The sequence below is a fragment of the Ziziphus jujuba genome, chromosome 10 (assembly GCF_031755915.1).
Source record: "Ziziphus jujuba cultivar Dongzao chromosome 10, ASM3175591v1".
Taxonomy (NCBI): Eukaryota; Viridiplantae; Streptophyta; class Magnoliopsida; order Rosales; family Rhamnaceae; genus Ziziphus; species Ziziphus jujuba.
The window spans coordinates 1,491,276-1,635,012 of NC_083388.1; the positions used below are offsets into that span (position 1 = coordinate 1,491,276).

Here is a 143,737-nt window from a genome sequence, read left to right on the forward strand (position 1 = left end):
TATATAGTATTAACAGTACAATTTGATATAATATATTCTAATCTAATACAGTACAATAAAACAATACAATCATACATATTAAAGGTGCCATAAATGATCTAAGTAAATAACATAATATTGAAGAAAAATGGAAAACACCAAAAAAAACAAAAAAAATTAAAAGAGCAACATAGCAGTCGAAAAGGAAAAGAAAAATGAACCAACACAAAGGAGATAAGACGACATGGCTTGGCAATCTTCAATTTCTCTAATCCCACCTCCCTCTACTCATTCTTGATAGAATCTTTTCCAACCATGCATGCCTCCTTGTGATCATAATGTTCCCAAGAACCACTTCAACAACTAGTCCACTCATAAAACCTGCCATTGAAAACTTCCAATCCAATATGAAAAGAAACTCGGAATCATCAACTTGTCCAGAAGTCGAAGTTGGCGTCGGCGAGAACTGTAAATCTCCACGTTTCCTCGACAATGGATTACCGCACAATCCTGGATTTCCCTCGAACGAACTATTGTCAAATGTATTAAATTGTTTCCCTTGCGGTATAGGCCCTGTCAGATTGTTGTGAGAGACGTTGAAGCGTGCGAGGAATCCAGGCTGCTTCAGTTGTTAAGGGATATTTCCAGAGAGGTTGTTTTGAGAGAGGTCAATGATTCAAGCATTGTTAAGTCTCCCAAAGATGATGGGATGTAACCTGAAAGCATGTTGTTGGAAAGGTTTAACGAGCGGAGGGCCTTTAGGTTCCCAAACAGTTCAGGAATCTTCCCTTCAAATCTGTTGCTTGACAAATCAACAAAAGCATAGATATCTTGGATGGGTCCATAGTATATCTCTACCCCTTTGGATGCTATTGTAATTTAATAGCGATGATGGAATGTGAACCCAAACTCCTCAAAAACAAGAAAGCTAAACTCCGCAATCATATATGTAAAATCACTGGATTTAATAACCTTCATGGAATTCCAAGTGAAGATGTATCGAGATGGCAATTCACCAGAGAAATTATTGTAAGACAAATCAATCATCTGCAGCTTAGGGAACTCGAAATCCTTTTCAGGATTCCCAATTTCACCATAGAACTCATTCTTACACACTGTAAGAAGTTTCAACTTCGGAAGGGACCCCAACCAAGTTGGAAAAACGTCATTCAATCGATTGTTGGAGACAAGAATACCTTCTAGCATCATACAGTTGGACAATGAGCGTGGTAGTTGACCCTGCAACTGATTATAACTAAGATCAATCAACATCAAATTGTTGCTTGCATTGCCCTCTACATATTTGAGGAATGACTCCATCAAAAGAGTTGTTTCTTAAATTCAACACAGACAAAGACCGCTCAAGTTTCTGAAACATTGTGGAATCATGCCGTCCATGTTGTTGTTGGACAAATCAAGGATGTAAAGAGAACTCATGTTGCAGAACACATGTGGAATCTTTCCAGTCATCATGTTTCCTGAGATGTTATAGTTCTTGATGGATGGTGGAGGAATTGGAAGTGGTCCTTGCAACATATTGAAGGAAAGTTGTAATACACCCAAGTTAACCCAGGGAAGAACTGCAGGCTATTGGTGAAAGCCTGTTAAGAAGTTGTCAGCAATGTCCAAAGCAACCAAAGTGTCTACACTTGTGTTCCACATCCACTTCGGTATTTGACAGTAGATTTTGTTTCCACTAAGTTCCAACCACTCCAACTCATTTTGATGCCTAAGGAAACCTGGGAATTCATATAAATTACATGAAGACAATGCGAGAAACTGGAATTTTGGACTTGTTTCATTTATGTTTATTTTTTCAAAGACCACCGAAAAATTGTTAGAACTAAGCTGGAGTTCAGTGAGATTTTTCATGTTAAAAAACATGTTGAATCTCACAATGCCACCCAAATTGTTATCAACTAAACTCAAACGTTCAAGATCGATGAGCCTAGATGATGATTCTGGAAATGGCCCACGCAATTGGTTATTTGAGAGTTCGAGTACTTTTAGTTTGGTGAGGTTGCCTAGTGAAGGTGGGATTGGACCACTTATTCGATTGAAAGAAACATATAATGCAGTAAGTTGGGCAAGATTACCGAGTGAAGATGGAATAATACTTGAAACATTGCATATCTCAACATTTAACTTCTCCAATGAGTCGAGCTTTTCAATTGAAAAAGGTATGCTTCCAGAAAATTGAGTATCTGCAAGTACCAATATTGTAAGAGGAGTTATTTCGTGGAACTCCGGCAAATAACCAGTAAGGTTCTTGTTTGATCCTACATTGAAAATTTGCAGGTTTGGAAGTTGAAAAATATTCAAAGGAAGCTCACCGTACAATTCACAATTTGCAAGATGCAAGGACCTCAAGGAAGAGAAGTTTGCAAGGAAATCGGGTATTGTGGATGATATATCCACGTAACTAAGACAAAGAATTTCTAAACTAGTTAAGTTTCTCACTAGGCTTTTTAGATCAGGATTTTTAAGATATAAAAGCTTTTCTCCAAAAGAATCTGAATTAAAAGACAGTTCAAGGGTGGACAACTTGGACAGATTTGAAATTTCAAATGGGACTTGGCCAGAAAACGTAGAATTAGAGAGGTTGAGGTAAGTTAGACCAGAAAGTTGCTTAACGGCAGAAGGAATATGAGAGTAATTGAAGTTATTATCAGCAAGGTTGAGTGTCTGAAGATGAATGAGGCTGAAAAGGGTGCTGTTGGAGTTGATAGAGCCACAGAGGAAACTACTGCTGAGGTCAAGACCAATCACATGACCCGTATCCTCGTCACACTGAATTCCATCCCATGAACAACAGCTGGTGTTTTCTCCTTCATATTTCCAAGATAAAACCTTGGGATAAGCTCGTTCGTAAACAGAAGCATGCTTGTCAATGACAAAGCTATTCTTGATCTTCATCAAGGCAGACCTCTCATCATCATGGCAAAATGGCTGCAGATTAGAAGCAGAAGAGTCAGCAACCACAATAATCTCAAACAAAAAAAAGTTTCAGAACTAAACACCACAACTGCAAAACAAAGCACAATATTGGTAACCCCATAATGCTTTTGTTTTTTTTTTTTTTTAATATAATTTTTTTCTTCCTCTTTTTCTTAGATGAGCATGGAACAGGAAATGCTTAGTGCGCTTCTTATATAGAAGCAAGAATGGGCCATAAAATTTGAACCTTTCCCGTATTTTGGCGTTGGGAATCATAGTTATAAGTCAAGTGGTCCCTGAAAAATTAGGAAGCTAGCTATATAAAATGACAATGCAGTTTATGATCACCACAAACTCAATTTTCGATTCATTTCTAATCTATCAATTCTAGAAGAAAGATTTGTCTACCAAAGACTTGGCCTTCCAACCATGTTTTAGTCTCCAAATTTGTATGTCAAGTGCTAATCAGAAACAGAATATTCTTATTTGGCCAATCATATTGTTCGTTTTTTAATTCTTTTTTATGATTCTACAAGATAATTATAGTTAGCACTTTATATCTAAACACTGCAATTTCCGTATAACAAGTTTCTTTTAAGAATTCATATTGCAAAACAAAGCTAAAAGTCTAACACACTCACACTTAAGGCAAACTTACATGACATACCCTCTTTACCGATAACTAGCAAATAAAACAGGATTAAAAGTAATGAAATATCTACTTAAAAGTATAATGTTGGGCTGGCAAAATATTCCTAGCAGTCCAATAAGCAAAATGATATCAAATTAGGTGGCAATGCATGCAAAACTATTATTTTAACATAACCAATCAAATCTAGACAATTTCATTTCACCCCCAAAAAAAAAAAAAAAAAAAAAATCTAGACAAGTTCATTATATTCTAAGAAATAGACCACAAAAGAAAAAAGAAAAAAGAAAAAAAAAAAAAAAACTAAATATCTAGAAAAGTTCAATCTATTCTAAGAAATAGACCACCCCTGCACCAGAAATGAGGCTTTCACAAACATGGAAGTACAAAATGCCTTGCTTAACAGGCAATTACACATGTAAGCATTTTTAGCTAATTAAATTACACATATCGAAAGGAGTAATTAAACTACGCTCTCTGCAACTTCGTTGAACATTGATGGCAGAATGCAAGGGGCAGCAAAACAAATCCCATCAACTCGATGTTCTCCAGTGGATACTTTCATCCTCCGAGTTATATTCTTCAATTCCAAATTTAAAATTACCAACACCTCTTAGCGTTAGTGGCACTTACAAATGAGTGGTAATATGAATAGGATATCAAATTTGGCCAGCGGCCAAATTAACATGTGTAGTAGAATTTTTCCATTAGTCAATGGCTTGATGCTTAATACCCTGTACAATAAAACAATTTACATTCCTTGATATAAAATATTTTTGACCAAACGACTGAAAAATAAAACAGACCATTGTAATGTCTGCTTCCGAGATGGAAAATGGAAGATTTAATATTCTGCCTATAATGCTTATATTATATAAAAAGATATCTCTTGATTTGTTTAATCCTGTTACCAAATTCATATAAAATATAGTCTGCTGCCTAATGACTATATTTTATCATTATCATTTGTAGTTTCCACAAGAAACCATTCAGAAGAACAAATGCACATTCGTTCATTTGGAATTTTCTTAACCTTGATACAATATTGATAGCCCATAATGTTCTTCTTTTCTTTTCTTTTCTTTTTTATTTTATTTTTTTCTTCCTCTTTTTCTTAGATGAGCTTGGAAGAAAAAATGTTAAGAGAGCTTCTTACAGAGAAGCAAGTATGGACCATAAAGTTTGAACCTTGCCCATATTTGGCGTTGGGAATCATAATTATAAGTCAAGTGGTCTCCATGAATTGGGAAGCTAGCTATAAAATGACAATACACAATTAGATATCTGATTACCAATTTATGATCACCCCAAACTCAATATTCTATTCATTTTACTATCTATCAATGCTAGACTGAGAAAGAATTATCTACCAAAGACTTGGCCTTCCAACCATGTTTTACGTCTCCTAATTTGTACGCCAAAACCTACTAGAAACAGAACATTCTTCGTTGGCCGGTCATATTTTTCATTTTTTAATTCTTTTTTTATGATTCTACAAGATAATTATAATTGATAGCTTTATATCTAGACATTTGAATTTCCATACAACAAAGTTTCTTATAAGAATTCATATTGCAAAAGAAAGCTGAAAGTCTAACAAGTCACACTCTAGACTAACTTACATGACATACCTTCTTTAGTGATAACTAGCAAATAAAACAGGGTCAATTGAAAAGTATTGAAACATCTACTTAAAAATATATAAGTTGGGCTGCCAAATATTTCCTAGTTGTCTAATAATCAAAATGTATCAAATTGATTGGCTAATGAATGCAAAACTATTACGCCAACATAGCACAATTTCATTTTAGCAGAAAAAAATAATAAAAATAACAAAAAAGAGGGGGGGAAAAAAACTCTAGACCATTCAGTCCTAAGAAAAGACCAACCCTGCACCAGAAATAAGGCTTTCACAAACAGTTTGGTACAAAATGACCCATGCTTAATAGGCAACTACACATTTAAGCATTTTTAGTTAATTAAACTATATATATAGATATCCCAACAGTTAATACTAATTATAATTATATTCCACTCTCTGCAACTTCGTTGAACATCGATGAAGGAATCCAAGAAGAAGGAAAACAAACCTCATCAAGTCATTCTCCCTGGACACTTTCAACCTCCAAGTTATACTCTTCAATTCCAAATTTAAAATTACTAACACCCCGTAGCATTATTGGCACCCCAAATGAATGGTAATATGGATAGTAGATCGAATTTGGCCAGGAGCCAAATTAACATGAGCGTGGAGTTTTTTCATCAGTTAATACCCTGTACAGTATAACAATTTTCATTCCTTGATATAAAATATTTTTGACCAAATGACTGAAATTGTAATGGATGCTTGTGAGATGGAAAATGGAAGATTTAATATTCTGCAAGTAATGCTTATATTATATCAACAAGACATCTCTTGATTTGCTAAACCCTGATAGAAAATTGAAATCTGTTTTATATAAAATACACTCTGCTGCCAAGATATTCCAGTCTTGTGTCAGCAATAGTAGCTAAATCATGCAAAAACTTTAGAGCCACGGAACATTATTTAAACTGGTTCCAACTAAATTAAACTTTAACATAGTATGCCAAATCTAGGCAATTTTTCAGTTCATTCTGAGATAACACAAACCCTTGGCCAGAAATTATGCTTTCACAAAGATTTCGTAGCATCAAAGTTCAAAAATAATGACACATGTTTAATAGATAGATAACACCTGTAACCGTTTTCTGTTGATCAAACATATAACCAAACAAATACTAATTAAACAAGCTACTTTTCTGCAACTTGGTTGAATTGTTGAACATCGCTGGCACAGTCCAGGGCGCCTGAAAAGATGTTTCGACACTTCTATCTTCCACTATATTTTGATCATCCAAGTTGTATTCTTCAATTCCAAATTTATGATTTTCAAGACCTTTAGTTCTTAGCATGCTTCTCCTTTCTGCTGAGTTTTCATATGAATAGTAAATCGAATTTGACCTGCAGTTCCTAGGATAATCTATTGCTGAAACCAGTACAGGATTGCAATTATCACTTCCCAAAAATAAAGGAAGACCCCCCAAGTCCACAACCGGAATACATTTAAATTCCCCATCCAACTCTTTGACTTTGAATATCATGTATCTCTTAGAAATTTTGTGTTCTAATCGAAGAACCAATAGAAGATCATCCATTGGTGGTTTCTTCCACAAGAAACCAATCAGAAGAACAAATGCATATCAATTAATGTTGAATTTTCTTAACCTTGCTATTTGGACACGATAGCTTAGAAGAAGAATTACCATCATCCTCATCGTCATCACCACCATTAGAAGATCACCATTGGTGGTTTCTTCCACAAGAAACCAATCAGAAGAACAAATGCACATCAATTCATGTAGAATTTTCTTAACCTAATACGGCTACACGATGGCTTAGAAGAAGAATTATTATCATCATCGTCACCACCACCGCTAGAAGATCACCATTGGTGGTTTCTTCCACAAGAAACCAATCAGAAGAACAAATTCTCATCAATTCATGTGGAATTTTCTTAACCTTGATACTATGACATGATAGCTTAGAAGAAGAAAGTAAATCTCGATCGGATTCTAAATAGGTCCTAAATTCATCACCATATTCTATATAGGCTATGGAGCTATTAATCCTATAAGAAGTTACAATAACCTTAAAAGATCCCAAAGAAGGGTCTCTTGACAATGTAATATTTGCAACCAAATCAAATCTATTACCATTGAATGGGGGAAGAAGAAAATTGGTGCCGGAAAGTGGGTTTGAAACCAGTAATGCGGATGATCCTTCCTTAGGAAACAATCAACCATAAGAAGATCCAATATAACAATTGTATTATTAAATGGTAAGATTAACTGGAAGCTGCATATATCAGCGGTACTGGTGAAATTGTATAAACTTGGCTTTTCCATGCCATCTTTGAGATTGATTACTAGTAGCCATAGAAGTTGATGGATGCTTAACCTGGTATGTTTTTCTTTGCGAATCAAAGTGATGGAATTCCATGATTTGCAAATAGCACCAAACCGAATCAAATCCGAAAGAGAGACTAATTTGTCTAGAATTGAATGTAAGAGATCTTCATGAAGACTTGCCAAGTTCGATGAGATATTTGTTGAGTTTGAATAGCATACCCTTTTTGCCATTATTGAAGAGCCGGGCCCTACTTGGGAGGAGTTTCAAAACTAGAAAATCAATATCCCTAGAAGTTTTAACCAAAAATATATATATATCCCAAAGTACTAAAGCAGGTGTATATATATATATATATTATATCCCTAGGAAGAGCTAACACTGGCCAAGAAATAGGATAAAAAACTCATTAATGGAATTGTGATTTAAAAAAAAAAAAAAAAAACTCATTAATTTATTTTTATTTAGGAAAATTACATGTGCAATTTTTTTATTTTTTATTTTTGCTGATTTATTAAAAAAATAATAATCCTCTTTAAATAGTTTTTATTACTTTTTATTTGAACAATTTTACAATTTGCACATTGTATTTTCGTTGTTAATTTAATATTTGACAGAAAAATCAATAGTAAATTTTTTTTGTAAGTTCGAGAATAAATTGTTAGAAAAATTCGTTATGATGCAAAATGCCTGCCCAAAAAGTTCAGGTGCAACTGTGTCAATATCTTTAAAATAATTATATAGCTTTTATCTGTACAAATTATTGTTGATGTATAAATATATCTTTTAAACTTCTTTTTTTTCAATTTTTTTTGGACCATTATATATTTTTTTAAACTTTAGTTCTTGAATAATGATTAGTACACTATTATTATTATTATTATTATATATAGACCCATCAAGGTTTGAACCTGTTTATGAAAAAACCAAAAAATAAAAAGGTTGGAACCCAAGACATGGGCCAAGCCTACAGATACAATAAGATCTTAAGATTTTGACTTTAAGATAGCCCAATTAGGTCTTGAGTTCAAAAACCTCTTTCTTTAATATAAAAATACATATCTGTGTATATATACATATTTTTTTAAATAAAATGATGCCAACATATTTAAGCCTAACAAAATGTCATACGATCCAATAACATGATATGAACCTATACGATAATTTGCTAATTTGGATTTATGATATTGGATTGGGTCCGTATTAGTGTCATCTAATAAAACTCATTAAGAAAATGAATGCTAACGGGTGGAACCTGTTAAACGCATTTATATAGGATATTTTTATAATTTTATTGTAATATAATATAATAATTTTACTTTAAACTAAGATAATCAAATGTTTATTGTCTCTTTAGCCTTTGCCTTAAATTGCAATGCTATTATTCTCTCATCTCTCAATTTCATAATTAAAGAATTTTTCATCTTTATTTTCTTTTTCTTAAAAAGAATTATTGAATTTGGAAAGCTATTTTAAACAGACAATGCATATTTCTTAGCTAGGATTAATATTTAGTATGGGTCTTATTTATAATATTCTTAACTGATAATTATTAATGCATGTAGAATTTTAGTATATGAATGCTTTTTTTTAATTTTCTTTAGTTTTTTTGGAGATGTTTAGTTTATCAACAAATATGTTCATTTGATCTTTTTTTTTTTCCCTTTAAAAAGAAAAAAAAGGGTTTATTGTATTATTTTGATACCTAATCCAAATTTGACATTTATGCTTAATAGGTTAACGGGTTAGATGATGGGTTAAATAAAAATTAAATGAATGGATTTGAGTCTATATATCTCAACACGAAAGTTTAACAGATTTTGTTCGGGTCAAAAAAATTTAACACAAACACGATACAATATGACACAAACACTGTTCAACACAACACGTTGCCAAGCCTAAACCCACTTAAATTACTCAATGAAATATGTGTGGGAATGGCTTGAATTTGAATTATTTCATGTTTAACTTTAAAAAAATGTCAAATATAATATGAATACAATTGATAGATGATAAATAATATTTTTCTATTGTTATGCACTCCTTTTGTTTTTATTTTTCACCTTTTTTGAACCATTATCTTTTGTTAAAATTAGAACTTGTGATATTAAAGCCTTTGGCATAGATTTCTAACTAAAAGAAAATAAAAATAAATAAATAATAAGTTTATAACTTGTGAATATTATAAAATATAAAATCTAACTTTAAAAAAATTTTCAATTGCCATTAATATACCCAGCTCATACAAAATTAAATTTTCTGTGCAAAATAACTAGGTCCCAAAATTTTGAATAGAAACTCAAATAAAAATAATCGATAACAATTAGGATCTGAAAATTGGTCCTAACCCAAGAAAAAATAAATAAATAAAATAATGAAGCTAAATGGAAATAACATTGGAGATAGAAATCTCAGTATGATCAACAACAATAATATCCTTAGATTCCAAAGCCATCTTCCCTAACATAATATGACTCTCAGTAGCCAAAATCCCTTTAGCATCGATATCATGCAAGGACCTTCCATACAAGCTCTTGCAAGCTCCCATGGCAGCTTCCACAAGTTCCTTCTCTTTTGCACCACAACCCGTCATGCAGTGTCCCAGTATTCTCATCACCGGCGGCAGCAACTCCCATGGCAGAGGAATCCTTCCCTCCTTCTTCTTCTTCTTGTCTGTTCCATCCTCGCCCTCCTCTTCTGAATATAATTGGTTATAAATTTCTAGTTAATTCACGATAGTTAGGACTTGGGCATTATACCCCAATCTTAATATATACAACTTGATTTACAGATATGGTTGTTATGAAATAAGTTTGATATTTCATATTCTGTGTCTTACTGCTTTTCTATCAATTTCAGGAAGCTTTAAATGGCTTAACATTAGAGAACCAGACATCTTGAATTGCTAAACCCCCATCTGACCTTATACACTCTTATCTTAATCTTCGTTTCTTTCAAACTCTGATATCAAATTGAAATCTGTTTTATAAACTATTCTGCTGAAAAAAATTCCAGAGTCTTGTTTTATAAGCAAAAATAGTACCAAATTAAGGCAAGCAAACATTTCAAAGAAATGGAACATAAATGTAAATTGGTCATTGCCACCAATACTTCAACACAAGCCTACCAAAAATCGAGGAAATTTCAGTTCATTCTGAGAAAAATACACTACCTCTGAACCAGAAACTAGTCGTTCACAAAGGTTACATAACATCGAAGTTCAAACTTTCAAAATGACTCATGTTTTATAGGTAACCACACCTGTAAGCAATTTTAATTTGCTAATTAATTAATCTAAATATATCTAAACAAATACTAAACTACACATTTTTGCAACTTCATGTGAATATTGGTGACATAATCCAAGGTGCAACGAAAGTTGTTGCAACATCGTGCTCCATCAAAACTGAAGTTAATTTTTATTTCAAATCCAACAAAAATTTGCATTGAACTGGGTACATATTTTTGGAGATTTTAGCACCATGCAAAATTTAAGCTGAACATATAACAACACTGGTGGTTGCAACACCATGGAACCAGAGTAGTCTAGTGGAGGAATTGGAGAAGTAGTTTAAAGCAATATGGAACACTTAAAGATTTCCAACCCCATAAATTGAGCACTAGTATGGTTGTATGGTAGATCTTTTAGAGAGGCCAGAATGGTTGGAGGAAGCAGAGAAACTGATGTGGCTAATGATATAAAAATTTGTATGCTAAATAAGAGAGTCAGAAAAACTGTCCTTGGTGAGAAATTTGCATGCTTCATAGACAAGGTGAAAATGATGCAGAGACATTATGCAAGTTGACAATATTCAAATGTAGCTCTTGAAAGCTTAAATATGTATACATGTTCTTGTGTTCCATAAAAAAATGGAAAATTTTAATTTCCTATTCCCAAGAAGATTTAAGCTTCAACATCAGACCCCTGCCTCTCAAGATCAAATGTATTAATTCAAATGCATAGATTCTAGCAAAAACCAAAAATGGATTCTGTATGACATTGATGATTTATGATGATGGACCTGGCCTCTATACTTGATAACTTTGGGGGTTTGAGAGTCTTTTTCAGTCAGCATAGTGGTATAATAGAAGCTATAGCTGTTTTTCTACCGTATTTACTCAATTTCTAAGCAACTTTTATTGCCACCTCAAGAGCTGCATAGTTAGTATTGAAACTTAAATAATTCAGTCCAAAATGAAGAAAAGCTGAAAAAGCCCCAGTGTACTTGATTGCTAATCCATCACTACGAAGCAAAGGAGACTGTACAACCAATCTATCAAACATTGTACATCCGCAAACATATATATATATATATATATATACATATGTATGTATATTATTTGTAACAGACTAACACAACCAACATAAGAATTCCTAGACAAGATTTTGAGGAGATGAATTAGGTGTGTGGCTTGTGGCCACTCCTGATTCTGGCCTGCTTGTTGTACTGTGCCCTCCTTTTTGGTTAATATAACTCTCCACTTTTTCTAGCAAAAAAAACACCACAACCAACATAAGAATTCAAGGGCATGTTTGGACCGGACGGCATTAAATTAGTGAGAGCTATGTCTGCGTGGAGCCCGATGTGGACTGCTTAGACGGCACGCTCACGAGGGAAACTGTTATGCTGGAAATGACGCACAAAAAGGTGATAGGGGGAGGGGTTGGTCACGGCTGTACAGTCGACTTTTTGTTCTTTTATTTATTTATTTATTTATTTTCAAAACTGCTTCTTTTATTATTATTATTATTTTGGAAATACTCATTAGTTTTCTTTCTTTTTTTTTTTTTTCCTTTATCTTTTGTTTAGCTATAATTATTTGACCTTGATACATATTTTTACATAAAAAAATCCACTCAAATAATATTAATTTCTATTTTTCATTCTTAATATTTTCTTGTAATATATTAAAAATAACTCAATATTCATTTAAGATATTAAAGATAACGTAATTATTTTAGAAAATTAGATTATAATATTAAAAATGATGACAAATTAATTTTTTATTAACTATAATATAAAATTGAATATTATTAACTCTTTTAAATTTTTAATTTTTTTAAATTCTTTTAATATTACATATCTTTAAATAATAAAAGTCAATTTTTTTTATAAAAATTTATAGTACGCCAAATAATATATAGTATTAACAGTAAAATTTAATATAATATATTCTAATCTAATACAGTACAATAAAACAATACAATCTTACATATTAAAGGTGCCACAAATGATCCAAGTAAATAACATAATATTGAAGAAAAATGGAAAACACCAAAAAAAATAAATAAAAAAATAAAAGAGCAACATAGCAGTCGAAAAGGAAAAGGGAAATGAACCAACACAAAAGAGATAAGAAGACACATAGCTTGGTAATCTTCAACTTCTCTAATCCCACCGCCCTCTACTAATTCTTGATAGCATCTTTTCCAACAATCCATGCCGCTTTGTGATCATAGCGTTCCCAAGAACCACTCCAACAACTAGTCCACTCATAAAACCTGCCACAGCAAACTTCCAATCCAATACGGAAAGAAACCCTGAATCATCAACTTGTCCAAAAGTTGAAGTTGGTGCTGGCGAGAACTGTAAATCTCCACATTTCCTCGACAATGGATCACCGCACAATCCTAGATTTCCCTCGAACGAACTATTGTCAAATGTATTAAATTGTTTCCCTTGCGGTATAGGCCCTGTCAGATTGTTGTGAGAGACATTGAAGCGTGCGAGGAATCCAAGCTGCTTCAATTGTTGAGGGATATTTCCAGAGAGGTTGTTTTGAGAGAGGTCCAATGATTCGAGCATTGTTAAGTCTCCCAAAGATGATGGGATGTGACCTGAAAGCATGTTGTTGGAAAGGTTTAACGAGCGGAGGGCCTTTAGGTTCCCAAACAGTTCAGGAATCTTCCCTTCAAATCTGTTGCTTGACAAATCAACAAAAGCATAGATATCTTGGATGGGTCCATAGTGTATCTCTACCCCTTTGGATGCTATTGTAATTGAATAGCGATGATTGGGTATCAACCAAAAATCCTTAGAAACAGGAATGCGAAACTCCGCAATCATATATGTAAAATCACTGGAGTTGATAACCTTCATAGAATTCCAACTGAAGATGTATTGAGATGGCAATTCACCTGAAAATTTATTGTAAGACAAATCAATCACCTGCAGATTGGAGAACTCCAAATCCTTTTCAGGTTTCCCAATTGCACCATAAAACTCATTCTTACGCAATGTAAGAAGTTTCAACTTCGGAAGGGACCCCAACCAAGAAGGAAAGACACCATTCAATCGATTGTTAGAGACAACAATACCTTCTAGCATCATACAGTTGGACAACGAGCGTGGTAGTTGACCATGCAACCGATTATAACTAAGATCAATCAACATCAAGTTGTTGCTTGCATTGCCACTACATGTTTGAGGAATGATTCCATGAAAAGAGTTGTTTCTTAAACATAACACAGACAAAGAACTGCTCAAGTTTCTAAAACATTGTGGAATCATGCCATCCATGTTGTTATTGGACAAATCAAGGATGTAAAGATAACTCATGTTGCAGAACACATGTGGAATCTTTCCAGTCATCATGTTTCCTGAGATGTTATATTCCTTGACGGATGGTGGAGGAATTGGAAGTGAACCTTGCAACATATTAGAGGAAAGTTCTAATATGCCCAAGTTAACCCAGGGAAGAACTGCAGGCTGTTCATAGTGGAAGCCTGTTAAGAAGTTGTTGGCAATTTTCAAAACTACCAAAGTGTCTACACTTGTGTTCCACATCCACTTTGGTATTTGACCATCAATTTTGTTTCCACTAAGTTGCAACCACTCCAACTCATTTTGATGCTTAAGGAAGTCTGGGAATTCATATAAATTGCATGAAGACAATCCTAGAAGCTTAAATTTTGGACTTGTTTCATTTATGTTTGTTTTTTGAAAGACCAATGAAAAGTTGTTAGAACCAAGTTGAAGTGAAGTGAGATTTTTCATGTTAAAAAACATGTTGAAACTCACAATGCCCCCCAAATTGTTAACGCCTAAATTGAAATATTTAATATTTATGAGCTTAGATAATGATTCTGGAAATGGCCCATGCAATTGGTTATGTGAAAGTTCTAGTACTGTTAGTTTGGTAAGGTTTCCTAGTGAAGGTGGGATTGGACCAGTTATTTGATTGAAACTAACATATAATACAGTAAGTTGGGTAAGATTGTGAAGAGAAGAAGGAATGTAACCGCTGAAGTTGTTCATTCCTAGGTTTAGAAAAGTAAGCTGGCTAAGTTTACCAAGTGAAGATGGAATAATACTTGAAAAATTGCATTCCTTGACATCGAACACCTCTAATAAGTCAAGCTTTTCAATTGAAAAAGGTAGGCTTCCAGAAAATCGAGTATCTGCCAGTATCAATCTTGTAAGAGAAGTTTTTTCGTGGAACTCAGGCAAATAACCAGTAAGGTTCTTGTTTGATCCCACATTAAGATTTTGCAGATTTGGAAGTTGAAAAATTTTTTTAGGAAACTCACCGTACAATTCACAATCTTCAAGAAGCAAGGACGTCAAAGAAGAGAAGTTTGCAAGGAAATCAGGTATTGTGGATGATATGTCCACGTAACTAAGATCAAGAATTTCTAAACTAGTTAAGTTTCTCATTAGGCTCTTTAGATCATGATTTTTAAGATATAAAAGCTTCTCTCCAAAAAAATCTGAATTAAAAGACAGGTCAAGGGTGAACAAATTGGGCAATTTTGAGATTTCATATGGGACTTGGCCAAAAAACGCAGAATTAGAGAGGTTGAGATAAGTTAGACCAGAAAGTTGTTTAATAGCAGGAGGAATTCGAGAGTAATTGAAGTGATTATCAGCAAGGTTGAGTGTTTGAAGATGAATGAGGCTGAAAAGGGTGCTGGTGGAGTTGATAGAGCCAGACAGAAAACTACTGCTGAGGTCAAGACCAATCACATGACCAGAATCCTCGTCACACTGGATTCCATCCCATAAGCAACAGCTGGTGTTTTCTCCTTCATATTTCCAAGATAAAATCTTGGCATAAGCCCCTTCATAAGAAGAAGCATGTTTGTCAATGACAAAGCTATTCTTGAACTTCATCAAGGCAGACCTCTCATCATCATGGCAAAATGGCTGCAGATTAAAAGCAGAAGAGTCAGCAACCACAACAATCTCAAACAAAAGAAGTTTCAGAAATAAACACCACGACAGCAAAACAAAGCACAATATTGATAACCCCATAATACTTCCGTTCCTTTTTTTTTTTTTTTTTTTTTTCTTTTTTTTTTTTCTCCCCTTAGATGAGCATGGAAGAGGAAATGTTTAGGGAACTTCTTATATGGAAGCAAGCATGGGTCATAAAGTACGAACCATTCCCACATTTTGGCCTTGGGAATCATAGTTATAAGTCAAGTCGTCTCTGAAAAATTAGTAAGCTAGCTATATAAAATGATAATGCAGTTTATAATCACCACAAACTCAATTTTCGATTCATTTGTTATCTATCAATTCTAGACTGACAAAGACTTGTCTACCAAAGACTTGGCCTTCCAACCATGTTTTAGTCTCCAAATTTGAATGTCAAGTGCTATCAACAAGCAGAATTTTCTTCTTTGGCCAGTCATATTTTTCATTTTTTAATTATTTTCTTTGGCCAGTCAAGTCGTCTCCGGGAATTGGGAAGCTAGCTATAAAATGAAAATACACAATTAGATATCTAATTACCAATTTATGATCACCACAAACTCAATTTTCGATTCATTTTACCATCTATAAATGCTAGACTGAGAAAGACTTATCTACCAAAGACTTGGCCTTCCAACCATGTTTTACATCTCCTAATTTGTACGCCAAAACCTACTAGAAACAGAATATTCTTCTTTGGCCAGTCATATTTTTCATTTTTTAATTCTTTTTTATCATTCTACAAGATAATTATAACTGGTAGCTATATACCTCGACATTTTAATTTCCAGATACCAAGTGGGAATCACTTGCAAGTTGTATGTATAATAATCCCGTAAGCCTTGCTAGATGTTCTTTTTCTTCTAACATATAAAATCTTTATATTTTCCTTTGCATAATTATGGTTGCATAATTATGGTTAACAAACATATACATTTTTGCGTAGGCGTATATATTTCGTATAGCTAAAAAGTCTCGCACTTTCTAAGACAAACTTACATGATATTAATAACCCACATAATGCATTGGTTTTTTCTTTTTCTTAGATGAGCATGGAAGTGGAAATGTTTAGAGAGCTTATTATAGAGAAGCAAGCGTGGAATCGTAATTATAAGTCAAGTCGTCTCTTGAAATTACCAAGCTAGCTATAAAATGATAATACAATTAGATGCATCATTACCCATTTATAATTCCCACAAACTCAATTTTCGATGCATTTATAATCTATCAATGCTAGACTGAGAAAGATTATCTACCAAAGACTTGGCCTTACAACCATATTTTGGTCTCCTAATTTGTATGTCAATGCCCATCAGAAACAGCATATTAATCTTCTTTGACCAATCATATTTTTCATTTTTAATTTTTTTTTTTTTATGTTTCTACAAGATAATTATACTTAGTAGCTTTACATCCAAAAATTGTAATTTCCATATAACGAGTTTCTTATAAGAATACATAATGCAAAAGAAAGCTAAAAGTTTATCACAGTCACACTCATGACAAACTTGGAAGATATACTTTCTTTACAAATAAAACAGGGTTAAATTAAAGTGCTGAAGTATCTACTTGAAAATATATATGTTGGGCTACCAAACAATTCCTACTTGTCCAATAAGCAAATGATATCAAATTGAGTGGCTAATGCATGCAAAACTATTACGCCAACATAGACAACCAAATAGACAAGTTCAGTCTATTCTAAGAAAAGACGACGTACAAAATGACCCATGCTTAATAGGCAATTATTCATGTAAGCATTCTTAGTTAATTAAGCTACATATATCCAAACAGTTAATAGTAATTAAACTACGGTCTCTGTAACTTCGTTGAAGATTGATGGCAGAGCCGAAAAGGGGCAGGAAAACAAATCTCATCAACTTCATAGTCTCCCTGGATAATTTCATCCTCCATGATATATTCTTCAATTCCAAATTTAAAATTACCAACATCTCTTAGCTTTAGCGGCACTACCAAATGAGTGGTAATATGAATTGTAGATCGAATTTGGCCTGTAGCCAAATTAAAATGTGTGGTGGAGTATTTTCATTAGTTAATAATACCATGCACAATATAAAAATTTTCATTCCTTGATAGAAAATATTTTTGACTAAACGACTGTAAAATAAAACAGGCTATTGTATTGTAAGCTTGTGAGATGGAAAATAGAAGATTTAAATATTCTGCTAATAATACTTATATTATATCAACAAGATATCTCTTGATTTGCTAAACCCTGATACAAAATTGAAATCTGTTTTATATAAAATACACTCTGCGTCCAAAATATTCCAATCCTATGTCAACAAGAGTTGCTAAAGCATGCAAAAACTTTAAAGCCATGGAACATAATTTAAACTGATTGCAACTAAATTAAACTCAAACATAGTTACCAAATCTACGCAATTTTTTAAGTTCATTCTGAGATAACACAAACTCTTCACCACAAATTATGCCTTCATAAAGATTTGGAACATCAAAGCTCAAAAATAATGACACATGTTTAAATGTAGATTACAACTGTGAGCATTTTGTGTTGATAAACACATATCCAAACAAATACTACTTAAACTACTCTTTGATCTGCAACTTGGTTGACCATCATCAGCACAATCCAGGGTGCTTGAAAAGACGTTTCAACACTTCGATCTTCCAGTATATTTTGATCATCCAAGTTGTATTCTTCAATTCCATATTTATAATTTACAAGACCTTTAGTTCGTAGCATACTTTCTTCTTTCTTCTGAGTTTTGATATGTATAGTAGATCGAAATTGGCCTGCAATACCTGGGATAAGTTCTTGCTGACCAATAAAGGATTGCAATTATGACTTCCCAAAAATGCATTTAATTTTAAGTCTATTGAGTCATTGACCTTGAATATCATATATCTCCTAGAAATTTTATGTTCTAATCTAAGAACCATTAGAAGATCATCATTTGTGGTTTCCATAAGAAACCAATTAGAAGAACGAATGCATATCAATTCATGCGGAATTTTCTTAACCTTGATACAATATTGGAAACCACATACTGCGTTGGTTTGTTTATTTTATTCTTCCTCCTTTTCTCAGATGAGCATGGAAGAGGAAATATTTAGAGAGCTTATATAAAAGCAAGCATGGACCATAAAGTTTGAAACTTGCTCATATTTTGGCTTTGGGATTCATAATTATAAGACAAGTCTTGTCTCGAAATAAAGAAGCTAGCTATAAAATGATAATACAATTAGATGTCTCATTACCGATTTATAATCACCACAAACTCAATTTTCGATTCATTTGTTATCTATCAATGCTAGACTGAGAAAGATTATCTACCAAAGGCTTGGCCTTCCAGCTATGTTTAGTCTCCTAATTTGTATGTCAATGCCTATCAGAAACAGAATATTCATCTTCTTTGGCCAATCATATTTTTCATTTTTTAATTCTTTTTTATGATTCTACAAGATTATTATACTTACTTAGTAGCTTCATTTCTAAACAGTAATTTCCATATAACAAGTTTCTCATAAGAATTCATACTGCAAAAGAAAGCTAAAAGTCTAACATGATCACACTCAACACAAACTTACAAGATATACCTTCTTTAACGATAACTAACAATACAAAACAGGTGAAATTAAAAGTATTGAAATATCTACTTTAAAATATATATGTTGGGCCACCAAAAAATTCCTACTTGTCCAACAAGCAAAGCTATATCAATTGAGTGGCTAATGCATGCAAAATTATTACTCCAGCATAGCCATCTAAATAGACAAGTTCAGTCTATTCTAAGAAAAGAAGACCCTTGCACCAGAAATTAGGCTTTCACAAACACGTAAGTACAAAATGAAGCTTGCTTAATGGGCAATTACACATGTAAGCATTTTTAGTTAATTAAACTACATATATACAATCATTTTTCATTTAGTATTTGATAGAAAAACCATGATACAAAGATTTTGTAAGTTTGGAATACAAATTGTCAGAAAAAAATTTTAGGATGCAAAATATCAACCTTAAAAAAGTTCATAATGCAACGGTATCAATTTTTCTAAATTAATTATACAGTATTTATTTGTACAAGTTATTGTTAATCTATAAAAGATAACTTTTAAACCTTTTTTTTTTGGATTTTTTTTTTTTTTTTACTTTAGGTCTTAATTAATGATTAGTACATTATTGTAAATATATATATATATATATATGTATATCAGTAAGAAAGTTTATCCATCAAGGTTTGAACCTGATTGTTAAGAAAACAAAAAAACAAAGTTCAAAGTCTAATAATAAAACCCCACTCTTTAATATGTCAAATATATATATATATATATCAAAACAAAATGATGCCAACTCACTTAAATTGCTAAATGAAATCTTGAAAATGATTGGAATTCCGAATCTTCCATCTTCAATTTAAAAAATACAATTATTAAATAAAACATGAATCGCATTACTATGTTTTTTTTTTTTTCCTTTTTTTTTTTTTTTGAACGATTATCTTATGTTAAAGTTATAATAACTTGCGATGTTAGAGCCTTTGGTTCCGGTTTCTTATTTTTTTTTTTTTTTAAAAAAAGAAAGGTTATAACTTGTGATAATATGATAAAATATAAAATTTAACTATAAAAAAAAATTTTCAATCCGCATTAATATCCCCAACTTACACAAAATTAAATGTTCTGCAAAATAACTAGATACCAAAATTTAGAAATGAAGTCAAATAAAAATAATGGATAACAATTAGGATCTGAAAATTGATCCTAACCCAAGAAAAAATAAATAAATAAATAAAATAATGACGCTAAATGGAAATGACATTGGAGATAGAAATCTCAGTATGATCAACGACAACAATATCCTTAGATTCCAAAGCCATCTTCCCTAACCTAATAAGACTCTCAGTTGCCAAAATCCCTTTAGCATTGATATCATGCAAAGACCTTCCATACAAGCTCTTACAAGCTCCCATGGCAGCTTCCAAAAGCTCCTTCTCTTTTACACCACAACCCATCATGCAGTGTCCCAGTATCCGCATCACCGGCTGCAGCAACTCCCATGGCAGAGGAATCCTTCCCTCCTTCTTCTTCATCGTCTTGTCTGTTTCGTCCTCGTCGTGGTCTTCTTTTCCGGCCCAAACCTTGCAAAACTCGCAGAATTCCATCTTGGAAGAAACAGGCATTTGGTGAATCTTGCTGTAATACAGCTCCAGCGCCACTCCCACGATCCTCGCCCTCCTCGTCGACCTCACCGTCCCGTGCGGCTCCAAGCTCGGAGATATCACCGCCAGATTCAGCGCCGTGGCGTTGTTTTTGTTCGGCGCCACGGACTCGTGGTACAGACTCGGGTGCGACAAATCCGGGACGTTGACCGTCACGGGTTGACCCGCACGTGAGGTGGTCTCGTGGGCGTAGAGTGCTAAGAGAACGGCTTCGAACCCGGCGAGGGGTTTGCGCAGAGGGATGCGGGAGAGGTAGAGACCGGCGATGGTTGGGATGAAGCGGAGGACGACGAGCTGGAGGGAAGGGTCGTTGGATTGGAAGGTGTCGTAGAGCCACCGGCAGAGGTTGTTGTCGCCGGCGCCGGAGTTGGGTTGGCGGAGGAGGGAGGATATTTCGGAGGATGTTTGTGGGTCGTGGAGGAGAGAAAGAGCTGGGTGGTGGTTGCTGTTCTTGTTTGTGGTGGTGAATGTGATTGAGGGAGGGATTGAAGGGATGATGGAGGAGAGAGATTGGATGGAAGATTGGAACTTGGAAAGGGATTCTTCAGAGATGCCGGTGGTTGTGGTGGTGGTTTCCGGTGGAGATGGTGGAGTTGTGGTTGGTTCAGCTGGTTCTGATATGGTCGTGGTGGTGGGTTGTGGTTCTGGTTCTGATATTGTGGTGGTGGTGTGTTCGACGACGTCGACGTTGGAGGTTTCTTCGTCGGACATTGGTCGCCGGAGATATATATATATATATATATATAGATATACATATATACAGAGACAGAGAGAGGAAAGGTGGAAATCAATGTTTGTGTATGTATATGGAAATATGGATTATATCAATGATGAATAACGTTTCAACGATAGAGAAATTAGAAGACAGAAAAATGTGGAGGAAGATTAGGATCTTAATTCTAGGATTTTTTTTATCTTTTTTTTTCCTTCTATAGATTTTATTTTGTTAATTGGCCAAATATGCATATTATAATTTTCAGGTCATTGAAGTAATCTAGGGGCTTAAAAGAACCACATGAATAAATAAAATTAATTTTAAGAAGATTCAAATATTTGAATTTCTTTTTTTTTTTTTTCCCAAATATGTAAAGTGATATGATCAAAAAGATTAGGTAAAGTTATAAAGAAATATTAATGGAATAAAGGAATACTAATGGTAGGGGTTCCGTTTATTTTTTCAAATTCTTTTTCATATATGATATTTATCTATTATTCTTTTCTTATTATTTTTATAAAACATGTATTTTACATTATATTATTATTGTATTGATGGCTTTTTGGATAGCATCTAAATATGCATAGGAAATACTATATTATAATTTGAACTCTTGACTACTATTACAAGGAACATATTGAAATTTGTATTAGTTGTTGAAACCTATATTGAATGGATTTTCCTGTTTTGGTTTATGATCTAATCACATGGAAGAAGTTTTTCTCCTGTATAAACCAAGCTTGTTTGGTCCCATGATTCTTAGAGAGTTTATATGTAGGGTGGTTGATGATCTTTACAATACATGTATATATATATATATATATATAGATATGTATATTTTCTTTCATATAGATCTGGGTATTATATATTTAGATTAAATACCTAAAAAGTTTAAAAGATATTTACTAAACGATGATGTATTACTATGATCTATTGTTATATTTGGTTATACTACTTCTATTCACTTGTGCTCTATTTGGATTACCTCTTCATTGAAGGTAAATTAACCCTTATCAAGGATTTACGCAAAAAATAAATAAAGAAATAAAGAAATAAAAAACCCATCAAGGCGATATATACATCACACTACTTATACCTGCCTTGACCAATTTGTCTTAAATAACTTGCCGGTGTCATGCTCATATATGAACAAAAGTTCCTAAGCCTAGATCATCAAGGACCAACGAACCCCATAAATCGAACACATCATATACCTCCTAACCAAATATAATTTATGTTCAATAAAAATCTCTAATTATAAATTTTTATAATAAAATTTAAGAAATTATTCAAAATATCCAAATTTTACCTAGTGACTACAAACCTATTTGATTTTTTTCCCTAAATAAAATGATCATATTCTTGCCATAATTAGATAGCAAAAAAAATATTAAACTATATGCTATGGTTTTTCTTTTTTCTCTCTTGATCAGGAAAACTATGTGCTATGATGGTAAGAGGTAAAGAATAAACTCCTTCTTGGGTTAAATCAAAAACAAAAAGAAGCTAAAAGAGCAATTAAAAATATATATATATATATATACACTGTAGACGGTGTATATAATTTTTTCATATCCATCTAATAAATTAATTTTCCAAAAAAAAAAATATCCATAAAAAATTCCAACAAGAAAAGATAAAATGGAGGAAAGAAAGAATATATAATCTACAATAAAAAAATTTTCCATTTATTTTATTTTTTAATTCTTATCTCCTTAATATAAATTAGCAATACTTTATAATTTTAATAAATAATATGAAATAGTAATTAGCAATAAAATAAAAACTTATTTTTCATTCCACATCAAAACCTTTCATTCTCCTTATGATAACAATATACACAGAAATGATTATTACTATAAAATATATATATATATATATATACATACACAGAAATAAAAATAATATTATGAATATTAAAAAAAAATGGCCGAAATTCTTGGGAATTTCTTACTACAGTAGAATTGCTGAATTACCCTCCACAAAGGACTTTCCATTTGGAATCCTACAGCCTGTTCCATTCTACTAGTTTTGATACCTTTATGCGATCCGTTGATTCCTTGATCATCCAACGGTGACATGTGCGTCTAACTCATTTCTTGGACCGTATTACTTTCTGGGTTTCTAACCCTCCGATTCCAAACACTTTTTTCACATCGTTGCCCGGTGCGCTACTCCTTAAAGAATTTCTCTCTTTGATTTTATATCGCTCCCCGCAAGGCTCTTCTATAGTCTCTATAAGGTACTTTTGGAACTCTTCCTCTTTCACCCTTTTCTCAATTTTCAATTTTTATTTCTTTTGACGTTTCTTCTCTCTTAATTTTTTTTTCTTTTTTTTTCTTCTGGGTATTCACAGGATCATATTTAGATTCAATTAATCTAATTCTTCGTTAGATTTATTCTATTTGTTACAATTTCTATTCGGTAGCTCAGATTTTTCTTTCCTTTTTGCTTTCAATTTCAAATTCCCTACATTGCAATCGTTTTCTGAAATCTACGGTTGACTTCTAGGGTTCCAATTCCCCATTTTTTTAGGGTTTTCTTATTGGGTTTCTTGTTAAGTATTGGGTTTTTGTTAATTTTTTGAAAGGTCCAAGATTGTTAGGTGGGATATATATATATTTTTTTTCTGGGTATTGTTTAGTACTTGGTGTTAGGGGATTGAGTTTCCAACCCTTTAATTCAGGCTCAGGGTCAGATTTTTTTATGGCATTTGAATGCCAAGAGAGCATTGAGGTTTCTGAGAAATTGGTAGATTATTTAGAAGATTATTGTGAAGAAGGTAGCGGATCAAATCAGTTCGCTCCGAATACCAAAATTGAAAGTATTGAGATTTCTGAAGTAACATCAGATATCAGAGTCGACACGGAAAGAATTGCAATATCAAAACCTGGATCAGAATATAAGTCTAAGAAGGGAATTTCAGAAGGTTGTAGTGGGAAAACATTTAATGAAGTTTACACCAATTGTCGTCGATCAATTGCTGACCTTCCCCCGGCATTGATATCAGAGATTCTGAACTGCCTTGGTCCAAAGGAGCTTGGTATCATTTCATGTGTATCAAGAAATCTGTGTAGCCTTGCATCGGAGCACCATGTTTGGAAAGAGTTCTATTGTGAGAGGTGGGGCCTGCCATCAATTCCAGAACATTTGGATTCAGAAATTTCTGAGAAGTCATGGAAGGAAATATTTGTGGAAAGGGATTTTAGAAGTAAGACGTTTATGGGACGTTATAGTATAGATGTTCTCTATGGTCACACTGAAGCTGTTCGCACAGTTTTCCTTCTGGCTTCAGCAAAGCTGATATTTACTTCAGGTTATGACTCTGTTGTTCGAATGTGGGACATGGAAGAAGGTTTGGCCATTGCATCATCACGTCCCCTTGGTTGTACTATCCGTGCAGTTGCAGCAGATACGAAACTGTTGGTTGCTGGTGGTACTGATGGTTTTATTAACTGCTGGAGGGCAGTGGAGGGGCATCCTCACTTGTTTGAGATTAGGGGTCCTCAGAACCAGAATGTTGAATTCCGTCTGTGGGAGCATGAGGGTCCTATAACTTCTCTTGCTTTGGATCTTACAAGGATTTATAGTGGATCGTGGGACATGACTGTTCGAGTATGGGATCGCACCCTGTTGAAGTGCGTAAAGGTCTTGAGGCATAATGACTGGGTGTGGGGTTTGGTCCCTCATGATACTACAGTTGCTAGCACATCCGGTTCAGATGTATATGTTTGGGATACCGCTAGTGGGGCTCGAATGACTGTTATTCGTAATGCCCATGCAGGTAACACTTACTCTATAGCTCGAAGCCACACTGGGGATTTCCTTTTTACAGGAGGGGAGGATGGTGCAATACATATGTTTGAAATCTCAAGTACTTGCCACGAGACCAACACTTTTCCGGTAGCAACATGGATGCCTCATTCAGGTCCTGTGTATTCCCTGGCATTTGAGTTTCCATGGCTTGTGTCGGCATCTAGTGATGGGAAGCTGTCGCTAGTTGATGTCAGAAAGCTGCTTAGGTGTAGCAAGCAAACTTTAGGAAAGAGTAAGTTAAAGGTTAAACCAGGGAACCATAGTACTGTGGAGCCCCCTCAAAGGATGTTACATGGTTTTGGGAACAATCTCTTTTCAGTGGACATTGGCGCTGATCGTATTGTGTGTGGAGGCGAGGAGGGTGTGATCAGGATCTGGAATTTTTCACAAGCTTTAGAAATTGAGCAGAGGGTTCGTGCTCTAAAAGGAATACGATTAGAGAACAGGATGAGAAGACGAAAGCTCCAGTTAGAGATCAGTAGTAAAGGTGGCCGCAATGATCAATGTTCATTTGCAGCCAAGAAGAATTCAGTTAACAGCGATAGGAGTGGTGTTTGGTATAATAAACGGGGGACGAGTGGCAAGCTGAAGGCATAGTAGCAAATAATAGAAACTGCATGCCTTCAAGCCTGTATACAATTTCTAGTTTTAGTAGATAAGGGTTTATTGATAGTAGTTCTTTTCTTTCTTTAGGGGGGCTTTGTTGTATTCTGATGGTTGCCACTACATGTCTTTAATAATGATCTCAAAGTTAACTTATGAGCTTTTAACTCTTTTTCTTCCGTCTACAGAAAACGGGGCTTATTTTCTTTTTTCTTTTTTCTTTTTTTAATTATTCTTTTTTAATTAATGAATCTAGCGAAGAAAATATGTTTTGTTGAGTGCCTTGACGATAGGCTATCGTAAAATGAGTTTTCGAATGATTTGCAGGCGAGTAATCTCTTTTTCATGAGATGGTCATTCAAGGAACTGCATATGGATCAAGCAAAAACTTGGGTATCAATGGAACTTCCACTGGTTTATACGTAACGTCTCTGTTTTTGGTTTTTGGTTTTTGGTTTTTAATTTTTTTATATTATCTTACAGCTTGGATATCCATCCGTAATCAATATTTTTACTTCGAATGATAATCGAGTTTCTCACGAAACTCAAAAACTGAAAGCTATTTTATAGCCAACTCATTTTGATAAATATTTTCTTTTGTCATTATAATAAACATCTTAACTCGGATATAATATTAAAAATAGTTTTTTAAAAACAAAATGATTTTTAACATAAAAGTTTTTCAAAAACAAAATGAACTAACATAAACATTTTCATTTAAAAGTATAAAAGGTAGAGCCGATGCAAAAAAGAAGGTGCTTCTAAAAGAATATGCAGGCAAACACGCATGAAATCCGATCCAAGATGATCAATAACATCTTATTCATTTAGGAGACTTTCTGAGTTTTTCTATTTTCACTTCACCCCTTTAGTTCTGCATTTCCTTTCATTTTTCACAATTTTGTATTTGGAATTAACCTCCTATGTATTTATGCTAGAGACAAGCTAAAAGTTTCTATACTGCTCTACTAAATTTTTTCTGACCAATTGCATAAACATGAAAAAAAAAAAAAAAAAAAAAAAAAAGGGGCTAGATATACAAATAGTTTTTTAAATGAAAAAGGTAAAAACCATATAAAGAAACAGAGGATGTCGAATAAATAGGGATGCCAAGTATAGTCACCTAGGTACACGTGTAACAATATAGCTCCCTTTCTCTAAATCATATATGGTCTTTAACCTTGGTTTCCTCCATTGCAGTACAAAAAATGCAGCAAATACAGCTATTAAAAGAAATGCAAACAATAAGAAGTATGTCACTGAATCATTTCCAACAATCTCGCCCATGTTATCAGGTTCCCATTCGAGGGGAGCCCGCGTGCTTTCAACAATGAATGCTCCGAAAGTCCAATCGATAGGAATGTTTCCGGTGTGGTTTGTGAATCCAACACTGCAAAGCAAAGTCTTTATAACTGAATATACGTACAAAAGAAATCTTCGTATGGGATGCAAATTGAAACAGCCTTTTAGGCTAGATTGCAAGTAAACCGTATTTCATTTCATTCAATAGCTAAGCATACGTTTACGTTCCCAAGAAATTAGTTGAATATGCTACAGCAAAATTTCTTGCCAGAATAAAATTTTAGCCTTGCTACCAAAGATGAAAGTTGAATGTGCACATGCATAAAGAATACCAAAACAACTGCCTACATTCCTTGCGAGGATAGCATACCTTCTCTTGTCCAGTGGGATTTTAAGACTGTCATGCAATAGTGCCGCCATATATGCAGAAGAGAAACAATATTTCAACAAATCTAGATCATCAACGCTATGATGTTGACTTTTTAGTGTGAACCAATCATCTTCACAATAATGTTTACCAGCCGCCTCCAATTCGATTAAAGAAATCATAGGAACCAACCCAAAAATCTGTGCTAGATTGAATAAAAGATTCAAAATTGTTTCATTACTAAATAGAAAAGAATAAAGAAATAATGCAGACAGCTGACATTTTCCAAAACACAGTAATTTGTGAAAGAGATAAAAGCATAAATAATATGACTGGGGAATTCAAATATGGTTGAACTGCAAGTAACAGCCATTTGAAAAACAATTTGAACCACACCAATAAACTACTCAACTGTGGAAATTTAACATATGGAATGAACAAATTCATAATTACTCAATTTTATACATATTGAACATTGACAACCTTTCAGTTTGAACTTCTACGGCTATAGACATGTCAAAACTACTTTATACACAAATATATAAAGCACTGTATCCTAACTCAATTTATGGATCCATAAATTCCATTTAATATGAGGCATAACATGAAGCTTCTATTGATAAGGGCCAAAAAAGGTCAACTTTAAAATATCATTTTCCAAGTGGCAGACAGTGTAAAGGTCAGAAATCAACAAATGTAGGATATTGCTTGTTAAAGCCTTAACAAGATTTTGTCAAACTTCTCATGGGATTTCATGGTACAAATCCACATTAAAACATGATATTCGCTCACCAAGTACACAATCAGGAAATATATAATACACAATATCAATATTTTGACAAGTTTATATTCAGTAACCTGGACCTTGTAATGCCTACATACCTCAGAAGTAAATAATAAGTTATTCGTAGTAACTGGCTCTCCTCCTAACTCAAAAGGAAAGGATGAGACAATTTTGCAAGGCGCATGCATGCATTTACCTGCATGTAAGGATTAAAGAATTATGAATATCAGTGACCTACCTAATCTCAAAAACCAACAACTAGTACTCAACGCATAAAACAGATATCCTTCCAGCACAAAATATATAAAGAAGAATGTTCAGAAAAATAAAGAAAAAGAAGAAGAGCAAAAACAAAAATGAGAGAACATTAACACGTATGTGAAGTGCCAACATAATAAATATCGTTAACTGCCTCATATCCACTTCTTAGCTAGACATACATAGTTGGGTCTTCTCCCTAGAAACCTAAGCTTTTGGGAAGAGTGATATTTATCACACACACACACACAAATATATTGTGATATGGGAAGACAGATAAAATCACAACCAAATTATATTGCAACCAAGAAATGCTCAAACTAATGATATTAAGTAGAATAATATGGTACCTTGTTGTCTCTGTACATGTGCCAAAGCTTCAGTTCTACATGCAGAAAAGTTTCCAACTGCATGGGACACTAGAAGTTTTGCAGAATCACTGGCATTTTCTGGCAGCTTGTATCCTCTAGGAACGCAAGGATTGCCAACAATTTTCTCCCTAGTGTTTGAAACTGCATAACAGAACAAGTGTGGACATCTTTACACCTGGATATACTATCATGATAATTTCTAAAAACTGAAATGTATGATATACTTCATGATAAACCCTTTTTCATTAGGAATAATTGCACTCTTATTCCTTCTTTATGATAAACCCTTTTTCATTAGGAATAACTGCACTCTTATTCCTTCTATTTTCAATTAAATAAACCAAACCTCTGTTTCGAAAATTTAATACTAATGCCTATGGTAGTTAAAACTGTCAATGGAAGTTGTAAAAATTACAAAAACAGCTTATTACCATTCTAAGTCCACCTCCTATAAACAAGTAAGATAGCAATAAGTTTTCAAATGTACGGTTTAGTTTTTGCAGAGCAGAGAAATTAACTTTAATTACATGGTATCATAATAGAGAAAGGTAAATTTAATGCATACAAGATATTAACTCTCCACTATTGTGAAGCTCATATATTGACTCCCAACCTGCATCCTGTTCAAGAAATTCACAGTACTGGTGGTTAGCATAGGAGGTTCAACTGTATCATTAAAACATGTCAAATGTAAAAAACAATGTATAGTCTGTTCACCAATATTTATATATTTATTTATTTATATATTTATATATTTCTACATATTTATTTTAAGAAAAAGTACCAACCTATAACTTATAGAATTAAGTCAATGGCAAAAAAAACAGCATGAGTACTTTAAATGGGATAAAATAAGTGCACTTCGATCATGAAGAATATAAACTCATTCCGTAAAGAGCCCAATCACTAACCTAATTTCTAATGAGATATACTATTCATCACGTATCTGCATAATCTATGAATCAATATGCATAGTAATCTGTGTATGTGTACAACTATGGAAGATTCTAGTTTTACCTTTTAAAACAAATGAAAATAGATAGTTGGTGTGTGTTACAGAACTGAGGGAAGCATACCAACAGTCTAATAATAAAGGGTCTTTATAAAAGAGAATTTACATGGAAACACCTGGCCATATTGTGGAAAGTTTTTACTAAAGAGATTGTAATCAACTCCAAACAATTGGATGACTTGTGAAGATTGCACTTCTAGTTTTTCTTTTGCAGCAAATGTAACCTGCAAAGTGCAAATATTTGTTAATGGTCAAATATCAGTTCAGCACATAAAGAATTTTATGCTGATAAATATAATGACACACAAGACATTGTTAACACATTATTGTGCCATTTAGACCTTCTCAATAAATGGAAATAACACAGAACATCTAAAATAGTATATACCGAGCCGTGCCGAAGAGACATAAAAAGTAATAAGGAATAACTGTTCAGCGTAAATTCCTTGTTATGTTAATACCATTGCGCTTGGAAATCTTTTCCTGTAAATAGATAGGCCTATTTGCAAGTGTTTGAGCAAAACTAAAATATCATAAGGATGTCAAAAGATGCCCAAGAAACAAAGTATCAATATGTAAAAGTTAAAAAGTATCCTAAATATCACATACAAATGGCATATATCCATATTAACTACATATGTGTGCATGCAAGCGCTAGAATGTATGTTGAAAATTGAAATTTTATGCATCAAAAAGAAAAAAAAAAAAATGAAATTTTAGACAATTGGTTGATGGAAGAACCTGCAAAGACGTCCCACCAAGTTCAACAATCCCAGTTGTTTCTAGAGGATCACCCCCCAACATGCCAAGAGCATAGTTCGCAGCCACCCAAGTATAAACACCTTTTTCTTCCCCTGCATCACGATTTTAATGTGTCAATCACAGACATTAGCAAAATAGGCTTCTACCTTTGGACAGCCACGAAACAAAAATCAATATTGACATAAATACGGTAACCAAGTTTCATGATTCTTTGCGTCATACAATTGCTTATCTAAAAATAAGAACATATATATGCTACAAGTAAACAAGATCATCATAAGGAGTAAAACTGGGAATGAAAGTTAAAATGACCAGATATCGAGGCAGTAGAAAATCATTTGCCATAAAATAAGTAATAAACACAATACATTCCTACATTTTTGTTTTCTGAACTACATCTAGCTTAGCAATCAATCAAATCTTCTATTTAAATAGAATCCACATACAATATTTTACAAAACCCAAATAAAGCTTCCTTAATAATCATTCATTTTTTTCCGACATTCATTTTTTTCCAATCACAAGAACCATGTCAGAAAGACATAAACACTAAATTATAACACTTCTATATCTCTGAAACTTACCGCATCAACTCCAAACTAAAAACAAAAACAACATAAATATTCTACCTTGAATCACCCTAGCCCATTCGTCCTCGAACAAAAAACCCGAAGATCTCAAGACGTGCCTGCAAGACTCCAATATCTTATCCGTCACCTCCAAACCCAGACCTTCAAGCTCCGCATCAGCCATCAGCTGCACCTTGGTGTTCCTCCAATCCTTCTTCGGTACCCTCCGCTTCGCAAACACAACCAACTCCGCAATCGACCCACTCGCGCTCTCCGGATCATCGCCAAACCCGGACAACCCGGGTTGAACCTTCATGGAGCTCGATGGGGCCGTTCCGTCGAGAAACGGGATCCGAGACTCACCCAGAAGCTCGAAGACGCTGATCCGAGATCCGGTGGGCCCAGCATTGATGACGACGCCGAAGAGCGCGTGGGCGGTGATGGGTTGGGCGTAGCGAGGGGATTGGTGGACTCTGCGAGCTGTGGCAACAAGGTAGAAGAGGAAAGGGATGGTGAGGAAGGAGGTGAAGATGATGAGGCATTTGGAAGAAGAAGAAGATGAAGAAGATTTGGGGTTTTGGGAGGTGGGAGAGAAGGAGTGCATGCGAGGGTGGAGTTGGGTTCGGTGGAGTGGGAAGTGGGCAGTGGAAGCTCTGGATTGGATTTGAAAGTTGGATAAGTCCATTTTTGATAAATTAATTCAATTAACCCACCATTGGAATAACAATCTCACTGACGGGTATTGTTGAGATGAGATTTCTGTAAATGGGATTCAATCGCTCGGGTTACGAGGAAGAAGAAGAAGGGGTTTGGATTCGCCATTGATGGACTTCAAAGCTTTGTCAACGCAAAACTATTCGGTGGTGGTGTCTAAAAACCCAAAAGAGACATCTTCTTTTGTTTTTTCATTGAGAAAAAGAGAGACATTAAAAGTTTTTTTTTTTTTTTTTTCTCGAAAAGCATAGCCGGCTCGGCTCCAGATTTTGGAGGGCTCTTTTACTTATATTTATATATTATTACATTGAAATAAATTGCACTAAATGGTGGTAGGCGTATTAAATAGTGTAGCAAATAATCTATATATATGTCTCAGAAAAGAAAAAAAAATTATCTATATATATTAGTGATTTTTTTTGTTTTACAAATATATATATATATATATATATATACGTATACACATTAGTGATTTAAAATTTTAAATCTTCACTTTACTTATGGACACAAGTAAGCAAACCAAACCAAACCAAACCAAACCCATTTACAGTCATGCAGTATTGGTGAGTGTCCCCTTCCCATGGGAATATTGGAACGTCAAATTTAATTTATACTTAAATTTATGAATACATATTTTGCTTTAGAATTTATATTTCATGCTTCAAATTAAATTAAAGGCCCTCAACTCAATTGCAATTCTTAATTTCAACCAAACGATGCATGAGGTTTCGACTGAGACTATATATATAATGTTAACTCTATACAGGCACTGTGGAGGCCAATATACACATTGGCAATTTTACAGATATCAATATTATTAACCAAATTTGTGGTATACAATAAAAGTAACAGTTTATTATTGGCTTTTTTTCTTTTTCTTTTGGTTTGTGAAAAACATAACCCATAACCAATAATCCACAACCACAATTATTTTCATTATTTAATATTTTTTTCACCTTTTGTTGTTATATTTCATTGGATTTTGACATGTGATAAAAATTTCATCTACTTTTATTTTTTTTACTACGTTTTTTTTTTTTTTTTTAATAAGACTTTTTCAGATTTGACTTAAATCAATTTTAATCCCTCATATTTTTCACATTTCAACTATAGCCTCTATGATTAAATAATATTATGTTAACTTTAACTCCCAAAAGTAAAAGTGTATTGGATGGGAGGCCTTTAATTGTATCTTATTTTGGTTCAATTTACAAATTATCAATGTTTGGGAAACGACTTGGACGTTTTGATTTTTATTTTGGATTTATTGAGTGAGTTCTTGTTTCCTATTCAATGAAAGGTTCTGAAAGATCCAGAACTAGTATTCTATGCTCTAAAAAGGGAAAAAAGAACTAGATAATATGAATAGAATTCAATTGAAATGAGTGGCATTCTAATACAAATTTTTATTTACATTTACTTTAGCCACATGTGCCTATAGATGTATTTTTTTTTCAATAAAAATACATGTTACTTACGATAACATATATATTTGTGATCTATGATAAAAATAAATAAATAAATACACAGATCAATCAAAGTTGTTGATAGAGGTAATTTGAGGGGGAAAAAAACAGTTTGATCGTTCTTGAAGGATATTTTGATCTTGAAAAAAAAAAAAAGGTTCTCTCATCCTGAACATTTGAAATCAATAGAGATTTATGATCAAAAATGCAACAACAAAGATTCATTTTGTTATCTTTGCGAAATACAATTTGTAATGATGAAAATGTTGTTTTGAAGTGTAATTAACTTGGATGAGAAAATGCCAAGCTTCATGCACTAAATATTTGCGATGATGATAATAGAGATATACAACTAGATATTTGAGAATTGCTAAAAGTTATTGCAGAAACTTCACTAAGTTTTAGACTTCATAAAATTCGGGAAAAAAAGAAAAAACAAAGCTTCCATTTACTACAAAGTTAAAGCCTCCATCTTTTCCCCAATAATCTTACACCTCATCAAACTCCCAATTGAATTCACCAACATTTTAGCATCTTCCCACCTATTCCCATCAGCCAATTTCTTATACAAATAGCTCTCGAATGTCATTCGCTGCACGTACTCATCCCCACACAACTCCACTAGTGCCTCCCGCGCTGCATTGCTACCATAAAACACCTTCTGCAACAAATCCAAAAACCTAAACGTACTCACATACTTCGCATCCCACTCTTTCAAATACTCCCTCTTCAAATCACGTTCGTCGACCATTCTCTCCCCTCCATCCGACGCTCTTACTATCGCTTCCCCACACATCCTACCTGATTTCGCCGCGAAGTATATTCCCTCCCCCGAACATTTCGTCACGTAACCAGCCGCGTCACCCACGAGTGCCACGCGTCCTCGAATCCGTACAGGACGCGGATGTTCGGGTATTGGGTGGGCCTCCACTTTGATCACTTTTCCACCGTTGATTTTCGGTTTCACCCTCTCTCTGATCCCCCTCTGGTACACTTTGATTTCCTGCTTGGCACGCACCGTTCCCGTGCCGACCGCCACGTGGTCGCACTTTGGGAAAACCCACCCGTAAAAATCGGGCGACACGTCGTTTCCAATGTACATCTCAGCTAGATTCTCGTAGTACTTCATTTTCTCGTCCGGCAATCTGATCCTCTCCTGAAACGCAATAGCACACGTGTAATCTCCGGCTCTGATCGACTTCGCGACTCGGCTGTTGGCTCCGTCCGCGCCGACCACCACGTCCACGGCTAGCTCGCGCCGCGAGCCTCCGACCACGTAATCCACGACGTACGGCGCGCCAGTTATGGTTGGGACCTTCAGGTCCGTGACGAGGCCGGAGATGAGCTCGGCGCCGCTCGATTCGGCTCGCGATCGGAGGAAGGAATCGAGGACTTCGCGGCGGAGCATGGCGATGAACTCGTGCGGCAGGAGCGTCTTGCCGAAATCGACGGCGAGATTAGAGGGCGAGAAGATCTTCATGCGGGTGACATGGCGGTCGATGAGGTGATTGGGGATCTGGAACTCGGCGAGCATGCATAGCGGGATGGCTCCGCCGCAGGGCTTCGCATTTGAGGGGCTCCGCTCGAAGAGAAAGGTCTCGACGCCGCCGGAAGCTAGGGCTTCGGCGGCGGAAGATCCCGCCGGACCTCCTCCGATAACGGCAGCACGGAGCTTGCGGCCGGGGAGGGGAGGGTTGGATGAGTAAGAGGCAGCTATGCTGGTTTTGGAGGGGAGAGGAAGTGAGAGGAAGGAGAGTGCGGCCATTACTAGGGTTTTCAGAGATATGGAGTGAAGGTTTTTGGAGTGTTTATTAGATTAATTAAGGAGAAGAATCAAGAAAATGAAATGTGGGTTTTTTGCTGTTTTGATGAATATTTAAAACGTTGAGAATATTTATCATATTATAATAATATTATTATTATTATTTTAGGCAAAAGATGAAAAAAGTGTTGCCAGTGGCTTTACCTTTGTAGTGTTACATTTTAGTCTATTATTTGATTGAACTGAGTATGTTGTCAACGGCGTATAATGCTTGTGTTGAAGATGAAGATGGATTTAGTGATTACCCACAAAGGGAATGCAATGCTAAATGATCAATCTGGTTCATAAATGGTGGAAACTAAAGCTAAGTCTGTGTGAGCTGTTATATGCTGTGGACTCTTTCTGTATTGTTCATCATTCAAAGGCAATAATAGACAAGTAGTGTCTAAATCAATCAAGCTGCAAGTAAATTCGCTATGGACTTAAAAAGAAACTTGGTATATGAGGAAATCTATTAGAATTACATCAACTAGTTGCATAGCCTATATTTTCAATACAAAACAAATTGTTATGTACAAGGAATTCTAACTTTGATTGAACTCTCTATAGTAACTATGAACCAAAGAAAAAAATAAAAATAAAAAAACTCATTTTCAATTCAGGTGATTATGGGATGGTAAAGAGACTGAAGCAGCGGCCAATTCATGGATGGTGAAAGGACGGCAAATACCAGAGAAAGGTTGGCCAAACCATGCAGAATCAGCTAGCAAGGAATTGACTGCTTTTGTTGGGTTGTATAAATCCCACCACACATGGGATGAAGCTTCGTTGCATGCCATTTCCATTGATAGACACCCAATTGTTGCCCCGTACGGTCCAAGCCCACAGCATGCACTATTCACATCCTCAAATCCTGCAATTTTTCAATACTTAAATGATCAGCAACATCAAACACTAAAGTAGTGAAAGATTGAAACTCCTTGGTTGAGACTCAAAATCCTAAGGAAAAAAAAAAAAAAAAAAAAAAACAAAGAGAAGCAGTGAAAAGGATTTATACCATAGGTCTCTGGATAGGTTATGATCTCCCTTATTCCTTGATAGACATCACAGAAGACTATATGGGCATCAGGCAGCTCCGCATTGAGCTCTACAATCTGTTCATTCAGCATTGCATTGTACTCCAAAACCAGCTTGTTGATCTTCTCCACACATTTCCTTCCACCATTTGTGGAATTATTCGAGTCTGAAACCAACGACAACATCCGGGGAGTGCATCCCAGAGGCAAAATCCCCATACAGATGATCTTCCTCGCATTCAAGTTATAAAGGTTCCTTATAACATGAACCATTTGGGTTGCCAGAATGTTGGCAAATTCTTGGCTGCTGTACTCGAGCAATGCACCGGAAGAGTTGCGGAGGAAGAGGTCAATGTAATCATCTTTGCCAAATGAGAGGTAGAAGATAGAGGATCTGATAAACTGGATGACACTTCGCTGGCTAAGCTGCAAGTACAAAAGCTCTATCGTCTCGAACACTTGACGGAGCTGCTGATTAAGAGACTGATAGTTCTGGCTGCTGGGGTTCATGATTGTTGCTTCTGCTGAGCCAAAGTTGATGCCTCTTAGTAGTTCTTCAATGGATCCGTTTTGACTGTAGAATGGTGGTATATTTGGCAAACCCATCTTTTCAGCTGTTAGCACAGAATAATAAAAATTAGCACTAGAAAGCTTAAACCCAGCTTACATTTAATCTCAAATATGGGTTTTTCAGTGAAAATTGCATATTTTTGGGGTCAGATTTACATAAACAAGTATACTATAGTTTGACCAATCTGCATATGGAAAACATTTTTTACTGTAGTTGAGCATTTCTTCCAATAGTGTTATGGCCAATCTATGTATTAATGCATGTTTTTGGGTCAGATGCAGAGTAATTGGCTCGCAATTACCATAAGAAATAAAGGTCAAAAACATCAAGTCCATGAAACAGACAAGAAGTCAAGCTTAAAAAAATAAAAAATAAAAAAGAAAGAAAGATGTATGCATATAATCAAATCAAGAAAGAAGAAAGAACTGTGAATTCTTTGGATCAGATATACATAAACAAATAGACAACGTAAATGAACTTTGGCCATTCTGTATAAAAATGCATATTCTGGGTTCCGAATTATATCTATGTTCATATTTCGGTTCAACATAATAATGGGTTTGCAATTTCCACAAGAGACAACGAACGAAAGCAAACAAATTCGGACTTCCATGAACATGGAAAGACAAACGCATACAAATATACAAAATCAAAAACATAAGAAACCAATAAAACATAGCAAGAAGCAGAGGATTCCATAAAACTCATTCACGGAAAAGAGAGAAACAAAGAGAATAATACCGAGAAGATGGGGAAGAAGACTCGAATCTGAGCCATTACAAGGATATAAGGACAGATTACGATGAAGAAGAGGGTAGAAGAGGGTATTATCGCCGCAATCAACAGAAGAATCCCCCAAGACATACATTGCAGGAACATCTCGACCTCTTTGCATTGTGGGTGTGACTATGAATCTCCCTTGAGATACACTCATAAAACCCATTAGCAAAACCACCAGAAGATGAACAACTACGAACTCATTTCTTGGAATCAAGCTCTCCAACTTCTTTGGATTGGAACCGGGGTTTTCTTTAGCCATATTCCTCATCTTCTTAGCTTTTATGTGATTCTTCCTCTGCTTCAAGTCTCTGAGTCTTTACTCTCTGTTTGTTTGCTTTGTTTTTTCTTGAATGGAATGGAAGTGAGCTTTTCACTGTTTCTTGATCGGAGAGCATTTAGAGCGTTTGTTATAAAAGTTGGGAGTTATGGAGACTAGCTTTATAATGTTGGATTATGGAGGTAGAAACACGAGATAAAACGAGAGGCCAAAGTGTTATTTAATTGCAATTAGCTCCCCTAGTTTAACAAAAATTACAACATAAAAATAAATATTTATGTTTAAAAAAAAAAAAAAAAACAAATAAGGGATTCATAAATAAACTCATCGTCTAAAAATAACAAGGCTTTGGACCAAAAATATATATATATTTTAGACAAAAATTTAAGGGATTCATAAATTCAAGTAAAGATGTCTAAATAAGTCAACGTTGTAAGAAAAGAAAGTCGATGTAATATAAGGTCTCAAAATAATATAAATTCATAAAATGTTGTATTAATTTTTACTACAAGCATAATAATAATAATAATAATTCATAGATATTTACCAAAAACACAAAGAGCATAACAAAAATGATATTTGATGTTTTTTTCCCCACCTTTTTCTGGATATGCAACGCAATAAAAGCAAGAACTAAATGCATGCCAATGAATCAAAATTCAATATACGTGAAAATAATTTAAGATTTATTTGACTATTTTACCCCTGACTTTACATGGATTTTTACATTTTGGTACTCTTGGGTCGCACATGTATACTTTGTTATCCAAAACCTTGTAAGAGCATTAAATGGTTGCCACATGTGCTCAAAGTGATCCAGCATCCATACAACAATATAAGCTACCAATTTTAGGGGCAATGAAAGAGAGACCATTGAGTTCTATGTATACAAATGGAATTGACAACAAAGTCTCTTTCTCATGCCAACCTTCCCAAATCTCCAACAAGCTTCCCTTCTTCTGCTTCTCCTTCTTCTTCATTCTTTCATTCTAATTCAGTCTCCTTTCGGTTCTCCAAGTCCATTCTAACACAGCTTCAAGCTGTAAAGATCAAAGGAAGTCAACAGAAGAAGAAGAATGTTGGAGTTGTTTATGCTTCTTCTGAGGCTGAAATTCCACCTAAAGAGGTTGATGTTGCACAAAGATGGCTTCTTGAGCCTGTTGGTAAGTTGGGTTTTCTTTCTCAGATGATTCTAGATGTATAAAATGATGAGATTTCCATGAAAATTTGGTGGGTTTAGGAAACAGCTTCTTCTAGAATTCTTTGCTTGGAGAATAAATGTGAAGATTGATTATCGATAGTTTCATGTAAGTCAATATCTTTCTGGTTTGCTGTCATTGCTATATATTGTGAGAGAATAGCTTCTTGAGTCTGTTTGTAGGTTGGGATTTATTTCTCATATGATCCTAGATGTAAAGAAATGTAAAAAGATTTCCATGAATATTAGGTGGGGTTATAAGAAAACGACTTCTTTTAGAATTCTTTGCTTGGAGTATAAACGGGGAGATTATTGGTAGCTTCATAATAAATCAATATCTTTCTGGTTTGCTGTTATTGTTATATGTTGTGAGAGAATTTTGGATTCTCACATACGAACAACAGCATCACAACTTTCCAAAAAAGTACCTAAAAGTCGAGGGGACATACTAAAAATCCTTTTCATTTTGCCTATAGAATCAGACTCTTGGTAATGTTACTTTAAGATGAATTTCTGGTAATTTGTTCTCAGAGTCCCCTCTTTAAATCTTTGTTTTAAGTTTCTCGTTATGCATTATCATGGTATTCAACAAAATTTGATACTTGACAGGTGATGGAGATACAAGGCACATAGGTTATAAGGTTGAAAGACCAGGTGCATATGAGATTGCTTCTGTAAGTAGTTTTAGCATTTGTAAATGTTTCTGTTCTAGGCATTCTACTTGTAACTATATATATACATCACACTAACTCATTTGTTCTTACCATTCTCTAGGATGAGGTGACTGTTGGCCGTCTTCCTGATAAAGCTGATCTGGTGATTCCGGTTGCTACAGGTGCTACAAATTTCATTGTCATCATGTAAATTACATACTAAGCTATGCTAGAGTCAAACAATTTTCAGGGTTCTCACCTTAGTTCCAATTTCTCCAATTGGGTTTTCAAACATTTTAAACAACATATGGTTTATATTTAAGATTCTAAGGTTGATTATTACCACTCATAGAGGACAAAGTTTCAATCAGGAAATCATGGGGGTTAAGATACTAATTAATCTTTTTTTTTTCTTATTACTCACTTTTTGGAGCAAAATTTCAAGTATGACTTCAAGTTTAACAACAATGATTTTATTCTTAACATTGTAAATGCTATTTGTTGATTCAACAGTATCGGCTAGACATGCGCGAATTAAGAAAAGAGAAGATAATCTTCTGGTCACAGACTTGGACAGTACCAATGGAACATTCATTAATGAGAAGAGGCTAAGAGCTGGAGTTGTTTCCGCAGCACCACCAGGAAGTCTTATTACATTTGGTACCGTCTTAACTCACTCCATTTTTTGTTTGGTGTTTTTTTTCTTTACTGATTCATATGTTACATTCATAGTCTGCAAATTTGTATGAAAAAAACATTTTCCAAATCATTGTTCTTTCTATAGCAGAAACTGAATATTAAACCATTGCTTTGCCATATATATTTTCATTGTTGTCTCCGTAAGATTAGTATTGAAGATCATGTTTAGTAGCTTATATAAAATATTACCTGTTTGTTTCCAGGAGATATTCATCTGGCTGTCTTTCGTGTCTCAAAACTAGAGAATGTGGAAACTTCAAGCAATCCTGAAGCATCAGAAACTGAGCCTGATAATGTCAAAGAAACATCAAACTGAGATTTATTGTTAGTGTTTTGTAATTATTAATTTATCATATATATTTCTCTTGTCTGGAAAATATTTCATTCCTATAGCTGTATTTTTCTTATTTGTGTCCAAATTTTGACAATTTGAATTTTCGCCAAATAAACTGAATAGAGAGATGTGCAAAATTATGATTTTCCAAATTTCCAATATTTTTTTTTTTGAGAAGCCTAAATTACAGAAAAATGCATGAGATTGTGATTTCATTTTTTATATATGTTATGGAATAAAAAAAATACATATGTGTGATGTAGATCTTATAATGTTTCCTTAACTATTTAAGTTTCTATTGTTGCGAGTATAAATCCAATCGGGTCTTAAAATGTACTATCGGTATAAGGCTTGAAAAACAAGAGGCTCAAACTACTAAATTTTGACCCAACTCAACTATTCAACTCAACCAAAATCGATTTTCAATTGGTTACTATTTGTTATGGTTTTCCCTTTTTTGGTTTTGATGAAATTGGCTAGGATTTTTTACTAGACTTTTAAACGACAATAATAGTAATAATAATTCCATACATTTAAATAAAAACATATGAGATTAAAATTTGTGATGAAATAAATTTTAATTATTTAATAATAAAATTGAAGATATTTATATCCTATTATTTTTTATTTTTTTATTTTTTTGTTCTTTTGGATAAAATATATCCTATTGGTTACCCAAATATTTGGAGGAAATGTGGCAAACCAAAACTCTCTGACATATGACGGTATAACAAAATTAAAAAAGTCATTTAAGAGTTTAGACTTTAAGAGAGAGAGGCGTTGGTGGTGAAGCTGAAGCAGAAAGAATGGACGCATTACAGAGTCACAGAGTGGAGATGCTAAGCATAGCGGTCGCTTTGGTCGCCATTGGAGCCGCTACCGCCTACTATTTTTACGTCACCAAGAAACCCAAGGGTCTTTCTCTCGTCCCTCTACTCATCAAGTTGTATTTCATTCTCTCTCTTTTTCTATTACGATATTTCTCATTTCTTGCTGTTTACAATAGTGTTTGGAAAAAAAAAAAGGATTTTTGATGTTGGGTTTTCAATTTTTTGGCTATTTAGCATGTGGGTTTTTGTGGTTGCAATGTTTTCATGATCTTTTTAGTATGCTTTATTATGGATTGTTAACTGTGTTTAAGGAAGAATTGGCAGAAATCCCGGCCTTCATTTTCTACATTTAATTTTCACTAACTTTTGCTGTCAATTCATTGCAAGTTTTCTCCTTTTTTCATTTTTATATTCTTATTTTGTAGAATCACAGGTTTCTAACTTCTCTTATTGAACCAAAGAAAGAAAGGAAAAAAAAAGGGGGTAATCTTTGAAAATGACTGTTGAACGGGAATAAGGCTTTATTTTGACACGGATTTAATGCATATTTCTTTTTTTTTTTTCTTTTTTCTTTTTTTTTTTTTCCTTTTCTTTAAATTTTGGTTCAAAATTTTTCAAAAATAATTCACTAATGTCCCTGATAAGTTTAGTTGTACCGTATTACAAAATCCTGTGCCCGTAGTTATCTTTGTTGCGTGGATGCTTAAAGCATCTTGGACGCTAGGACTCCCTATTTCTTCACTCGTGTATGAGTGTCCTTGCCTGAGCACATGGAAGCATTATTTATTTGATAGAGGAATCACCTTTATTTAACAAGAACGTAGATGCTAATGCTGGGCCTCATTTTGAATAATTTTTTGTGTTTCAATCAGAATAGCCACATTCCACTCTTGTTGATATTCACTTTGCTTGTTTTTGTAGCATCACCATTCAATGGTTTACAGATTGTCAGCAAGTTAATCACTTGATTATTAATTGGATCTTGCTTTTTGCTTGTTTCTTTATTTGTATGTTAGACGCTTTATATTTATTTGAACCTGACTATTCCTTGATGCAAATTCTAGGGTGCTTGGATCCTGAGAACTTCAAGGAGTTTAAACTTGTTAAACGCACCCAGCTCAGCCATAATGTGGCTCTGTTTAGATTTGCTCTTCCTACACCAACCTCAGTGTTGGGGCTTCCTATCGGACAGCATATTAGTTGCAGGTTTGATTGAGTTTGTGTAATATTACTCTTTTCATTATATGAGACAAATGCCTACTTTATCTTTCCTTATATCTTATTACTAATTTTCATGTGTTTGCTCCTTGTATGATGCTTGTAACTTGTATTAAGATCCATCTTAGTGATATATTTCTACTGCAATATTTTTTTCTCATCCAGAGGAAAAGATAGTCACGGAGAAGAAGTCATCAAACCATATACTCCAACAACTTTGGATTCGGATGTTGGACACTTTGACTTAGTTATAAAGGTTTACATGCCTTGACACAGACTACTGGTCTTTTATATCTTTGTCATGAACCAAATAGGAACTGATCTAATTTATGTTGATGTTATGATTCCAATTATGTGAGTAGATGTATCCACAAGGAAGGATGTCCCACTACTTTCGTGAGCTGCGTGAAGGCGATTACATGGCTGTGAAAGGACCCAAGGTAAATTCTCGGTTCCTTGCTGTTCTTGTCATGCAACTTTGTTAAGAGTAACTACTTAACTTTGTATTCATATTCTGTAAAAATTTTCTTCTTGCAATTACACCGTTCATGTCATAGCAATTTATTTATTTATTTCCTTTTTGTCCAATGACTCAACTTTCGGAGGGGTAAAGCTTTCCTCTCCCTAACCTTTTTCCACTGTATGGTGGTTGAACTCCCTACTGCATTAGGGTAGAAAACATAACCTCTTCCTTAATATAGAGGGATAGGTACTACTTATCAATACTATTTGTGCTTCTGCTAACAGCCTGCAGTCATGGTGTTGATATCTTCTCTGTATTTTTGTTTCTAATTCCACTTAATCATCTACATTTTACTTATCCCCTTGTTTTTACTGTATCCTAGACCTCAAATCTACCAATGTACATCAAAACAAGCATACGGTAAAGTAGATAATATGCTGATTACAATTCTTGCAGGGACGCTTCAAGTATCAACCTAACCAAGTTAGAGCTTTTGGGATGCTTGCTGGAGGCACTGGTATCACTCCAATGTTCCAGGCATGTTGTTTAGTGGGGTTGGAGAGCTTTACACACTGGCTTTCTTTTCGGTTTCTATGCATGAACTTCTGTATCACATCAGTTTTCATTTTCATTCGGGTTTTTTCAGGTTGCTAGAGCCATATTGGAAAATCCAAGCGATAAAACAAACGTTCGTCTTATTTATGCCAATGTCACATACGAAGACATCCTTCTGAAGGTAGAATTTAATGTCCCACTCCCTCTTTCTCTTTCTGTGATTTTGCTTTTTAGGCTAAATTACATTATGCTCTATTTTGAAAGTCTTACAACTCTGCTTTGGTGCTTTCATAGTTTATAGAGACCTCCAATAAAATTTCATTTCCCTTACACTAATGTCCCTTCACTACAGAGTCTTTTGAAATATTTATCAAGATGCTTATGTCTTCATAGTTTTGGTAAAATAACACAACATTAATGGAGGATAATGTAATTGACCCGTCTTTTTATGGAACTTTTTTTATGAAAATACTACGGGGTACAGAACCTTGTAAGAAAGCCTATATAAGTGCATACAATTTACAAGTGGACCATTTTCGTAGTAATCTGTCCCACCGACTATTTTCCCATTTTGCACCCATAAATAGAAAGATGGAATGTGAACTAATTTGTATGAAATCCAGTATTCTCTTTTTTATACAAAGTCCTTTGCCTTATGAAATTTCCCTTCCATTACTAAAAAAAATCCTAAAATTCCTAATCAAGGACCTCAAAATCTCTTGAAGTCAGGAAACGCATGGCAATTTGGATGGACTTCATTACGAATGCATTTTTTTTGCAGGAAGATTTGGATAATCTTGCTAGTAATTTCCCCAATCGTTTCAGTGTCTACTATGTTCTGAATCAGGTATATATATATATATATATATATATATATATTGTTTTTTTTGCTACTTGTCACACTGCTAGATTTATCTCTTTCTGCTTTCCCCTTTTGGAAAGTAACTAATGTTGCATTTTCCTCTCAGATGTTTCCACTTTGATTTATTATATTTTACTTTCAAATATTATTTTCAGCCACCTGAAGGATGGGAAGGTGGTATTGGGTTCGTATCCAAGGAGATGATACAAACTCATTGCCCTGCGCCAGCATCCGATATTCAGGTAACCATTTTCATCTCTCTCTCTCTCTCTCTCTCTCTCTCTCATACTTAAAATTGATCTTCTGTGTTTTGCAGATACTGAGGTGCGGACCACCACCCATGAACAAAGCTATGGCTGCACACCTTGAGAGTCTTGGATACTCTGCTCCGATGCTTTTCCAGTTTTAAGCCTTCTATGGTGTTTGTCATTTTACAAACTATGATCTTTTTTAGTTTTAATCGTGCCATGAACATGCAGAAGTTAGCTTGATTTGTGTCAAACTACATTACTACAGCAGAGCAGCTTGAATACATCCCGCTTACCAATGTAGTTTTTGAAATATTGAAATTTATAATAATGAAACTACTGAAATTTGAGGCCATTTGTATCATTTTAAAATTCCAGTTACGATCATAGAAGAAATGAGACATAGCGAATGATATTCTCATCGTTTCATTGTCAATGCAGTAGCCATTTGTAATTTTATAAGTTTGACCTCTAATGATTCGTTTTGAAGCTTTTTCGAAATTTGAATAGAGAAAATGCAAATGCAATCATTGGATTTATTCTAGGTAAATTTGAGTCTTATTAAAGTTTAGTATGAAATATTTTTAATATAATATGTATATAAATATCCAATTCAATAGTTCATCAAATGCTCAAGTTAATCGAAGAATCTAATATGAAAGACAAACTTAGAAGACTATTATCACTAATCAAAAATGCATCCACAGTTGAATTCCCACTAATAATTCCAGTCAACAGCAAGATACAAGCCGTCAAGAGCTAAATAGTTTCAGAAAGTGGATTTGAACTCCAGTATATGTTGCTCCCACCACCGGTGATTTGGATAACCAACTAAAATAAACAACCACAATCCTCAAGGAAGCAACAAAAAACGAGAGTTTTAACTATAAGTAATGTCACCCAAAGTTGCCAGTCAATACAAATTGATCAGTGAATAACAATATTCAGACAAATATCACTAGATTACATCTCGACAGCAAACCTCAAACCAAACTACAGAGAAAATTGCAGAAGCCTGCCTTTTCTGATGCTTTACCCGTTAATGCTTTCAAGTAAAATCTGAAGAGCTTATCGTCTTCGCATTCCACGTCCACGCCCGCGAAAAGCAGCCCCTCCACGTCCTCTACCACCCATGGCACTCGCAGCAGCTTCTCCCTGTGCACTCTCAGACTGCATCATAAACATTAAACAGAAACATTAAACAATTGAAAAGCAACCAAAAATGATGAATAGCAAAATATATAACAAGAGCCCACAAATCCTTTGAAGTGAAAACTAAAGCAACCATGACCTTCAAGGTACCTTGATCAAGATTTTTGTCAAATAAAAAGGAAAGTAATGTAGGATACCTGACCCTTTAATTTTTGGTATTAGAACAGGTACATGAAGAATAACAGAATGCCTTTCGACATTCATTTTGTATTACAAGTTTCAACAACGGCTTAAACTATAGTATGTGAATTGCAAGTATTATTAAAATCTTAAGAAGTTAGAAAACATCCAGAGAGGTGACAACATTCATATTAAAATAAAATAGTCAGATATACCCCCATTTGTTAAGAAATGGATGTAGTTCTCAACAGAAGAAGGCAAGGGTTTTTATACGAGCAACAATAAATAAAAGGGCACAATGCATAAACATAGTTCCAAAAATAAAAATTTCAAGAATAAGCATTGCTAGTCAATTTGAAAAGAGAAGAAGCTCTACCTTAGGGTTTTTCACGGTCTCATCAACACTTAAAACAAGGCATGCAGCCTCTGTAGCAGCATTGATAGCATTTATCTGCATGTGAAGAAAAATACTCATTACATGTACCTCTAGCATACACAACATTACAAAATGTATGCCCCTTGCATGTGTCTGTCACTGTTATTAAATAGCTAGCTACAAGACTGCATATTGTACCTTCACAACTGCTGGCTCCCAGACAAAATTAGCAAATGAATCAGCAATTCCTCCTGTGTTGATGTCCACACCATATGGTGCACCTTCACCTGTTAAAAACGTCTAGAGAATTAGTAAAACCTAAAAGTTCGATAGCTACCGAAAGACAGCTAAATCTATCCATTAGACAGCACTAATAACAAATTATTCTACTCTTCCAGGGAAATAAGGAAATATCAATAGACAACGGCTCAGAAATATAGAATGATTAATACTATTCCAAATTAAAAACGGCGTAGCAGAATCAAATAAATAAATCTACTATAGGAGGCCAACCAGATGGAAGTGCATGCTTCTGTCTTAATTTGTTAAGCACATCAGTTGCATCAAATCCAGCATTGTCACAGAGTTGCCGTGGGATAACCTGCATTATATCGCATAGTACTCATTAGCACATCCTAACATAACAAGCATAAATAAAAGATCAGATTTCTAGAAGTAGATATACATCTAGGAAATTTATAACAATTCTTAAGTTAAAACTTTGTGTGTATGACCAAGTATAATGCCATATGCCATTTTAGCTATGAGAAGTATCAAAAGTATGCACATAAGATTACCACTTTCGGACAGCATTACACTTCATACTACTGAACACGAACTCTAGTCTGAACCAAAAATTCATACTCAACCAACAATAGGCAAAACAAGAATGCCAAGAATGCATACCTCAAGAGCTTTTGCATAGGAGTTTATAAAAAGTTGAGACTTTCCAGCTATTGTGCGTGCATGCTGCCTCAAATACCGACTTATCTCCATCTGCCACCAGAACAATGTTAGTCACCAAGACCTAAGATTCCCCCCAAATTTTCAAAAACGGACTAATGAGCAATAATACATACTTCACAAATCTTATTGAGCAATAATACATACATCTATAGCACCACCACCAGCAACTACAGTAGAATTTTTCAGAGCTCTTCGAACAATCATAATTGCATCATGCAGACTCCGCTCAGCTTCCTCAATAAACTGAATAAAAGAATTTTAGAGACACCAAAGATCAGCAGTGAAAAGTGGTTTATTCATATATCAGAATTTTTCATTTCCACAAATGACATACCTGATCAGCTCCACCACGTAGAACTATAGTAGCTGTCCTGCCTGATGGACAGCCACTAAATATATTAAACCTCTCATTTCCAACTTGCCTTTCCTCAAAAAGCTCACACGTCCCAAGGACCTTGTACCAATTAAAGCTCAAAAATTTCAATAATTTAAAAACTTAGGAGAATCGAATGTCTAAATTGATTCATAAAATTAATGTTATTGATAAAACATGAGACAAACCTCATCAATAATGTTGTTGACAGATGTCTGTACAGTTCCACCAGTTGCAGCAGCTACACGTTGCAGGTCTTCTTCAGTTACACGACCTGCACAGAATAGATCTCGATCTGCAAAATACTGTTTGCAAACAAGTCACTTGATAGGTTGGTCATTAAAACTAAAACTGTGTGTACAATCTTCTCTAGAATGTCTACCAAATTTATAATACAATATCCTAAACAGAAAACATTACCAGCTACCAAATAAGCCTCAATTTGAAAAGTAATAACCAAGTGAAGTTACAAAACACCAAAATTACTCCACGGCAACATACATATACAGCTAATCCTCATAGATAAGTTATTTTATTTACATATCAACCCAACAAGCATTCAGATTTAGAAATTTACTCATATTATACCAAACATTGCACATTTGTTATTCAACATCAATACCATGTGTACTAATTTACATATATGATTCTCTATCCAGCAGTTTTACAGAAGATTTGGAAAGCACTATCTGAGGGGGAAAATTGAGGAAGCAGGAGGGCTAAATCCTATAGTATGACCTGCTATCAGAGTCCTGAGCAATAATAAAAAGAAAAAAGCTCATAAAATAAAAAAGGAAAATGCTTGAGAATTATTAAACATGTTGAAGAACTTAAAGTTCCATAACATACTGATTCTCCAAATCAAGTACAAAATGCTATATGGATCAATCAAGACAAGAGCAACCGCGTACCTGTGTCGCTAGATCACCAATAGCCAGCCGTGAAAGAACAACTTTTGCCCCACTCTGAACACATTTATCTAATTTGTCATATATAATATTCCATTCTGCATCAACAATGGACTGATACTGTGATGGATCCGAAAGTCTGCAAGGATTCAAAGACAAAGTTTCCCATTTGAGCAATTCTCAAGTAAATAATGGGATTCCAATCGAAAGAACAACAGACCACACCTTATCTCAGCATTTTCTTTCTCGGATTTCAGCTCTAATTCAACATTTAACAGGAGTATTTTGGGGTTAAGAAACTTCTTTGGCTGTTGCTCAAATCCAGCATATGAAAATGTCTTTTTAAAGGCAACCCCATCGACTAGAAAAGAGTCCCGCATGTTACCACCAGGAACCTGTGACAGTGAAGCTTAACCATTACATTCAAATTCAAAATATTACTTACCAAGACCAACTTCCACCCAAGTGATAAATGAAATTAGCAAAGAAGTAACTAAGCTTGCTAAGATTTCTAGTGAATCAAATTATGACAAATTAAAAGACAGAATGATTGAGACAACAAAAGAAGGAAAGAAATAAAATGAATCACATAATGAAAACTGTCAAGGCAACACAAGAAAATGTGAGTGAAAGTCGCAACAAGCACAAACACACGAATGTTGAAATTTATTAATATTTATTTTAGCATACAAGTATAGGTTATAAAATAAGAAGCCCAAACACAATAAAGCTAATTTGCTAATTACTACCAACTGTTTAAAAGAAAACATGGTACACAAATTTTAAATTTGAAATAAATTTACCACAATGAATATACCTTCTTGATTCCAATCATACTTAGCCGATCATCATTTCCAATTGCAATAACAGAATCAACCACCATTGATGCAAAGAACTCCTTCTCTCCACCAATGAGCTTTGAAGAGAGGGTTGTTGCAGCACATTTAGCAAGCAGACTCTTCTTTTCTTCTAAGCTTTTACCCTCTATGCTGACAGCCAGTTCTTTTACTTTGTCGATTGCCTACTCCATATTTAACAGATTCAGGACATCAGGATATAGTCCAAGCATCACAGAAAACATAGAGAAAGGAGATTAAATTCAGCTCAAATACCAAATAGCATGCAGTTCGATAACTCCTAATCAAATTTTGAGGATGGACACCATCCTCTATGAAAGGCTTGGCCTCCTTCAAAAATTCTCCTGCAAATAGGACAACTGTGGTGGTTCCATCACCAACCTGCTCAAAAACATTAGAATTAAAACGTCTCAAGTATAAAGCCAAAATATTGCAGGTTAAAAAATATTATATACAATGGTACATATAAAACAGGTGATATTTACAATAATAACTAGATCACTAGATTCTAAATCACTAAAGAAGATAGTACACTCTCTAAGAACTCCTTTTTCAGGGGATGCAACACCTCTCAAAGGCAGAATCTCACGGATAAACATTTCTCCATCCATTTCAAACCCCAAATCCCAATTATTATATACATCGATTTCATATGATGATTTCAGAAAAACTGTCACCCAAAGTTCCATAGCCGTCAGATTGACCATGTTTACATTTCATCCCATTTGGGACCCAATCTAAGTTTTCGATGCACAGAGCCTAAAATAGTGATATAGCATTTTCTTACTTATGGAATTCCAAAACAGTTTTAGTTCTCATGCCGTTCCTTGGTTCCTTAACAAACATGCTAGCATATCCATTTGACATCATTTCTACAATCGAACTAAAACCGAAATCGTATGGTAGACACAAAGCAAGAAAAGCTAAAGTAAAACAAAGTTTTTCCCTTTTTTGTGAATTATAAAAATACAAGCTTGGGAACAAATAACAGTCTCAAAAAATCCTCAAAACACAAAAATTACCCAGGTTTCTCATCCCATTTCAGTAGCCCATTTAAGTAAATCATACCTCAGAATCCTGAGACTTGGCTATGTCAACGAGGATCTTGGCCGCAGGGTGAACGATGTCAAGAAGCTTCATGATGGTAGCACCGTCGTTGGAGATGGTAACGTTCCCTTTGTCATCGTGGATGAGTTTGTCCATCCCTCTTGGACCCAAAGTGGTCCGCACCACATCCGCTACTGCCGTGCACGCATTTATATTGCTCACAAGCTGAGGCTTCCCTTGCGACGTATCCGTCCCTTCCTTCAACAGTATGATCTGGGGTTGCTGTTTTTTCCGTTAAGACATTTTCACAAACAGTTTGCATGACACCACAAAATGAGAGTCAGTCAGCGTTTGAGCACAAAAATGCAAAGAGAAAGTTAGAAATGAAAGAGAGAGTACCAGCATGGCCGCCATTGTTGGCGATGTGGATGCTCGACCGCTGGGAAGTAGCAGGGCTAGAGAGAGAGTGTGCTGGGAAGGTAGAGAGAGAAAACTAGGGTTTTTGCTTGAAACAACTGGATGGCTCTTTCCTAGTTTCTATGAGTCGCCGATTCGAGAGGTTTCTCATTTTTATTATTTTCTTATATAAAAACGGAAAACAAAATTGAATTCCAAAGGGATAAAATTATAATTTTCACAATTAGAGAGACAGATATTACTAAACAAAATATATGTGTGTATATATATATATATATATATATATATAGAGAGAGAGAGAGAGAGAGAGAGAGAGAGAGAGAGAATATTCTGTTTATACTATTTAGGTCTTATTAATTTCAATTTAAAAAGGTAAATAAAATTATTTTGAAAGATATTAATAAAAGAATAAAAAAATATATATTAAAGAGGAATTATTTTAAAATTTATCATAAATAATAGGATTTTTGACACTATAGCAATCCGTCTATATTTTGATGTTGTGTGACACATGAAACACATATGCTCCATTAGCTTAAAGATAAAATTGAAAATGTCTATAAATTCAAAGCCATGATTGTAAAAATATCAAATTGCTTGAAAGTTGAAGGATAAAAATAACCCTAAAAATAATTAATCATTTTTCTTAATTTTTTAAAATAATATGTTTTTGATAAATAAAATAATTTTTAATTAAAATTAAAAATTATAAAAGCTCATTTAATTTTATTTAAAATCTTTATATGAAAAAATATTTTATATGAAAATATTTTTACTAATTACCGACAATTGATAAAATATTTAATAATTAATTTTTTAAATTTTTATTGGAAAATTTGTTATTAACCGACAATTATTAATTGGTAATTTCTATTAATTATCAATTATTAATTGATAATTATAATCGATTATAAATTGATAATTGACAACTATAAATAATTATCAATTAAATTAAATAACCTTACTTAAAAAACCAACTAAATTAATAATGATTAATAATTAAAAATAATTATCAAACAATTATTTTAAAAATTAATTGATAAGTGTTTTCTCATGTAAAATATTTCTTTGGTATAAAATGGTTTAAAATAAAATTAATTTATTTCCTATAATTTTTACTATTAATTAAAAATTATTTTTACAAAATTTTTGTATTTATTAAACATTATATTATTCAAAAAAAAATAAGAGATATTCTTTTATTAATTATTTTTAAGGGGCTTTTTTACACCTAAACCGCATGATATGCTCAATTGATAATTATTATTAACCATCAATTATTAATTAATCATTATTAATTTAATTGTTTTTTCATATAAAACTATTTAATTGATAATTATTAAAAATAGAAAATTGATAATAATTATCAATTAATAAATAATAATAATAATAATTGTCAAAGACAATAACAATAATAATAATTGTCAATTAATAGTTAATTTTCTAGTAAAAATTAAAAAATTTAATATTATTCATTTAATTGTTTTTTTATGTAATTCTGTTTTTGTATAAAATGGTTTTAAATAAAATTAAATGATCTATAATTTTTACTATTAATTCAAATTATTTTAAAATTTTATTTTATTTATTAACAACATATCATTCAAAAATAGATATGATTAATTATTTTATAAGATTTTTTGTACTTATGCCTTTGAACTTTCAAGTAATTTAAAATTATACATCTAAATTTATAAACATTTTTAGTTTTACTCGCTAACAATATTGCATATAATGCTTAAATATGGACAGAATCAAAGTCGTTGGATTTGTTGAATATGAAGCAAGTGGGTAGGTTTGTTTAGAAATAAGTGTAAAATTAAAATGTTTAAATTTATTTTGATTTTCATATAATCTAAATTTTTGTCTAATTAAAATGTATAAATTTATTCTCATTTTTATATTATTTAAATTTTTGACTTTCAACTTTTTTTTTTTTCCCCCTTGCTCGATATGTTTATATGTGAGCTTTTACTGTGAGATTAGTTTTGGGTGCATGTTTAAATATGCATATATATTCCTACTAAATCTGTGGGTGATTGGAGAAATGTTTAAGCTGAAATGAAAAACCAAGAAGAAATTTAGATGGTTTATTAGAGAGACAAAAAGAGGATTAGGAATAGATACTTTTTTTTTTGCTTTTTTTAAAAGGGTCATCCGAACGTATCTAAATAGATACTATGTTTACATATGGATCCCTACATCATTATATTTCATTTAGGATTAGGAATAGGCGTAATGGGGGGGAATCGATAGATTTGTTGCATATGAGCCAGCAAGTGGGTAAGCTTGTTTAGAAATCTGATAAGTAATAATATATTATTAAAATGTTTGAATTTATTCTATTTTTGCATCATAAAAAATTATAATTATTATAATGGGTCGCGTTGCCGTATTAACTTATTAACCTGCATATTGACATGTTAACTTGAAAATTAACCTATTAATCCAAAATTAATCTATTTATTGAAAATTAACTTATTTATTAATATATTTATTCTTCTAACTTGAAAATCAAACTCCTTATTTGAAAATAATTTAAAAATAATAATTAAAAAAATAACATAAAAATAATTTAAGTATTAAAAAATTAAGAGACAATATTTAAATTTTATAGTAATATACCTTCTAATTAAATTTGCAATATTTAATTGTCTGGTGGAGAGGAGTTTTAGTGATCTGAATTTTTTTTTTATGTTTTTATTTTTGTTTTATTAAAGTTTTTTTTTTTGTCTTTAAAAAATTAAAGTTTTTTTAATTTATAATTTTTTTACTTATTAAATATTATATTATGGATAAAATTGTAATTTCAAACTAAATTTAAATAGGTTATAATAGGTATATAATCGTGTTAGATTAAAACTCACATGTTTAATAAATGGGTCATAACGGGTCAATTTTGAATTAAATGGGTAAACTTGAAAATGACATGATTAATAGTCGTATTAAACGGGTTGACCTGATTATGACTCAAACTTATTTATGATAAACTCAAACCTATTTATTCCGTATCGTTTTCGAGTCGTGTCACCATGTCATCACCTAAATTGGCACTTCTAAACGTCATTATATGCAGTGCAATCCAATATGCACGCAGAGATAACGTTTGAGATACCAAAAATACCCATACAAACACAAACAAACAACAACCTCTAACGTAAAATAACAACAAGAACTGGGGTTACATAGACAATCCAACAGAAACCAAATGGCATTGTGTTTTATTTCTTCTTCAGCATACTGTTACATGTTGTTATCTCCTTCAATGGCCACACCCTTGCCTGTTTGTGACTCCCATAACCATTTTGATTGACGAAAGAGTCCAAACGGTGCATTTTATAATCAAGAAGCATTTATTTTATGGTTACCAGTGCAATTGAAAATCTGTCTTCGAAGCTCCGAAGTCATCGAACGAGCGGGTCCTTTTCGTTGGTTTTACTAAATTCTTTATATTTTATTTATTGTGAAGAATTATGCCCCTAATTTTGGTCAACTTCATATGCATATTATCACATTATACGAATAAGAGAGAAAGTTAAGAATGGTGCCCTAATTGTGTTTTTGCTCCTACAGGTTTTAATGGAGTAGCTCATTTGCTTGCAAAACATCTTTGTTTATTGTTGACATTGAATCTTGGTTTGGCAATGGTCCTGAGTGGTTATTGCCTGCTTTCCAAGATGATTTAACTTATTTTCTTGTTGCTTAATGAAATTGCACATTTCTTTTCACATATATATAAACTAGAGCCATAAAAGAAACAGAAACAATGAAAAGAGAAAAAGAAAAAGAAAAAAGTATATATCCAGGCCCTATCTATCTTTCATTATTTGATTATGTTAAGAAAAATGTACTTAATATTGGTTTATATATTTGATGAAAACATGCAAGTTGAAGTGTTATGGTAGAAACTGAGTAGAAAGAACTCAATTTGAATAACTTTTTCTTGAACAAACACATAACACCGCAAAAGAACTTATAAATTTCTTTAAGTTCTAACATTTATATCATGTTCAAAAGAACAACGATCCAAACAGAGTAGAATATCAAGACCCATACTCATTAACCCAATTACCAAATTTCTTTTAATTTAAACTTATTAAAAAATTCATTTGAAAGAAAACAATTTTAAAGGCTTCAATTAAATTCGAAATTAATACTATTATTCAAAGGGGAAAAAAAAAGGTCAAATTAAAGTACTAAAAAATATTAATTCAACGCCAGAATATCAAAATAATAAAAAGAAAGTAGGAAAAAAAATGAGATCGAATATTATTTAATTGAAACGCTCTCCTAGCTATTATTTAATTGAAACGCTATCCTAGCAAACTGCTATATCTATGTAGAATATTGACCTATTAACCTATTAACAGGTTTGTTGTTTGCAACTTCATTACTAATAATAATAATAATAACAATAAAATAAAACACGCCAAAGCACCATGCTTCATGCATACCAGCCACGTTAAAAAGTGCTCCACCAAAACCATCTCGGGAAGTGGCCCTTTCTACAATCAATTGGAAGACACCACGTTCACCTACATCTCAAAATCATCACCATTATAGAACTCAACAAATGCATATATGTTGAAGGTGTCAGGACCCGTCCAAAATTCTTCACCGGAACCCTAGACAAGCTCTAATCCCAGGGAAACCCTACTGGAACCTCCAATGGAAAATCCGGCAGAACCTCCCCTAAGGGTTGGACTTACCACAAATTTCCTGCACTGAAAACACACTTCTATACACATCTCCTTATTCCTCCCGCGTTACTACAATATAATTCCACAATTTGCAGCACTCCAAAGAATAACAGAGAATTAATGCAGTATTTAATAAAATGCATCCAATACAGTATACAGAGCATCATACAAATAAATGTAGAATTAATGCAATGACAAATAAAGAAGCAATACAAGATGGAGAGGAAAAAAGGAGGAAATGCTTCTTGGACTTTCGGCAATGAACTGAGACGTCGGGCTCGTCCCGGATGATCAACGTCTCCTAACCTGGACCTAGGGGAACGGAAATTAAAAATATGAGATGCTAATCATCTCAGTGAGTGACCCTATCTACTGTACAAATATAATAATAATGATAAAAGGAATTTAATTACTCAATACCATACAATTAAATAAATAAATAAATAAATAACCATTTGAAAATAATAATTTCTCTCAAAACCCTCACTATTCACTCCGTTGGAAATGTTCCCCTTTTAAAACATTTTCACAAAAGCCGTTATTCGTATTTCCCGAAAACCAAGGAATCAATTAATTTAATAAATAATAATTAAATAACTCAAATATAAATAAAATATAATAAATATAATAAATAATTTTTGAACACTTTAGGGTTTGAAATTTCTATCCGAAAATTTATACTTGACGCACCACACCATATACCAGTGATGCCCTCCGATACCCAGCGTCCCGAGCACCGACTGGCGGGGAGGTTAAAGAGAGAAACTTGCATACGGCGCTTCGGCGTCCCAACAACGCCGCTGAAACCGTCATCCCGGCCACGGAAGGGGGCGGCTGATACGCAATATATAAGACTTGCCTGCCCTCAGTCCAATGGCAACTCACGGGAGACATAATAACTTGCGCGCTAACCACATATACAGCCAGAACACCAATACTGTATGAGTGCGTCTAAAACCAATTATTAAATTTTATTACCGTACCGATTTTCCAAAAATCATCGTGGGAATTATACCAGTTTTCAAATTCACCATCCCACATTTTCCTTTAACATTTCTGGTACGAAACCATCGATAACGATAAACAAATAATTTTTCTCGTAGCACAAAGTCCATCAAATAATATTTCACGGGCATAATTATCAAATTTGAAACCACCAATTTAAACAAATATTTTCCTTAAAATATTTAAACCAATCATGCCCAAAAAATAATATAAAAATCCAAACACAATTAATTAATGAAAATACTTTGCTCATGTGTAATAAATATAATTAAATCACAATAATAAAAATCTCGGATTTCTTAATAACCCAAAATTCCGTTTAGCATCAATAGACATATACGTACTTATAAAATAATATTTTTCCACAACTATAATTGAATTTCCACCACATGAGCATAATTCCAGATATCAATTTAACACCAAATAAATGTAATTAATTACCCCAAAATATTTTTAAAGGTGGATCACTCACCTTGAGCACGCAATTAACCTAAGATCCTCCATGGGATCAATTCCACGATGCGCACGTGCTCCTAGAACAACAATTCACACATAGTCAAATAAATTAATATTTTATTCGAGTAAATAATACCCGATACCAGGGGGGTCTAACACAAACGTTAACCAAAATTGACAAATTATATATCTATGGAAAGCTTGTGAGATGAGGATCACATTACCGACCTCCATTGAGCTCAATTCAACCGGCGGTGGCCGGAATTTGACCGGAAAGCTTTGGCCGAGTTTAAACTTGAGGGATCTCTCAAATTGTGGGGATTTTGGGCAATCTAACCCCGGAAATGGACTCAGAGTGGTCGAAAATGGTGGGATAGAGGTATGGGGTGAGCTGGGCTGGCCGGAAAACACACAAATCGAGGAGAGAGAAAACCTCCAGCCGTCGAGCTTCGCTGGCTCGATCTGGGAGCGTTCGGCATCCGGTGGCTGGAAAATTTTAGGGCCGAGCTCGCCTCCTCCCTCCTCTCCTCTATGGCCGGTGCGTGTAACAAGGTGGTGGCCGGAAAATGTGCAGCAAGGAGAGAGATATATCGGCGGGAAGGAGAAAAAGGAAGAAGAAGAAGAAGAAGAAAGAAAAGAGGGGCCCGTGGCCTTTTTCCACGTGGGGGAAAGGAAAAAAAGAAAAAAAGAAAAGAAAAATAAAATAAAATAAAATAATTAAATAATATTATTATATATAATAACAATAATAAAATAATATGGTATTAAGCATGGTTGACATGTGGCATCTCACCATGGTGACACATGGTCACATTTATTAAGTCACACGTGGCACATTATTACACGTTTCAAAAAAATAATATTAAAATAATACAGTATTTGAAAAACTCTACAGGTCCATAACTTTCAAACCACATGTCCAAATCAGACGTGCCGCTAGTCTACGGACTCGTATCGACGAGTACTTCACAACCATATATAAGTCAAAGCTCATTTCCCTATAAATAAAAGGTCAACTCCGGCACCCTTGGACAACTTGGACCCCAATCTTATTTTGCTCATAACTTTCAAACCATAGCTCCGTTTTCAACGTGCTACTAGCCTACGAACTCGTGACAATGTGTACTTCGTAACGGTACCTCAGTCAACCTAGAATTCCATCCTAGTCAAAAAGTCAACTTTTGACCCCTTGATCAACGATCAACAATCAAAGTCAATGGTCAACCTCGGTCAAAGTTGGAAAACTTCCATTGTACTTTGGAACGGGGTGTTACAGAAGGAGTTAAAAATAGAAAGATACACAAAACCATATCTATTTAAAAACTAGAAGGAAAAAAATTAGATCCTTTAGCTAACTCCATGGCATCCTTTATGATGAAAATTCTTTTAATCTTTCCACATGAAGTAAAATGCTCATTCAATAAGCTTTCAATTTTTAGATTTGAAATAAAGAATGAAACAATTTGTAAATTTAAAATAATAAACTTTTACCTCATTCAGTGTAGAAAAACATCAAAACTAGTGACGAAAATTGTTTGGCCCCCTTTAATTTACTATGGTAATCACCTTCAACTTCAGCCTTTAGTACCACCAAACGATTCTTTCTAACTTCAATTTTCTCATTTAATGCTAAAGCTTTGTTGAAAGCTGATCCAAACATTTTTATGAAAATAATCTTAAAAACATGTTCATCACACACACATGCTATCAAATTATAAAATAAAATATGTTATAACTTATTAAATAACTTTTGTGTTATAAGTTGTTATTGTATGTATGTATGATGCACATGTTTTTAAAATTATTTTCATAAAAATGTTTGGCTGAAATTAAAGATTATTTTCATCCTTGAAGTCCACAAAGGAGTATCTGTAGTATTTGCAATTTGAAAAAGTTAAAAACATAACTAAAAAGTTTCACAACTTCTCTTTTTTTTTTTAAAGAAAACGAATCTCACCTTCAAGAATCCATTTGGGCAGATATCCTAGTGATCTCTTCACTGCCACTAAATTTCTTTTATATTAAATTCGTAATCTCAACCTTTCCAAGCTCTTCATCATATCCCATGCCTACACTATTTTCCCACCAGTTCCACACTTCTCTCTCTTACAACAATTGCACCTTTATCATAATTATGACACATAAAGAAATAATGTAGAAATGATGAATTTATCAAACAATACACTTAACTATCAATCCATTTTAACCCAAAACAAAGAATAATAAATTAACAATAGCAACAATCTTTAAATAAAACCAAAAAAACAATTAAAACAATTAGAGGAAACAAAACAAGAATTGCAAAAAAGATTAGGCAGCAACAAAAACATAGAAAACAAAAAAGAACATGGAAACCAAAACAGTGAAGCAAAAATACAAACGACTAAACATACAAAACCCCTACATACAATAACAACTTTATAACATAAAATAATTTTAAAAACATGTTCATCACAAATAACTTATGAAATAAAATAAAACATGTTATAACTTATGAAATAAATTTTGTACTATAAATAAGTTATAACATGTTTTATTTTATTACATAAGTTATTTGTGATTATACCTGGCAATTCGGGTTGGTGGGTCATGTTCGTGTCAACCCGTTTAATAATCGTGTCAAAAATACCTAACCCGAACACGACCCATTTATTAATCGTGTCAGGTACCTAAAACACTAACCCGACCTGTTTATAAACAGGTCAACACGACATGACCCGTTTAACACGATTATTTTAACGGGTCGTGTTGACCTATTAACCCGTTAACCTGAAATTGACCTATTAACCCGAAAACTAACCTATTAACCCGTTAACCCGAAAATTAACCTATTAACCCGAAATTTTTTTTATTTTTTTTTATTTTTATGTTTTTGTTTTATTAAAGATGTATTTTTTGTCTTTGAAAAATTAGTAATAGAAAATTATTTTTATAAAATTTTTAATTTATAATATTTTTTAATTATTAAATATTATATTAGTGATAAAATATTAATTTAAAATTAAATTTAAATGGGTTGTAATAGGTATATAATCGTGTCGGGTTGAAACTGACACGTTTAATAAATGGGTTGTAACGGGTCAATTTCGAGTTAAACAGGTCAACCCGAAAATGACACGATTAATAATCGTGTTAAACGGGTTGACCCGATTATGACCCGAACCCATTTATAATAAACCTAAACCCATTTATTCCGTGTCATTTTCGAGTCGTGTCGCCGTGTCATAATCCAAATTGCCAGGTCTATTTGTGATGAACATGTTTTTAAGATTATTTTGTGCTATAAGTTGTTATTGTATGTATGTGTGATGAACATATTTTTAAGATTATTTTCATAAAAATATTTGACTAAAATTAAAGATATTAACCAAGCTTTTGAAGGTGGAGTTGACAATATATTGGAGTAATAGATTGTAATGAATCTGCATTAATAATCATGATGTTTTATTGCCAAGGTATGATGATGATGATGATGATGGAAGCATCAGTCGAACCAATGAAACAACTTCTAATCTGGCTACACTTTGGACTGGTGTGCAATTGGAATTTTCTTTTTAATTTGGTTTGTTTCATTTTATTATTATCATCATCATCGTCATTATTATTAGTTATAAACTGCATTAATAAGCAAAATGCTTTTTGCTAGGGAAGAAATTATCTTTACTAATGATGATGGTGGTGATGATGGTGGAAGCATTAGTCGAATCAATAAAACACCTTATAATCTGGACTGGTATGCAGTTGGAATTTTCTTTTCATTTCGGTTTGTTTCATTATTATTATTATTATAAACTGCATTAATAAGCACAATATTTTTTTGCTAGGGAAGAAAATTATCTTTTGTTACTGCTGATGATGATGATGGAAGCATCAATCGAACCAATGAAATACATTTTAATGTGGAGCATTTTGGACTCGTATATAGTTGAAATTTTCTTTTTACTTTGGTTTGCTTCATATTATTATTATTTTTAGTTATAAATTGCATTGATAAGCACAATGTTTTTCTGTCAAGGAAGAAAATTATGTTATGCTGCTGCTGATGATAATTGAGTAGAGATTTTTACCATTCCTCTAATATGCACCCACTTTCTCTATCTCTACTATAGATGAGTCTTTTATTTGTAGAGCAATTACATAATAGTATATCTGATACGGACTATCACTTGCAAAGCAATTAAATACCAGTTGATCTGGTATGAATTATGGGATTGTTGTGAAGCTAGTTAAGTTTTAAAAAAGGTGTTGGTAACTGTGTTGTCTTTTTTTTTTTTTTTGGGTTTTCGATAATAATTGTGTTGTCCCATTCTTAAGGGTCAACTAGGTAACTTTATTTAAAACCCTAAAACTAGAAGAATTAGAAGAAACAAAGTACCAAATTAAAAAACAAAAACAGAAAGAGGAAAATAATGTCCGTTAACTTGAAGAAACACATAAATAGGTCTTCTTCCTCCTATAGCTTAAAAGTTAATACCGAAAGATGAATTTTTCTGAGAAAAAGAGAGAAAGAAAATGGACATGATTATTATTATTATTTTAATTGAGAGAGAGAGGGGGGGAGAGAGATGGTTGGGCGGTCGTTGGTGATTAAAATCTATATCTATATAATATATAAAAGAAGAAGAGTATACACCACGTGTCAGCATATTCTTCTTCCAAATTCCTTTCAAAAATATTTTATTTATTTTTATTTTTATTTATTATTTACTATCTTATCTTTTATGATTATAACCAAATATATATATATACAATCAATTTTTGATATAACTATTAATAACTATCAAACAATTGATAAAAAAACATATGATAATATTTTGAAATAAATTTAAAATGAAAAAAATATTTGATTTTATTTTATTTACCAAATAAATCAAATATGTAAAATGTATTTGCATATATATAGTTTCTTTAATTAAATATATTTAAATATTCTTACATATACAAATATGGTTATATGGAAATTAATAAAGATATCTTTTTATTTAGATATAAAAATATAATATCATAAATAATAATTATAAAACATAGCAAAATAAGATTTATTTTCAAAAAAAAATTATTTAATCTCATTTTATTACCAATTAATATATATTTTTATTATTATATAAGATGGACGGTTTAGGAAAATCATATTTTGATCCAGTATATTCGAGCCAATGGGGAAGATCTTGGATATCATTACCAGGAAAACAACTATTATCCTTTCTAAATTATATATTATTATTATACATATAATAAATATAATATTATATTATATAATTTAACAATGGTACATTATTATAATAATAGAATTGCAACATTTATTGTATTCAATAACTACATATAGTAATAATTTTGAAAAACAAATTAAAATAAACAAAATATTTGATTTTATTTTATTTACCAGATATATCAAATATATTTGGTTATAAATTAGTAAGTGACATATTCTAGTTATCTTAAGATTATGATAATATATATATACTACATTTTCAATAAATAATACAAAATACAAAATACAAAAATAATAATAAAGAATATTGTATGTATATATATTTAAATTTGAATACATAAATTTTATATACATTTAAGAAAATATTAAAAAAAATAATAATTCAAATATAAATATTTTATTAGTTTTATGTTTATTTTATTTCAAAATAAGAAGATTTTATATACAGTAATTGATAATGAAAGTAATTATTTTATTTTATTATATAATAAAAGATATTCTTTTTATTAAATATATTTCACATAGAAATTCTATATACTAATACATATTCATATATATATATATATATATATATATATATATATATATATATATATATATATATATATATATATGTAATAAATAAAATTTCAATATTTTAATATATAGATTTCAATTATAAAATTGATATCCTTAAAATATATAGAATAATAAATAATAATAACAATAATAATAAATAATTAAATTATATTATAAAAATTTAACATAAGAAAATTTACTATTTGCAAAGAATCAAAAAATACATTTACATTTGAATTTCAATTTCATAGATAAAAAATATTTTATATATATATATATATATATATATATATATATATATGAATTTGAATTAAATTATATAAATACATTTGAATTTAAATTTGAATTTGAATTTTATAGATAAAAAAATTAAATAGGTAAATATTTTTTAATTTGAATTCCATAAATAAATTACCTTATAAGATAAAATGTGTTTATAGGATAAATAATAATAATAATAATAATATAATAAATAATTAAATTACATTATGAATATTTAGTATATGAAAATTAATTATTTGTAATAAATCAAAACATATATTTGAATTTAAATTTAAATTCTATAGATGAAAAATAATATTTAACTATATTTGAATTTGAATTAAATTATATAAATATATTTTAATTTAAATTTAAATTTCATAAGTGGAAAAAATTAGATAGAAAAATTTCATATATGAAAAAAATTATATAGGTGAATATTTTTTAATTTGAATTCTATGATTGTATAGTATTATATGTAGAGATCAAATTTATAGTTTTTAAAAAACTTTTCATGGCATAGATCGAAAAAAAAAATACTTATTAACAATAAATTTTTTAAATATAATTAATTATTATAGATTATTTTTAAAATTATTTATTATGGTCAAATATATCATGCATCATATGAGAATAGATACTAATAAAATAAAATAAAATTCCAAAAATTGGAAAAAGGTGACGGCCTTATAGGGTTTTGGTGATAGATGTTATAAATGAACACAAATATAGTACATATTTAGTTTGTATAATACCGTATATATATGAAATTAAAGGATCAGGAGGCAAAATTTACCAAAAAAAGGGTCAGGATGTAAATCTAATTTATCCGGGTCATGGCTTTTGCAATGGCAGTGCCTTTTCTTCTACAGTATTTAAAACGCAAAAACAAAGCGTGAGGATTGTCATTGATCATTGCTTTTAGCCTCCCAATGAAGGTATCTGAGATCATTAATGGAGTATCGGCTTTCATGGCCAAAGAGGGAATGCATTACAACTTCCAAGTCATTATATTTCCTCAATTTATTGTCAAACATTTACACCGTTAATGTGGGATTTTCTTTATTATTATTGCAGCAACTCATATGGAAAACTTTTTTTTTTTTTTCAAGTTTTTTATGCTATAGATCCGAACAATTAGAGTGGATTATTTTTACATTTGTTGCACTCGATTGCCTTCCCCACAAGTGATTTACATTTTGTTTGTTTATTGTGAGCAACTTTTCCTTTGTCAATGACACTTTTTTCAATGTTCCTTTTCCTCATTCTTTCTTTTTTGTTTAGCAATCCACTTAGAAACCCATGCATTTTATAATTAAAATAATATTAAATAATTAAATAATGTAATCAAAGAATAATAAAATGGATTATTATAAAATATATTTTTTTAAAATGCATCACTATTCGGTTCATAAACTTCTTGTTAAGTAATGTCATTTCTTAATTATGATATAATATCAATTGGTCATATTATAACCAACCCTTTGTAATTGAAAATTCAATGAAATACTCATATAACACTTACATAAATAACCTATACAGACAATATAAACTTGAATTCTTGTTTTTCAGTATAAGCTTGACAAGAAAATGAAAAAGATGAAAACAATGAGTTATTTTCTTTTATGGTTTCTTACTAGGATTTGAATCCTGTTCCTAATCCTTCTTAAAATTATTATTTCCAATATATTTTATCTATACTAGTTATCTATGTACATATTAAATGACCAATTTAATCAAATTATAAACAAAAATGCTGGACCAACTTTCATGTCATAAATTTAAAAATGAAATTATTTTGAGATCGGCAATTGTGTAATTCAAGGATGAATTTAGATTAATTCATGGTTCCATTCTTACCTTATAATTTATCCATCATCTCCTTTTTAAAAACAAGAGAGACCAAGATGAGAGATCTTGATAGTAAAATTGATTCCTTTTCCCAACTCATTGATTTACCAATTAAGTATTTTCAAAATATATATACATATATTTTACAGATTTGTGTGTGTGCTCTTATAGAGATGTATGGTAAAGCTTTTGTTTATACGCCATGGAAATAAATTCTTATGTAACTCCTATGTATATAAACTAAAAAAATACAATTTTGAATAAAATGATACAAGAGAGCATATAATTTTTGTAATATTTATGATATCTAGTAATTGATAATTATTATCAATGAATTGCATTGCCTCAATATACTTTCGATAATAATGTTTCTCAGGGGTTCAAAATAAATTACATGAAAAAGAAATATTGCAATAAGAGGTAATTTATTATGTCAGATACGAAGCAAACTATATATTAATACCTTACTATTATGGTCGATTATCTGGTAAATCAGTTAATAATATCCAAAGTTTTTTTTTTGAATGTCTCTTGGTATTTGTACGGATTTGAAATGCACATTAGCGGAAAAAAATAATTTGAAAAATGAATATTAGTTCTATTTTAATTCTACTATGATATATGCCTGATATTAACCAAAAAGCAAAAACAAAAATACAATACTATGTCTTGCACACTTTATGGGTACTATCAAATTTGTGTTTGAACTTTTAATTGTAACTTAATCATTTCTTAGAATAATTTGTATTGATTATGGTTATTGTTCTTAAAAAGCAAAAATATTATTTTTATTTTGTTGATATCGAAAATGGAGCCAATTCCACCTTAATATTTTGATGGAAGAAATGATGACTCTGCCACTTTGATGTATGCTAGGGTCTAGGGGCATCAATTAATTATTTTTTTATATTAATTAATCCTTTTTTAGAATAGGCAAAAATGATTAATCTCTCATTTTTGTCAACTTTGGAAAGTCATTTACATACATTTTTTTTGTTGCTTATAGTATTTTTTTCATTCCATAGATTTACATGCATTACATTATTTAAAGAAAAAACTAAATTTGTTTTATTTTTTTTTTCTTTCTGCAATACTAAATTTGTACTTAAAAGGATGAAATTTCAAAACAAACATTTAAATAAGGAATCTACTACAACCTCTACACTTTTTGGAAATATGAAATGTCAAAACTTTTTAAATTGGATAGAGATCTAAGTCAATTTTCTTACAAAATTTGAAGGTCCAAATAACAAAATGATTAAAGAAAACTATTATTTAGAGTAATTATGTTTTTTTGATAAATATTTAGAGTAATTATGTTGTTACAATAAATTGACTGATATAGATAGAAAAAGATTCAAATTTTAAATACTCCAATTCAATTAATTTTAAAATAAAATTAATTAAAGTTATTACGAAGTATAATAGGTCAACTACGATTAAATTATTCCACGCAAAAAAAAGGTATGATTAAATTATTTTATTTTTTAAAAAATAAGTTTAAATTTGTTTATTTAAATTAATTTTTTTTTGAAAGATCATTTAAATTAATTTTAAAATTCATTAGAGGACCATGAAGTAATGGCCTACGTAACTGGAATAAGATGAATATATATATATATATATATATATATATATTTTGGCGCTGAACGCCTCCGCCTCTTATATATTTCTGCTTTATTCCCCATCTTTTTAAATTTAGCAGCCTACTAAAAGTGGGATCCAATCTCAAATATAAAAAATGTGTAAAAAAATATTTGATACTAAATTACATGTCATTATTGTAAGTTTTGGTCTGAAAGTAATTGCAAGAATATCCTGTTTCTAACTGTTGTGATTATATTATAAGAAGCATATTTTAGTATGAATATTTTTGGAGACAGTAAAATCCCCTTAAATAGTGAAAAGTTGCTCACATACTAAACCTTTAAAAATAATTACTTTGAAAGGAGGCAATTCTCTCTAGAATTTTCTCAAACATAATATATTGTCATTTACTATCAATTACATATGTAAATAATTGATTGCCATTGGAAGCGAAAAAGTCCAAAGGAGCATCTCTAATAGTGTTTTTATCATAGAGAATATTTATTGCTGTGTTATTTTTAATATAGGTGCAAAATTATACAAAGTGAATTGTGGAACTTCTTTAGAATCAAAATGATTGTTTATATTTTTTATTTTTTATTATTCATCTAAAATGATTGTTTTTATTATGGAAAAAAGAGAATGATTAGAGATTTAGCCCCAAAAAAGAAAAAAAAAAGAGAATGATTAGAGAAGCAAATACCACACTTTTTCTTTTACTTGTATATTTTACAAAAACAGAAAACGCTCAACACATTTTTATGCATATACACCTTATATTTTAAAAAAATAATAATAAGAATACCCCTCTGATTTTTATTGCAATATCATATCTTTATTTATATGAAATTCTTACCATAAAACTACAAAAAATAAAAAAAAAATAAAAATTACAATTCAATTACAGACCGAATATAAAATTTCTCAAAAGAAAAAAAAAAAAAGAAGAAGAGAAAATGGAAAAACAGAGGATCAGACAGAGACACCGTCACTGTCTCTTCCCATGCTGCGCTTTTGTCTTATAAACGCGGTAAAAAATCTGGCACGGACTTCATACAAGACGAGTAGAAGACACGTAGAGGTAGAGAGAGAAAGTGGGAGTGAGAAAGTTTGCATTTTTCGTCTTCTTGTTTGGATTCAGAGAGATAGATTTACCTGAGAAGTAGAAAAGTAGAAGGTGGAAAAGTGGAAAATGGATTTTTTACGTATGAATTGAATGTATATGATGAATCACGAGAAAGAATCCCAATCTTCACCTCCTCAAAATTGGGTTTGCCCCACCAATACCCACCACTTTTCACATTCACCAAGGACCGCCCACCCATCCAACTTTCTCTCTCTCTCTCTCTCTCTTGCAATAAAAGAGCAGAAGATAGAGTCATCTTCTCCCCACTTTCCCTCTCTCTCTCTCTCTCTCTCTCTCTCTGAAAGCCTTTCTTCTCTCGGGATTGACTTTACTTCAGGTACTGGGTTTGGGGGAGAAGACCCATTTCTCAATTTCTTTCTTCAGGTAAACCTATGGAAAATTGGAAATTCTTTTTACTTTTTCGTTTATTTATTTATTTTTTGGATGGGGTTCTCTTGAGTTAGTCTGTTTATGCGGTTGGTTTTATGGTCTGATTTACTTTATGCTCTTTCTGGGTTTGGTTTTGTTTTGCTGTTTCTTTGTGGGTTTTTGGTGTTTTTCTCAAACTCTGATCGATCTGTGAAGCTGGAACCTTTTTCTTTCAGTTGATGTATGTTTTATAGCATGTTTTTGTTGAGTTTTGGGGTTTGAGTTTGAGTTTTATAGGATCAAAACTGGGTTTGTATCAAGTGGACTTTTCTCCAACTAACTTGTACAGTTTCTAAACAAGTTCCAGAAAAAAGTTTGTGGATTTCTTTCTTCTTCCTTTTCCTTTCTTTTTAGTTTTTCCTCAAATTTCATAGCTAGAAAGTTTGTCTGTATCTATCTGTTATACCATGAGATCTGATTTTTAGACGATATGATTGTGGGGAAGGGAATTCTATATGCTGATATTAAGATTGTTTCCACTTTAATGAATGAAAAACACTTAAAAATATTTCTTATATACGTGTATGTTTTCTGGAAATGATATGACTGTTTTTTCACACATGTTCTAAATGATTTACAATTTTTGTTTGGGTACTTGACCTATCTTCGATTGTTATAAAATTAATCATGCATCTGTGAGATGTTTAACACCGATCTGTTGATGGGGACACTTCTGAGATCGAAAGAATTTACTTTCTTCTTGGTTTGTGCTGGAAGATTTACTAAGAAGGCCGATATTGATTCAAACCAGCGTTGTTTTTGGTTCAATAATGTTTGAACCGACATTTATACCTTTCTTGTCATAGTTCTCGTGTGAAAATTGAATGTTTATTTTGATGGTTAGATGCACTTATTGATCTGGAAACTGTTTGATCTCTGATTGGAGCGCCTGTTAACCTGCATATTGTTTGATATTGACTGGATTTTTGTGTTGGTGTTTTTATGTTTTTACAGGTGAACCACCCTGAAAATTAAGTGGTTCTTAATCGTATCTGTATATAGTGCTTTGACATAGTTAAAGCATAGTGTAGTCTGAGATTGAAGGTTTATAGTTGCATCCTTTTCAAGATTTGTGCGAATTTTGAGTTTATCGGGTGATTTCTTTTGGGAAATGATGATGATGTTTGATGAGATGGGATTCTGTGGTGATATGGATTTCTTATGCCCTCCTCAAGGGGGAGAAATAGCTATCCAACAGGCTGAACCAGAAGCCACTGTAGAGGATGATTATACCGATGAGGAGATAGATGTTGATGAGCTTGAGAGAAGGATGTGGAGGGACAAAATGCGTCTCAAACGTCTAAAAGAACAGAATAAGGGTAAGGATGGAATTGATATTGCAAAGCAGCGACAGTCCCAGGAACAGGCAAGGAGGAAGAAGATGTCAAGGGCTCAAGATGGGATCTTGAAATACATGTTGAAGATGATGGAAGTTTGCAAAGCTCAAGGCTTTGTCTATGGGATTATTCCTGAGAAGGGAAAACCAGTGACGGGGGCATCTGACAATCTTCGTGAATGGTGGAAAGATAAAGTCAGGTTTGATCGTAATGGTCCGGCTGCCATAGCCAAATACCAAGCTGATAATTCGATTCCTGGCCGGAATGATGGCTGCAACTCAATTGGTCCTACTCCTCGCACCTTGCAAGAGCTTCAAGACACCACCCTTGGGTCTCTCCTATCAGCCCTTATGCAACATTGTGACCCGCCTCAGAGGAGGTTTCCACTTGAGAAAGGTGTCCCTCCACCATGGTGGCCAGCTGGAACTGAGGAGTGGTGGCCTCAGCTGGGTTTGCCAAAGGATCAAGGACCTCCACCTTATAAGAAACCTCATGACTTGAAGAAGGCATGGAAGGTGGGTGTTCTTACTGCTGTGATTAAGCATATGTCCCCTGACATTGCCAAGATTCGAAAGCTTGTTAGGCAATCAAAGTGTTTGCAAGACAAGATGACAGCTAAGGAGAGTGCTACGTGGCTTGCCATAATCAACCAGGAGGAGGCCTTGGCTCGTGAACTTTTTCCTGATTCTTGCCCTCCTCTTTCCTCTGCTGGAGGAAGTGGATCTTTGGTTATGAATGACTGCAGTGAATATGATGTTGAAGGGGCTGACGATGAACCAAACTTTGATGTGCATGAGCGTAAACCTGAAAACCTTGGTTCCAGTTTTGGGATGGATAGAATGAGGGAAGGGCTATCTGTTCATCAATCACCTTATCCGGTCAAGGGTGAAGTTATCAGCAACATGGATTTCGTTAGAAAGCGGAAGCCAACAGGTGATCTAAACATGATGATGGATCAAAAGATTTACACATGTGAGCACCTTCAGTGTCCTTACAGTGAACTGCGTCTTGGTTTTCATGATAGGACTTCCAGGGACAATCATCAATTGACTTGCCCTTACAGAAGCAACTCTTCAGATTTTGGAGCATCAAATTTCCATGTTCACGAGGTTAAACCAGTTATTTTCCCTCAATCCTTCAGTCAACCCAAACCAGTTGCACCACCAGTGAACTCTGTCTCGCCATCCATCGATCTATCAGGCCTTGGTGTTCCAGAAGATGGGCAGAAAATGATAAGCGAGCTAATGTCAATCTATGATAACAGTGTCCAAGGATCTAAGAATGTTACCCCCGGCATTGCCATCAGCGAAAATCAGAATCATGCTCAGCCCAAATTTCAACATCAACGGGAAGAGTATTTCCACAGCCAAGGAGTTGGATTGGAAGGAAATTTCTTTGAAGAATCCAACATGCAAAGTAACCATCAGGTCCTCTCTCGAGAAGAAGGTCAATTTGACCGTTTTAAGGCTTTGAATTCACCTTTTGAGGCCAACCACAACCAAAATCACAGCAGCAGCAGCAGCAACAACAACAACAACAACAACAACTTTCAGTTGATATTCGGATCTCCTTTCGATCTGTCATCTTTCGATTACAAAGAGGATCTACAAGGTATAGCAATGGAGAAACAGCATGATGTTTCTATATGGTACCAATGAAGCGGTTTAAATGAACACCCTCTTTGGTCCATGAAGTTGTTTTCTTTTTCCTAAGTTAAAAGACACCATGGCCCTTCTTGATCAAGTTGAAATTTGCTGGAAGTATCTTTTTAGTCCTTATATCTTCCTGTCACTTTGTATTCTTGTATGTGTAGAGTTAAAATGTTAGCCCAAAAAAGAAAAAAAGAAAAAAAGGGTCCTTAGATGATCAAAATAAAAGCATATGTGGTAATGAGGGACCCATAGAAACTACCCTCTTGTTTACTAATTTTATGTAGCCCTGTCATATAAATAAGTTAGGTTTTTCTTCTTATTCTTTTTTTTTTTTTTTAATTTTTTTTCTTTTTTTCTGGGTCTCTTTTGTTTTTTTTTTTCTCATTTCTTTTTGGCACTAAAATTTCTGTTCAACCATGATGATGGTTTGGAATCTGACTGTGTTGTACTGTAATGGAAAATGTTGGATAGTAGATGAATGGGAATGGATTGTCTTTTTATGGTTGAATCTTGCATGTTTATCTTTTCTTCGATCTTGACCAAGTACAGATATTAGCTTGCCAAGATGATCCACACTTCCATTATCTTGTTTATGGTGGGGTCCATTCAAAGATGGCTTCTCTGCCTTTGTTTCTTTTCTTTTTATTTATTTATTTATTTGGGGGGTAGCTTGCGGTCAATATAATGCAACCAGCTGGCCACATTCTTTGGCTTCTTCTTAAAGAGTTTCAAAGAGACTAATCCTCCCCTTGACCCACAAAGTTGAAAATTCGATAGTAACATCTAACTCCTTTTCAAGAAGCATCGCTTTTATCAAAATCCACTCCTTGGAAGAAAGGAAAAAAAAAAGAATCATTTTGACCCAAAAAAATCACATGTGACAGAATTACTATTGGCCATGTTTATTTTCTAAGTTATGATTCCCAAAATGAATATATTGTTATAAACTAGCTGTGCCCATTATCTCCTCATTAACATTTCAGCAATAAAGTTCATTGTTTTTCAGATAGAGAACATGAAAAAAAAAAAAAAAAAAAAGAGAGAAAAAAGGGGGCTATGCCCGTTTTAGGTGGAGGCACCAAGATCAAATGTTAAAAAATGTGAAGAATATACGTTGAAGTGTTTTTAATATTCAACCTAAAAAAAATAAAATAAAATTAAGGCACATGTTTTGAAGAATACGATTCCATGAATAATTAAGAATAAGTTGACAATTGGGAATATGATATTGGTAGCTGTTGAGTGACAGTTAAGAGTTGCTAGAACGAATAATGTTAATAACAATATTGTAGCCTCATTTCTTAGATGTTAATTAATAATTGATAATTAATATTGTCTCGATCAATTGGTTGAGATTAACTTAAATACATAGTTGACTTATTAGCATCCATAACACTTTTGTTTATAGAAAACTTACTGTAATATGACATGGAATTGGCCAATTTTAATTAATAATCTATAAAGAGTATTTAATTGGCTCAAACTCGTGATCATGAAATGTATATGTATACATGTACCACATGTCCTCAAGAAAAGCTATAATTATTTTTTGTTTTGTTGTCTTGACAATTTTGGATATAATTTATGAACTAAAAGATGTTTTTCTGTCATTTATTTCAAAATTTTAGTAAATTACTTTCATGTTCACTAAATAAACTATCCTTAATTTTTATTCTCCTTTGATAGAGTAACCAAGTTCTCATTAGTTCAACCTCCATGCCAAACTCATTATCTTATTTTTGTAAATTATCAAAATACTATATTAATTTATGAATTCAATAAAAATTTTAAAATACTTTTTATATAGTCACACATTATAACCTAAAGTTTCCATGAATATATTTTTTCTTATTTCTATATTATCTATGCTTTATTTTCTTTGTACTTCTTTTTAAGCTTTGTGATTTTGGATATATATATATATATACAGTTTTGATATAGTAAAAACATAATAAAAACACTATAATAAAAATATCTTACATAGCAGCCATGTCAATTAAAAATATATACACATCATTAATAATTACTTTAAATGAATTATAAATCCCATTTAACCACCTACAACTAAAAAAAAAAAAAACCCTTTCTCAATATAAAAAAAAAGGATAATAATAATATAAAACACGGGTAAATTTTTGTCCTTCCTGCAAATTCCAAATTAGATTTTGCTATTTATTATAATTATTGTTTTTTTTTTTTAATTTAGGGTTTAGGGAATATATATATATATATATATATATATATATATTTATCATGTAATGTGAAAAATGCTTAAATGTAGTGCCTATGAGGCCCCACGTTCCATCACCTGTCATTGTTCATAAAACCTTTTCAGTTTTCCATTTATTTTTCCACTGTTTGATAACCATTTTGATCTTATCCATCCGCGAGTCCCATACCATGAAAAGAAATAGCACAAAGAAGTGAAAGACACAACTCGGCGTGCTTAATCATAAAATCTCCATGAAGATTTTCCTTTTTTCATTACCCAATACAAAAAAACCTCATCAATCAAACACCAAAATTTCATGTACGAGGTGGGGCTATATATGTTCTCACTGTAATTGGACTTATTATCATGGGGTGTGGGGTGGTTGGGAAATTGACATTAGAGCTATATTATCCAATGCTTCTCCCTTTTGTCCTGATAACTTTGATCAATGGTTTCAATACTTGTATTCGAATCTATGCCGTTGTTACATGGAACCCATCAGATCCAATGATTGAAAATAAAACGTTTACATTAATTTCAATTTAATATTTTAGAATTTCAAAATCACAATTAATATCTTTAAAATGATATAGATGATATGGTGAATGGAATAATTGAGAAGAAAAATTATAAATATTTGAAATTTGAAGAAAAATTGATGAAATTATTAAAATTAAAAAGCATCGGATTGTATTTAAGTTAAAACTGAAAATAAGTAGATGGAATTAACCCTAAAAAATTTGATTGTTAAAGTCATTCTTTTGGACGTAAGATTTTGATTCCAAATATTTAATCCCACCATCCATTTATTTGGTCATGGTGCAGACTAATATTTCTCTGTGCTTGCAATTTTTGATATTTATTCTCATTTTTTGTTGATACAACAGTGTTTACAAAAATTAGAAAGAAAAAGTAGATGGTAAGATGTTAATTTCTCGAGTATAATGATTATGCCGTGGTTTTTTAGCAAGTTCTAGGAATATGACCTAGCTTCGGGAATTTAGTATAGGTGAATGAATCTAATTTTTGTTGGTTTTCTCACCATTTTGCTGTAATTGTCACAATCACTCTGCATCAGCATCACCATGTGCATCTGGTACTTTTCTCCTAATTTTCATATATATCTTTTTTTTTTTTCTTTAATCATCCAGAAAGTAAATAAGATGAAAAATTAAGTATTTATGGCTATATATTAAGAGTTTGGAGTCGCCTCTATAAAGGGAAAGAAAAATAGTTCTCATTGTTTTTGATTTTAAAATAAATTACAAAAGAAAAAAAAACAAAATTAGAATATATATAAAAATGAGAATAAAGCCACGTAAATGTTGTAGATAAAAAAATTTAGTTTTTACTCTTTCTTTTCCAAATCCATGAGTACATGTTTCAGTAAAACCTCAAATTTATATAAATTCAGATTTTTTGTTCTTGATTCTTTCTGTATTATAATTATCTTTTTGTTCCTCCATCTTCTTATAAACCAAATGATGGAAATTCTTTACAAATTCTTCCATTTTTATTTCATAAACTTCAAACATCAGATATAAATTCCTTAAACTTTACGCATACTGTCAAAAAATAATACATTTTTTTCATTTGTGTTTTGTTTAGATTAATCTTGAAGATTATACCTGAAAAAGTTTAACAAGAAAGTGACCACTAATTTCACCAAGTGAGGTTCTCTTTCTCCGTCAGTGTTAGTGACGTTGTGGCCAACAAAATTTTGCCAACTTCATAAAAATCATTGCCTGCTTTCTATTTAGCCCCTAGAAGGTCATGTTCTTCATGTTTCACAATTTACTTTTTGCTTGAAAACAATGTATGTTTCTTTGGTATTATGTAAACATGAGATAAGGCAGACAACAAACAAAATCCCTTATCTAATTCCATTTTCTTTTCAATTTCAACTCAACAAACTATTTCACCATGCTAATGGGCTTTGTCACTTCACTTTTTGATAAGCCGTTTATTTTATAGTGTTTTCTATTTTTAGAAAGTACTTTCGAATAAAATTATAGATGAGTGGCTATTTGTTATTATTGGTGATAATTATTAATTTATATGATAAATATATTTAATTATATTAATTTTTTACTAAAATTTTAAAGTTGAATTCTTTAATAATAATCATTATATTGATATGACATATAAATTTCAATAATAATTGTTCACCGTTAGTGATAAATAATATAGTATTTTTCATTTTACATAGATTCCTTAAAAACTTACTATAATTGAAATTGGAATAATTACATTTTAATACCATATAAAGTCATTTAATTTCTTCTGAGACTGTAAAATCAATTTCATCATATTGATATCTCTATTTTTAAAAATTTTATAAATTGATCAGATTCAGTTGAAATTGACAGAAACAATCAAATAAAAGTCATGTGCTATGCATATGACCCCCAAAATCGATTTTTTTTTTTAATTTATTGTTTCAGTTTTTTTCAATTTTTACATTTAAAAATTCAAAGAAAATTTGAGAGTTCCAAAAAAATATTAAATGTTCAAAAATTTTTTGAGAGGTAGAAAAAATATTAGAGGTGTTGAAAAAATTATTAAAGCCTAAAAAAAAATCAGATGTTTAAAAAAATTAGGGAGAGCAAAAAAATTTGATGTTAATAAAAATTCTGAGAGTCCAAAAAAACATTGGATGTGAAAAAAAATCAACGAGCTTAAGAAAAATACCAAATATTAAAAAAAATCAAATAGTTTGAAAAAACACAAAAGATCATGTTAAAAAAAGAACTGATAATTGAAAAAAGTTCCAAGTATTCAAAAAAAAAAAAATTAGATGGTAAAAAAAAATTTTGTGAGTTCGAAAATAAAATAAGATATTCAAAAAAATTATGAGAATCCAAAAAAATAACTAGATAGTTAATAAAAATTTTGAGTGTCAAAAAAAATCATATAGTAAAAAATAATTTTAAAAATTTTAAAAAATACTAGATGTTTTAAAAAAATTTCAGAATCTAAAAAATACCAAATGGTTAAAAAAAAATTTATATGGTAAAAAAATTTCAAGAGTTAAAAAAAATTACCATATATCCAAAAAACAAAATTCGAGAGCAAGAAAAACTTTGATAATTTTATAAAGCTCTCAAAATTTTTTTTTTTCACTATTTGTTATTTTTCTGGGACATTCGAAATTTTTTCAACCATCTAATATTTTATAGGCCCTTAAAATTTTTTTATAATATGGTTTTTTTTATTTGTGTCCTTGGAATTTTTTTTTTTTTTTTTTACCATCTAATAGTTTTTTTAGGCTCTCCGACTTTTTTTAATATTTGGTATTTTTTTGCGCTCGGAATTTTTTGAATAAGTTTGTATTGTTTTATGGCTTTCAGAATTACTTTTGTTTTGAATATTTGATAACTTTTTTGGGCACTCAAATTTTTTTTTTTTAGCTTTTTGGTATCTTTTTTAGGCTTTTAATTTTTTTACCATCTGGTATTTTTATTATACTTTCTGTTTTTTTTTTTTTTTTTTTTTTTTTTTTTTTTTTTTTTACCATTTGATATTTTTTTTGGGCTTTTGAAAATTTCTTTGAACATTTAGATTTTTTTTGGGCACTTGAAATTTTTTTTTTAACAATATATTATTTTTTTTCCAATTCTCAGAATATTTTTTTACAATCTTCTATTTTTATCCTGCTCTATAATTTTTTTTTCACCATTTAGTATTTCTTTTTAGGCTTTTAATTTTTTTTTTTTTGAAGATTGTTATTTTTTGGGCCCTCGAATATTTTCTTTTTAAATGGAAAAGTCTGAAAATAAATTAAAATATCAAATTTGGGGGTTTAAATGTGCAACACATGATCCTTTTTGATATGAATTGGACTAATTTATAAAGATTTTAACATAAAGATATCAATGTGATGAAATTGATGTTAGAGGCTCAAAACTAAATTAAATGATTTGAAAGGATATTAAACTGTAATTATCCCATTAAAATATCAAAAATTATCTTTTAAAATGAATGAATCCCTTGTGAGTTTAGCAGTTTAAGAGAAATATGTTAAAAAAAAATATCTGTAAGAATAATTTATAAATATTGATATTTTAATAATTCAAAATTTATGTTTAAGTTGGAACTTTTCAATTAGATGCAAATTAAATCATTAATTAAGTTTTAATTGTTCAAATCTTGATCACAAATATATTTTCCGGTTGAAAAAGGATGATCATTCATTTAATTGCAGTAACATATAATTAAAATTTTATACTAAATTAAATTGTTTTTTAGGAATCATTTTGAACCTTTTCAGAGCAAGGTTACATTTGTATGAAATAAAACGTGTGCATGTAAGCTCATTATTAATTGACTTTGTTCATCTATATTTCGTTCTGAAATGAATTTTGAAAAATGGGTCATATATGCATAATATATTTATATATATTATATTCCAATGAGTCTTAATCCTATTCTTAGTCATCCTCTAAGCTGATCAGTTAAGGTATTAAACTAATATATCATATATATGATCATTATCTTGTATATACTGAAGCCACATCATTATATTAAGCAAAAAAATAAAAAAAAAATAAAAAAAGAAAAAAAGAAAAAAGACACATCATTACAGTCAAATCTAAGGCTATTGGCACTTTATCATGTTCACCCTTTTATTACACTTGATTCTTTAAAAAGCCTTAAAAAGATATATCAATAAAAAAAAGCAACAAAATATTAATTAAAAAAAAAGCCTTAAAAAGATTATTATGTTTGTGACAATATTAATTAATAGGCTTTGAAAAGATTATATTAATATAAGAATGATTCATGGTATAATAGGTATGTTATGGATGTTAGAAAAATGAACTGATTTAAATTTAGGAGCATTGTTGAGAAGTCGTTAAAAAAGGCATAGAGTTCTAATGTAGTGAAGAGGCAAGCAGAAGCAGAGTATTGTTTACAAATCAAATGTTAAAGATTGTAATGTCTACAAATATATAAATCTTGGCTTATTGATGAATTTTTATCTGCAACAGCTGGTCTTGTTAAGTTGGAGCTATATCAAAGCCTTATAAACAAATGATGCCACTAGTTATAGAGAAATTGAATGCCAAACTGTGGTGAATATGGTTAATGCAGAAGAGGGAATTCATGGAATCTGAATGAATTTATAGTTGAAGACATCAAAGACTCGTTGCTCAAAACAGAGAAATCAATGCAGGGGTTTCCATGTTACCTCAATATAACAAAGAAATATGCAGGGGTTATAATTGTGGCAAAAGAAACCTCTAAAGGGGATAAATTGTAAATTGCAACCAGAACTTACAATGATCCCTAAAGTATAAAGGTCTGCATTTTATTTGGTAATACAGGTGCATAATCAATTATATATGCTCAATTCTTTTTATAACCTCTCATATTTGTTTGAATTATTTTCCTTTAGTAATTATATGCAGAACAATGCCAAAACTATGGACATGAACAATTGGTCTATATGTCAGGCAGTGAGCTTATAATTTATAAAGGGAAAGGACTTTCTCTATGGTAAAGCTACCGAAAAAGAAAAGAAGGTGGTCAATTGTTTTGTAAAATCATTAGTGACATTGTCTAATAAACAAGTGATTTAGCTTCCTTGACAAAAAGAGCCCTTGGTCAAAGCCCAAACTTGCTTAAGAATCCAACTAAAATTAGCTTACTCAACAATTCTATGCCTCATTATATAATATATCATTCTGTTTCTTTCACAACCTCAAGCCAACAATCAAAGTCAAACCCACCACCTAGACCTCGAAATTTTTTTTGTCTTGTCCTTATGGCCTCTAACAAAAGACCCAAAACCTCCCTAAACCCCATTGCTGCCAGTGCCACCAGTACTTGTTATCAAACACCTTCTTCACTCTCCGCCGAAATGGTAGCCAACAATGATGATCTCCTAACCGAAATCCTTGTTCGCTTGCCCATCAACTATGTTCTGGCCTTCAAATCCCTATCCAAACACTGGCTTTCCCTCATCTCCAATCCACATTTCTGTCGCCGCAGCACTGCTCTCTACAACCCCAGCTGCGGCCTTTTCTTGCTCCGCCCTTCCATCTCAACCAACCCCAACCCAGTATTTGACTATCTTAGTCTCAATCAAAGCTCTAATCTCTCTAACAAACACTTAATGATAAGTCTCTCTTTTCTAACTGATCCCATGGGTATCAAAATCTTGCAGTCTTGCAATGGATTGTTATTATGTTCTACTTCCGGTGGACCCGAAGCAAGGAAAAAATACTACGTCTACAATCCTACCACTAAGCACTATACCATCCTTCCTCAGCTGCCGGTTAGTGGGTATGCTTATAGGTCTACTGTTATGGGATTGAGTTTAGCTTTTGATCCTTCCAAATCGCTTCCCTACAAAGTTGTTTGCGTTAAGAGCCGCAACTCCGAGCAAACCCAGTTGGAGTTTGAGATTTATTCATCTGAGATGGGAGCTTGGCGGCTAAGTACTAGCAAGTCTTTCTTGTCACCCATATCCACCTATAATATTGATTTCAATGGTGGTGTGTTTTGGAATGGTGCAATTCATTGGATCAGTACTAGGGAAGCGGCAGGTGCTCTATATTTCAACCTGGAAGAAGAGCGTTTTAGCGAAATGCCATTGCCTCCTCTACCAGAGGACTGGAAGGACTGGAATGAAAGTCAATTCGGATATTTTGGTGAATCGGGAGACCATTTGCATGTTATTGGTATGTATAATCCTCCATCAAAATGTTTCAATGTGTATGAAATGAAGAGAGACTATTCCGGCTAATTTGCCAAGTTCCGAGTTGATGTTGCTCAAGTTCTGGTTGCATTTTCAAATGATAAGAGATTTACGCTCCAAGTACGGGAATTATCTCTCTTCTCGTTCAGTATAATCTGTGTGGTTCGTTGTGAGCCTGAGGAAGATTCATATATGGTGATGCACTTTCATGGTGGAATAATCATAAAGTATTATTTGAAGACTAATGCTTTCATGAAGCTTTGTGATATTGATGATGATAGTGGAGATGGTTTAGCGTATCGTGATTGGACTAATGCCACATCAATTCATTAAATGCCCGGCTTGTGTATGAAAACTTGTAGGATCTTGAAAAATTTTTAAAAAATAATAATAAAAAGCTTTAAATTGTTATTATTTTATTCTCAGAAAACAAATTTTCATGATTTAGACACGAGCATAATAAAAATGAAAATTCAAAGACATGCATATTGGATGATTTAGAAATTTGTACGTAGAATTACTTTCTTTAACGGGCAGGTTTTGAAATAGTCAAAAACCAAGAAACACGGTGGATAATTCAATAACTTGATCGCGTTGTGATAAATATGAAAGTTTTTAGGACCGGGATGGTTTTCATTTAATTTCATCTTTTGTTCTTAGCTCTTCAAATCCAATATAACGTGGATTTATTTACCCGAAAAAATATTAATGTGGATTTTAAAAGTTGTTCTTCTAATATAATCAAATCCCTTATTATTTTCATTCAGGACATGTAGCTACCAAAATATCCTAGCCCCTCATCTCCTCCATCTTGTCTCGTATATCTTTCCGTTTTGACGGTTTGTATAATAGACCTGGCTTTTGCATACGTGTCTACATATATATCATGATTTTTAAGTGTTAAGGGTTTGCATGATATAGCTAGGTCCAAATGGCACAGGGGTTTTCTAATGCTGCCAAGTAAGGTATAATTTGACAGTCAATATTGCTGGCTCAATTTTGGTCCACATAGGCATAGCGTCGATCTCTATTCTACTTCTTTTGTTTCCAGTTTTGCCCTTCAATGAGATGCATTATAATTTGTGTATTTTATTTGGGTATTAACAAAACAGTCTTAGTGTTTTTCTTTATACAAAAGTTTTAAGATTAAAAATAACCCAATAGTTCTAGATTGAACGGTCTGCAATTTCACGCATTGATCCATTCCATGGATTTGGTTAAAAAATTTAGAGCATGCCTAAATAATATCGTGGCCATATTAAAAAATAATGATTGATAGCAACCAAGGAGGAAAAAAAAATTGGAAGGCGTCCAAGGCAACATTAGAAATAAGGACAATGCGCTAAACCGCATGTACCAAATTTTAGTTACCAAATAATATAAGAGTTTACAATGGTTAATTAATGAATTGATAATCCAATAAAATAATGCCAAAATCATTTGATAACAAAAAATTGATTAATAAAGTTAGTTTGTCTAAAATTACTGCAAAAATAATAATAACAATAACAGTGAGAACAATGCCAGAACTATGAATATGTAATTAGTCTTATATGTAGGGCTGTGAGCTTATAATTCATAAAGGAAAAGGACTTTATCTATGGCAAAGCTACCTAAGAAAAAAAGAAGATGGTCAATAGTAATATAGAAACTTGGGTGATTTTTAAAATCACTAGTGACATCGTCTAATAAGCAAGTGTTTTAGGCTTTCTTGACAAAAAGAGCCTTTGGTCAAGGCACAAACTTACTTGAGAATCCAACTAAAATTAGCTTACTAACCAATCCTTTGCCCCATTATATACTATTCCGATTCTTTCACACCCCCAAGACAACAATCAAAGTAAAACCACCTCATAGACCTGAAAAATCCTTTGTCCTTATGGCCTCAAACAAAAGACTCAAAACCTCCCTAAACCCCATTGATGCCTGCACCACTTGTTATCAAACACCTTCACTCTCCGCGGAAATTGTAGCCAACAATGATGATCTCCTAACAGAAATCCTAGTTCGCTTGCCCATCAAGCTTCTCCTGGCCTTCAAATCCGTTTCCAAACGCTGGCTTGCTCTCATTTCCAATCCCCATTTCTGTCGCCGCCGCACCCCACTCTACAAGCCCAACTGCGGCCTTTTCTCGCCACCCCGTTACAGGATAGGAGCAGGTACTAGTACCAACCTCGTATATGACTATGTCAATCTCTCTAGTCCAGTCCAGTCCCGCATCCCAAACAAACCTTTACGTCTCTCTTTCACAACCGATCCCATGGGTGGGATCAAAATCATGCATTCTTGTAATGGATTGTTGTTATGTTCTTCTCACCGTGGACCCGATAGATGGATAAAGTACTACGTCTACAATCCTCCCACCAAGCACTATACTATCCTTCCTCAGCTGCCTGTTCGCAGTGGAGGTCGTAGGAGTATTATGGGATTTAGTTTAGCTTTTGATCCTTCCAAATCGCCTCGCTACAAAGTTGTTTGTGTTCGGAGCCTCAGATCCATGCAAAATCAATTGGACTTTGAGATTTATTCGTCCGAGATGGGACCTTGGAGGCTCAGCAGTGAGTCTTTCTTCTCACCCATATCAACACATAATCTTCACTTCAATGTAAGTGAATTTTGGAATGGTGCAGTTCCCTGGATCACTACTTGGGATAATTGGGAAGCTGCAGGTGGTCTATATTTCAATGTGGAGAAAGAGCGTTTAAGCCAAATGCCAGTGCCTCCACTACTTGTGGAGGATTCGGAGGAGAATAGGAATCAAAGAAATTTCATATGTTTTGGAGAATATGGAGACCATTTGCATCTTCTTGAAATTTACAATCCTCCATCAACATATTTCAATGTGTATGAGATGCAGACAGACTATTCAGGTTGGTTTGTTAAGTTCCGAGTGGATGTTGCTCAAGTTGCTGAGAGATGTATACTCGCAGTTCAGGACTTATACCGGTTCTTGTTGTCCAATCTAATCTGTGTGGTTTGCAGTGAGGTTGATGAACAGTCATATATGGTGATGCACCTTCCAGATGCAATTGTAAAGTATTACTTGAAGACTAATAGTTTAATGAAGCTTTGCGATATTGATGATCATTATGGTGGTGAAAATGTTGTAGTGTATAAGAGTTGGACTAGTACATATCAATACACTGAGTCTTGCTTATGTGTGAAAATTTGAATAAGCTTTTCCATTTATTTCCTGTTCTTTTTTTTTTTTTAAATAATAATACAGAAAATTATATCAATGGTTAACACATGGATGATGATGAAGTATGAAGTTGATGTTTAGCAATTTGCAGCATTAATTAATTTCTTCCACGGGCAGGTTTTGAAATTGTCAAAAACCAATAAAAGATGTGGAAATTCTAGAACTTGAGCGCGATATGATAAATATGCAAATTAATTTCCTCTTTTGTTTATTTAAAAAAAAAAGAAAAAAGGAAAAAAAATCCTCTCTTTTGTTCTTACCGCTTTAAATCCAATTTGAATTCTGAAAGTTGTTCTTCTAATCGAATCTACAAATCTAATTAATTCCATCGGATAATTATGATAGTGTTTTTTTTATTTTTTTTCTTATATATATATATATATATATATTATATTAGCTTTTAAGATTAGAATCTACAACTTCAGATTAAAAATAATCCAATAAATTTTAAATTGGATGGTTTCGATTTGCATGCATTGATTCATTCCATGGGTTCATTTAAAAAATTTTGGAGCATGCCTAAATAATATGGAGGCCTTATTACTAATAAAGATCGATTTGATGGCAATCAAAGAGGAGAAAATTGGAGGCGTGTGCGGCAACATTAGAAATAATAAAATAATAGTAAGAACGTTGCCAATTGGCAATTGACGCAAACATAAAGTCTATCAGTAAACTCTTTTCGAAAAATAAAAAAATATAAAAAGTCTATGAGGAAAATAAAAATGACTAAACTTATATTGTAATAGTGATCAATGTCTTATTCTAATGCTGCATCATTATATTCAAATCTAATGCTCTCCGCACATAATAATATATATATATATATATATTCACCTTTCATTAAACTTGATTGTTTAAAAAGCCTTAAAAAGATGATGTGCCAATATTAAATAAGCTTTAATCAGATTATGACAATGATGTCATCGGTATTAGAGGTTCTTAATGGATGTTAAATAAATGGATTGACTTAAATTTAAGAGCATTGTTGAGATGTTGCAAGGGGAATGGAATTCTAATGTAGTGAATAGACAAGCAGAGGCAGAGTATTGTTTATAAATCAAGTGTTAAAGATTGTAACAATATCTGCAACACGAATAAAGCAATTGAAGCTGCCGTATAGGGGAGCCATGAAGATCAATGTGGATGGAGCCGTGCCACTGCCATTGGAAAGAGGGCTGTAATTGGCAATATTGAAGAGGGAGAATTGATTTGCAGCTTTATCAAAGCCTTAAAAACACAATAATGCCACTAGCTATAGAGAAACTGAATGCCAAACTTTGGTGAATATGGTTAATCCAGAAGAGGGAATTCATGGAATCTAAATGAATTTATAGTCGAAGCACCAAAGAATATGCTCAAAACAGAGAAATCATTTGCATGTTACCTCTTTTTTTTTTTTTGATAAAAGCATGTTACCTCAATATAACAAAGAAATATATATATTCAGGGATATAATTATGACAAAAGAAAACTTCATGCGGATAATTGTAACTAGAATTAACAGACAGTGATCCTTAGAGCATTTTATCAAAAAATTGATCCCCATATCATAAAGGTCTGCATTTTATTTGATACAAGTGTATCATCAGCTATGCACAATCGAACTTCCCTCTAATGAAGCTCAATTCCACCAGGAAGTTAAATAGCAAGCATATGCAAAATAATGCCAAAACTATGAACATGTAATTGGTCTATATGTCAGGCTGTGAGCTTATAACTCATAAATGAAAGAGACTTGCTCTATGTAAAGCTACCTAAAAAAAATAAAAAAACCAACCACAAAAAAAAAAAAAAAAAAGGAGAGAAAAATTTAGTGGGTTTTTAGAATCTGTGACATTGTCTAAGCAAGTGTTTAGCTTCCATGACAAAGAGCCTTTGGTCAAGGGCCCAAGCTTGCTTCACAATCCAACCAACATAGCATTAGCTTACTCGACAATTCTGTGCCCATTATATTCCCTTTCTTCACACCCTCAAGCCAACAATCAAAATCAAAGTCAAAGTCAAACTGCCACATAGACCTCAAAAAAAAAAAAAAAAAGTTTTTGTTCATGGCCTCAAACCTAAAATCAAAATCCTCCCTAACCCCCATTGCTAATCCCACCAGTTGTTATCAAACACCTTCACTCTCTGCCCAAGTAGTAGCCAACAATGATGATCTCCTAACTCAAATCCTTGTTCGCTTGCCCATCAACTCTCTCCTCACCGTCAAATCTGTATCCAAACACTGGCTTTCCCTCATCTCCGATCCCCAATTCTGTCGCCACCTCTGCCGCAGCAGCCCTCTTTGCAATCCCAGCTGCGGCCTTTTACTCCTCAATCCCAGGTTAAGCAATCCCGATCCAGTATATGAGTTGGTCAATGTCAACCAAACCTCCAGTAATCTCTCTGGTCCAGTCCAGTCCCGCATCCCAAACAATCCTTTATTACGTCTCTCTTTCGCAACTGATCCCATGGGTGGTATCAAAATCTTGCAGTCTTGCAATGGATTGTTTTTGTGCTCTACTTCCCCCAGACCCCAAAAACTGAAGAAGTACTATGCTTACCATACTACCATTAAGGAGGAATCAAAGAAAATGTACTATGTTTACAATCCTACCACCAAGCACTACACCATCCTTCCTGAGCTGCCTGTTCGCAGTGGAGCTCCTAGGACTGTTTTGGGCTTGACTTTAGCTTTTGATCCTTCCAAATCACCTCATTATAAAGTTGTTTGTGTTCGTTGCCGTGAAAGGATCCATATCCATAGACAATTGGACATTGAGATTTATTCATCTGAGATGAGATCTTGGCGGCTCAGCAGTAGTAGCCCTTTCTTCACATCCGTGCCGACTTATAATCTCCAACTCAATGGTGGTGTTTATTGGAATGGCGCAGTTCACTGGATTAATAGTTGGGGAAGCACAGGTGCTCTATGTTTCCATATGGATGAGGAGCGTTTGAGCGAAATGCCATTGCCTCCACTTCCAGAGGACTGGCAGGATTGGAATGAAAAAGACTTGGGATATTTTGGAGTATCTGGGGACCATTTGCATCTTGTTGGGATTTACGATTCTCCTTCAACACATATCAATGTGTATGAGATGGAGAGGGATTATTCAGGCTGGTCTGTTCGGTTCCGAGTCGATCTTGCTCAGGTTCTGGCTGCATTTTCAGATGCAGGGAGGTTTACACTCCCAGTACAGGACTTATCCACAGTTCTTGTTCACTATAATGTGTGTGGTTCGTTGTCAAGGTGATGAAGAATCATATATGGTGATGCACTTTCCAGATAAAATTGTAAAGTATTATTTGAAGTCTAATAGTTTCATGAAGCTTTGTGATATTGATGATGGTGGTACAGATGATTTACCGTATAGGGGTTGGACTAATACATATCAATTCATTGAGAGTCTTGCTTGTGTATGAAAAATTTGAAGAAACTGTTTTTAAAATGAGTAAACAAATGAGAAAATTATATCGATGGTTACCGTGAGTTGTTATTATTTATAGTGGATAAATTCAGGATTCAGCTAAGTCAACGTTACAATAAAATTGAATCACAAAGGGATGATGAAGTGTAAAGTTGATGTTCAGCAATTTGTTTTCGGTGAAAAGTTGTTTTTTAGAAATCTGTATTAATTTCTTCAACGGGGCAGGTTTTGAAATAGTCAAAAACCAATTGAAAAAAAAAAAAAAAGGTGGAAATTCAAGAACTTTGAACGCTTTATAATAAATATGTAAATTTTAACCCCTTTTCCTCTTATGTTCTTACCTCTTTTAATCCAATTTTTGAATTCTTTAAGTTGTTCTTCTTTTTGAATTCTTTAAGATGTTCTTCTTCTTCTAATCTATTAATCTACAAATCCAATTATAGTTCCATCGGATAATTATAATAGTTTTAAGATTAAAAAAAATATAAAACTTCAGATTAAAAATAATCCAATAAATTTTAAATTGGTGGGCATGCAATTGATGCATAGATCAATTCCAATGGGTTGAGTTAAAATTTTTTTAGCGCATATACCTAAATAATATCGAGGCCTTATTAAAAAATATAAAAGATTGATAATATCAACCAAAAGAGGGAAAAGTAGAAGGCGTGACGCAACATTAGAAATTATAGTAATAGTGAGAACGTTGCCAATTGGCAATTGACGCACACAAAATGTCTGTGACAAAACTAAAAAAAGTAGCCTCAAAATCCAACACACGCTTACATCATCCACCCAGAACTTTCGTCCTATAGACTTTGTCTTTGTTCAATGTTGTTACATTCCAATCTCTCTATAAGTTCTCTACCTAATCCTTTCTTTTACTATTTCTTTATATGTAATTAATAATTTATATTTATTATTTTACTAAGCCAAACACCCCCAAAATCCAATCCCGTATAGAATAAAAAGAAAGCACAAGCTCCATTTCCAACTAGCAGTGGGGCTTTCTACTATATTGATATTCTGATTCAACCTCTTAAGACCTTGTTTTCAGGTAATTGTTTCTCTTTGTTATTTCATTTTAGAGAATTATATGAGCAAATCCAGCAAAAGCACGTGCCCTGTGTCATGATTTTCATTTCAAACGTGCGCTCCACTTTGTTTAATTATATGCTCATTGCCATCTTACATATCCATATAATCAATATCTATTTCTATTTCTTTTCCCCACTTCGTATCATATTAATATACAGCGCAACTAATTTTTCCCAATTTTTAAATAAATGTTCTTATTCCATTTTGTTTGGATCATAATAAAATTTGTTGCTTGCCTTACCTCTCATGAATTAATTACCTGTCTTCTTCTTTTTTCTTTTTTTTCTTTTTTTGTTTTTTTTGTTTTACATAATAGAGATTAAAAATAAATTAGAAAAGTACCTAATGAGAGCAGATAATGTAAATAAGTAAATAGTAAATAAAAATAGTTAGCGTGTGACATATAAAAGAAACAAAAATAAGAATGAAAAGAATCCAAGCGTGTGAAGTAGTAATATTTTTGTTGCCAATTTTTGCCAGATAATATACCACTAATGCGAGTATAATTCCATATTCACCCCTTGTGCAACGCGGTTTTCTTTCCCTTTTTATGCGTTAGAAATCTTGAATCTTACACTCTCTGCCAGCTTCTTCTCTGACCCTCCGTTGCCTTCTTTCTTTCAGGCCAAATAGACTCTGCTTTGAGGTTTGAGCTCCAAAAAAACACAAGAACAACATGACCGACCGAGTCCACCCTCAGGACGACTCAGCTCCACTCGCTCACCCCTCAACGACGTCATCTCCAAACAACTCCTCAGAGTTTCCCAAACGCCCCTCCCCTCCGTCACCGGAAAAGCCTGTTCCACCTCCCGGAACATACGTCATCCAAATCCCCAAAGATACAGTCTACCGCGTTCCTCCGCCTGAAAACGCCAAGAAGTATCAGCAACTCTCTCGCCGGAAATCCAACCGTCGACCCTGCTGTTGCTGCTGCCTCTGTTGGCTCCTCGGCCTCATCGTCATCCTCATTGTCCTCGCCGGAATCTCTGCTGGAGTTCTCTACCTCGTGTTCCGACCTGAATCGCCGAAGTACACTGTCGATGATGTATCCATCAAGGGGATCAACCTCACCTCGTCGTCGTCTTCGTCGGTTATATCTCCAACGATCGACGTGGAGGTCCGAGCCGAGAATCCGAACGACAAGATTGGGATCTACTACGAGAAAGATAGCTCCGTCAGGGTTTATTTCTCGGATGTGAAACTGTGCGACGGCGTTTTGCCCAAGTTTTATCAGCCTTCGAACAACGTGACGGTTTTCAAGACGACGTTAGCGGGTTCGGGCATTGAGTTCACGGAGAGCGTGCACAAGTCGCTAAGGAGTGCTCAGAGCCAAGGGAGGGTGCCCCTGGAGTTAAAACTGAGAGCGCCCGTAAAGATAAAAGTGGGGTCCGTGAAGACGTGGACGATAACGGTGAAGGTTAACTGCGATATAACGGTGGATAAGTTAACGGCGGAGGCCAAGATTGTTTCCAAGAAATGTGATTATGATGTGGATTTGTGGTAGAAAAAAAGTGAAAGAATTGTTGTAGAATAAGGAAATTAGAAATTAGAAATTGGATTCATATATATATTTATATATAATTTTTTTTTCTTTGCTTTTCTTTTTTGGTTAAATTTGATTTTATACAGAGGTGTTGTAGAAATTATACATTGATAGAACGTTATTTTATTAATTTAATAAACAAATTGGTCATAGAAGAAGAGATATAGATGTTTTGGTTTCGGTTGATTTATATTTAATTCTATGATTTACTTGGTGCAATCTTTTATTTGAATAATTTTCGTTTTCTAAATACTTACATTTTTAAAACATAATTTCTAATTATGATGCACAAATATAACAACTAACCCAATGCTTTTCCTAGAATTTTTGAGTCTACAAACACTTGTACAAGGAACTTTTTTTTCTCAAAAGATCAAAAAGGAAAAAAGAAAACACTATGACATAATAATGGAAGAAATTCAAATGTTACAACAAATCTCAACTGCTATAAACTTGCTTGTTTAGTGCTTTACGTCATTTGAGAATCACGATGGCCAAGTCTTGATGACAAATTCAAAAAAACGAAGGTTTCCACAAAGAGTCATATTGCAACAAAATTTAAATGCAAAAGGGCATTTATGTAATCTCAAAAGATAAAAAGCATGAATTATATTAAAAGGACAAATAATGTTTAAGTGTTATTTTATCGATGAAAAAAATATGTATAAATTAAATAAACATAAAATGAAACTTCTAAAAGGCAAATCAAACTTATACAAGTCAATAAAAAAATATATCACATTAGCTGATAATTATTGATGTGGGTATAACTGGCAAAATAGACATGTGCATCAGACTTCACAAAAACACAAATGTTGTGGGGGAAAGAAAGGGAGACAAAACGTTTACAACATTTGAATGCATTTCAAGTTATGGACATTTTAAAGCAAAATGTGGAGTCCTTTATCTGAGTTCCTATAAATAGTTACCCAAAAAACCACTGTACAGGTATTCCTCATTTAGCATAACACTCCATCCGCCCTTGTAATAATCTACAACAAATTCACACCCCCCATTTTTAACACCTCCAACTTTTACATGATTCTCATCACCTCCTTTTTATTTTCTCCTTAAATTTAATATAAAACTTGGAACCAGTTTCTTTTATTCTTCTCTCATATACAAATTCCAGCTTCTGTTGTCCTTGCATGTGAGATTAGTTTGTGCTCTATATATGCAAAAAGCAGAATTTCCATGCAATGAACCCTCTGCTCTGTATCAAATCTATCTTCCCAGTGGAATAACTTTAATATGGTTGAGACTTGACATAGCTACCCTTGGCATCTTGGATGGCCTTATTAAGTGCTGCATACATCTCAACAGAAGAGTGTGCATATTTTTCTAACTGCCGAAAAAATCCCTCCAAGCTTGATTGGAAATGATCGAAACCAGAAATGAAGTCTTCTGAAACTTCATCCCTCAACATATTAACTGCTGAGTCACTATTATTATCAGCCTTCCATGGTGCGCTCTTCCCCTCTTTCTTTTCCTGACGTGGTAAAAAGCATGCAGTTTCAGCAGCCAAACTCTTTATAGAATCTACTAACTCCTTGCCGTGTAATGGCTCAAGCTTTTCCAACCATACACCACAGGTGACATATATTGGGGGACCTAAATTTCTCCATGACTGAACTTGTGGTCTTCTTTTTCTCTTGGTAGACCCTTGTGGAATAGAGACGCATTTTAAAAGCCAACCATTTATTGCCTGAATATAGAACTTTTGAGCACCAATCCACTTGTTGAAACTTGATGATAAAGTGCTAAGTTCATTTTCAAGATGGGCAGTAATCTGTCGACGTGATTCTGACTGCAAATAGATTTTCGTGTTTCCATTGGTGTATGCTATTTTGATAATTTCAAACTGAAGCTTGTGGCATTCAAACATCACATCCCACATCCGACTTAACCTATCATTGGAAAGATTTCAAAATTGCAGCAATTCATATCAAGATACAAAATACAAAATATGCTTTTTATAAGAAACTGAACAAATACTATATGTGCTTAAATATAAACTATTAGAACAACAAATAAAGATAACTGTTTATCCCGTAGTTAAGAGATGCTCAGTCCAAAAAGAAATATATTCACGTCACCATATGTCTATGCTGCAAACAAGACATAAAGTAAGCACCAAAGAAAGGAGGAAGAACTGAGACACATACCCTTCAATTAACTCCTCAAGTTGAGGCTGGAGTTCTTTGTCCCGTAAATCCTCAATCCTCTTTGAGATAGAGTCAATTCTATGAATAGCAACTCTTATTCTTGAATGCAGATCCTTGACAACAGCACGTGTTTTATCAATTCTATGAGAACTTTCTCCATGTGATTCTAGCTGCCTTAAAATCTTACATTTCATATCATAGTCCCTTCTGACCATCCCACTAGCCTGATATAGAAGATCCATAAGGCAATTAAAAATGATTGTCAGGGAAATCCATTTACCCTATCAATTACAGAAACTAGAAACATATAGCTAGTTAACAAATCAGCAACGCAGATTCAGAGGTCATACATCAAAAAGTTAATGATATACATGTTGAAGTGGAATTACTTTTGACTCATGGATAGAAACGCTAACACTTCCCCAAGCACAAAGTTCCATATCATCTCTGCATATATTGTAATTATGTTGTTTTAAAATAGGTAGCATCACTAGATTTCGTTAACTAGGGGCTCATACTCTATGGAACTTACAAACGCACTATGAACATCTGTTGTCTATGAATGTTAATAAATAAGTATATTCTTAAATGGATTTAATATGATAAAATGAGAAATTTCTCAAACAGAAAGGCTGAATAAATAGAATAGAAGAATGTATATAGATTTCGTTTAAAAGTGGTTATACAGATTTTGTGCTTTCAAATTTTTAAGTATTAATCATACCTTGACTTCATCATAGAGTTTCCTCTCCCATGCATATAATCTATCTAAAGTTGAGGCATGACTGCCTGAGATCATGCAGATATTCTCAAATATGTCACCAGTAAACTCTTCTATATTGTCTTTAGAGTTTGCTCCCAAAGGATTCCTAGATGAAGATGATCTAGATGATGTCGTCCTATGCCAGGTCAAGTACTTTATCGAAGTTTGAGCAGCCTCTGATATGGACACGGATAGAATATCAGTTACATAATAAACGCACCAATATTATTTAAGAGCAGGACAGAATCTGTATTCAATGTAGTTACATAGGGGAGGAGCCAAACCATTCAAAGAAAATATGAGATGTTTTAAAGCATTTGAAATAAACACTTTATACTCGATAAAATTATCCAACAATAAACACATTTTCTGTCATACAGTAATCTAATGAATGATAAAAATAAAAATCTTAGAAACATATATCTTAAAAAGAGTAAAAGAGGACATAATTTGCTATAGACAATTAAATTTCACACGAGTTACTTTCTATAACTGATGATATTATCCTGATGGAAACAACCAATTGAGGACAACAAAAAGGACCATGAATGGTAATCTTCTGAAGCCAGCTATATATACTTATACCATACAAAAAATAATGCAAGATATCGTCAATAATCAAAATAAGGATAGAAGGATAACGAAGAGGACTGGAATGCAGTTATTGGTTTCACATATCCCAAGTGTACTTGTATAATTACATAATATTTTATGTTGGGAATTCAAGATAGTACATATGAGTAAGGACATGTAATGTGACATAGACGTATAGATACTACAAAAAGAATCATGAGATGTGCAGAGAAAAACGATATCTATAATTACTTGTAACATATAAATTAAAAAAAAAAAAATTCTAGACATCCCTGAATTAACAATCACCATCACCATTTACACCCCAACATTATCTCTGATGCCTTTGCAACATGAAAGGCCAAAGTAATTTCAGACATATAGACATGGGGACTTACCTTCTTGAAACTGACTTGGATCATCCCCACAAGAGAAGCAGGCCTTCAAAAACGTAGATGCCATAGACCCACCTGGTACAACAAAGGATCAAAATCTGAGTCATTAAGCTAAAGTAACTCGTGATTTGTCCAAGTAGGGCATACCGAATGCATTCTTGAAAAATTTTAATAAAATTACAAACTATTGTCCTGAACCTTGTTATACAACCCTTTTAAAATGAATAACTCAAACAATCTTGAAGGAATAATTCATCTTGAGCAGTGGAGAGAGATCTCTTACTTTCTTTAGGTGGGATTATTGGACGGAAATGCAACTTATTTGCTTCAAGCATTCTTGGAACTTCTTTTCCAGATTCAGAAGCTTTTATAAATAGAAATTCAATATCTTTAATGCTTGAAAAGAAATCTTTAGGGGCAATCTTGGTTTCTATGCAATCATCTTTTACTTCTGTCTTATTTTTGTCAGCCTGCACGGCAACTACTGAGGTTGTGGCTCTTAATGGAGACAGATCAGGAGATTTGCTTTTTTCCCCATTCAAGAACTCAGATTCTGAAGCGACATTTCCTGCTGGAGGCAGGGTAGGTGAAACATTCGCTTCACCATGATCATCTACTCTATTAAGATTTTTAAAACTTCGGACCAAAGTATCAGTGGAAGGCTCCTCAAATTCATCGTCAGAATCCTGAGATTCTTCCTCCCCATGAGTAGAAACCTTTTCTTCTTCATCTTCTAGATCAGGAATTCCCTCTTCTTCCCTAAGCCGTCTTATATCATCCACATTTTCAAATCCTTGGCTCATACCCTTGCCCATGCCTTCTTGGAAAGAAAAATCATGATCAATTGGATGGAAAAGACCAAAGTAATCCCATGGTTGAGCTCCAGGTGGGAGAGGAGGATCTTCAAATGGTGAGATTTCAGGCCTATCAGTGGAATGAGGAGTAGTATTTTGTGGGGTACTTGATGAAGTTACTGTACCCACAACTGGCAAAGAAGGTTTTTCTTCAACCTTTTTGGAAGTACCACCCCTGAATTTCATGTGATTTGCCTGAAATCGAGAAGAGTTAGGAGGAGAAGGAGTCGACAATATTTCAGTTGCATCTACACGTTGCGACACAGATGGAGAAGAAAATGAGAATTGAGAAAGTGTCTTCTCGGTTAGAGCAAGAGGCTCTGGTGTTGCAGTAGTTGATGTGTACAACGAAGATTCAACTTGAGCTTCAGGTTGAACAAATTTTCTAATAGCCACACCAGTGTTCCTTAGCGACTGAATATATGTAACATGTGCTGCTGCTAATGAACACCTGCCATCAAGTGCTTGCCTTACAAATTTCTTCCTTTCGCGACATAGCTGCAGAGCTTTGTCTTCCTCTATTCTAGAGCTCGAGACCCCCATTTTCCAAAACCTCACCGTTAAATGCACCTCTTCTTACATGATATGGACATAATCTTCTACCTAGAAATTTGGTAAACACATTAAAAAACGGAAAAAGTAAATTGTATTTCAATCCATATAGCCAAAAGAAAGCCTTCCTCCCTAAGACCTTGGATAAGAAAACCAGTAATAGTATATGATGCAGCTCAAATGCACATTATAGCTCACCTTGCTTCTGTTTTAGAAGACACAAACAACAAAAATCCAGAGTTACAATGACTTTAGAAAAGAGGGGGGAAAAGACTAGTTTTTCAACCAATTAATCCATTATCCCTTATCTTTCTTAAATAATCAAGTAATATATATGGGAATAATACCAACTGCCAATGAACATAAAAGGGACAGAGTGGAAGCACGGGTTCAGAAACCTTCTTTTAAATGTTCAACTGAGCAAGCAACATTGCAAGCAAATTGAGAGAATTAGCAAAACACAATCAGAAGTTATAATTAAACAAAAGCATTAAGCATTGAAACTTGCAATCAAGAGGAAAGGAAAAAAACCTGAACCTAAAGTTAAAGCAACCAATAAGAGTAAACCAGCATCAGCAGTGATGAGAAAGAAGGAAACATCAGTTTGAACTTTTTGCTTGCTAAGGAAACTTTTTGAGGGGATATATCTTCATTTCAAGTTCTATTTCCCTCATCCATTACCAAATCCAACATAACGGTCAGAGACCCAACATAGAAGAACAACAAACAAAGGAATTTGTTTGCAAATTCAAAAAAATTTGGTATAGAAAGAAGAAAAGGTATCTCAATGAATATTCATAAAAAGCTCCCTCGAAAGCAAGCATCAAAAGCTATGGAACTTTGAAATTTCACATTAATTTAACTTCCCATCTCAAAACTTATCCCAAAGAATCATAAACATAAGCCAAGTATCTTTGTTTTGATTAACCAAAACCCCAAAACCGACCAAAGAAGGGAAGAGATGGAGGGAGGGAAAGATACCTCAAATAGAGGAACCGAAACCCAGTGGAGTGAATCAATTTGCAACAAAAACATATAAACTTAAAGGTCCAATCTTCACAGGAAACAGCCAGAATTTCTGCAATTCAATACCATATAATTCATCACGAAAAAATAAAACAAGCAAAATCCTAGAAACTGAAAAAGACCCAACTTTTGAACCTTCAGTTAAAATACCTATGAGATTGACAGAAGAACCCAAATCCAGAAACAGCATGAGCAATCCAAATTCCCCAAAAAAAAAAAAAAAAAACACAAACCCAATAGAAATTCGATCCAAAAAAAGTAAAATTGACTTGAAACAAAATAATAATAATAATAATAAGGCAGAGTCCAAGTATACCCCAGAAGTGAAATCTAGTTAAAAGGGTATACGATGATTTGCTTGGATTTCAGAGTAGCAGCACACCAGTCCAGAGGATCCTTGAGAAGAGTGTATTGAGTTTCAGAGGAGAGAGAAAAAAGAATAAACAGAAATTTAACTTTTTATTTTTATTTTTTCTTTTACAGAGAGAAGATAAAAATAAATAAAGAAAGAAAGTATTTTTAAGGAACGGTAGGAGTAAGAGAATAGAAAGAGAAGAGAAGGCGTTTGAGTAATGGGTATGGAATCTGACCGACTCGTGGCTGCTTCCATGCAAAAACGCACAAACACATAAAACACAGACTTTGCTGATTCGACTCTGGACCCCACTCCCCACTTCCACCGTCTTTTACTTTTATTCTTCCGTGCTTTCCACGCGCCTTTCCTTTTCATTATTGTTTATAATTTACAATTATGATAAACAATCCGGTGAATTACACCAAATATTTCTTTTAATTTATGAGTTTTTATAGATTTTTTTTCTATTTTTCTGAAATTATGTAAAAATGTTTTTTCGTATATATATATATATATATATTATATGCAATGGGCGTGATGATTGTGAAATTGAATGAGGAAAGGACCACTTCAGCTATCTTTTTAATCAATTCTAATTAAAGTTACTCTCTTTTTTGATCAGATCAAATCATTACAATTTTTTTTTTTAAAAAAAAACAACTGTATAAAGTTAGCATTTGAAAACAAATTCCTACGTTTTCTTCTTCATTCATATATATATATATATATATATATATGCGACAGTCTTATATTTGGCAAATGCCTTTTTTGAGAAATCATCTCAAATTATGATTTAAAAAATAATAATTTTTACTACTAATTTGTCTCCCGCGATTTCTACTCTCTTTTCTCAACTTCTTAAGATCCAAACATTGGAATCTTATTTTTTTTTTTTTAAATTAACATACATAATATATATATATATATATATATTCTAATTCAGATTCTTTTATCGTCTCAAAGTTAATTAAAATTAACCAATGTAAAATTTTTTCATTGGAATAAAAAATATTCCGAATTTGAATAAAATTCTTGGTTGATCAATAAAGGCTGTCATTAAAGGGTTGGTGAAAGATTGAGAAAGATTGGCAAAGAGAACCTGGTAAAGCAAAGAATAAGTTTAAAACGTTGATCAAAAAGTGAGATCAAGCATTGGATGGGTTGTCGGTTGGTATAATTGAACACAAAAGATTATGAGCAAGCAGTATATATACTCTTGATCCCAGAAAAGGTTAAAGAAAAGCGAGTATAAATCTCTTTTAATGTGGCTCACACACCTGCTTTAGAGAAAGCTTCTTTTAATTGGCAGTCTTTTTTATTAAACTAATTGATCTAATTGAGCAAAGTGACAAGTTGTATGGTGTCAACCAAAATGAAAAGTAGATTCCTCAAACCCCTCACAAATACATAAAATAAAGTTTGAAGATTCTAATTAATTTAGCATTAGATTATTTAAAGTATTTTGGATTTGATTCCCTCTTGACCATCAATATTTTTATAAACATCTTCTTCTTGAAGTTAATTAAGTAATCGATATTTCATAGTTATTAAATTAGCCAGAAAGCTCTCCCCATTGCCTAGTAAAAAGTAATTTACTATTGTAATAGTAGTTTTGTTGTGCAGTAGAGTTTGGATTAATTCTTATTGTCTTGTGGAACAATTGTTTTTTATTTTTTATTTTTTCGGTGAATTCCTATGGAACAATTCATGTAGGTCAAAAGCTATCTAATTTTTTGCATTAGGTCATAGATTTGACCATGCATTTTTTTTTTCTTTTAACATATTTTATTTTCTCCCCAGCGTTTACTTGGGTAGGTAGAAGAAGTAAACATTTTACCACCAAAATTGTCTGCCTTGTAACTCAATGTAGTAATTAGGTCATTGAGAATGACAAAGGTCGAGTTCCAAAAGCAGATCCAATACCATTCAATGAATAGTACAAACATCACATGAGCACTAAATTTATTTTTAGTAACTTTCTGATCCAGGTGCTATATTAAAAATTAGAATTAGATGGGATTGGCTCGGTTTCATACTATTGACAATCATACATGTAAGATGAAGGAAAAAAAATATTGTAAATAATAATAAAAAAAATGTTATGGTAAAAATTTTAATTGTAAGAAAATAAATGGAGTACATATGCAATTAAGTAAAGACTAAATGCATGCAAATAAGAAAAAGTTATCTATCACTTTATGGTTAAATTTTGGGTAGACAAAACTAATAATTCTGATTTCATAAGTATTACTACTTTATTTATTAAATTAATTACATTTTTATTAGATTAAATTTGTTTAATTACTCAAGTTCTCATTATTGTCTTCTTTTTATTTACTTTCCCCCCCCAATATTTCGCCAAAAGGAGTATATCTTATAAGATTCTCATTATCTGGTTGTAACCCACATTAACACTAAGAAAGACGTCAAGTGTAAAATGTATTAGGATTTTTTGCTTTCACAAAGATACTAAAAAGACATCATAGCAAAAAGAAAGACTAAAAGGCAAACCATAAATGAAAAGGCTGATAAGTTGTGGTTGATAGGTTTGAGGATTAAAAAGTAAAAGAAACTAATAAATTTCCCCAACAAAAAAAAGCAAAAAAGAAAAAGAAAAAGAAAAAAGTTGAAAGGAAATGGTGTAAGTATGCATGTGATTAGGATCCAAAGAGATCTAGAAATGAATTCTCATGGACCATACAAAAATTGAATTGGATAATTAAAAAGTGATTTTTAATTTTGTCAACCATCAAAAGCGCCAAAAGACATGATGAGTCTTACCATGTGTCTTATGCTCCATCAAATGTTGTCAGGACTTGGAAGTTTTGGATTTGGGCAGCAGCTTTCATCCAGCAACACAAAATCACTTTCTCACCCTGCGCTTCTCTTTTTATTATTCTAATTAATTAATTATTTATTTATTTTTTGGTTCTCTGCATTCTTTTAATTTAATTTTAAATGCGTGTTATATCTAGGAAGGAAAAATTTTCCAATATATAGTACAAAAATAAAATAAAATATTTACATTTTATAAAATTTTGTTGACAAAAATATGTAAAATTTTGCTGATATACTATCAATTTTGGAAATATTTATTAAATCTCTATCTCACTTTCTGAAAAGTGGTTTAAGTATGAAAAATAATATGGACATGAATAAACAAAATTTTATTACGTTGTATGAAAAATAATATGGACATGAATAAACAAAATTTTATTAGATTCATGTTAATAAAAGAATTGTTATATTACCAAAAAATAAAAATAAAAGAACCAAAGAACTGTTTTCTTTTCCTTTTTTTTTTTTTAAAGTTATTTTTACTTGTGTAAAAAATAGTTGATTCAGCAAAACAGTAACTTTGGGGCCCATAAGATTGGGAAGAGAATGGAGTAGCCCAAGTAATGAAAGGGCCTAAGCCTCAAAAAGCCCGTTATGAGTTAAAAAAGGCCTTTAACAAGGAGAGCCGTTAAGCCCATTTACAACTTCAAATATACTATCAAAGATATGTAAAATTTTACTCACAAAGATATGTAAAATTTTGCTGATATACTATCAACTTTGGAAATATTTATTAAATCAATATCTCACTTTCTGAAAAGTGATTTAAGTATGAAAGTATGAACTTTGGAAATATTTATTAAATTTATATCTCACTTTCTGAAAAGTGATTTAAGTATGAAAAATAATAGGGACATGAATAAAATTTTTTTTCATTCCATTCATGTTAATAAAAGAGTAACTTTGGGGCCCATAAGATTGGGAAGAGAATGGAGTAGCCCAACTAATGAAAGGGCCTAAGCCTTAAAAAGCCCATTATGAGTTAAAAAAAGACCTTTAACAAGGAGAGCTATTAAGCCCATTTACAACTTGGGAATTTGGCCCAATACCCTCACAGGACGAGGTTAATGATTTTTGCCCTCTCATTTGATTTTTTTTTTCTACCTTTCAATATCTATTTTAACTTTAAAATAAAAAAAAATTACTTACATATTCTTATATTTTAAACAAAACAAAAATTTACTTTTTCTAAACAAAGTTGTTTTTACACGAATATACACAAATACAAAAAACCAAAGTTGCCGTGGAAAAACCAAACAAAATTTCATCTCATCTCAGCACTGTCCGAGGTAATTGTTTGAATATTTTTGTTTATTTGTTGCCGTGGGACCGGTGTAGGTTTGTTTTTGTGTGGATTTTTAGCCTTGCCGTGGACCCGTGTGCGTTTTTATTTTTATTTTTTGTGTTTATTTGTTGCCTTACCGTTAAATACTTACAAATTTAGAACAATGAGACATTAAAACTTATGAATTGTGTTTAGTTTTTAGAACCGGTTAAAAATGTGAAATTTTTGAAGATTTAGGTTTTTGTATGGAAATTATTATAACCTAGGTTTTAGGATAGATTGATATTGGGTATTAGTAGGAAATGAAGAGAGGAAAAAAATGGGACCGGTTTGGCCTTGAACGGTGGCCGGAGGTGGGAGAAACAACCGGGTCAAGAATCGGATTGGAACCGGTTCAAGCGGGTTCGGGTCAACCCAGACAAAGGTTGAAGATGGATCGAACGACATGTCGTCTAGGATGAACGACACCCAGACGACACGTCGTTTTTAATTTTTTTTAATTTTTTTGGGTTCCATCGACATCCCTGAGCATGGAAAATAAACAAAGGATGAAGGCAGGGAAATCAATGAATTTGATGAAGAATAATGTTAGTTTGTAATAAAAAAACATAATATATGTATATATATATATATTTGTTACAACTTAGGGATATAAGGATTTTTACCCTGATCGAAGTTTAAATCCTTAAGCTAAAGGTGTTATCTCACTAGTGCATAATACTCAAACTCTGTCTAGAAAATTGCTTTTGTGGGTTGAAAAGAAGAATTTTTTAAAAAATGTACTTGACCTTTAGGAAACTAATTATATTTCTTTTTGGATTTGTATACAGATAAATCCTTGACCCTAAACTAATTATACAGATAAAATAAATATAAAGTGAATGATTTGTATAGCATATATAGGTGTCGGTAGGTCTGAGCTTTTATAACCAAATCAGGTTAAACACAAGCAGTATGGGGAAGAGATGTAGCTACATTAGTTGACATACTCATATAGAAGTGGTGGACATGTTGCAGTCCAGCTTAACCTATATGTTCAGATTATAGTCTGCAACTTTCTGTGCACATTTTTTAGACATATATTGTATGGTAAGAAATAATTAGATATTACATGAATATGATATGTATATATACAGTATAAGGGCTGCTTTTGATTGGCTTATAACAATTTGTCTATTGCGTAGCTTCTATGTAGTCTTCCACCTCTATTCTTCACTTTCTTGTTTTTCTATTTTGGGTGAATTGACTACTTCCTCTCCAGTCATTTCAATATTTCACTTTATCTGCTTCTGCATGTAGCATCATAATTGGCCACAATTGTGGGTTGCTTTATTAAAACCCCACTTTAGACTATAGCTGCATTAGAAATCTTAGTTGCTTTTCAGACCTTCTTTTTTCTTTTAAGTTTTTTCTTCTTCCTTTTTGCTAGGGTAATTTATTACTAAAAATCAGTACTTGGAGATAAGAGAAAAATACTTTATGATTAATTAGAATTGAAGTTGAGAATTCCAGAGTTAGTACTTTCTAAAGGTATAGATATATATATATATATATATAGAGAGAGAAGATCGGTGCATAAAATTTTAGGTACATGGTTAGCTAGAAGCAAACACGCAAACACTTTATCCCCAAAAAAGAAAAAAAAAATTAAAGAAGAAGAAGATAGAAAGATTTAGAAGTAACACACTGCTATACAGTAAATGTTCAGTAAATGTTTTGTAGATGGCATACACAATATCCTTAGGAAGAGAGCGTATGAAATTGAGGATTGCGGATATTTATATATGTATGTATACATAGTTGACAATGTGGTTAAAGGTAGATAAAAGTTTATTAATGTTGTCAATGTACATTTGTAGGTTGTACTTTATAATGGCACCAAAGAGGAACATGCGATGTCAACCGAAGAAGGGAGTTAAGAAGGTGGAAAGTAAGAGACGTGGTGGTAGCACAGTAGCACCCGACTCTAAGCGTCGACGAACTAATAGGCAGAAATCCAAAGCTGAGACGGAAAACGCCAAACTTCGAGGGCACGTTCCACTTTCCTCTCCCCTATCTGATATGGTAAGTTTTATATTCATTTATGTTGTTTTATGCAGTAAATGATAAGACATATGTCAATATTTATTCATGAATGTGAAAACTCAAGAAAAACTTCACCCGATGGCCATCGGTAATTGCCAATAGGCCATCGGGATTTTTTTTAGTTCATTGTAGGTTGATTACCGATGGTTACATCGGTAATTACCACTTGTGCAAAAATGTGAACCCATATGTCTTAAGATTTAGTTGGAAATTATTATTATCAAGTTAGGGTGGAAAAATAGGGTATGATTAAATCGTTGATGTCAGTTCCATTTATGTAATTCATTTTGCAGCCCATCGATGCTCCAAAGGAACGGATCTTTCAGGATGCCGATATATTTAAAGTTAGGGCACATTCATTCGGGAATCCAATAGAAGCGAACAAAGTAATTACAAGTATCCTCACAAGTGAGCAGCTGAAAAAGTATAGAAAAACATGTTTTGGACACTTACTTGACATGAAGAACCTCCGGTTCTCTAGTCAGGTAGTGCATCACCTGCTTTGCAGACAAGTTGTGTCCAACAATCCAGAAGTACTGGAGTTTAACTTTGGCGGATCTGGAGTGCGGTTTACGAAGTGGGAATTCACATTCATTAGTGGCTTAAAGTTTTGTAGGTACCCTTCCATGTATGATATGCAAATTTCCAAAGGAAAGGAGCTGCTCACGAGGTTGCTAGATGACAGGACTGACTTGAAACCGCCCGAACTGGAACGACTATTCAAGGGTACACTTTTTGTGGATGATTGGGATGCTGTAAGAATTACGTTACTATATTTCTTAGTTCATGGTGTACTCGGAATGGATCCGAAGGTTCAAATAAATAGAAAATTCATTGATTTGGTTGCTGATATCGAGGTATTTAATTCCTACCCTTGGGGCATTCTGAGCTATAAAGAGACAATCAACTCATTCCACAATGCATTCCAGCATAGAGGACGTGCAGTAAAGAATAAATCACAGTATTATGACCTAAAAGGTTTTCCATTGGCGTTTCAGGTACGGTAATATATTTAATACATGTAGCGTTTACTTAAAAATTATATTTAATAACCTATAATGTATATTTTGTAGTTGTGGGGGTTTGAAGCAATCCCTGATTTTGGTAACCAATTTGCTGACCGGTGGGAAACCCGTTGTCCGAGGATCCTTGGATGGCATGCTACAAGTCAACCGAACCATTTTGCTGTCCATAATTGGTTCACCTCAAATAGCAATGTGAGACAAATTTTTTTTAGACTACATGCTACGACTACATTCAAGTTACATTACCATAGTCAGTTTCCAAATTTACTTTTTTTTTCCTTTCTTCATTTCATGTAGTATGTTGTGCACTGGAGGTTAGATGCTACCGATGAGGAGAAGACTATGGATTACTGACGAACAATAGCAGTTAACATACATGAAGTTCGCTACACGTCACCTCCACTTGTAGCACCAATAGCCACTGTTGGCGCTAAAGATGCATCCAAAGCTGAGGAGCATTCTAGTGGCCCTCCAGATGCTAATTTCAGGGTTACTTGCATGCAAATTTGTGTTTCATATGTTGTACTAATATATGTTGACTTATGTTTTGGATATTGATATTGATTAGCTTGCTTGCTTGGAGGCAAAATTTGATGAATTAAATAAAGAGATGGTAGCGTTAAGGATGATGCTTAGTTCTGTTATTGACCAACAAAAGCATCAGGTATCACTTAGACAACTTAGTATACTTTAGTGTTTCAGCATTATTAAATTATATATTGTAATTCAGGAATTATTTGTTGTTAGAGTTTGGGAACTGCAAAATAACCATTGTGTTTTGCAGGCCGAACATCATATGCACAGCCATTCACTGTCATCTTTGGTTCAACCATCATCCCCTGTGGCACCGTCATTTGGAGAGCAAGCCGAAGAATTTGATGCACCCATAGACGGTTCCAATGGTAGGAAGGAGGATGATGATTGTACTACACCGTTTGAGCCTATCGTACCTGGAGGACCCTATGTGGAGGATTCCTGGGTTTTGGTGCCGTATCGGCCTTTGCATTTCGGGTGGGATATCGGTGCTTCAGCTGACAGTCCACATCATGACCAATCAGCTGAGATTGAGGTGGAAGATTGGACGCATAACGTTGGTGAGACAAGCCGATTCAGTAAAGTTTACCACCAGTCACATCACGTCATCTCTCCTTACACCGACCCGTGTAAAAAGAAGGTCAAATTTAATCTTAATCGACATATTGATGCATCGAAGGAGAGGGAGTTCGATGAGTGGTATAGGGTGGCACCGAAGGAAGCAACTGTGTGTACATCTTATATGACGGTGGGAAAGAAATTTTTTGCTGAGCTACTTACCTCTGAAGGATGGTTGAATTCCGATGTAAGTTATATGCTTTATGTTCATGTAAAATCATTGTGTTCCTACGTTTGGAATGATGTTTTATTTATCACCTCGCACTTGTTACTTATTTCCTTTAATGTGGTTTTGCAGCATATTGACACTATTTTGTATTTCATACGAAAAAGGCTGTTTGAGAATGAGAAGATGTTCACCCACACCTGCACCATATTATACGTGTTATTTTGGGTAAAATGATGGGATGTTACTGCATTGCTTAATGTTATATTGATGATATTTTATATTGTATATATTTTTATTTGGCAGTCATCCATCAAAGGGCGTTATCCCATATGGAGGGCATCTTGTAGCACATATTCATGTGATGCGACCCTTTGTAGCTATGTGCGTGGGAAGTCACCCAAACCTAGCGTGCCGTGGCGGAGATGTGATTATGTAAGTCCCTACATATATTTAAAAAAATTCTCACTGAGTTTCCCATTTTGTGGATAATGAGGTTATGTTCTAATTTGTAGGTGTACATCCCTGTCAACAATGGAGGCGCGCATTGGTTGGCAGCATGTGTGGACTTGAAGGCCCGACATATTGATTTATACGATCCAAATATGGAAAATAAATATGTCCAGAATAAAGAGTTGAACAATGCGGAATGCCTTACGTATATGCTGCCTTACCTATTGAGGGATGGGGGATATTACGAGGAGAATCCGGACGTGCCTCCCACTTTAGAGCCATTCACGATGACCATGATCAAAGATGCACCCCGCCAAGATAATGGGTATGAATGTGTTGTCATTTCAAACAACTTCTATTGCTGCTGTTTTATTGTGGTTACGTGTGGAAATACATGTGGTTGGTTTTCATTAATGCTAATAATTAATGCTATTCTGCAGGGGTGATTGTGGCATCTACGCTTTGAAATTTATTGAATACAAGAGTAGTGAGGAGAATCCTTCATTTGGCCTGCAAGATAATATGTTTTTTAGAAAAAAATATGTTGTTGATTTGTACTTTAATAAACTTTCAATGTCGATCGTATGTTTGATGTTATGACACTCTATGCTAATGTTATCTTAATATGTTGAACCTATCTTTAGTAATGATAACTGTTGAAAAAAAAAAAAAAAAGAGAAAAGAAGACCCTCGGTTGTGATAAAAATTAAAGCAAAGATGATTACCGATGGTGCATCGATAATTCCCAATTCACCATCGGTAATTACAGAAACGCTTTCGGTAATATGAATTAACATTTTTTTTTTCTCCAAATACTCAGCTAATGGGGTGTTTCCGGCAACAACATGCAAATTATACATTCATCAATGCCCCCAAACATCAAAACCCAAATGTTCCGAAAATGTTCTCCAATTGGCAAAAATATTTAATTACCGTAGGTTTCGTCGGTAATTATCGAAACCCCTATGGTAATCACATATTACCAATTTTTTGGGCCCCATAAGTCCCCTTACGTGTGTTAAATGAAAAACCATGCAAAATATGGATTCTAAAATTATCCTAAGGAGGGAAAACCCCAAAATCTCTGAAAAATTTCTCAAATTGGCCAAAAAATTACGATGACTGTAGACCTTCGGTAATTCCCGATGAAATCTTCGGTAACCAGCATATACCCTCTGGAAAAATTACCGAAGGTTTTATCGGGAATTATCGAAACCCCTATGGTAATCACATTTTACCAATTTTTTGGGCCCCACAAGTCCCCTTACGTGTGTTCAACGAAAAACCATGCAAAATATGGATTCTAAAATTATCCTAAGGAGGGGAAACCCCAAAATCTCTAAAAAAGTTCTCAAATTGGCCAAAACATTACGATGACTGTAGACCTTCGGTAATTCCTAATGAAACCTTCGGTAACCAACATATACCCTCTGGAAAAATTACCGTAGGGGTCATCGGTAATTACCGAAACCCCAGTGGTAATCACATTTTACCAATATTATGGCCCCCACAAGCCCCATAATGTGTGTTAAATGATAAAACATGCAAAATATGGATTCTAAAATTATCCTAAGGAGAGAAAATCCCAAAATTGCTTAAAAATTTCTCAAATTGGCCAAAAAAAATACGATGACTGTAGACCTTCGGTAATTCCCGATGAAACCTTCGGTAACCAACATATACCCTCTGGAAAAGTTACCGAAGGTTTCATCAGGAATTACCGAAGGTTTACAGTCATCGTATTTTTTTGGCCAATTTGAGAACTTTTTAAGCAATTTTGGGATTTTCTCTCCTTAGGATAATTCTAGAATCCATATTTTGCATATTTTTGCATTTAACACACATTATGGGACTTGTGGGGTCCATAACATTTGTAAAATGTGATTACCACTGGGGTTTCGGTAATTCTCGATGAAACCTTCGGTAATTTTTCCAGAGGGTATATGCTGGTTACCGAAGGTTTCATAGGGAATTACCGAAGGTCTACAGTCATCGTATTTTTTGGCCAATTTGAGAAATTTTTAAGCAATTTTGGGGTTTTCCCTCGTTAGGATAATTTTAGAATCCATATTTTGCATGGTTTTTCATTTAACACACGTAAGGGGACTTGTGAGGCCCAAAAAATTGGTAAAATATGATTACCACAGGGGTTTCGGTAATTCCCGATGAAACCTTCGGTAATTTTTCCAGAGGGTATATGCTGGTTACCGAAGGTTTAATTGGGAATTACCGAAGGTCTACAGTCATCATAATTTTTTGGCAAATTTGAGAACTTTTTAAGCAATTTTGGGATTTTCTCTCCTTAGGATAATTTTAGAATCCATATTTTGAATGTTTTTGCATGTAACACACATTATGGGACTTGTGGGGGCCATAACATTGGTAAAATGTGATTACCACTGGGGTTTCGGTAATTATCGATGACACCTACGGTAATTTTTCCAGAAGGTATATGTTGATTACCGAAGGTTTCATCAGGAATTACCAAAGGTCTACAGTGATCGTAATTTTTTGGCCAATTTGGGAAATTTTTCAGAGATTTTGGGGTTTTTCCTCGTTAGAATAATTTTAGAATCCATATTTTGCATGGTTTTTCATTTAACACACGTAAGGGGACTTGTGGGGCCCAAAAAATTGGTAAAATGTGATTACCATAGGGGTTTTCGTAATTACCGATGAACGGCAATTTTTGAAGCAAAAACAAATTGAATGTTGTCATTTTTTAATGCTGTTTGATCGCTTACTTTGTCAGAATCTATCATTAATAATGCTATATTTAGCATGTTATTGGTTAGAACACACATGATTGAAGTTGTCGGATGTAATTGTGGTGATTCTTTTACGACAGTGTACAAATGTCAATTACCGACGATGCATCGGTCATTACCATTGGACAGTAATATCATCCATGCAATAGTGAGAAACATACAAACAACTGAACCAAAAATTGGACACGGAATGATATGTTATCAAAACAATACGATAGATGAATTTGACAACAAAAGAACACATAAAACCAACGTCTATTATGCCAAAACACATGTTACGCGGTTGAGCAACTAATTGCATTCCTGACTACATTGCATACACACGCATACCGCATAATATGGCCCCATTGTCTGAATATAGCATCGCGCGATTGATGGGCCTTCGGTACAATGGTGCTGTTGGTTGGTAGTGCTATCAAGAGGTACGGCGGCGGAACATGATCGGCTGCTGTGACCAACTTGTTTGCACCTCCTGCATCTATATTGATGACGCTCCTCTCCTTGAGATTAAATCCTCTTCTTTCTCGGTCTTCCTGACTGTTTGCCAATTTGAGGTGGAAGTACAACCTGGTTTATGACATCATCTGGAGCATGCCACTGACATTTATCTCCAAGTGGATATATGGTTTCCGAATATGCATCACGGAGTGAGTCAACTGAGTAATGCACCGAGCAAAGGAAATATGGAGAAATATGTCGATGCTTACATGATGCAATTGCATGGACACAAGAAAATCCATCAATGTCAAATTCCTTGCATGAGCACGTCTTATTTTCTAAGTTAACAACTCCAACGAACATGCCATGGCTAACAACTTGAAACTCATATAAGTTCATTAGAATAACACGTAAGCCTCTGCCATTATTTGAGTGCTCCTGCATGATTTTTTCCAACCAATTCGTAACAGGAGTTTGCATTGCAGCTGCGTTAGTTCGACGTTCATACCACCACCTTTGCAAGACATCACGAGTGTGATCTAGTAATGGCAAAACATGTTTATCCTTAGCATCAATAAGCACAGAGTTCATGCTCTCTGCAATGTTAGTTGTCATTATGTTGTATCTATTGCTCGGAAAATGTGATCTAGCCCATTTTGAAGGACTTGCATCTTTGAGATATTATACAACTTCAATACTAACCCCTTCTAAAAGCTGCATGGCCTTATCAAAATCCTCAACAATATATGCTCTAGCTGCATCATTAAAAGTTGATATAATCGCATTGACATTACCTTTAAACTTCTTAGCACGTAAATTTGTACCAAGATGATATGTGCAGTGGCCATGGTGATTATTAGGGAAAACTGTACGTATTGCTTTTGCAATACTTTTGTGTCTATCCGATATAAAAGCTATATTCGGATCATCCCCAAACGCTTCTTTAAAGCTCTCAAAAAACCACGTGTAAGCCGCATCCGTCTCCCCAGGGTCTATTCCATAAGCAAGTGGATAAATTTGATTGTTCCCATACAAAGATGATGCAATATATAACAAACCTCTATATCTATTCTTCAGTGTAGTTCCATCGACAGCTACAACTCTCTGCATATGCTAAAACCCTCTAATGCTAGCTCCAAGTGCCATGAAAAAAATATAAAAATCTGTTTTAATCATCAGTTTCAATTCAAGTAAACGTGCCCGGATTTTTGCTCTTCAAAATGTGACTCCATAAAGGAAGTTTTGCATATGAATCTTCTGGCGTGCCCCACAAACCTAATAGTGCAACTTCCTTAGCGACCCATGCTTTGTTGTAGCTTATGTTTACTCCGTAATTAGAGCGAATGTCATGCACGATATCTCGAGGTTTGTATTGCCTTGAAATCCCATCAAACGTTGGCTGGATGATGTCTCCGATAACTGAACTTGTTGCTTGATGATGATCCCTTTTCATGATATTTAAAGAGCAAATATGCTATCCTTGAAGGCCCTAATCATGAAGGCCTCTATATTATCACCATGTAGTTTGGTAGCACACATTCGCCACATGCAATTGTCGTTTGCACATACAACCTCATATTGGACTCTATCTGACTTCTTGACCTTGAATTCAAAATTTCTCCTGAGTGCATAAAGACTAATCTTCTTCTGTAGCGCATTCTTACTCGCAAAGAGTTGGTTGATTCGAATGATTTCATGGGCATTGACGGATGAGAAGTGATGGTTAACCCTATGTTCAGCCATGGTTGTGGTAGAATCCTGTCGAATGTCCAAATGGTTTTCGGTACAAGGAGAGGCAAGCACATCATCATTCACATTATCAATTGGACTACTACCATAAGGAGACTCACCATGTCGACTATCACTAGTTGAAAGTCTCGAATGTTTGGTCCAACAAATGTCTCGTAACCCATCTTCACTATGATCAGTGTTGACCTCAACCTCAAATTGTTCATCTTGATCATAATCATGTCTACGATATTCATTCATATCATTAATGTTGAAGTGCTCATTATCATGATCATGTTCCACAGATTGCATATTGTTTTCACAAATTTGATTTTCAGAGAATCCAGGTTGAGTTTTCGGCACATGAAGTTCGGTCGCTGGGGACTGCATGTCAGCATCAGAGGTACAAGTAGCTGTCTCGGGAACTGCAGATAGTGGGGCAATAGTCATAAATCCTGAACTTGTAGGTATCCTATTCACAACACATCCAGCAGTATTAATACTCTGTGGAACCCTGGATAACACATCAACAATAAGTGGAGATCTGTCTTGAGGTCTGTGTGAACTATACTCTTCTATAAAACTTTGTAGGTCTTCATCATTTTCCACAACGTACGGCTCACATGACAAACACACATGGTATATGAACTTGAAGATTAATTGATGTTGTGTAGAATCTAAGTTGAGAGCGTTGTAGACAACATCTTCAAGTTTTGCCAACGTACAATTCCTTTTGATACGTATAATCTTCATTCTTTGATGTTGGTATCTCCAGGTACCTTCAGAACATACACTCCATGTTCCATCATAGAACAGTAAAACTGAAATTTGTGACATTGAGCATAAAGGGTTTACCAATTCAAAACATACTAAGTATCTACTTGTCACAAGCTTGTGGTAATTCGTGAGGTCATATGACTAAAAATAATTGCAATCGTAGAATCTTTGCTAGAAGGTTTAACTATAATCCTGAAGCAAAAGTAATGAAAAAATACAAATGCATTTTCAGTAAATGAGTACAAAAAATAAACCAAACAATTATGTTATTAATGCCTAGTGGAATAGCATTTTAAATGCAAATGAGTAGAATAGCATTTTAAATACAAATGCAAATGCATTTTCAGTAAATGAGTAAAGATAAAATACTAATGCATTTTATGTAAATGAGTACAAATGCTGTTTAAATCCTGCATATTAACACCTAGTAGAATAGCTACTCTTGACAGACATAGTAGATCAAGTAGATTAAGATGTCAAATCTGTGGCACATGTGCTAAATCATAACATAACGTTAGCTTGAATGGATGCAATGTTGACAATGTGGTGTTCTGTGGATTATTTTGTTAAACATCATAAATATAGTTACATTTAGCATGTCATTCGTTTACAATAACATTAGAGAAGTGGACAAATTCGATTGTCCAATCGGTTTGCTTTTAGAAAATGGAAAAATTAACTATTCCGATGGAACCGCCATTAAATTTTCCAACAAGCAAGTGTTTTATAATTACTGATGGACCGTACGTAACAAACAAAGGTTGTAATTTTCAAATGGAAATTTCCAAACCATTTATGGATTGTTTTACATAAAATAGCACCAACATAGAACTTGCCTTATATATCATGTCAAAACGTGACAAATAATGAATCCAATATAAGGGAAATAGTTTCCACAAGTGCACAATTAATTCCCTCCTAACAACTCTCGTTTGGACATACTACCATGGAGCTGTTCATGTAAAATTGATTGGAAGAAGCTTGGAAGTTGGGAATCACATTTTACAATCTAAAACTAACTACATTTCAATGCATACCATTCAAACAAGTTCTAATGGTCAGAAACTAGAGAGCCAATATTTGAGAACTCAATTACCATCCATTTAAATTATCGTCCTTCTTATTTATTGCTTTTCCACATATCAAATAATATGGAGAATTTAATAATGAAATTGGATCCTTACACATCATATTGACACGAGAATCATGCATAAAAACTAAAAACAAAATCTGAATTAGCAAGAGGAAATTGTACAAGTGTTTTATGAATAAAAACTAGGGAATATTACAGCTCCTAGAGAATATTACAGCTCCTACAAAAGCCTCTGTTGGTATCAATCCCGAATTGACCCAATGTTCCCCATCAATGTCAAAATCTCGAACACCAACTGGCACCACAATTGGTATAATGCCAAACTTTAGTGACAGCATTAAAAGCATATGGGGCACCTCCACTAAAACGGAGACCGATTTGATATTTGGATGAAATTAAACGAAATATCTGCAGTTAGTTACAATATTTAGCATACAAGTTTCAAAGAAAATAATTATTATAAATAATTAAAGAAAATTACAAAAGCATTTTGTTTTAAATCTCAACCTAAAAAAATGACTAACTTTTTCTAATACTTGACAAAAAAGCATCTCTGATTTAATAAAATAAGGGATTCCCTCAAAAAAATTTTAAATAAATATAATGAGAACTGAAGACCTTAGCTGTCCTCATATGCGATAAATGCTATATGCAAACTGTGAAGAGTAGAATTATTGGTCTAGACATCAACAAAGCAAGAAAAATATCACAAAGCGAGTCATTATCAAACTGTCTTGTAAGTAGTAAGTATGCAAGTGGGTATGTTGTCCCGAAGATTGAATTGGATAATCAAAATAATTAAGTCTTCCATCTAAAGATCCTATTTCCATTCACTGAATTCATATCAGAAATTCTAAGGAAATTTCAAAAATCATGAAAGCAACAAAGTATCTAAAATGTCTATAAAACAGATGAAATCAGAAATGGAAAGGCTTGAAATTGTCACAGCAATTAAACATCAGCCATGGTAGTCAAGGATCACCTGCTGACAACACGATTAACTGTTGGTTGAACAAATATATGAACTCTGCAGAAAGCAAGTAGTTGTCAATAAACAAAAAATACTATCTAGTTTACATGAAAAGAATCATGAAAAGGAAACTCCATATGAATGATAAACTTTCTATGTACTTTCATGATTTTCTTCATTTGGAAAATTCTCATTCCCTGTATCATACTTCTTATCTGCAGAAACCTATATGAACAACATAAAATAAAAGTGAAAAATATAATGAGCACTGGGAAATAAAAACCACCATAGCTAAATATATTACCCTCGGTAGAAATGGAGGTTTCTGTTAACGTATAGAATGTGCAACCATGGAGTTAAACAGTAAATTTCCCTTATGATTCTCATGTTGATAATGAAGTAAATGCAATAACTGACAGTTTGCATTAAACATTAAGGAAAACAAGAATTATACATGACAACAATAACTGATAACAACGAAAGCAGTTATATTTAATCACCAACAACAATTATAGTAATAAAATAACTATAACTACAATTATATTAAAACACAAATAAGCGTGCAGACAATTAAATTTAATAAATAAGCAGCATTCAATAATGAAAAACACACAAGACCCAAAAAAATAATAATAATATAAAACACACAATTACCATCTTTAGAATAACCTCCACAGCACCTTTGCCATCACCAAGAGCTCCATCTATTTCATCAATCACCTAGAGAAAAAGTAGTAACTTGTTTCTTCTGCATACATTCTAGAATAAGAAGGGTAACCATAAAAAATAATACCAACCAAGCACTTTGGCCTCGAGTCAACAGTGACAGAGTTCATCTGCACTACATCAAGAAATTAAAATGTTGTATAAAGTAACCTATAACACAAAGCAATACATTGTAATAGCTAGGGAAAAAAAAAAGAAAAAAAAAACACAAAGTAACTTTATACAAAATTTCCAATCTTGAAAGAATCTAATAGTCAGCAGATAAGAATTAATGCAGATCCATGTGAAAAAAAACAAAAACGAAAAAAAAAGAAGAAGCATATATATACAAATACATACATCAGGGACCAAACCCATGGATTTCATTTGGTCAGAAAAGTAGAAAGCGTCCTGCAAGTAAGAGCTTTTCATGGTTCCAACGATGAGAGAATGGAATGTATCCCTAGTTGGTTGTACTCCATCCAACATCATATCATCATACACATCTCTCAGCAAGAAATGCCTACCACCACCGTTATTTACAAAAAAAAAAAAAAAAAGAACACAACTTTCACAATTTCTCCCAAAAAAAAAAAATCCCAAAACCACAAAAAGAAAATCAAAATTAGAATCTACCTTCTCTGCGCGGTGAGAGAACCGATAACAGTGTTATACTTAGAGACATTGCTTGCGTAGTTCCTCCTTGTGTATTCCTCTGTTGAAACCGCACTGAATTATCACCGTCCCACCTCGCAGCAGTGAATTGCGCTGCCCTGAATTATAACAATCTAAAATATATTATTTATTTAAAAAAAAACTATTTTATTATTAGCGAAACGAGTAAGAAAATGTCTAGGAAAAAGCTTAAGAATTTGAAAATGGAGAGGAGAAGATTACCAGTGATTGATCGAATGAGCCTCATGCTTTCCTACTTCGCTATTGCTTACCTATTGCTTCTGCTTCTGCTCCTAGGGCTCTCTAAAACCCTGCAGTTTGCTCTCTGAGTCGCCTCTTCACCATTTCCTTCAAAACGCACAGTCTCCAAGCTTACAATCCGGTCGATGCGAAAGGAAACAGAGGGCTCCTAATGGGCTGGATATTGATTATAAGAAGAAGAGAAAAGTCGGATGAAGAAAAGAAAGAAAAAAACATAGAAAAAAAAAGATTAAAAATATTTAATTTGAATATAAAAATATTTTGGGATTATCAAAAATTGAAGGGGTAGAAAAAAAAAAATATCAAATGAGGGGGGCAAAATCGTTAACCTCGTCCCTATGAGGATATTGGGCCAAATTCCCCACGAAGAAACTCCTCAAAGCCCATTGGACCACTGTATAAAGCTCACGATATATCATGTCTCTGCAATTTTGACATTAACATTTAATATAATAAAAATATAGTGTGGTAATAGATATACATATATATATATATATATAGAATCAAAGATTAAAGATATTGCTTCCAGCTAAAAAAAACAAAAAAAACAAAAAGGTCAAAGATATTGCTTTATGCCCCGAAAAAAAAAAAGATTAAAGATCCTACCAAATAAAAAAAAAATAAAAACAAAGATTAAAGAAAACAAGTGGAAAGGAATCATCGTTGGTGACGATTAAAAGTTTATATAAGCAACAGAGAGATCATTATCTAAATGGAAACTGCTTTAGTAAACTAAATAATATTCATCAATTATAGTACTTAATTAACAAATGTAAAATGTAAACGTTAAACCAAATTGACAAAAAAAAAAAAAAAACCCATAATTAGTTTCTCCTCCTCCAAAATATCAATCTAGGACATGCATGCAAATCGATCATCAGGCCCTGGATATTGATCATCAAACATTTTCCAAATTATAGACTCACTGCTGCTCATTCTGATCGTGATCAATCTTTGGGCTCACTCACTGCCTTTGTCCATCTGGTGTTGCCTCAGTCAGACTCTGAAGTGGTACGGAAGGAGGTTTATAATCAACTTGCAAGGACCATGGACTCCGGCAGAACTACCAGCAGAATCGAAGAGTATTTGTACTTCGCTCCTCACACATTGGACAATAAACTTTCCTGCTACATTCCACCAACCGTACTTTCTCTCTGTTGAACATGATCCCACAAATGTGGCATTGATAAACATCACTAGCAGCAGCGTTGTCGTGAATCTGCAGCTGATAGGAATAAAAAGTAGCAGTGGCTGTTGTTGTGTTGTTGTTGTTATTTGGTGTGGTAAATAATAACATTGTTCCCTTCTTGAATGGTTAGACTTGTGCGAGCCCAAAGATCTCCTTGAGGGGAACTCCTTATCACAAATATGACAACGCTATACTTGCATTCTACTTGATTCTTTTAAGTTTACAATGAATATGTCACTGAATTCCTAAGCTAACAAGAAAGCAGAGAAGCAGAGAAAGGAGGAAAAAAAAAATAAAAAATTAAAGAGACAGAGATTTGGTTTGGAGGATAAATATTGGTGAAAAAACAAAAGCAAGCAAACGATCCTAATTCAGGAAAAAATATGGGTCAACCGACCTAATATATCGAGGCAGGGGTGGATAATTTTTTTCCCCCTATTTTGATTTTTTAATTGTTTTTGTTCAATTACAATAATATCCAATTCAAGTACTAAGTGAACCCCTCTAAATTTCACCACCACAAACCTAATACTGTAATTTACAATTTTTTATTCTTCTTTTTTGTTTAATACTTAATTCTCATTTATCAATATTATATTTATTCAATCTTTCACTTCTATAAAATCATAAATTACTATTTTTTAACATAATAATTTATTTAAAATATTAAACTTATTTAATGAAATTAGTCAATTAAACAAGAAATATGTAACTTATTTAATTACTACTTTTTTCGTTTTCCTACAATCATTGAAGTTTTCCTACAACAAGAAATATTAAACTTTGTTCTTGGTTTTGGCTAAACCACAGAAATCTCATTTGTCTAATCGATATGTGTTATTTTTTGATGGAAATGCAGCAAGAGAAAAAACTCATTAGAAGTGGAAACTCCAAGCTAATGAGAATCTAAAAGAACAAAGAATATGGAACTCACCACCCTTACTTCTTTCACTTGGATATGGAGGTTCCAAAAGAATGGAGAGGATAACATCATCCTCAGACCAAGTTCAAGGCCACTATAAATTAATTAAGACCAATTTTGTTAACATAAAGATATACGCAGAACCTCCCTAATTTTTCGTTAATATGGTGTAAGTTCTGCTTTTTCTCAACTTTGGATAGTAAATTTTTAAGAAATATTTCATCCTTGTAATGTCCAAGAAATTCATTCCTTTTGCTAATCAGGCAGCTCAAAATCAGCTTTCTACTAAAATTTTATCTCTTTTTAATTAAAATCAGCTTTCTACTAAAATTGTGATTACAAGTTAGGAGTTAGGATGTCATCCTTTGATTAGTGAAATCTTAATTTAAGATATGAAACTTTATCTTTTTTTTAATTAAAATCAGCTTCCTACTAAAATTGTGATTACGAGTTAGGAGTTAGGATATCATCCTTTGATTAGTGAAATCTTAGTTTAAGATATGAAATTTTTGGCTAGTTTGAATGAATTGATTAGGACTTGATTATTATAATATGTATATTTTATCTTTCTTTATATTGCAAGATTTTATTGTTCTTTTTGTAGATCAAAATGTTTTGTTATATTTACTATATTTAAATTTAACACATTTTACTATCATATATTTTTAAAAAGTTTATTTTTTTTGATATTATATATATATATATATTTTGAAAAGTTAATGTAGTATTTAGCTATATAAATTAAAAGGTACAACTCATTATGTCTCATTTTAACTTGATATACTTTACTTTTCAATTAATAAAACAAAATGGACTTTAATTTTTCAATATGGTTATAAAATTGATATATCACAAATACTATAAAGTCGAACTTTTTTAATGAAATTGTTAATAGATTTTTTCCGTTTTAGGTCGACCTTGAGGACCAAGAATGGTCACTTCTCCGTTCAGCCTAAATTACAAGGATGTCCTTGGTGAGTTGAGAAGGAAAGAATGACAAAATAAAAACAAAAATGGAATAAAAAAGGCACCGAAAGAAAAAAAATCATCAAATAATTTTGAAATGCAAAAGCCAGTGTTTCAATCTGCTACGTGTCAACATTTTGGAGGCTTCACAATTAGACGTCCATTCAACCATCAAAATTCGATGAAAATGGAAGTCAGACATCCATCCGACGGTCGAAATTTGATTAAAATAAGACCGTTGGGAGAAGCATATCTGCTCTTCAGCTACAAAGTATAAACACAAGAACTAGAAAACCAGCCTTTCTCACAGGATGGTGCCGACAGAACCATAGACTCTCTGAAGGAGGAGAGGCTCTCAATAGTCGTCTCGAAGAGTTGTTCTTCTCGACGCTGTTTTCAAGCATCAGTTGTGGAGTTTGTGACCCGAATCTCAGATGGAGACCTCCCTTAGATATCGAAGCGATTCCAAAGCTTTAAATAATGAAATCCCAATCGACATCCAACTCCAAAATCCACTTGCAGGTACTGTTTGCTTCACTAACCCCTACCGGCTCTTTGTCTTTTTTATCATTTCCCTAGCTTCTTACTTGATTATCTTTTTTTTTTTTTAATTAAATTTTGAGACTTGGACTTTTTCATGCTTTCCCCTCCGATTTATTAGTAATATTGAGTTTATTTTTAATGCGTGCTTAATCAGTCAGTATTGGACGCTGGTGTATGCTTTTATTTAGTTTAATATATACTTAGGTTCATCCGGAGCTGGATACAAGAGCGGAACTCCGAGATATCTCTGGGCTCTTTTGAGAGAGGCCTGTTTCATAGAAGCTCATTCTGTTTAGGCGTTAGTTCATAGGCTCATTTACTGGGACGCGTTATGACATGGCAGTGGTACAGCTGACCACCATGTCATTCTACGTGGCGTACAATGCTATATAAATAAACCCACTCCCTCTAATTGGATCTCTCAAATCCCCCCCAAAAAAAAAAAATTAAAAAAAAATTGAGAACACTGCTGCTCTCTGCAACTGCTCTCTCTGCAACAATGGCGGTAAGTTGTTGAGTTCTTCTTCTTTTTCTTTGTCTCCGTCTTCTTCTTCTTCTTTATCCTCGTTCTTCCTCTTCCTCTTCTTCTTCTTCTTGTTCTTCTTCGTCTTCGTTCTTCCTCTTCCTCTTCTTCCTCTTCTTCATCTCTGTCTTCTTCTTCGTCTTCGTTCTTCCTCTTCTTCATCGCTGTCTTCTTCTTCGTCTTCGTTCCATCTTCTTCTTCCATTTTTTTTTCTCTTCGTCTTCGTTCTTCCTGTCCGTCTTCTTCGTCGTCTTCCTCTTTGTCGTCTGCTACTCTCTGCAACAATGGCGGTAAGTTGTTGAGTTCTTCTTTTTCTTCGTCTCCGTCTTCTTGTTTCTGTTTGTCTTCTTCTTGTTGTTCCTCTCCGTCTTCTTCTTCTTCTTCTTCATCTTCGTTCTTCCTCTTCCTCTTCTTCTTCTTCTTTTTCCTCCTCCGTCTTCTTCTTCGCCTTCGTTCTTCCTCTTCTTCATCTCTGTCTTCTTCTTCGTCTTCGTTCTTCCTCTCTTCGTCTCCATCTTCTTCCATCAAAAAAAAAAAAAAAAAAAAAAGAGAGAATACACGGTATTCTGCCACTGCTACTCTCTGCAACTGCTTTCTCTGCGATAATGGCGATAAGTTGTTGAGTTCTTCTTTTCTTCGTCTCCGTCTTCTTGTTTTTGCTTCGTCTTTCTTCTTGTTCCTCTCCGTCTTCTTCTTCTTCTTCGTCTTCGTTCTTCCTTCCGTCTTCTTCTTCTTCTTCGTTCTTCCTGTCCGTGTTTTTCGTCGTCTTCTTGCTCTCTGCTTCGTCGGTTCTGTGCTACTTTTTTCCTTTTTCATTTTACTTTTAATTTTGAAATTAGTTTTTCATTTTACTCTGAATTAGGAAATTTGTTTTTCATTTTACTTCGAATTAGAAAATTAAAGCAAATTAGGGCTTCGAATTAGAAAATTAAAGCAAATTAGGGCTTACTTACTGTATAATTTATTCGCTAACCAGTTTATTGTTTTATTCTCATTGCCAGAAACCGTCCCGAAAGTCCTCCACAAACTCCCTGCGAGCCTACAAGCTCATGAAGGAAGCGTTTGATCTCAAACCGGCTCAGTCCATTGCTGATGCGATCGCTGACCTCGAAGAACACATCAAGGACTCTACCATGATCGTTGTCGAGACGCTTGAAGAATTGGACACACTGACTGAGCTCAAACGGGCCGAGAAGTGGAATGGCCGCGCTCGGATCAGCTGCTTCAACGGAAAGTTGAGGAGGACTGCAAAGCGCAGGGGTTTGAATCTCTCCAAGGTTGGCTCTTAGTATTTTTAAGCTTCGATCTAATCAACTTTTTAGAAATAACAGAGGGAGTTTTGATATTTCAATCCGTTTGGATTGCTGTTATATTGCAAATGCTTTATATTTGATTGAAAGATGTAATCAAATATATGAACAAAGGTTTTGTTACTTTTGGAATATTTGATTTGCAATCAAATATTTGATTGATAGATGTACGCTAATTGGTAACCGTACATATTCAAATTTCAAATCGATTCCAATAATAAGGGGAAAAAAAATGCTTTATATATAGAAGAATTCCGTTATTGTAGAAATTTGGAGATATAAAAGGCATATTGTCTCCATCATAGAAGTTGCTTTGCCAAGCATGTTGTCTTAAGACTAAAAAAGGGACATTTGAAGAACAAGAAGAGGACACCTCTCTCATTTTCACTATACCAAAAGAATCTCAGCACGGGGTTGGATTAACGAGCAGTCTTGCTATCAGTAATTACTAATATTCTTAAGATGTAGTTCATTTTTTTTTTTTTTTCCTTCATTAGCCCTTAACTAATTTTCAATCTAGAATTTCATTATTACGAGGAGTTAAGTTAAACTTATATACGGTTTTAAGCACTAAAAAAATACCTAAGTAATACTTTTAAATAAGATTTGCAAATATTTTTCAATTTTCATATTGGTTTTTTTATTTTATATTCTCTTAAGAAATTCAAACATTTAATATTCAATTTAATTTTTGGATATGGTTATGTATAACCCTTTTTTTTTTTCCAAAAAAAAAAATATGGTTTTGTATATAATATATATACATAACTTTAGATTTCTATGAGTTACAGAGAAATTATCTTTGAAAAAGATCATTTCAAAAAATATTTTGAATACTTGGTGTTTAATCCCCTTTTTTTTTTTTTTTTCCTTTTTTGGTTTTAATCCTCATTTTCTCATACAAAGATTATAACCTTCAATTCTGAATATGAAGTACATGTAAAAAGAACAAATTAGTAACAAAGTGATTCTTTTCTCCGATAGTGAAGTAAGTTTGAATTTCCCACTCCAAGTACAAAAATAAAATGTATTAAATATTTGTTAAAAAAAATTTATATTAAATAATCTGAGTTGGAGGAATCAAAATTGGAAAATGATTGGAGAAAACCATGATAAAAATTATTCAACAAAATATTCCATACCGTTTCAATAATTATCAAAAAATGCCACTCCCAAGAACAACCATAAGTGATGATTAGATAACAACATTTGAAAAAGATGTTCTTGTCCATTATTTTATTTCTTAACAACATTTAAGAATAAAATAGTCTTTCTAAATCTAAAGATAAAACTAGAGCTTAAGGTCTAGCATCCCAAAATAAAGCCACATGCAAGTCAATGAACTCCAATAGTTCAAAATATAAAACTTAAAACGACTAAATTCAGCTTAATAACACATAACCATAAACAAATACTAAACATAAACTCCAAAATAAGCTAAGTAAGTTCCAAAAGTAGAGACCAACAATAAAAGCTCCCAAAGACACTCCAAAGCTATCTATGCCACTTCTTTCCCTTTGTATCCATTATCAACTCCTGAAAAGTAGGTGTGAGATGCAAGCCCTATAAATAACAATTTGGTTCTTTTCTTAGCAAAAGGTATAATAATTATAAACAACTCACCAATAAAATTAAATAAGAAACATAATGTAAACATATTATAAACAACTCCAATAGTTCGAAATAAAGCCACATGCAAGTCAATCAACTCCAATAGTTCAAAACATAAAACTTAAAACAACTAAGTTCGGCTTAATAACACATAACCATAAACAAATACTAAACATAAACTCAAAAATAAGCTAAGTAAGTTCCAAAAGTATCCATTATCAACTCCTGAAAAGTAGGTGTGAGATGCAAGCCCTATAAATAACAATTTGGTTCTTTTCTTTGCAAAATGTATAATAATTATAAACAACTCACCAATAAAATTAAATAAGAAACATAATGTAAACATAATATAAAAAAATGCAAATTTCATTTCAACCAATAGTAGTAAATTCAAGAATTATTTAAAACGGCCCACAAAATAATATTTGTCAAAACATTGACTACAGTATAGTCAAGACAGTTCATATGTGTTAACTATTTACTTTTGGGGCACTCTCCCATGGATTGTCACTTATGGTTAGTGTTATACTAGTGCAGCTCCTCATAAGGTGCTTGATGAAAGTTCTGTCCTCGATTCAACTTTAGTTCTTCTTTCAGAGCTTGAATCTGGAGTGAATTGTCTCTGGATCATCTTTGCCTAGGAGTTTGAGCGAATGGTAGAGGTTGTGGAGCTGGAATTTGAGGACAATTTGGACAAGGGGTTTTAGTCAGATCCAAACCTTGCTGAGTAGTTTACAGAGTGGTTTGGTGGATCTGCAATGTCGATGAGTGAGTGTGTGCGAGGGTGGATCTGAGCTCGCAACCCACTGGCTGTCAGAATTGCAGTCATCCCACTGGTGAGAATGGAAGAGAGCTGTCGAATCTCTCTTGTGAGGGATTCTAGTTGTTTCTCCACTCATGCCATGGACGTTTGTAACGCTCAAATGCCTAGAGAGTCTCTAAAAGCATTAGAGGTGTCTTCGTTAGAGCTGAAAATAAACCTGAATCACTAAAATTGAGATTGGGGAAAGAAAATCTAGGCCTCAACTAGTCCAATTCATCAAGGAAACAAGCTCACTGAGCTTTACACAGAACAAAAATGGTGGAAAACATTGACTGCCTCAAGCTTGGGGACGAGGAGCTTTCTATGCAAATTGAAATGAAAAAACAAAGTAGCTTTGAGCAACTATCACTGCCCCTAGGCATGACATGGCAACCACTAACCAATAACAAGACTAATAACAGGCATGTCGCCCAAGTGCAACAAAGTTATTGTGGACTCGCGGTCGTAGCCTTCATGGCGACCAAGCAACTCTAAACGACAACATTCAACTTAAAAGAAAGGATACAAAACAAAAAAACGGCATCATATTGCAAACCAAACAAGTAACAAAAAAAATTAGACAAGGACACGTGGACCTCTGAGGTTCAAACTTCACCAACGGCTACATTTAAACCCTAATCCCCAATTGATCAGGGAAGCTCGACAAAAGCTGAAGTTGCAGAGTTGAGCTGAGCTTCTAGTCATCTTCTTCTTCTTCAGAACCATTCAAAACTTTTATTATAATGGTTGTCTTTTACAATTTTCCCATTTTTAACACTTTTTGTTTAATGGAGACATTTGCATTCAGAGAGAATTAAAATTTTTTTTTTCCTTAAATATTTTTTCCAAACTCCTCAATTTATATAACAAGGAATGAAAAACTACCAAAAACGATTAAAAACAATCAAAAACCCCCAATTGATTTCTGAGAAAAATCAAGCAGTTACACAAAAGTTTTAAACATTTTACATCTATTTATAAACGTTATTTGTACAAATCATATACATATATAGTGCAAAAGATCAATTTTCTTTTTTTTAACCCCCAAAATCTTATTCAAAAAACCATTGCATTACAAAAAGGGAAAAACCGAGATTGGGACGGCAAAAAAAAAAAAAAAAAAGGGAAGACGGATCAATTTTTGCCGATGAGGCCTGTACAGATGGATGGAACTGATCCTCCTCCGTCTAAAAAATAATAAACATTATTTTAGTCTCTCTCTCTCTCTCTCTCTCTCTATTTGGTCAAGTCAATATTTTAGTCTTTTCATTAAGATAAAACTTTTCACTAATTTATTTATTTTTACTAATCTATAACTTTTGTTATTATTATTACTAATATATATTATTATTACTATTTATTATTATTTTCTCTTTCAAATTTGCCAAAGATGAGCAGCGAAATGATCAAATAATAGCGCTAGCAACTCGCGCTAGAGAATTGACATTGGAATCGTGGCGGAAAATGTCACAAGTGTTGCAGAAGAACTTTCTTTCTTCTAGCTTGTTTGTATAATTGTATTGAATTCGTTGTCTAGACGCACAAGTCAATTATTATTATTATTATTATTATTTTCTCTTTCAAATTTGCCAAAGATGAGCAGCGAAATGACCAAATAATAGCGCTAGCAACTCGCGCTAGAGAATTGACATTGGAATCGTGGCGGAAAATGTCACAAGTGTTGCAGAAGAACTTTCTTTCTTCTAGCTTGTTTGTATAATTGTATTGAATTCGTTGTCTAGACGCACAAGTCATATAGGCAGGGGTGGGCAACCCAAATTTTATTTTAGTGTTTGTACTCATATAGAAAAAAATAAAATAAACAATAGGATGGTGAAAATAAATAAATAAAAAAATGAAGAGAAGGGAAAAATTGGATAAAAGTAAAGAAAAAGAAAAAGATAAATACCTAAAAACATAGACAATTTTATATTTTTAAGTGGTTTTTATTTTTTGTTTGATAAAAGAAATTGTTTGTCTTTCTTAAAGAAAAAAGTTGGATAATTAAGAGTTAGAACTATGAAATTTTATCTTCTTTTTTTTTTTTAATTAAAATCAGTTTCCTACTAAAATTGTGATTATGATTTAGGAGTTAGGATATGCTTTTTTGATTAGGAAAATCATAGATCAAGATATGAAATTTTTGACTAATTTGAATAAATTAATTACAGACTTGATTATTATAATAAATATATTTTATTTTTCTGTAATATTGCAAGATTTTATTGTTTTTTTTGTAGATCAAAATGTTTTGTTATATTTATTGTATTTAAATTTAACAATTTTGCTATCATATATTTTTAAAAAGTTTTTTTGATAATATATATATATATATATATTTTTGAAAATTTAATGCAGTACAGCAATATAAATTAAAAGGTACAACTCATTATATCTCATTTTAGTTAGATATACTATGCTTCTCAATTAATAAAATTTTCTCGCATCATTGAAGTTTGTTTAAAAAAAGGAAAAAAATTTAGCCCCCCAAGATATGAAATCCTGGCTGGCTTCGTCATGCATGCATGCATGATATATAAGTGTATTATATATATAGGTGATGATTATATTGAATTATAATATACAAGTGAAAGGACAAGAGGAATACATGTCAAATATGTCATGCAACTTTTCATGCCATCACTAAAAATTTATAATATGTAACTTCTTTTTTTTATTTTTATTTTTTTTAAACTGCAATAATATGCAACTTTTCATGGCATCACTAAAAAGTACTTTTCATGATGGATGGACTCCCAATTGTTTTTCTTGTTTGCATATAAAAATATAATAAATGCTATAAAATGAAATTAATGCATCAATTCGAAATGTTGGATTTAATATTGTAATTGGAAGTACAAAATGAAATTTAATTTTTCAATTTGGTTATAAAATTGATATATCACAAATATTATAAAGTCGAACTTTTTTAATGCAATGGTTAATTGATTTTCCGTTTCAGGTCGACCTTGAGGACCAAGAATGGTCACTTATCCGTTCAGCCTAAATTACGAGGATATCCTTGGTGATTTGAGAAGGAAAGAATAACAAAATAAAAACCAGTATTACAATCTGCTACGTGTCAACATTTTGGAGGCTTCAGAATTAGACGTCCATCCAACCATCAAAATTCAATTAAAATGGAAGTCAGACATCCATCCAACGGTCGAAATTTGATTAAAATAAAACCGTTGGGAGAAGCATATCAGCTCTTCAGCTACGAAGTCTAAACACAGGAACTAGAAAACCGGCCTTTCTCACAGGATGGTGGTGACAGAACCATAGAACTCTCTGAAGGAGAAGAGGCTCTCAATAGTCGTCTTCAAGCGTTATTCTTCTCGACGCTGTTTCCAAGCATCGGTTGTGGAGTTCGTGACCCGAATCACAGATTGAGACCTCCCTTAGATATCAAAGCGATTCCAAAGCTTTAAATTTAAGAAGGAAATCCCAATCGACATTCGACTCCAAAATGCACTTGCAGGTACTGTTTTCTTCCACTAACCGTACTCGCTCTTTGTCTTTTTTATCATTTCCCCAGTTTCTTACTTGATTCTCTGTTTTATTTTAAATTTTTAGACTGTTAAAGACTTTTTCATGCTTTCCCCTCTGATTTATTAGCATATATAATATTGAGTATATTTTTAATACGAGCTTCATCAGTCTTGGACGCTAGTATATACTTTTATTTATTTGCTAATTTAATATATATATATATATATATTTAGGTTCATCCGGAGCTGGATAAAAGCGTGGGGACTTCGAGATATCTCAGGGGCGCTTTTGAGAGAGGCCTGTTTCATAGATGTATGTTTCACTTGTGGGGTTTTTATTGATATGTCTGACGGAGCTTACTTTAATAGTATGCTTAAGATGCCCGTCGATCTGCGAAATACCGCTGAATATTCTTTGTACTGTTGTTGCTTTTTGGGTCGGTCTCCTTTTGATCTGATTTTGATGGAGCTTAATCAAATTTCCAAGGCTTTTCCTACTACAAATTGATGGGAAGCTCAGTGGAAGTGGGTTCTTCCGAAAGTGGGGTTACGTTGAAGAGGGACCACCCTCTTCTTTGCTCTTCATAGCCAACTGGTAGAGCTGAGAGACACACCCATTTTACAGAGACACAGATGGAGGTTTACCCAGATTTTTTTTTTTTCCCCAGAAGCTAGATTATCTCCCATGGGTTTGCACTGTGGCGGTAATCCTTTTCATTGTGGTACTTTTCCAGATACTTTTACCTGGTTCAGTCATAGAAAAAGTCAGGGAATACATTAAGAGATGGGGAATTTAATTTTAGTTCAGGTGAATTGTTGTTTCTTAAGGAGTTTTGTCAGTAGGATTTTGGCGCTGATATTAGATTTAAGCCTCATAAGCTTTTGGAGAAATTCCAGAAAGAAGCTGGAGAGGCGAAATTTTCCAATGCAACACTGCAACATATTAGGAATTGGAGTCCCCAGATTGCAGTGGTAAACATGCGACTTCTGTCATACTTCACATCAATTATTTTATTTCTTTTCGTCCTTTTTTTTTTCCGTCCTTTTTTTTCTTTTTGGTAATGTTGCATTTTTATTTCAGATTATTGTGCTAGTAACATATGGGATTACAAAGCTATGCTGTGACAAGAAAACTGTTATTTTCTTATTGATATTTGGGAACCAAGTTCTTTTCTTTTATCCTTTGAGTAATCAAACTGGCTAATACTAAAATTCACATTAATATTAAAATCATGGGTTCACTGTGAGCGCATTTGTTTTCTGTACACATATATAGCAATACTTCTTATATCTTGCTCCTTGTATTATTGACTGCGGCGTAAATGGAAATATTATAAGCTCTATATTTTATTTTTCCATTGTTGGATCTCAAACAGGAAAAATTAAGGAAACCGCAGAGCACTTCAAATTGACTGAGATGAATAATAATTCAGTAGACACTCTTCATAGTGCAAGACGGCAAGATCCACACGAGCTAGCTGTTTTTAATTTTGATAGTATATTAGTTGCTACAAATGACTTCAACATAACAAATAAACTTGGGCAAGGAGGTTTTGGTTCCGTTTACAAGGTAATTTATTAGTTATTTGTATATTTGATTTATTATTGCTGCTTAAACGTGAAAACATAAATGGATTGACAAAATTAATGGTTGATATTGCCAGGGAGTACTACATGATGGAAAGGAACTGGAAGTAGCCATTAAAAGGCTATCTAGTAACTCAGAGGGCATACAAGAGTTCAAGAATGAGTTGACTTTGATCTCCAAATTCCAGCACAGAAATCTTGTTAGGCTTATGGGTTGCTGCATACACAGAGAAGAGAAGTTACTAATTTATGAGTTCATGCCGAACAAAAGCTTGGATTTCTTTCTCTTTGGTTGGTTCCACATAAGGCACATATAGTCTCACTTTTAGAGGAATGGTCATTTATTGTTTGCTCAAAACAATTTGTAGATACGCCTATCATAGCCCAGTAGGAAAGTTCTGCTAATTAGTACTACTCTTATCTTCTTCCCCTAAAAGCTATTAGCATAAAACAGCTCTATTGACTGAATTCTATTGGTTGTTGCATTGATTAATTAGACCGAAGAAGAAGATCAGAACTAAATTGGGCTAGACGCTTCAACATTATTCATGGTGTTGCTAAAGGCCTTGTATATCTCCATCGGTCGGCCGGTGGGTTTCTCTGATTTTAGGATGATTTCTACTGGATATGTAGTACCTTTCTGGCTTTCAGATCTATTTTCGATGAAGATTTTATGTAGTACCTTTTTGGCTTTCAGATCTATTTTCGATGAAGATTTTATGAACAAAATTTTATGAGTAAAGTTTGAATTTCTATTTGTGCTCCGGCCCTGATGGTCGGCCGTTGGGTTTCTCTGATTTTTCTTTGTTAACCATTGTTATGAGTTTATTCTTTTTATGTTTTTTTTCCGATGGGGAGAGACAAGATTGTTAGGAGCCCATATTAAGAATAGTTTGCCAAGTTACAACCCATGTTTTATGAGCCCTTTTTCTTTAATGTTGAAAATCTAAGCCCATTTTAAGAGCCTTTGAAAGCAGCCCATATCTCAAAAGGCCATATTCTTGATTTTTGAGATTCTAAGCCCATTTGTGAAATTAGCCCAATTAAGGAAAACATATATTTAAAAAAAAAAAAAATGATTTAAAACCCTAGTACATGGGGCATGAAAACCCAATTTTTTTTTTTTTAAATATATGATTTTGTATAAAAGAAATATAACTTCAGATTTCTGTGAGTTATACAGAAATTTGATATTTCAAAAAATATTTTGAATACTTTTGTGTTTAATCCTTTTTTTTCTTTCTTTCTTTTTTGGTTTTAGTCCTCATTTTCTCATACAAAGATTATAACCTTCAATTTTGAATATCATGTACATGTAAGAACGAGTTAGTAGCAAATTGATTGTTTTCTCCAACAATGAATTTCCAACTCCAAATACAAAAATAAAATGTATTAAATATTTGTTAGAAAAATTTTATATTAAATAATCCGAGTTGGAGGAATCAAAATTGGAATATAGTTGGAGAAAACCATGTTATAACTTATTCAACAAAATATTTAATACCGTTTCAAAAATTATCAAAAAATGCCAACCCCAAGAACAACCATAAGTGACAATTTGATAACAACATCCAAATAAATATATATATATATATATATATATAGATATATAACAAAATTCATCAAAGATGTTCTTGTATATTATTTTAATCCTTAAAAATATTTAAGAATAAAATAGTCTTTTTAAAGCTCAAGCTAAAACTAGAGTTTAACGTCTAGCATCCCAAAATAAAGCTCATATAAGTCAATCAACTCCAATATTTCAAAATATAAAACTTAAAACGACTAAGTTGAGCATAATAACACATAACCATAAACAAATACTAAACATAAACTCAAAAATAGCTAACCAAGCTCAAAAAGTAGATATCAATAATAAAAGCTCCCAAAGACACTTCAAAGCTATCTATGCCACTTCTTTCCCTTTGTATCCATCATCAACTCTGAAAAGTAGGTTTGAGATACAAACCCTATAAATAACAATTTGGTTTTTTTTTTGGCTAAAGGTATAATAATTATAAACAACTCACCAATTAAATTAAATAAAAAACATAAGGTAAACATAATATAAACAATTACAAATTTCATTTCAACATTAGTAATAACTTCAAGAATTATTTAAAACGGCTCACAAAACAGTATTTGTCAAAATATTGACTACAGTATAATCAAGATAGTTCATATGTTTTAAACATATACTTTTGGTGCATTCTCCCATGGATTGTCACCTATGGCCCTCGAAATTAAGGGCTCCTCACATAAGGACCGTGACCACCTTTTCATTACTTCACCATGGTGTCTAGAGACTTCCAACCAAGGCCTCCAAGCCCTTCATATCTTCATCCGGTGTCTAGAAACAGTTCTTTCCTTCAACCAAAGGGCATCAAAATCATTTGAAATTTCACAACAACTTAGCAGACGTGTGGATCTATGTGCGGTAAAAATTTTAGATCAAATAAAGAATCAAAACAAATTTAATTCCTATCCAATGCATAACAAATAAAACACTAAAATCAATTTTTTGTGCAAATTTGTAAAACCTTTTGATTGATTTCAATACCAAAGAAATTGAGAATTTTTATGAAACTTTCAATAACAAAGTAAATATATACAAGTACCTATATAAAAAGTTTAAACCCCAAAAGAGTTAAATAAATGGACCAACTCAAGATTTTAGTTTAAAGCTACAAACGTGAAATTTAGTTTTCAAAACAGAGGTGACTTTGGTACAAAATGAATTCTGGATAATTATAAAACAAAAAGTGATAAAAATTTTCAAAATGCAATTAGATGTATAAATGAATATCTCTATAAAATTTCAGCTCATTCAATGGTCATTTGGTATGATTTTGGACTTCATAAATTTGAAGTTCTTGCTGCTGTCAGAAAAATTCTGCTGTCAAAAGTTTTACATTGAAAATTCATAGAAAATCAAATACTTAATAATTTTTTATGAAACTTGATATGAATTTTCTTCAACATATCTAATTTTATGATCCCAAATTTCAAAGCAAACAGAAGGCGATAGATACCTTGAATCCACACATATATCCACGAAATACCAGCTCACAGCAAAATTCCAAGCTTTGGTTTTCAACTCAAACATTAAGTTTGCACTAAAAATCCATGTCCGACGTACATATATTTCAAATAATCCCTCAAAACAGTATAATAGCTAAACAATAACCCATTTTTCAGTTTTTAAACCCAAAAACAAAAACTCAAATTGTTACCTACCTCCAGTCAAAGCTTGTAAAGCTTTTCCTAAAGCTTAACCTTCTACCTAGCCAAATGGTCTTCTAAATCCAACTCTTTATCCTCCTTAACTTGAAGTTCTTCTTCTCTCAACTCTTGAGAAGCATCTAAGAAGCCAAGTTTGCAAGTCATAAACTCAAGGTTCTGACACTCAAACGAAAATCAAAGCACCATAACTAGCTAAACCACTCTCACAAGCATTTTTCGAACATTTAGAATGCAAGCCCATTAGGAAATAGACAATTTCAGATGTTTAAAAGCTTTAACCAAGATTTACAAACCCATTTACATCAAAATATTTCCAGATTTTTAAGCCTTTCAAAAATCCCATGTAAATACTTCAAAAACAATACTAATGCATCCATAATAAATAGGAAAGAAAAACCAAAGTATGGGTCTTTACCTTAAAGCTCCAAAACAAATGAAAACCCCAAAAAAAAAAAAAACAAAAAGGGGAGGGAAACTTCCAAAAATCTTGTTCTTTTCAATATGCAATAGTTCTAGCAAGAAAAGGATCTCAAGAGCTTCATTTTGATCAAAAGGTTATAGGTTTTGGTTGAGATTTGAAGAATTGAGAGAAGAAAAATGGTGAAAAATGAAGAGTTTAGAGAAGAAAAAGATGGGTTTGGGGTTTCCCTCTCCTTGCTTTTAATGTGAGAACTCAAAAACTAAAAATGTATTATGTTTTCCTGAAATCTGGTTATGAAACATGAATGAATTGGGCTTTTTCATAAAAAAAAAATAATAATAATAATTGTGCTTAAGCTTGCATTAATAATTGGTTTATAAAGATAATAAAACAAATGGGCTTGACTACTAATTGGGTTGTTACAAAAAAAAATATTTTTTGGATAATCAAAATATTCAATATTTGTTTTTTGTTATAAAAAAAAATCAATATTCAATATTATAATTATTGTATGAGAATATAATAACTTTAAATTAAATCATTAGGAGTGATTTTTTGTTGTTATTGTTGTTGCTGTTGTTGTTTTAGTTATCAAAAGTAAAAGTTTTCGATCAACAATTTTATTATATGGATATTATCACTAGAGATCTGTAAACTATATTGCTAGTAATAATTAGGTCCTTAAACTATTTTTTTCAACAAATTGGTCCCTAAACTTGCTCATTTGTTTCACCTTAGTCCTTAACTAATTCTCCATCCAAAGTTCCCTTATTATGAGGGATCAAATTAAACTTTTACAGAGTTTAGGAAGAACATGTGCAATAAACAAAAAAAAAAAAAAAAAAAATTAAATAATACTTTTAAATATGATTCGCAAACATTTTTAAATTTTTATATTAGTTTTTTTATTTTGTATTCTCTTAAAAGTTTAAACATTTAATACCCAGTTCACTTTTTAGATATGGCTTCGTATAACGCAATTTATGAAAAAACAAAAAAAGAAAAAAAGATATGGTTTTGCATTAAAAAAAAAGTAACTTTTAGATTTATGTGTCATAGAGAAATTTTCATTGAAAAAAAAATCATTTCAAAAAATATTTTTCTCTTACATTTTTTTAAAATCCTAGCACGTATGATTTAAAATTTTAATACTTTAAAAATAATTTTTTTACAATAAATAAATGAAGTACATTAAAAAAAATAAACTAAATGGCATTTGATTATATTAAGAATAAAATTTTTGAAAATAATTTATACATATTTTAAAATTTTATCTTTTTTAAAAATATTTCAAAAGATAAAGTATTTTTCCAATTTTTTTTTATCGTTTTCTATGAAAAAAATGAAGATTTAAAATAATTATTCATAAAAATATTTATTTTATTGAAAAAAAATTTTAAAAATATTATTTAGATTTTTTTTAATGTTTATTGCACATGTAAACCTTAAACTATATAAAAAGTTTACTTTAATCCTTTATGATCACATAATTTTAGATGCAAATTTATTTAAAGCCTAATTGTGAAGCAAAATAGCAAGTTTAGATATTAATTTGTCAAAAAAATAGTTTAAAAATCAAAATACCACTATCAATAGTTTAAAAACCACTAGTAATAATATCTATCAGTAAATAAAAACTGATAATTTAAGATAGAAAAAATAGATATATTTAAATTTAATTCTTAATTTTGACGTAGGAATGAGGAGGGCACTACGGTACTCCAATTTGCTAGTAATTGTTTGAAATCTTTTGATGAATTTGACGAACAATCAAACGTTATTTCAACTCTTTGATGATTTATTGCACACAACAGTCCATTGGTACAGTTATCCTCAAGAGGATAAATATGTTAATGTTTAGGGTACTCTTTGAAAATTGAGGATTCATAAAATATTTAAATTATTTATTTGGAGAATTGCTACAAATTCTCTTCCTTCCCAAAACAAGATTCAAAAGTTTTTTTATCCTTGGATAGGGCCTTATTGCGCCAACCTTCAAATTTTTCTGCCATTTACTTTCTTTTCATTTTTCATTTTTAATTTTTATTATTATTATTATTATTTTTTACCTATTTATGCCTAAATGCCAACTGTGCCCCCACAATCTCTCTCCCAACAGCTCTTGAATTTTTATTTTTTTTTCTTACTTATTTACCCTGTCATCTCTTTTATTTATTTATTTTTTTTGTCAATTACATTTTAATATAGTTTTTTAAACAATTTTTATTTTTTTTAATTTTGGTTAAAATATCTATCAATAAATGCAGTTAGATAATACTTATTTAATTACATTTCATATTAATTACAATAACAAGCATTCAATACAGTTTTCTACTCATAAAAAATAGGATGTTGCTAGTTACATTACACAACCCATTTTGCTTCTCACATTGCGACATTGTGTAAAATTACTAAAAACCTTTTTATTTTTATTTTTATTTTATTTTTTAAATACTTGAATACATGTTTTTCTCTCTCAATCTTTATCTTCTTTTCCAAATCTGCGTCACTGCTTATGTTGAAGCTTGCCAACTGGGCAAATGAAATTGATCTCCACCGTTCCATGTTGGTCGGAATTGCTGAAGTTCATGTAAAGCTTAATCTCTTCCCTTCTTTGCTCAATTTTATTGGAAGCAGAGAGAATGTGGAGGAGGGTATCAACCACTTCATGTTATCTGGGAAGACCCATAACCTCGTGGCCGGCACCGACGGATGTGCAAAGTACTTTTTGTGGTTATGGAGGAAACCCAAATCTTGAAACTCTTTTAAAGAAGATGCCGTTTTGGTATTAGGATAATTATGGACTTTTGGAATTTTAAATGTAGTTTGAATTGTTCAATATAAATGAAGGAAGCGTTGAATCAAAATTTTGATTTTAATCGGAATTTTACTGCTTCTATCAAGAAAATGCCAGCCAACATAAAACCTTAAAAATAAAATTGACCCCCCAAAAAAAAAAAAAAAAAAGTCAAGGGTTTTTAGTAATTTTACACAAGAATGCAATGTGAAAAGCAAAATGGATCGTGTAAATGGCAAAGCCCTAAAAGATATACTATGTTGGACTAGGCCGCGAGCCCCTAGTCCAAAGGCCCAAATTCCTCATATGGATCAGACAAGTTGGAACCAAGGATACAAGAGAAGTGTGCATCTTTTCTGACAACCAAAATTTGTAGCTGCATATATTTCTCGGGTAAATTTACTAACATCCCCTTATGTTTTATTTTTATTTTTATTTTTTACGCAATTAATCTTCCCCATTCTGGGACTTTATTTTCCCAGAAAACGGAGCGGCCAATGCTGGGATCGTCATCATCTGCCCGTTCAAGCTGGTGCACACCCGGAACTTCGCTAATACGACATCGTCTTTACTTTCCCATATCTTTTTTCCAATCCTAGCTCTTTGATCTTCGTCTTCCCAATTCCAGTCTAGTTAAGCTGACTCTGGTCTCTGCAGCTTCAAATTTCAGCACCACCAATGCCAGATCCAAAAACTTTGGTTAGAGGGGCACAATTAAAAACACCTTTTTTTAAGAAATTAAATTATAAATATTGACATATTACCAAAAAAAAATTATAATAATTGATAATAAAGCCAAAAGTTAGATATTCATGACTAAGTACATAATTACTAATATAAAATTATGAATTAGTTACAATGTAAATAAATATTTGAAAAATAAATATTTTTTTATGTAATTAATTTGGAAACTATGAGAAGTTGATTTTTTGCTTTTTTTAATAAAAAAATTAGTTATTCATATAAGAATAGTTAAAAATATTTTTAGATTTTTTTTCTGGAATAAAGAAATCGATAGGCTTATATGCAAATTTTAAAAATATGTTTGCAATAAAAAGAAAAAAAAAAGAATAATAAAAAAAAGTTTAAGGGTTCTTAGTAAATTTATCGAAGGAGTATGTGGAGCTAGAAAATTTGTTTGTGTAAAATGAAGCACCCATAAGAGAATGCATTTTGTGGTTTTACGATTACATTAAACCTCCTGTAAAACTAATCTTTTTAATTATTTATTCATTTTTATTGTATTATAAAATTAGCAATGAAGTCCAATTCAAATATTTATTAAATTTTATATTTATAAGATTGATTTAATAGTAAAATTTTACATTTCATTCATTCAGGTTTACAGCCTAAGCCAAAATCCCTCTTCCCTCTATTTAAAAAAAAAAAAAAAAAAAAACTCCACTCGACTGAATCAACCACTGGAAGGGCCCTTCTAGGGCCCAAACAGGCAAGAATGGATCCATGTGGGCCCTCGTGCCACCCTGATTTATTTTATTTTTATGATTTTCAGCTTCTCTATAATTGAGTTTACATATGTGTCCCTTCATGAAGAAAATGCCACTTGTACCTCTCTAAATTTAGACGTGTGACAGAGTTTCTTGTGAAAAAACATTTTAACCTCAACCGCTATTTTATTTACGGATGTGCTCCCTTAAATGAATAAAATAACCCCTCTCTCTGTGTATTTATATACCCGCAAGACCACTTCTCTTGCTCTTTGCTTCACGACACCGGCCCACATTCAATATTTCACCTTTTCTATTCCTTGCTTTTTATATTGACCTTTTTAATTTCTTTTTCTTTGGGCTTTTCAATAAATTTAATGTTTCCTATTCCAATATAAAAAAAATTGAGGGTTTTATTGAAGAATAATATTTAAGAAGATTTTTTTCTTCAAAATTATGGTTAATTACCTTTTTTATTTTTTTTTCTGCATTTGAAAAATTCTTAATCTTTGAATTTTATGCATTAATTGTTAGAGTTTGGGCCAGGCCCACTTATGTGAATGATTTTGAGTTGGTTGAAAAAATAAGAATTTTAATCTTTTTTTAAAATGAAAGAATATTTTGAGCGTGTGGGTTGAGAGTTTTGAGGGTTTACAACTTTTTGTTTGACAAGTGGTTACCTGCACATATGATTCAATGTTCTTTCACTTTTTGGAAAATATAAACAGAGAAAAATTCTTGAGTTCTTTACGTAAAAAACATAGAGAAAATCAAAGTGATTTTGGTACAGTGGTAAAATAAAGGTACACTGATAGTTCGACGAGAAAAGTTTCAGAGGTGCTGAATCTGAAAGTTTTTGCAGCCGTTGTATCCTGGGAGATGACCGTCAGAAAACATTTGCACCGATGGGGCGGAAATCATCTTAAGGAGACTGTGGTACCACACAGATCTCGGTTAGACTTCTAGAAATCAGATCTATTAAGGAAATACAGGTTCTAATTATTTTAATTATTCTATGTAATTTTATTTATTTTATATTAATATTTCCATATGTATCTACATATATATATATTCATACATTGATTCCAACAATCTTAAGACGATTTCCGAATTTTATATATGTATATATATGTGGAGATTTAATCTATTTATTATGTTAATTAATTATTGTGTATATGTTGCATATACATGGTTATATATATATTGAATATGTGTTTACTATGTAAGTTTCCCGTTGGCTGAAAGAAAAAAAAAAAAATTTACATCATACTCGTGTACTGTTTTGTGGTTGGGCATGTGTATAATATATATTTACTTGTAATCAAATTTGTTTTACCCAATCCGATACGTGCCTTGTTTCTATTTCTTGTATATGTTTAATTTTAAGCTCTGTTTGATTCGGTTAAAAGAAAAAAAAAATTGCATTAAACCCGTGGGGTTTAAAAAAAGTTTTGGGCAATGATTAAATTTTGTTTTAAATTAAAATTGTTTCTAAAATTGATTTGCCCATGAATTTCTAAACCTTTCGGTGATTTTTTGGAAATTTTTTAGCTGCCGGAACAGTAGATTTGAACGGAAAATTGAACCGGGTCAAAAACCAATTTACCAGTAAAACGGGTCGAGAAAACCCGGCTGGAGGTTGAAGACAGATCGAAATTCGGGTTAACGGGTCGGAAAAAGGGTTTGGGAAAGAATCTGGGTCAGTGGGCCAGAATTATGAATTCTGTTGGGCCTGGCCCAGTTTTACAACCCAGCTCACAGTTAGAACATGCTACTGTTAAGTCCAATATCCAGGCCCGATCCAGACCTAGGCCCAAGTTGAAACGGCCCGATTGCAATTGGGCTCACCACATGTCATGACGAGAAATCGCCACGTGTTCGACTAGATGTTCAACCACATGTTACGCAATGAGTGCAGACATGTGTTGGCCTGTGCCACATCATCCCATTGATAACGTGGTCGTCTGCCACTTCAGCCCTCTTTTGCCACATGGTGTATGCCACATCAGTTGTGATGATGTGGCGCATGACATGTAAGTGGGATGATGGTGTGGCAACTTGCCACGTCAGCATAATGTACATGGCTGCGTGCCACATTAGCAGGGGTGCCACATGGCAGCATGCAACATCAGCACAGTGTCATGTGGCAGTGAACAGTGCGATGAATAGTACCACATGAATAATATTTTTGAGTGTATATAGTAATTGTTTGTAGTGTATTCAGAAATCCTAAAAATCACATTTTGTGTGTTTTCCTATTGGAGATTGCTTATAATTAGTTCTTTTAGATAGAAAATAACAACTAATTGATTTCTGTTTTATGATTTTATAGAAATGGTAAGTGGAGACAATAGGACTGTGCCTACGCAGACTTCTAGGATTTAGATGCCTTCTTTTGCAAGTTATGTAGAAAAGCCTGAGAAGTTTAATGGAGCAAATTTCAAGAGGTGGCAGCAGAAGATGCTATTTTACCTGACCACCCTAGGACTTGCGAAGACTGAAGATGCGCCACCCAGTGATGAAGAGAGTGATAGGGAGACACTCATGGCGGTGGATGCATGAAATAATTTCGATTACCTATGTCGGAATTATGTCCTGAATGGCCTTTCTGATGACCTGTACGGAGTATACTGTGGCACGAAATCAGCTAAGGAGCTGTGGGAAACATTGGAACACAAGTACAAGACTGAGAATGCTGGGTCTGGAAAGTTTATTACAGGTCGATTCTTGGACTACATGATGGTGGATACGAAGCCATTAATGAACCAAGTACATGAGTTGCAAGTGCTGATTCAGGAAATGCTTGGTGAAGGGATGATCATGAATGAAGCCTTACAAGTGGCTTGTATGATTGAGAAGCTACCTCCAAGTTGGAGTGACTTCAGGAATTATCTGAAGCACAAAAGAAAGGAGATGGATATGGAGGCTCTTATTGGCAAACTTCGCATTGAAGATGACAACAGAAAGTCTGATAAGAGAGCTTCAAAGGTTGGATTGAAGGTTAATGTTGTGGAGCATGGTCAAAGCTCTAATAACAAGAAGAAGACTGGAAAAGCTTCCAAGTTGGGGCCCTAAAGGAGGAATCTCCAAGAAGGCCAAGTTTCAAGGCAGGTGCTTTAACTGTGACAAGATGGGTCACAGGGCTACGGAATACAGGCTGCCAAAAAGAAAGAGGAACCAGGCACAGGTGATGGAGGACATCACTCGAGAGGTTGATGAGATTGACCTTAGTGCTATGATATCTAAGATGAACTTGGTGGGATCCAATCCTAGAGAATGGTGGGTAGATACTGGTGCAACCTGCCATGTGTGTTCAGATAGGAGTATGTTCACTTCCTTCGAACCCAAGAAGAATGGGAAGAAGTTGTTCATGGGGAACTCCGCTACCTCAGAAATCCAAGGTGAGGGCAAAGTAATCCTAAAGATAACCTCGAGAAAAGAGCTGATTCTGAATAACATACTGTATGTTCCAGACATTGGCAAGAATCTGGTATTTGGATCGCTGCTGAGCAAACATGATTTTCGCTTAGTGTTTGAGTCAGACATGGTTATTTTGTTCAAATTTGGGATGTTTGTGTGAAAGGGCTATGTAGTTAGTGGTTTATTTAAACTCAATGTAATGATTGTAAAGCCTAAAGAAATGAATAAAGCTAGTACTTCTTCTGTTTACTTGCTTGAGTCTTCCATTTTGTGGCATGGTAGATTAGGACATGTTAATTTTAATTCTCTGTGGAGGTTAATTAACTTAAATCATATTCCCACATTTGAAATTGATTGCAATCATAAGTGTGAAACTTGTGTGGAAGCAAAATCAACGAGGTCATCATTTCAAACAATTGATAGAAATAATGAACTTTTGGATTTAATACATAATGATGTATGTGATTTAAAATTTACACCAACTAGAGGTGGTAATAAATATTTTATCATCTTTATTGATGATAGTACGAAATATTGCTATGTATACCTGCTAAAGAGCAAGGATGAGGCTATAGAGAAATTTATTCTCTATAAAATGGAAGTTGAGAATCAACTTAACAAAAATGTTAAATTGATCAGAAGTGATCGTGGTGGGGAGTATGTGACTCTATTTGGAGTATCGTGCTCAATAAGGTATAATACATGAAGTTACCCCACCATATTCGCCACAATCAAATGGTGTGGCTGAATGGAAAAATAGAACTTTGAAAGAAATGATGAATGCAATGCTGATAAGTTCTAGAGTACCTTAGAACTTGTGGGGGGAAGCCATTTTGTCGGCGAATGACCTTTTAAATAAGGTGTCCCGGAAAGATTAAGTAAAGACACCCTATGAGTTGTGGAAGGGAAGACAACTCTCCTACAAATATTTACGAGTGTAGGGGTGTCTAGATAAAGTAGTGGTACCTACACCTAAGAAGGTAAAGATAGGTCCCAAAACTGTTGATTGCATCTTCATAGGATATGCACAGAATAGTAGTGCATATCGGTTTCTTGTGCATAGGTCAGAAATTTCTGATATTCACAAGAACAATATAATGGAATTGAGAAATACATCATTTTTCGAACATATTTTTCCGTATAAAGTGGAAGAAGGACCAAGTTCGTCTAAACAAGCTTACGATACTATCGGTGATGATGATAACGATAATGATCGAAAGCAAGAGAATGAAGATGAGATTGAGGACGAGATTAGATGTAGCAAAAGAGTAAGAACCGAAAAATCCTACGGTCCGGATTTTCTTATATATATGCTAGAAAGTGAACCTCAAAGCTTCCAAGAAGTTGTAAATTCTTCTGAAGGGAATTTATGGAAAGAAGCTGTAAAAAGTGAGATTGATTCCATCTTACAGAATCATACTTGGGAATTAGTAGATCTTCCTTCAGGTTGTAAACCTTTGGGTTACAAATGGATCTTTAAAAGGAAGATGAAAGTATATGGAATAATAGATAAATACGAGGCAAGGCTTATAATTAAGGGATACAAGGAAAAAGAAGGTCTTGGTTATTTTGACACTTATTCTCTAGTAACGAGGATAAATTCCATAAGGATGGTACTGGCGATCGCTGCATTGCGAGATCTTGCAGTACATCAAATGGATGTGAAAACAGCCTTTCTTAATGGAGATCTAGATGAAGATATCTATATAGAGCAACCTGAGGGTTTCATTGCTCCAGGACAAGAAAAGAAAGTCTGTAGATTGATAAAGTCCTTATATGGACTTAAACAAGTTCCAAAGCAATGGCATCAAAAATTTGATAATGCTATGCTAAAAGATGGATTTAAAATAAATGAATGTGACAAATATATTTATGTAAAAGATACAGAGAATGGATATGTCATTCTATGTTTGTATGTAAATGACATACTCATAGTAGGTAGTGACAACAATATGGTCCAAACTACAAAAGTTATGTTAAATTCTAAATTTGACATGAAAGATATGGGGCTTGTTGATGTGATTTTAGGTATGAGAATCATGAGGACTTCGAATGGAATCATTCTTAGTCAAACTTATTATGTAGATAAAATACTGGCTAAATTTAGTAATAATGATACTAGTATAGCCAGAATACCCATAGATTTGAGTTTACACTTATCCAAAAATAAAGGAGAAAGTGTATCTCAAGTGGAATACGCTAGGGTGATTGGAAGTCTGATGTACTTGATGAGTTGCACCAGATCAGACTTAGCCTACGCTATAAGTAGATTGAGTAGATACACGAGTAATCCAAATGAAGATCATTGGAAAAGGATCGTCAGAGTACTAAGATACTTGCGATATACTCTTGAATACGGTCTGCAATATACAAGATATCCTGCTATATTAGAAGGATATAGTGATGCAAATTGGATATCAAATGTTAAAGGCTCAAAGTCCACTAGTGGCTATATGTGCACATTAGCGGGTGCAGCCGTGACATGGAAGTCCTCAAACAAACTGTGATAGCTCGATCCACGATAGAATATGAGTTTATCGCATTAGATAAATGTGGTGAACAGGCAGAATGGCTACGCCAATTCTTAGAGGACATTCCTAGGTGGCCTAAACATGTGTCAGCAATAAGTTTATATTATGATAGTTAATCTGCGATTGGCAGAGCACAAAATATTATGTATAATGGAAAGTCTAGACACAATCGTCGCAGACATAATTCCATAAGACAGTTAATCTCAACTGGAGTTATCTCAATAGACTATGTAAGGTCAAAAGATAACATTACGGATCTGCTAACCAAAGGGTTAAATAGAGAACTAGTTGAAAAGTTGTCAAGGGGAATGGGATTGAAACCCATGAGTAAAGTCGATACGATGGAAATCCAACCTAATTGACTGGAGATCCTAAGATCTACGTTCAATGGGACAACACAATTGTAAAGACTGGTATGGATAACTGTGGGGGGTTAATCCTCCGTCCATTCCTATGACAAACAGTGATAGAAATAAAGGTTAAGCATAGAGTGTGCTTTTAATGGTTCCTATAAAAGAGTGTATGGTAATCTATACATAGTCATGTTGATTACAATGGTAATAGGAATCACCTATGTGAGAGAGAAAAGTGGCCGCTTCAAAGGAGAATTGTTAAGGGTGCAATTCTTTAGAAACTCTCGCAGAACCAGGGAGGTGTTCAGGACCAAAATGAGCACAACAGTGAGAACTGAAGTGTACCAGGAAGGAATCATGTGTGGGCTATATTGTCATTTACACAAAAGACGAAATGGTTCAAAGATATCGCATCTACCATAAGTCAGTAAAGAAGATGCACTCTTACAAGGGAAGGTTCAAAGAGTAACATCTACCTATCCTATGCAGGTTCCAACTATAGAGCTTTACCACCAGAGTCATGTTTGTTTTAGAAATCAAATCATTCATGTGGGAGATTATTAGAGTTTGGGGCCAGGCCCACTTATGTGAATGATTTTGAGTTGGTTGAAAAAATGAGAATTCTAATCTTTTTTTAAAATGAAAGAATATTTTGAACGTGGAGGGTTGAGAGTTTTGATGGTTTACAACTCTTTTTTGAGAAGTGGTTGCTTGCACGTATGATTCAACATTCTTTCAGTTTTGGAAAAATAAATAGAGAAAAATTCTTAAGTTCTTTACGTAAAAAACAGAGAGAAAATCACAGTGATTTTGATATAGTAGTAAAGTAAAGGTACACTGATAATTCGATGAAAAAATCTTCAGAGATGCTGAATCTGAAAGCTTTTGCAGTTGTTGTATCCTGGGAGACGACCGTCAGAAAATATTAGCACCGGTGGAGCGGAAATCGTTTTAAGAAGACTGTAGTACCATACAGATTTCGGTTAAACTTCTAAAAATCAGATCTATTAAAGAAATATAAGTTCTAATTATTTTATATAATTTTATTTATTTTATATTAATATTTTTACATGTATCTACATATATATATATATATTCATGCACTGATTCCAACATTAATATATACAAGTTTAGTTAATCAAAAAAATTAAAGATGCTGACTTAATTTCCTAAGCCCGTCACTGGAAAGAGGTCGGCCCATCTGAAATGCAGGACATCATTTTCTATGTTTCTTATTCATATAATGGATGACGCATCACATCATTTTTTTTAATATTATATATTATTGATATACTTAATTAAAACATCTTTAATAATAAATATTATTTTTAAAATTTGATATTGATATAAATTTTTTAATAATGAATGTTAAGTTTTAACATTGCCTATTTAATAATATATAAAAAATTTGGTATCTATAAATTATAAATATTACTAAATAATTATGAAACCCATTTTTAATTTACTTTTTTACAAGTTAAAAATAATATAGTATTACTTAGCTCAACAAATGAGATAGCGCCGAATGTTAAATCTTGTGGATTGCATGCTAAAAATGAAAGTCCAACAATGCAAATAATACAGCCAAAAAAAAAAAAAAAAACAATGCAAATAATTTTAAAATATTTATTTATTTTATTTTATTTTTGAATGCTAAAGTTTTTAATTACTTACAGTAGTTTTCTGCCGTTCTCCAT

General features: G+C 32.9%; 18 protein-coding genes and 1 long non-coding RNA gene across 22 annotated transcripts; 10 read left to right on the forward strand and 9 right to left on the reverse strand.

The window, feature by feature from the left end:
- Nucleotides 1-247: 247 nt before the first annotated feature.
- On the reverse strand, nt 248-1,299 carry LOC132799597 (receptor-like protein 49). Its single transcript, XM_060811884.1, has 2 exons — nt 952-1,299; nt 248-598 (listed from the first exon to the last, which is right to left on the reverse strand). Exons 1-2 carry the CDS (start codon nt 1,297-1,299, stop codon nt 248-250), a joined length of 699 nt encoding a protein of 232 aa, XP_060667867.1.
- A 267-nt stretch (nt 1,300-1,566) lies between these two features.
- Nucleotides 1,567-10,086, reverse strand: LOC132799598 (receptor-like protein 7). The gene is made up of 2 exons (XM_060811885.1): nt 9,889-10,086; nt 1,567-2,928 (listed from the first exon to the last, which is right to left on the reverse strand). Exons 1-2 carry the CDS (start codon nt 10,084-10,086, stop codon nt 1,567-1,569), a joined length of 1,560 nt encoding a protein of 519 aa, XP_060667868.1.
- Nucleotides 10,087-12,883: 2,797 nt separating this feature from the next.
- On the reverse strand, nt 12,884-15,748 carry LOC125420876 (receptor-like protein 7). The gene has a single exon (XM_048468188.1). The coding sequence runs from the start codon at nt 15,746-15,748 to the stop codon at nt 12,884-12,886; it is 2,865 nt and encodes a 954-aa protein (XP_048324145.1).
- A 4,606-nt stretch (nt 15,749-20,354) lies between these two features.
- Nucleotides 20,355-21,942, reverse strand: LOC125420787 (uncharacterized). The gene has a single exon (XM_016013185.4). The coding sequence runs from the start codon at nt 21,604-21,606 to the stop codon at nt 20,479-20,481; it is 1,128 nt and encodes a 375-aa protein (XP_015868671.3). The 5' UTR covers nt 21,607-21,942; the 3' UTR covers nt 20,355-20,478.
- Nucleotides 21,943-23,697: 1,755 nt separating this feature from the next.
- On the forward strand, nt 23,698-26,196 carry LOC107410382 (F-box/WD-40 repeat-containing protein At5g21040). 2 transcript variants are annotated; one of them, XM_016017808.4, is made up of 2 exons: nt 23,698-23,852; nt 23,967-26,196. In XM_016017808.4, exon 2 carries the CDS (start codon nt 24,317-24,319, stop codon nt 26,021-26,023), a length of 1,707 nt encoding a protein of 568 aa, XP_015873294.2. In that variant the 5' UTR covers nt 23,698-23,852; nt 23,967-24,316; the 3' UTR covers nt 26,024-26,196. The 2 variants fall into 2 exon arrangements, with proteins under 2 accessions (XP_015873294.2, XP_015873295.2); XM_016017809.4 differs by having other exon boundaries at nt 23,702-23,852; nt 24,297-26,196.
- An 868-nt stretch (nt 26,197-27,064) lies between these two features.
- Nucleotides 27,065-32,432, reverse strand: LOC107410383 (probable apyrase 6). The gene is made up of 8 exons (XM_016017810.4): nt 31,515-32,432; nt 30,865-30,977; nt 30,240-30,347; nt 29,677-29,731; nt 29,091-29,252; nt 28,581-28,678; nt 27,702-27,898; nt 27,065-27,419 (listed from the first exon to the last, which is right to left on the reverse strand). Exons 1-8 carry the CDS (start codon nt 32,137-32,139, stop codon nt 27,149-27,151), a joined length of 1,629 nt encoding a protein of 542 aa, XP_015873296.2. The 5' UTR covers nt 32,140-32,432; the 3' UTR covers nt 27,065-27,148.
- Nucleotides 32,433-34,016: 1,584 nt separating this feature from the next.
- Nucleotides 34,017-35,586, reverse strand: LOC107410339 (geranylgeranyl diphosphate reductase, chloroplastic-like). The gene has a single exon (XM_025071286.3). It carries the CDS (start codon nt 35,397-35,399, stop codon nt 34,086-34,088), a length of 1,314 nt encoding a protein of 437 aa, XP_024927054.3. The 5' UTR covers nt 35,400-35,586; the 3' UTR covers nt 34,017-34,085.
- A 383-nt stretch (nt 35,587-35,969) lies between these two features.
- Nucleotides 35,970-38,307, reverse strand: LOC107410355 (GDSL esterase/lipase At1g71250). The gene is made up of 3 exons (XM_016017769.4): nt 37,785-38,307; nt 36,454-37,086; nt 35,970-36,309 (listed from the first exon to the last, which is right to left on the reverse strand). Exons 1-3 carry the CDS (start codon nt 38,089-38,091, stop codon nt 36,050-36,052), a joined length of 1,200 nt encoding a protein of 399 aa, XP_015873255.3. The 5' UTR covers nt 38,092-38,307; the 3' UTR covers nt 35,970-36,049.
- A 609-nt stretch (nt 38,308-38,916) lies between these two features.
- LOC112490512 (uncharacterized) lies at nt 38,917-41,136 on the forward strand. The gene is made up of 5 exons (XM_025070379.3): nt 38,917-39,263; nt 39,908-39,972; nt 40,073-40,133; nt 40,465-40,611; nt 40,854-41,136. Exons 1-5 carry the CDS (start codon nt 38,993-38,995, stop codon nt 40,964-40,966), a joined length of 657 nt encoding a protein of 218 aa, XP_024926147.1. The 5' UTR covers nt 38,917-38,992; the 3' UTR covers nt 40,967-41,136.
- Nucleotides 41,137-41,687: 551 nt separating this feature from the next.
- LOC107410443 (NADH--cytochrome b5 reductase 1) lies at nt 41,688-45,515 on the forward strand. Its single transcript, XM_016017875.4, has 9 exons — nt 41,688-41,899; nt 42,879-43,020; nt 43,198-43,288; nt 43,395-43,472; nt 43,952-44,032; nt 44,142-44,231; nt 44,832-44,897; nt 45,068-45,154; nt 45,229-45,515. Exons 1-9 carry the CDS (start codon nt 41,791-41,793, stop codon nt 45,319-45,321), a joined length of 837 nt encoding a protein of 278 aa, XP_015873361.1. The 5' UTR covers nt 41,688-41,790; the 3' UTR covers nt 45,322-45,515.
- A 331-nt stretch (nt 45,516-45,846) lies between these two features.
- On the reverse strand, nt 45,847-51,645 carry LOC107410440 (T-complex protein 1 subunit eta). Its single transcript, XM_016017870.4, has 14 exons — nt 51,419-51,645; nt 51,041-51,301; nt 50,228-50,353; nt 49,933-50,136; nt 49,341-49,510; nt 49,119-49,254; nt 48,396-48,512; nt 48,169-48,288; nt 47,979-48,077; nt 47,775-47,864; nt 47,382-47,469; nt 47,067-47,155; nt 46,869-46,943; nt 45,847-46,330 (listed from the first exon to the last, which is right to left on the reverse strand). Exons 1-14 carry the CDS (start codon nt 51,431-51,433, stop codon nt 46,229-46,231), a joined length of 1,692 nt encoding a protein of 563 aa, XP_015873356.1. The 5' UTR covers nt 51,434-51,645; the 3' UTR covers nt 45,847-46,228.
- Nucleotides 51,646-68,355: 16,710 nt separating this feature from the next.
- Nucleotides 68,356-71,929, forward strand: LOC107410460 (protein ETHYLENE INSENSITIVE 3). Its single transcript, XM_016017893.4, has 2 exons — nt 68,356-68,576; nt 69,576-71,929. Exon 2 carries the CDS (start codon nt 69,733-69,735, stop codon nt 71,614-71,616), a length of 1,884 nt encoding a protein of 627 aa, XP_015873379.1. The 5' UTR covers nt 68,356-68,576; nt 69,576-69,732; the 3' UTR covers nt 71,617-71,929.
- Nucleotides 71,930-79,549: 7,620 nt separating this feature from the next.
- Nucleotides 79,550-80,834, forward strand: LOC107410439 (F-box protein At5g07610). The gene has a single exon (XM_060812429.1). The coding sequence runs from the start codon at nt 79,590-79,592 to the stop codon at nt 80,571-80,573; it is 984 nt and encodes a 327-aa protein (XP_060668412.1). The 5' UTR covers nt 79,550-79,589; the 3' UTR covers nt 80,574-80,834.
- A 1,287-nt stretch (nt 80,835-82,121) lies between these two features.
- On the forward strand, nt 82,122-83,697 carry LOC112490550 (F-box protein At5g07610). Its single transcript, XM_025070479.3, has one exon. It carries the CDS (start codon nt 82,405-82,407, stop codon nt 83,695-83,697), a length of 1,293 nt encoding a protein of 430 aa, XP_024926247.1. The 5' UTR covers nt 82,122-82,404.
- A 1,872-nt stretch (nt 83,698-85,569) lies between these two features.
- On the forward strand, nt 85,570-87,334 carry LOC107410438 (F-box protein At5g07610). The gene has a single exon (XM_016017868.4). The coding sequence runs from the start codon at nt 85,779-85,781 to the stop codon at nt 86,964-86,966; it is 1,188 nt and encodes a 395-aa protein (XP_015873354.3). The 5' UTR covers nt 85,570-85,778; the 3' UTR covers nt 86,967-87,334.
- Nucleotides 87,335-88,051: 717 nt separating this feature from the next.
- Nucleotides 88,052-89,829, forward strand: LOC107410459 (NDR1/HIN1-like protein 13). The gene is made up of 2 exons (XM_048467927.2): nt 88,052-88,197; nt 88,863-89,829. Exon 2 carries the CDS (start codon nt 88,915-88,917, stop codon nt 89,740-89,742), a length of 828 nt encoding a protein of 275 aa, XP_048323884.2. The 5' UTR covers nt 88,052-88,197; nt 88,863-88,914; the 3' UTR covers nt 89,743-89,829.
- A 676-nt stretch (nt 89,830-90,505) lies between these two features.
- Nucleotides 90,506-96,698, reverse strand: LOC107410455 (protein ROLLING AND ERECT LEAF 2). 3 transcript variants are annotated; one of them, XM_016017887.4, is made up of 7 exons: nt 96,426-96,698; nt 96,065-96,161; nt 93,961-95,134; nt 93,681-93,752; nt 92,671-92,885; nt 91,947-92,170; nt 90,506-91,688 (listed from the first exon to the last, which is right to left on the reverse strand). In XM_016017887.4, the coding sequence occupies exons 3-7, from the start codon at nt 95,072-95,074 to the stop codon at nt 91,028-91,030; spliced, it is 2,286 nt and encodes a 761-aa protein (XP_015873373.1). In that variant the 5' UTR covers nt 95,075-95,134; nt 96,065-96,161; nt 96,426-96,698; the 3' UTR covers nt 90,506-91,027. The 3 variants fall into 3 exon arrangements, with proteins under 3 accessions (XP_015873373.1, XP_015873374.1, XP_015873375.1); XM_016017888.4 differs by lacking the exon at nt 96,426-96,698 and adding an exon at nt 96,260-96,418; XM_016017889.4 differs by lacking the exon at nt 96,065-96,161.
- A 21,561-nt stretch (nt 96,699-118,259) lies between these two features.
- On the forward strand, nt 118,260-120,471 carry LOC125420789 (uncharacterized). Its single transcript, XM_048467923.2, has 2 exons — nt 118,260-118,482; nt 120,028-120,471. The coding sequence occupies exons 1-2, from the start codon at nt 118,441-118,443 to the stop codon at nt 120,313-120,315; spliced, it is 330 nt and encodes a 109-aa protein (XP_048323880.1). The 5' UTR covers nt 118,260-118,440; the 3' UTR covers nt 120,316-120,471.
- A 5,505-nt stretch (nt 120,472-125,976) lies between these two features.
- LOC107410452 (uncharacterized) lies at nt 125,977-128,626 on the forward strand. Its single transcript, XR_007239064.2, has 4 exons — nt 125,977-126,230; nt 126,475-127,212; nt 127,617-127,810; nt 127,905-128,626. It is a non-coding gene; the product is annotated as an uncharacterized LOC107410452 (long non-coding RNA).
- The last annotated feature ends 15,111 nt before the right edge of the window (nt 128,627-143,737 follow it).

Coding starts and splice junctions, on each gene's coding strand:
- LOC107410339 (XM_025071286.3), bottom strand. CDS start 35,399: ATGGCCGCACTCTCCTTCCTCTCACTTCCTCTCCCCTCCAAAACCAGC.
- LOC107410460 (XM_016017893.4), top strand. CDS start 69,733: ATGATGATGATGTTTGATGAGATGGGATTCTGTGGTGATATGGATTTC.
- LOC107410355 (XM_016017769.4), bottom strand. CDS start 38,091: ATGAGGAATATGGCTAAAGAAAACCCCGGTTCCAATCCAAAGAAGTTG. Junction 37,087..37,784: donor TCTTCTTCCCCATCTTCTCG/GTATTATTCTCT, acceptor CTGTGCTAACAG/CTGAAAAGATGGGTTTGCCA. Junction 36,310..36,453: donor AACCTATCCAGAGACCTATG/GTATAAATCCTT, acceptor GAAAAATTGCAG/GATTTGAGGATGTGAATAGT.
- LOC112490550 (XM_025070479.3), top strand. CDS start 82,405: ATGGCCTCAAACAAAAGACTCAAAACCTCCCTAAACCCCATTGATGCC.
- LOC107410440 (XM_016017870.4), bottom strand. Junction 50,354..51,040: donor CCAAGTCTCAGGATTCTGAG/GTATGATTTACT, acceptor GTTTTTGAGCAG/GTTGGTGATGGAACCACCAC. Junction 48,513..49,118: donor TTGGTGATCTAGCGACACAG/GTACGCGGTTGC, acceptor GTTTGCAAACAG/TATTTTGCAGATCGAGATCT.
- LOC107410438 (XM_016017868.4), top strand. CDS start 85,779: ATGGCCTCAAACCTAAAATCAAAATCCTCCCTAACCCCCATTGCTAAT.
- LOC125420876 (XM_048468188.1), bottom strand. CDS start 15,748: ATGGGGTTATCAATATTGTGCTTTGTTTTGCTGTCGTGGTGTTTATTT.
- LOC107410383 (XM_016017810.4), bottom strand. CDS start 32,139: ATGGACTTATCCAACTTTCAAATCCAATCCAGAGCTTCCACTGCCCAC. Junction 29,732..30,239: donor ACTTTCCACAATATGGCCAG/GTGTTTCCATGT, acceptor TTTCTTGAACAG/GATGCAGGTTGGGAGTCAAT. Junction 28,679..29,090: donor ACATGTACAGAGACAACAAG/GTACCATATTAT, acceptor CCTTACATGCAG/GTAAATGCATGCATGCGCCT.
- LOC132799597 (XM_060811884.1), bottom strand. CDS start 1,299: ATGGAGTCATTCCTCAAATATGTAGAGGGCAATGCAAGCAACAATTTG. Junction 599..951: donor TCACTTGGAATTCCATGAAG/GTTATTAAATCC, acceptor CAACTGAAGCAG/CCTGGATTCCTCGCACGCTT.
- LOC112490512 (XM_025070379.3), top strand. CDS start 38,993: ATGGAATTGACAACAAAGTCTCTTTCTCATGCCAACCTTCCCAAATCT. Junction 39,264..39,907: donor ATGGCTTCTTGAGCCTGTTG/GTAAGTTGGGTT, acceptor GATACTTGACAG/GTGATGGAGATACAAGGCAC. Junction 40,612..40,853: donor AGGAAGTCTTATTACATTTG/GTACCGTCTTAA, acceptor GTTTGTTTCCAG/GAGATATTCATCTGGCTGTC.
- LOC132799598 (XM_060811885.1), bottom strand. CDS start 10,086: ATGACGGGTTGTGGTGCAAAAGAGAAGGAACTTGTGGAAGCTGCCATG. Junction 2,929..9,888: donor CTGAGATTTCTATCTCCAAT/GTTATTTCCATT, acceptor TCTAATCTGCAG/CCATTTTGCCATGATGATGA.
- LOC107410439 (XM_060812429.1), top strand. CDS start 79,590: ATGGCCTCTAACAAAAGACCCAAAACCTCCCTAAACCCCATTGCTGCC.
- LOC107410443 (XM_016017875.4), top strand. CDS start 41,791: ATGGACGCATTACAGAGTCACAGAGTGGAGATGCTAAGCATAGCGGTC. Junction 41,900..42,878: donor CGTCACCAAGAAACCCAAGG/GTCTTTCTCTCG, acceptor TGCAAATTCTAG/GGTGCTTGGATCCTGAGAAC. Junction 43,473..43,951: donor TGGCTGTGAAAGGACCCAAG/GTAAATTCTCGG, acceptor CAATTCTTGCAG/GGACGCTTCAAGTATCAACC.
- LOC107410382 (XM_016017808.4), top strand. CDS start 24,317: ATGGCATTTGAATGCCAAGAGAGCATTGAGGTTTCTGAGAAATTGGTA.
- LOC125420787 (XM_016013185.4), bottom strand. CDS start 21,606: ATGTCCGACGAAGAAACCTCCAACGTCGACGTCGTCGAACACACCACC.
- LOC107410455 (XM_016017889.4), bottom strand. CDS start 95,074: ATGGGGGTCTCGAGCTCTAGAATAGAGGAAGACAAAGCTCTGCAGCTA. Junction 92,886..93,680: donor TCCAAGTCAGTTTCAAGAAG/GTAAGTCCCCAT, acceptor TGTCCATATCAG/AGGCTGCTCAAACTTCGATA. Junction 92,171..92,670: donor AACTCTATGATGAAGTCAAG/GTATGATTAATA, acceptor CTTCTATATCAG/GCTAGTGGGATGGTCAGAAG.
- LOC107410459 (XM_048467927.2), top strand. CDS start 88,915: ATGACCGACCGAGTCCACCCTCAGGACGACTCAGCTCCACTCGCTCAC.
- LOC125420789 (XM_048467923.2), top strand. CDS start 118,441: ATGAAATCCCAATCGACATCCAACTCCAAAATCCACTTGCAG. Junction 118,483..120,027: donor ACTCCAAAATCCACTTGCAG/GTACTGTTTGCT, acceptor TCTCATTGCCAG/AAACCGTCCCGAAAGTCCTC.